The sequence below is a fragment of the Pholcus phalangioides genome, unplaced genomic scaffold (assembly GCF_987345545.1).
Source record: "Pholcus phalangioides strain wild (caught in Gottingen) unplaced genomic scaffold, Ppha-v1.0 ptg000042l_1, whole genome shotgun sequence".
Lineage (NCBI taxonomy): Eukaryota > Metazoa > Arthropoda > Arachnida > Araneae > Pholcidae > Pholcus > Pholcus phalangioides.
The window spans coordinates 29626749-29748644 of NW_028301628.1; the positions used below are offsets into that span (position 1 = coordinate 29626749).

General features: G+C 37.6%; 5 protein-coding genes and 1 pseudogene across 6 annotated transcripts in view; 3 read left to right on the forward strand and 3 right to left on the reverse strand.

Annotated features, from left to right (window-relative positions):
• Nucleotides 1-6216, reverse strand: part of LOC149064769 (heat shock 70 kDa protein 4L-like) — a 22201-nt gene extending 15985 nt beyond the window's left edge. The window contains exons 1-4 of the mRNA XM_089254661.1: nt 5961-6216; nt 3902-4100; nt 1065-1187; nt 251-350 (exon numbers count right to left, since the gene is read on the reverse strand). Coding sequence (XP_089110787.1) covers nt 251-350; nt 1065-1187; nt 3902-4100; nt 5961-6067 — 529 coding nt within the window. The 5' untranslated portion in view covers nt 6068-6216. The remainder of the gene's footprint in view (nt 1-250; nt 351-1064; nt 1188-3901; nt 4101-5960) is intronic.
• A 4840-nt stretch (nt 6217-11056) lies between these two features.
• Nucleotides 11057-35173, forward strand: Acsf2 (Acyl-CoA synthetase family member 2). The gene is made up of 16 exons (XM_089254852.1): nt 11057-11490; nt 13187-13385; nt 13499-13627; nt 16019-16072; nt 16174-16292; nt 19094-19141; nt 19288-19405; nt 21515-21610; nt 21702-21850; nt 25835-25926; nt 26056-26132; nt 27560-27667; nt 31733-31881; nt 34421-34562; nt 34723-34833; nt 34941-35173. Exons 1-16 carry the CDS (start codon nt 11231-11233, stop codon nt 35064-35066), a joined length of 1977 nt encoding a protein of 658 aa, XP_089110978.1. The 5' UTR covers nt 11057-11230; the 3' UTR covers nt 35067-35173.
• Nucleotides 35174-46685: 11512 nt separating this feature from the next.
• Nucleotides 46686-46971, reverse strand: LOC149064771 (signal recognition particle RNA; annotated as a pseudogene).
• Nucleotides 46972-52886: 5915 nt separating this feature from the next.
• On the forward strand, nt 52887-81238 carry LOC149064772 (neuronal membrane glycoprotein M6-a-like). Its single transcript, XM_089254969.1, has 7 exons — nt 52887-53112; nt 75608-75764; nt 76283-76442; nt 76762-76915; nt 78141-78220; nt 78317-78382; nt 80162-81238. Exons 1-7 carry the CDS (start codon nt 53097-53099, stop codon nt 80288-80290), a joined length of 762 nt encoding a protein of 253 aa, XP_089111095.1. The 5' UTR covers nt 52887-53096; the 3' UTR covers nt 80291-81238.
• A 3768-nt stretch (nt 81239-85006) lies between these two features.
• LOC149064773 (serine/threonine-protein kinase PLK4-like) lies at nt 85007-116105 on the reverse strand. 2 transcript variants are annotated; one of them, XM_089255082.1, is made up of 21 exons: nt 115740-116105; nt 113267-113362; nt 111850-111945; nt 110366-110486; nt 107927-108039; nt 106395-106474; nt 105827-106059; nt 102572-102615; nt 100484-100713; nt 99687-100139; nt 99227-99463; nt 98277-98601; nt 96339-96443; nt 94510-94765; nt 92582-92727; nt 92056-92144; nt 91843-91906; nt 91287-91508; nt 90591-90827; nt 90196-90308; nt 85007-87851 (listed from the first exon to the last, which is right to left on the reverse strand). In XM_089255082.1, the coding sequence occupies exons 1-21, from the start codon at nt 115773-115775 to the stop codon at nt 87731-87733; spliced, it is 3417 nt and encodes a 1138-aa protein (XP_089111208.1). In that variant the 5' UTR covers nt 115776-116105; the 3' UTR covers nt 85007-87730. The 2 variants fall into 2 exon arrangements, with proteins under 2 accessions (XP_089111208.1, XP_089111209.1); XM_089255083.1 differs by having other exon boundaries at nt 87626-87851; nt 90591-90824; nt 115740-115897.
• Nucleotides 116106-117374: 1269 nt separating this feature from the next.
• Nucleotides 117375-121546, forward strand: Sod1 (Superoxide dismutase 1). The gene is made up of 5 exons (XM_089254676.1): nt 117375-117483; nt 119622-119718; nt 120476-120545; nt 120705-120822; nt 121358-121546. The coding sequence occupies exons 1-5, from the start codon at nt 117415-117417 to the stop codon at nt 121463-121465; spliced, it is 462 nt and encodes a 153-aa protein (XP_089110802.1). The 5' UTR covers nt 117375-117414; the 3' UTR covers nt 121466-121546.
• The last annotated feature ends 350 nt before the right edge of the window (nt 121547-121896 follow it).

Genomic DNA, 121896 nt, shown 5'->3' on the forward strand with positions numbered 1-121896 from the left:
GTTGTACCTATCTGATCTGAAGAACTAATTTTTACCTCAAGAGGAAGTTGGAACTTTCTGAAAAAATACTCATACAATTCAGAATAGCTTCTAACTCGGCTACTCCAGGAATGATGCATTTCGATTTAACCCTTTGAAGGCAGACATTTTCCAATAACCATAGAAAACAATGTAAACAGGTGAGATACCACCCACTGCTCGTCAAAGGGATTCAAATCAAATTATAGATAAATATTAAAAAAAATAATACCTGCAGCATGCTCGTTGATTAATTTTATGACATTCAATCCTGCAATGCGGCCAGCATCAAGCATTGCACGTCTAGCAGAATCATTGAAATATGAGGGCACCTAAGAGAAAAGAAATGGAAGCAATTATTGCAGAGAATATTCAATTTTCAATAAAACAAATTAATTGAATCGATCAAAATAAAAACATTCATCAAAGTACATCACAACTTAATGCAAATATATACAGTGAAACCTGTCTAAAGGCCTGTTTACACATGTTAAGTGATTATGTAGTTAACTAAATTTTAAGTCATCATATAATTTATAATGTATGCAGATAAGGGCCATTCACACAGGTTTAGTTAACACGTGATTAAGTTAATTTGTGGTTAAGTAGAATAGGGTCTGATCTTTTCGATTAAGTAGGCATGATGCGCAAGAGCTAGTGGGAGTCGTCTCGTATTATCCAATGAGCATTTACCAAATCACTTAAACGTGTGGACATTTTTTTTGAGCACTTAACAACTTAAAATTTAGTAACTACTAAATCACTTAATATGTGTAAACAAGCCTTTAGACAGAATCAAAAGATGGTCTCATAGATGATTAGTGCTTTAATGTGCACTTCTATGTAATGGAAACCTATCTAAAATGGAATATCAGTCTCATGAAGTTTCGTTTCATAAAGGATCCACCGTATAAGAAAAACCAATTGTGCTCACAAACCAAGATACCACTGCATTAGTTCATCAAAGAAGTGAAGATAATTTTCATGGAGAGAGGTAATTTGAAATGAACATGGACAAAAACTATTCCAAAGTGAGAAATACTTACTGCTATAACACAGTTTGACACACTTATGTTTAATGCTTTCTCCGCAACTTCCTTCAGTTTTGACAGTAGCATTGCCACAAGCTGCTCAATGTAAAATTTTGTTTCCTTCTTATGATAACTAACCTGAAAAACAAAAACTCTTTGGAATAAATTTCTTTACAGAAAATAAACGGAAATAAACAGAGGTGTTATCTTTGTCAGTTATCACATCACAACCGAGTGCTTCTCAACCTTTCCTAAAGCCAAGGGCCAGTAAAATGCCTTCAACAATTTGATGGACCACTTTCAGCATGAGTTGTAATACTACTAATATTTTACGGGACATTCCTGTATCTTTAGCCATTCCAATTGCTTTATACCAGTGGTTCCCAAACTGGGGGTCCACGTAAATGAGCTGGGGAAGGGGGCAAAAAATTACAAAATATTTTTCAAAATTTGAACGTCTTGAAATAAATTTATTTTATTCTTTCACAAGGTTAATAAATATATGGGGTCTTTATAATTAAAGTTCCACTTTGAAATGGCCATAAAAGTAAAAATACTGGGCAAAATGTTATCAAATGTGGATTCAATTTTCTGCAAAAAAAAGTTTAAAAACTCACCACCAGTGGGAATAGCGCTGTATGCAATACTGTTAAACAAAATAAGACATGAAGACATCGGTTTAAAATGTTTTTAATTGTCAAAGCCACTGTTTATGGTGCTAACATAAACAATTTAGTGTAATCAAAAAATTTGATACACCGAAATGTCTGTAAAAAAAAACAACATTCCTCCTAGTATGCTAAGAGCTACTGTTAAGAACGCATGCGATTTAACTTCCTTTCAGAAAATATTAAAAACATTTTAAACCGATGTCTTGATGTCTTATTTCGTTTAACAATATTGCATACAACGAGATTCCCTGGTGGTGGTAAGTTTTAAACTGTTTTTTTGCGAAAAACTGAATCCCATGACCTCCTGTAAACTATTACCAAGTTTGATTACATTTTGCCCAGTGGTTTTATTTTTTTTTGGCCATTTCAAAGTGGAACTTTAATTATAAAGACCCTGTATGCAAAACCCAAAACACATCTTAGCTTTTAGCTGAGCTACTTATTATCCATGTACACACTCACCAGTAAAAGTAAAGCACACAACTAACAGTAAACTACAATAGTGTAATAATTAGAAACGACAGGGTGTCTGGGGGAGGGGGGGGGGACTTCAACCCTCATGAAAATCGAAAATCTTAAAAATAAAATGGAAAAGAAAAAAAAACATTTTTTTTTTTGCAGAACAGCCCAGTAAAATTTTAATTATCAGGGTTTGCGAAATCATATAGTTTTGATGATAGGAAAAGCCCTACAATCACTCAACTTTCATTGGTTGTCAAACACAGGTAGACGTATCTGCTTCATACAACACATACAAGAACGACAGCACTGACATATCTCAATTGGAATGTCAATTTTTCAAAAAATTCACAGTTTTTACACATATCAATAGTATCTGTGCCATCTATCGATTATATTTTAACTGAAGTTGAGACAAAGGGGGAGGAAGGATTGGCAATGCAATTCTTATAAAAAGGGGGAGGGACCGAGCTTCAAAAAGTTTGAGAACCACTAACAATTGCCTCGTTTTTTTAACAGAGCTCATTTGAATTTGCAATTTTTGATAAAATCATAAATGAAGATGATTTTCATAGCTTATAGCTTACAGATATAAATATTAATTTCACATATTTTTTATGTTAAATGTTTCCTTAGTGAGCTACATTTCAGTTCACTGTAATTTGAAGCGCCCTTCATTCACCTATTGGTAATTTTTCAATCATTTTAGCAATAATTGGTGATTTTGCTATGTTGTGGCAATGTTTTTGATGACATCTGGTGATGTCAGGTATTTCGTTACATTTACGATTCCAATAGTCTACCAGCAGACCACCTATCCAATTGTCATAGACCACATCTGATCTGGTGGTCCATGGTTTAATAAATGCTGTTTCACACAATGCCGGGACTTGGCAAATCCCAGGCACTGTATATATAGGCCCTCATGGAAACAAATTCTATTAAGCCCTGCTGTAATAGCTAGGATTTTTGTCAAGAGGGGTAAACTCGATTCTCCCCTCCCTGAAACTGTAAAATTTTTAACAATGTTCAAATGCATTTCAAAACATTGTTTTCTGTTTTCACTTTTTGTCTCAAAAATTGTGCAGGCATTTGCCCAATTCTCCTTCCTCCCTTCTGGTCTAGGTTATACGGGAAACTTACAATCTATTGCAATGTGAAAATCGGAAGATATGGTCAATCTCCAAACACGAGGTTAGTCATGACATCATGTCAAAGAACTATATTCTTTTCTCTCGGGAAAAGAGATTGTGCAGTGAAAATCGCTCGTCAGCAACTTTGCCTATATGTTTGGAATCTTCTTTCAGAAAAGAATAAAACCGTATTAGATCGTCACGTAACATGGCATAACGTAGCCAAATCTTATCTGATGCTCAGAGGACTATGTATAGCAATAATTTCATGAGTCATAAAAAATTTAACACTGTGTGTGTTCTGGTTCTCTTTACTATTATTGGTCAATTTGGTTAGCTTTTAAAAAGCTTAAAAATATAATAATGTGCAGCAATAATAATATTTCAACATGAAATAGCCTGAAAAAATTTTCAAAACAATTAAAAACTAGAAATAAACTGCAAAAAACTTGGACAAATACAGTTTTTTCTTTTTTAAAATAGAAAAATTACTGACTACTGGAATGTTTCAGGCCGGCTTTGAGCTGTTCGAATTAAATTATTTCCACTGAAGGAATAATTTTATGTAATTAAAAGATGTTAGGAATACCTTGACTCCGAGGAAACCGTTCTTCATTTCGGAAATCACGTACGGTAGATATGTCGTTTCGTTGCGAACGAACTCTTCAAAAAACTTTCTTCCGACCAAATGCTTGAAACCATATATCGTATTCTTGAAATTCGTCACCTGCGCACTCTTCGCCGTGCTACCGAAACAACGAATCTTCTCGCCAAATCCTATGTAGCAGCTGGAAATTTTGATAGAAATTTAAAACGTTTAAGCAACCATGAGAATAGTGAATAATAAAGAAAACAAATTCCTAATGTTAATCCTATGTTATGCCCATAGTTTCTACTGCTTCCTTGGACCCTTCCATTGCAACCCAAGGGGATGATATTGCCCATGCTGGGAAACACCACTCTAAACTCATAGTTATGGTTTCCCCCCCCCCCCCATCCAGTAAGGACTACTATAATCTCAGAATGTACAGATAACTTTTTCGAATACAATATTACAACTTGTAAGATTTATTGCTTTAACTGACAGGGAATGTTAAAAGCTGCATATGGCATTTTGGAAAACACTTTTAAACATATGGGTAAATGTGCCTAAGAAAGCACTTTTTCTTTACTTTCAAAAAGAGGGGGGGGGGCCCTCCATCAGTAGCATGCTGTTTTCGCTGTTTCCAAGTCCCTCTTTTGATAATTCCTATGCCAATACATACTCCCTAGGTCTATGGGCAGAGATAAGGGGACATTGGGGAGAGAGCAATGCCCTGGCATCAATGAATGAGTTGAATGATCTAATGTATATTTGTATATATGTGAATTGATATTATCGTCGTGCCACTCAGCCTTTAAGGTCTATCTCTGCCCCCCAAAGCAAAATGTTTTGCATTGTTCTGCAACGAGCCCTCGGCTGACTGGAAATGTTCTGCAGTTCCCAGGATAGTGTTTTTACATAATAGTGTTTTCTTAAAAGTTTTCTAGACTATTCTGCAGTAGAACTGATTGTTCTGCAACGTACAGCAGCCCAGATTTCGGCATATTCTGCTTTGGGGTCTCTGCCTATGTCAAGGTTGCTCTTTTGGTCTCTCACATTCCCACACATATTCTAGATCACTCTTTTGGTCTCGCTCACCTTTTCACCCACCCTCTAGGTCATTTATCCAGTCACTCACATGCCTGTTTTGGTTCCTAACACACTTTCTAGGTGTCACTCCGTACTTGCGCAACCTTTAGGTCTATGGTTCTCAATCTTTGGCAGCTTGCAGCCTGGTTGATTTCTCTTTCGTTTGTGGAAGGTTCAGTCATACATTACTAATAATAAATGGGTAATAAAGAAATGATGAACCACCTGCAGCCCAGCGGTTGAGAAACACTGCTCTAGGTTTCCTACTGAGATGGTCCCTCACTCTATAGGTTACCTTTTTGGTCCCTCATATGCTTACACACGTTCTAGGCCACACAAGTGCTTACACATTCTCTACGTCTCTCTTATGCAAACACAACTTCTAGGTTATTCTTTAGGTGTCTATATCTTCCCGATGGTCCCTCTTCATGTCTTTTTTTTTTCTGGTCATTAACATAGTTGCAAACTGTTTCAGTCCCTTACATGCTAGCACATTCTGTAGGTCACTCACATGCCCGTAAACGCTCTACATCACTCGCTGACCTAGTTCGCTTTCTCGACAAAGGCGGATTTGTTTCTTTGGTTTTATCGCCTATGGGCTGCATAAATTTTGCCACTCTTCCATTCTATTCATTTTCTTGACCACTCATTCCTAAAATTTGTTGCCCCTCTAAATTGTAACCCAGGGCTATGGTCCACTAAGCGGCCCCCCCACCCATGTAAATACGCTTATGTGTATTCAATACGATGGTATAAAAAGACTTGTCTAGCACTCACAGGCAATAAGTTGAGGGCATCCCACAAATGATCATTTCAACGGTGCACTCACATACCACGTAAGAACATCGTCGAAAGTTAAAACGTGTAGCAACATGCGTCAAAAACAAGTTTTTAGTGTACAATAACTCTGTATAATTCTGTGGGACGAAAAGTAAACTGAATAAACCGCAACGATCTAACAATAATAGCAACTTACGGGATCGCCCGCTGGCCGGTGTCGGTGCTGAGCACCTCGATTCCCCCAGATCTGACTGCGGCAACGTAACAGTTCTCGTTCCCAAAATCTATTCCTATCACAGACATGTCTTCTTGTGGAGCCGATCAATCGCGGGACAATCAAACGAAACCGTAAACTACACCTGCGAAAAAAAGATTGATCAGATTTGAGAGTAATCCACAATTTCGTACACCCACACGCGACAAAACCGTAAATTTGTACACAAGATACAGTTCTTGGGTACGAGGAGGATTCTTAAAATAACGGACTTGGTTTTCAGTCGTGTTATCTGATCTACGCACATATATAAGCGAACACTTATTTGCTGTCTTTTAATATCATTTTTCCAGGCCGTTATGACACTTTTGAAAAAGCTGACCATAATTTCCCAGAACAATTACGGGATCTAGCTGATTATCCTCAGAAACGTTGCCAAAGATGAGTGAAGCATCGCCAATTAAAAGCTTTTTTTTTTTTTTTCAAACCGAGCACAACTCAGGTATATCGCCATGGGCAATTTACTACCTAGTGAGTTGTGCCGGAAGTGTAAGTATGTGTACATAACAGTCTCAATACGTATCTAGTGTTGCGTATGATTTTTCAGTGCTGCCATCTATATCTCAGAAGTGAAGTGAGTGAAGTGTAATGACCGTGAATATTTGTACTGTTTGTAGGACTGTTGCTCTCTGTCGCGAGACTTTTTAACGGGGAGATCGGCTCGCATTTGCGCCTTGAAGTTGGGAACCACAGAAAACCAACTTCAGCCGACCACCACTGTGGCGACGGTGGTGCAATTAAAAGCTAAAATCTCTGAAACAACATCACTGATGGAGCAATGTAATTCCACCTCCCCTACAAGGATAGAGACACGGCCGACTCAATCATTGGAGACTGTGTTGAGTCTGCTATTGTAGTGTTGACAGGGCTCCAGCCCGGGTTCCGGAGACAATTTTTGTTTTTTCTCCTTCACTATAAATTCACTATAGAGGGGGACCTGGATGATCTAAGATTGCGAGGTGCCATTGGGAAAATGAATTGTTCTGTACTACTGTTACTACAGAACCATGTATACACCCATGGACGTGAAGTTAATTGAAAACATTGGCAGGGGCGGCTCGAGAAAAAATTTCTGACCATAAGCGACATACTTTTGGCACCCCCTCGAAAAAAATCTCTGCTCGTACGGGACCTACTTTTGGCCCCATCTAGAAAAAAATCTCTGTCTATGCGGGGCCTACTTATTGCATCCCTTGAGAAAAAATCTCTATCTGTGCGGAACTTACCTTTGGCGTCCATCCAGAAAAAATTTGTGCCCGTATGGGATCACTTTTTTCGCTCCTCGAGGAAAAAATCTGTGCCCGTGTCGGATCTACTTCTGGCGCTGCTCGAGAAAAAAATCGCTGCCCGAGTAGTTATTTTCGGCACCTCCTGACCATGCCTTTTTATCGACTTTTTTTTTTTGCCCTTTCAACTCGGATTTGGAGTCCTTCCTAAAGCCACTGTTCAATATTGGGAAAGGTTGCAAAGAATGGCAGCTAAGTCAAAAAACTTCAAACGGAATAGTGGGTGGAAATTGCTTGTGAGTGAAAGAGGTGCTAGATGACTGACACGCATTGTGTGCAGCAACAGAAGAGCTACAACGCAACAAATTATAGCGCAATACAACTCAGGATCATTCATTCATTCAAACCGAGCACAACAACTCAGGATCATTCATTCATTCAAACCGAGCACAACAACTCAGGATCATTCATTCATTCAAACCGAGCACAACAACTCAGGATCAATACAACGCAATAAAATTCAGGATCGCAAAGCGTATCCGTACGCTCTGCAAGATGAATCTTAAAACTAATTGGTTTTAATAGTCGGCGACTAACAAAAGTCTCGTTTGATTTCGCTGCAAAACCGCAGAAAACGGCTTTTTTGGGCTAGAGAATGCCGAAATTGGACACTTGATGAATGGAAGAAGGTTATCTGGTCTGACGAGTCAAGACGCTGGCGTAAGCAGCACGAAGCCATGGATCCGGCACGCCACAGGACAACTGTTCAAGCGAGTGGCGAAATCACGGTCTGGGGAGCATTTTCCTGGTATAATTTTGGTCTCTTATTTTCGTTGGAAAAATTCGTCAATGCCGCGCTCACCTCCACATCGTTGCTGACCACGTGCACCCGTTTATGGCCATAGTGTTTCCTGATGATGATGATGGCTATTTCCAGCAGGACAATGCACCCTCCCACTGGACTTGAATTATCTCTAATTGTTTTGAGGAACATGATTCAAAGTATCAATTGCTTCAATTCCACCCCCCCCCCCTCCCAGTCGCACGATCTTAATCCAATTGAGCATTTGTGGGACGACATTGAAAGATCTGTTAAAAGCTCCGAAACATCACCTTCTAATCTGAGCTGCAATTTCGTTAGCATGGGCCAATATTCCTCCTCAATGGTTTCAGAGTCCATGCCTAGGAGAATATCTGCTGTTACCAAAGCCAGAGGAGGGCCCACACGATATTAGTGGTGAGTAGCAGGGTTTTCTTAATTTTTTGGACGTTGGGTGTACTATGGCTATGTATCACACTTTGGCGATGAAAAAAAAAATGGATTTAGCGCCTGCAGGACCGTCTTACATCAGCACATCGAACTTTTTTTTTTTGCCAGGGTTCTCCGGCCACTTCATGAATTATCCAGCCAAAAGCTCGAATCATTTATGAAGATCAGACTTCGGCCAAAACTCTCTGTCAATGCGTGGATTGGCCGCAGTTCGGGAGTTGGCAGTAGTATATACATTTGTTGCGTCACTGGTTTCAGGAGCGTTGCAGCCGTTTTAGTGGCCTGGACTTGATGCGGCCCAGACATTTTTGGAACGCTCTTGACTCTCTAACCTTATACGTTTTTTGAGAATGGGGAGCTAGTGCCATTACAGAATGAGCAATAATGCTGAAAAATATCTATACAAAAATGTGGAGACTAAGCAAAAATGAATATAAAATTAAAAATTTATGAAACTTTGAAATTAAATGAAAATGTTCCCCAGAATTGATGATACATGACCGAAAATTAATGAAAGAATGAAACTTCGAATAACTGAAAATTACTGAAATAAATAATTTCAGAACAACGCTTTCAGTAATTTAAACCTCAGTTCCATTCAGGACACTGGGGCTACTACTACTTAATCGTACACGTGCCTTGAAACATTCCTCCACGGAATTTCTAACGAACTAGTACATGCCGGAATGTGCGTGTACGTGTTGTGAACCTGATATGAAGTTTGTTTCTGTATAATGCTTGCTGCCATTTGCCATCAGTTTTTCCAACAAGGAGTGAAGTGAATGATTGTACCGTTGTAGGCCTGTTGTTCTCTGTGGCGAGACTTTTTAACGGGGAGATTGGCTCGCGTTTGCGCCTCGAAAAATTGGGAAGCACAGTAAACCAACTTCAGCCGACCACCACTGTGGCTACGGTGCGGTTCGAACCCGGGTACTCGCTATTCGATTCCGTAACCATGACCACTCGAGGGAACTAGAATGTAGGACACTGGGCTGAGGTCCCGTAGGCCCGGCCGTTAAGATGGTACTGAATAGTTGTAATAATTTTTTAAATATTAAATTTAATTTTTTTGTTTGTTGATGACGAATATTTAATGAGCATTTTTAAATTAAAAATAGACCCATGGGTCGTGGAGTTAATCGTTTTTGTTGATTTTGGGTCGCAGCTATGTAAGGTTGAGAGCCCCTGGCTTAGAGGAACTGATATTCGTCTCACAAAAGGAGATCCCCAATACTACTCTCTTTCGCACCAGTCCCCGAATCTGAAGAAGGGCGTCCTGGTTTTTTTTTTTTTCAATTGAAAAATGCACGCAAACACAATTCCATACAATACAAAACAAAATGCAAAAGAAAGACAATGCAACGAAAATAACACATGCTCTCTCTCTGTATCATGACTCCTATAACTCTAGCCATATATGACATTGACTGCGCTGCCAGTGCCTTCTTAACACTTCCTATTTTTGGGACCCGATTTTTGGTAAAAAGGGTGGGGGTTCCTTATATGGGTTAAAATACGGTAATTATGGCTAAAATTATGAATATTCACCTCACATATATGTCAGGTTTAACCTTCGTACTCAATTTTTTTTTTGGAATGTTAATTACGATTGGTGATTGTGTGCCTGCTTTTGAAAATGTTTATGATGACAATTGGCAAGGTCCTGTATATTTTACGAATTATCAAAGATCCCAGTTAATCGAATTTTATTTTTCTCAATGAAATATGGTTATCAGATCATATTTGAATATGACATGGATGTCGCTCTCCACTTGTTAATACAAGATATACGGAAGACTGGATGTTGTGAAGATATTGGGCTAGCTCGTCGTCCATGAGCTATTAGCTGATCGGTTCACCGTCCATTGCACGGTTCCGTTCGGCACATATACGCTCTAGCGAAGGAAAATCTCTATCTCCTCTGTAGCTTAGTGGTCAGAGCACTCGTCCGGCAATCGAGGGACCCGGGTTCGACTCCCGGCAGAGGTGAGTTTTTTCCTTCCTTAAAAAATTAACATCTCAAATAATAAAAATCTTCACAACATCCAGTCTTCCGTATAATCTTGCATATTTGAATTTTTTTTTTCGTGAAATACATTTTTGTTTACAGTGATTTGCAGCAGCCATTCATTTCCACACCCCCACCAGCAATTTTAGAAGTAATTAGCAAATTACATTCAAAACAATAAATTGCAATTTTTAGTAAAATTTAGTGATATCTTGTATTTAGGATTGCATTCTCCTCGATGATGCATGTTGAACCTAAGTAAGTACGAAGGTATAATTTTATTTGAACTCAAAATGGACATCACTAATATCAATTAGAACGGATGAATAATTTTATCAAGTCTGCCTGCGGGCCATAGTAGAGAAACACTGTAATAGGATTTTTTTTTTGTTAACGATATCATTATTATTATTTTTTTTTTTTTGGAGACTTTTTATCATGTTTGAGTTCGAAAATGGGCCAATGAAGGTCGCCAACCCGTTACGGCCCCACTCTTTTCTTCTTCAAGTCTCTGACTAACGTCTCGAGATTCCGTTACATAGCGCGTATTAAGTGTCTATAGCGCGTATATACGTATGCGTACTCTTCTCAATCTCGCGACAGATGTATTTCTCTCCTCCCAGTTTTGTGTTATGTCATAGTCAGCTGATTATGTTTATCGACTTTTTGTTGAAATCTATTTTTTCCTATGTCATTAGTGCTTAGTGCTGAGAGTGCTTCCCGTTTTTCCTTCTCGCAGCCGGCCTTCGCTTATCATATAGTGCGAAGGTTACTCTCTCAAACAACAGCAAAAAAACTCACCGCACAACTCAGGTGGTTGGAGTCGCGACAACAAAAAGTGAGGCGGAATCAGTTATCTTTCGTCTATATTAGTGCTGTTTCAGAAATCCTGCTGTATACCATGGCACGAGTTTATAAGACTGGACGTCTGTTGTTCTTGCATACCAGGTATACTCATAACTCGAAACCGTTATCTTCTTTGAAAAAAAAATATTTTGATTGTAAAATTGATGTGTACATGTATAGAAAACCTCTGTGTCAATACAGAGAGGGCTCAAATACATAATCTTTTAGCAACATCTTTGGAATCTAATTTCTAGTTTTGTGCCATAGTCTAGAGCAGTGGTTCTCAACCATTCAAAGCCCGTGGCCCGGCCGATTTCTTTTTTTATGAACGGAAGAATTAAAACTTTAGACCATTAAAACTTTCAAAAATTTCCAATAGTCAAATTCACATGGCACCACGTTTTTGAGCCATACCTTGATGGCAAAAATGTTGAGGAAACTGGAAGGAGTAGACGGAGCCTCTGGGGCCGTAACACCAGAAGCAAGAATATACTCTTCATCACAAGGGGCAAATGTGCATTTCGGTGGCCCCCCCACACAGTAATTTTTCAGGAGGGGGGTCAAATGAAGGCAGAAAAAAAATTCGAGTTCTCACTTATCCACAGCCTGGACAGCCTAGATACAGTATATAGGAAGGATTGACCTGGAGCACCAGGGCGATTTCCCTAAATCTCCCTTTAGTTTCTACTCTGGGAACGACCCTTATATGATCTGGGAACGACGAAAATATGATGGCCTATCAATGGTTTATGCAATGTGGAAAAAATTATCTGATATGCAGTTAAAAATACTGAAACCTCTGAAACTTAAAAACGGGACAGTTGTCATTGGTTTGAAAACGTGTCGCTGGCCACTTAAGTGATCTGTAAATGTGCCGAGAGTCACTTGAGTGATTTGGGAATGTTCCACGGGTAACTCAAGTAATCTGAGAATGTGCCGAGGGTCACTTAATTGATCTGGGAATGTGTTGCGGGCCCACGTAAATCATTCACCGTAGAAAGAACGAAATGTGAAAGAATTAAGAAATGTGCAGTGTAGGTCGCTTGAGTGAACCGGAACTGTGCCGCGAGTAACTTGGGTGATGTGGAACTACACCGCGAGCAGCTTAAGTACTCTGGAACTAGACCACACCAGTTACGTCATGCGGAAATGTGGCGTGGGCCAATTAATTGATCTGGAACTGTGCCACACAGCACTTAAGTGATCTATAAGTTGCGAATCACTTGAGTGACCCGTAAATTTACCGCGGATCACTCAAGTGGAAATATGCCAAAGGTGAGTTATACTTGAGTGGTCTGGGAATGTGCCACGGGTCAATTAGTGCATGTGTAAATAGACCGTGGGCAGTTTCTGTGATCTGGAACTGTGTCGCGGGTCACTTGAAATGATCTGCAAAGGTGTCATTTGGTTCACTTTTAAAAAATTAGGTTTGAGGCACATAAGATGACTTTGAGGGCCACATTTGGCCCTCATGACTTGAAGTGTTTATCCTAAACATTTTCTCGTGAGCCCTTGTGTCTTTATCAATTTTTAAATCTACAGTCGAATCCCGTTATAACGAACTCCAAGAGACCATAGAAATCCCTTCGTTACAACGAAATTTCGTTATAAAGGAATTCCAGGTTATTTAAAAATGTCCCTACGTAAACTTCTCTAGGGGATTAGAAAAGTGTTCGTTAAAACGAGATTTTCGCTGTAACGGTATTCGTTAAAACGGGATTCGACTGTATATAGTTTTATCGATGAGCATTTCAAATGAGTGTTTTGATATGTGAGCGTCATGCATTATACATCGCAGGCAATTCAGCAGCAGTAGCAGCAAGCTCTCAAAGACGAAATACAGTTATTCTTTTATGCCAGGAGAAAACAACTTCATCCTTTCACACGCGACCCTCGGCCAAATAGTCGATAAATCGGCCGATGAAAGCGGTGACACGACAGCTTTCGTATCTCACCACCAGGGCATCGAGAAAACGTATTCGCAGTTCAAAGATGACGTAAGCGATCTCTCGTATCATTGTTCCATGTTTACCGATAAAACAAAAACGATTTTTTTATTTGAGAAAATCGATAGACTTATTTTTTCTATTCCTTTTTCTTTTATCACCAGGTCGACAACCTGGCATCTGGATTATTAGCTTTAGGTCTCGAGAAAGGTGATCGGATCGGCCTGTGTGCTCCAAATACCTACGAATGGCCAGTGGTGCAGTTTGCTGCACCGAAAGCTGGGCTTCTTCTGGTCAGTGATTCAAGTAATTATACGTTATAAGTAGTGATTATATTATTGATACACCATATATAGTGTTCATTTTTATGCGGCAAACCGGTTGAAAACCAACACTTTTTACTTCAAGAGTTGTAACAAATAGTTTTGGTTCTATCTGATAGGTGGCAGCAGGGGTCTCAGTTCAGCGCTGTTTTCCGCATGTATAATAGCACTGAGCTGACCGTACATACATCCCTCATTTATATCCCAAAAATGACTTCTAATCACATGTATGACAGTAGGGTCACCAAGTTCCCAATGTTGGAAATGGGAACGTATGCACGCGTAACGTTCGCAACGTCACCTATAGATTGTAGTTCTAAACAGGTGGTGTCACACACAAGCACTGGCGTGGGAAGGCGGGTGCGGCCAACATCTTCTAGAGCAAGATATCTGCTTTAGAAGGTATTGGTGCGGCCCGCACCGGGTACCAGCTCTGAGAGGGTGGCAAAAAAAGAATTCCCCCCCACCTGTTTTGTATTAATGTGCCTTTTTGTTACATAAAATAACATGTCAAATAATTTACATGGACCTTTAAAATCACTAATTGCAGCAAATTGCAGGTGAACGATGTGATGCTGTAATGATTTAGTATTATTGTGTGGTGCGTGGGTTGGAGGGGGGAGGGGGGTGTTCAGTCGCATTTCTTTTGAACTGTGCTGATGGTCAAGTAAACAAACAACCGGTCCTGGTGATTCATCGTCTCATCCCTGCCACAAATATCATTTCCCCCCCAAGTCGTTCTGTGCAAGAAGATGATATTTTTAACCCGAACATCATACTACTGTAATATAGTCGGTGCGGAAACGTTTTAGACAGTGGGATGGGTTGGTATTGTTCGGTCTACAACCGACAATAAAGTAAACAAGTATGTCTATTTCAAAATAGCACGTTGGTGGTCATTCAAGAATTATGTCAGTATCGATGGGGGGAAAGGGGGGTTTCCGATTTGCTGACGGGTGAGGGGGGGATGGATTATGATTACGTCATCAACCATCCTTCATGAAAATATTAAATAGGCTTAATGGCATCTTACTCGGTGTGGCAAAAAACGAGGAAAACCCTTTTGCTAGTTTGTGGGCACCTGAACTAATATTTTCTCCCTATTGAGAAATCCCTACAGAGCCGCTTTAGCGATCTCTAAATGCTTCGCGAATCCAAGTGATCTGGAAATGAATCCAGGCCGCTCAAGTGCTCTGGAACTGTGTCGCTCATCACTCAAGTGATCCGTAACTATGCCGCGCATCACTCAAGTGTTCCGTAACTATGCCACGGATCACTTAAGTTATCTGGGAATAGGCTGCGTGTAACTTGAGTGATGTATAACAGCACTGGGTGCCGCTAAATCGGCAATGAATTGTAGGTCCCAGTCTAATTGTCCCAGCCCTCGTGTGCAGAAAATGACCGTGGTGCGACAAAAATGATCAAAGAATTACTTCGAAAAACCTTTGTTAGGGTCGCCGCTCCGCGGCGCAGTTTTAGTACCCCTGGTTTAGAGGGTGGGTCGTAATTAATTTCTTAAAAAGAAATTTTGAGTTCTTCAAATAGCATTGAAATAAATATAAATTGACTATAATAACATATGACCCGCCCCCCCAGCTTACGTCTCTGATTCCACCAATATGCGTTAGGAGGCGGAGGCCAGAGCTGATGACGAAATTTTGCTGACAGTGGGGGGGGGGGGGGGGGTCCAAAATGGCTACAAATTTGCTGACGTAATACTCGGACGGCCCCTTACTCATGTTTTTCATTCATAACTTAATTTCATCATTACTTAACCGATTGAATAACAAAAATTGCTTCCTCAGTAAATTTCATTTTATATTTTGGTGGACATGTGGGGGGGGGGGGGTGGTGACAAGTTGAAACTCCGCACCGGATGCCACCAGATCTTGCTACGCCACTGGTCACAAGATATGAAAATAACAGCAATGATTTTTTTCAACCACAGCAGAACTGCTTTTAACCCATTTATCTGTAGCATTATTTCAGGAAAACGTACCGAAAATTTGATTTTTTTTTTTCCTTCGTTGATTTTATTCATTACATCCATTGAAAACACCGGAGAATGGTTACATGAAAGTAATTAAAAAATTTAAATTGAACGGATATAGTTTATTTCATTACTATAACTACCGTTCATGAAATCAAATAACCACTGCATAATTGCATTTTTAAATAATTAGAAAAATTTATGGATCTTTAATTTTTGATTGAGCGAATCGACTATTAAAAAGAAAAACAACAATTTTTTTTTTAAAAATCAGTTAAACACCTAAACAATGATTGCATTGCTTGTAATAATGGTTATGATACTCATTTTCAAGATAATAATCGTTACGTTTCACCTCGTTATGCTTTTAGGTGAATATCAATCCGGCTTATCAGAAAGATGAACTCGAGTATTGTCTTAATAAGGTATGAGTATATATATATATATATATTATAATCCTTTGAAATACAAATATTTCACAAACAATACGTGCAAGCAATGATGGTGATTATTAATCTTTTTCAAGGTGGGATGCAAAGCTTTGATTTCATCAGAGAAATTCAAGACGCAGAATTTCTACGGCATGTTGAGCTCGATTATTCCAGAACTTTCCAAGAGCAAGCCTGGTGATATCCAAAGCTCTAAGTAAATGGAGTAACTATTTATTTTCTTTTTCAACACACAATAATTTCCATTAAAAAAAATTCTTCAAGTAATACGCAATACTATATGGCAAGGTTTTGTTCTTTTTTAAATTTGAGGCATGCCTTCTTGAGTAGCCACTGTATTATAAGTTTTCTAGGGATGGCCCGAGAACTTTTCCAAATTTGTGCCGTTACTAACTGGCCCGAAGCATCGAGCATTGAACTCTCGTCTTCCAAATTTTGACTGACTGACTGAGGTAGATGCATTTTCTCAGAGCGTACCGAGTCTATAGACTCCAATAAACTTCCCTGTTCAATGCCTTTTGCTTCGCACTATCTGGATGAAGAAGATAAGAAATTGTTTGTATGTAATTGTTGGGTGTCTTAGTGTACGTGTATAAGAGGTGTGTCGATAAAAGATGATGAAATTTACAGCCTAAGCTGTACTCAGAGAGTCGGTATACAGGGTGTCATGTAAGTGATAACACGGCCTTTATTTCATCAACCGTCCTTCGTAAAGATATAGTTTCAATTTAAAAAAATGCTGAACAGGCATTCAAAAATTACCCTGTACTGTACCAGTTTTTAGAGTGAAAATACAGTGTGTGTCACAAAATAAAAAATCTAAATTTTCATACGTTTTCCCGTGATCTGACTTCCTAGTTAGAATACTACATTAGAAAGTTGTTGCTCTGTCTCTCCTGATACCAACAAAAAAATTTTTTATAAAAACGGAGGATATTTGGGTAAGAACATCAGCGTTAAATGTGGGTATAACGGATTTTCCACATTCAACGCTGTTCTTTTAGTAGACAAAAGCTGGTGTTGGTTGTGCGTGTGCGTACATAGTGTGAAATAAAAAGATCTCATCTTCCTTTAGATTCCCATTTATCCAATTTTGACACTATTCATTTCACCTTCAGTCAGTTGTTGTGTTTTTTAAATCGTTCTTCGGTGTTTTAAAAAATTTATCTTAAAATTTTGGGGCAGACAGAAGAACGAATTAAACAGTTTTCCATAGAAACCTGTGGGTGGAATCAATTTTCGGGTTACTAAGATTTCGGCTAACGAACGTGATTCCGGAACGAACCATCTTCGTTAGCCGATGTGCTAAAATGAGGGAAAATGGAAAATAAATGCAAAAAACCACAAAACTGTTTGAGTTTCATTCATAGCTCTCATAATATGGAGATAATGAGGTATGACTATGAATCAACTGGTTCGACTAAAGGTTTTTCACCCTGTAGTATTTTTTTTTTTTATCAATGTGCAGGAAAAGCAACACTTCCTCTGGAAGGAAAGAATGAACACTGAAGATAAGAAACTAACCAATTAGAATTTAAAAAAATGACTACTTCAGCTGTTGCTCAACTTCCAATACAGACTCTATGTATTTGAGCATCACGAGCAGAATTTTTCTTTTTCCGCGTGTTGTATTCCTTATTTTTTGGGAAAAAATGCCAAAAGAAAAATTTTTACTTTAAAAGTTAAATAGTTGTTGAAAAGTTAGAAAGCATCAAGTCAATTCGTCAAATATCGATAAAATACAGTACGATATATACAGGGTGCATAGGTAACAGGGCGTATGATATTTTACTGGCGAACCGTTGATCCTAGAGAGTTGTAATTTCAGTTAGAAAAAGTATCCAAATAAGCTGTAGCACTCAGATGTCATTCATGTGGCAAGGGGTTGTATAGTTACTAAAATTAAAAAAAAATTAACTTTTTATACGGACACCCGGTGCTCAAGAACCCAATCACAAAATTATTGCCCTGTATCTTCTGATTCTAAGAAAAAAAATCCCACGCGCGCGTTTCTAAGTGCAATATTCACTGAGGTATTTGAATTCGAAAAATGGAGAGAAGTTGCGGGAAAAACCGTTTTTTCTTCGCATTCAACGCTGTTTTTTCAAAACTTTCCTTCATTTTTCTAATTCGAATATCTCAGTGAATGTTGCACTAAGAAACATAGAATTTTTTTTTTTTTTTTTTGGAATCAGAAGAGACAGGGCAACTTCGTAATTGCGTTCTTGAGCACAGAAAATTTCCGTATAAAAAGATAATTTTTTTTAATCTTAATAACTATACAACATGAATTGCCTATCTGAGTGCTACACGTTATTTGGATACGTTTTCTAACTGAAAGTACGCCTCTAGGATCAACGGTTCGCTAGTGAAATACCATACGCCTTTTACCTTGCATATATTATTCGCTATAAGCATTCAACTTCCCAAATTTTATTATTTTTTTTTGGCTTGAAAATCGATTTAGCTTGTATTTGCATTGAAAACGAGATTCTCATTATAGGCGGGTCAGACTATATACCCAAAAGTTGGTCATTTATCGTGAGAGCTGGAATCTTTTGATCTGTTTTACCCATTCCTTCATTAAAATGGTTCCCAAAGATTCATAGATTCCTGATGATTGGTAAGAGCTGCAGACAGCTCCGAACACGCAAACGTTAGGCCGGAATTACACTATGAAAGTATGATAAAAGGTCTTGAGAAAGGATAAAATTTGAAAAAGAAAAACTAACCAACAAGCCTAATGGTTACATTCGCCTGAATGTAAACGATGCGCTTATTGGTTGCATTTTTCAAGCCTTATAAAAGAACCTTTATGAAACTTTTATAGCGTAAACCCGACCTTAGTAATCATTACAGACCATCCACTATAACAAACATTCCTCAGTGAATATTCAAAATATAAGTATAGATAGTATTTTTATCTGCATATACCTAATTAATATAAGTTTCAACCTCAAATACGATTGTGAAAATTTTGCCAATTTAATTTTTCAGATTAAAGACATTGAAGACGATTATATTAATTGGTGAAAGTTCCCATAGGTAACATTATAATTTTTTTTTTTTTGAGTTTCTTACAGAAAACAACTTGCAGTATTATAATTCGGAATTCATTACATAAAAGAAAATTAATTAATATTAATTAGAACAAGTAATATATTCATATATGTCGTGTAATTAATTTCCAGCGGAACCTTCACTTTCAACGAAGTTCTGAAGGCGGGAGGAAGTGACAGCAAAAAGCTCCTCAGAGACATCGAGAAGACGGTTCAGTTTGATGATCCTGTAAACATCCAGTTCACGTCTGTAAGTAGGTACATTTAATGGTACATAATGTATAAAGATGCGACATTTTAAATCCAGAATGAACAAGAAATTATAAAAAAAATTGCTTCCGTTGCAGTACAGTAGAAGCAGCTGCTGTCACTTTTAAGTAACGCGACACACTTTCCAATATGATTCTGTCACTACAAGTGTTACCAGATTCCGGAAATTGGAAATGATGATGCATGCGCGCACACCTTGAAACGTCACTTGTATATGTTTATAACAAATGGCGCCACTATCTTGATAAAATCAACAATAAGCACGCAGTTTTTTTATTTTTTTTAAACAAAACCATGGATCTGGCACAAGTCTTATCGGAAAATACTCCGAGTACATTTTGCCATCCTATACATAGAATTTAAACATGGGGTTACCTGATTGGCTAAGATCAAAATTACAAAATTACGTTATGAGAAGGCGGAGCAAAAGACAGCTTTCCAGAGCCAACACCATCCATAGCAGAATGTCTCCGCGCAAAGTTCGTCACTGAAGACTGAAGAAGGTCATCTTACCTGTAGCCATTGGATATACTACAAAAAAGGGTAAAGGTGATGCATGCGTCAGCCTGCTATATCCAATAACTATGAGGCTTTTTGGATTACGTGATATTTACCTCTTTCTTTGAGGGACATAGGGGAGATCGGAGTAATGCCGAACACTTAAGGGAAATCTCTAATTACTCAGTTATTTGTAATAGTTCATGAAAAACATTTGCTGTAGGTAGATACCCTGTTTCATTACCTACTAAAAACCACAAAACATTTTACTTTATAGTCAAAGTTTTTATAGGAAATTTTTTTTAAGAGCTTACACTGTCCGGATACCGAACAAGGTCAGCTAAGTAAGGAATTTAGCTTCCGTTACGTATTTTTTATGAAATTAATTAATTTAATTACTCAAATTACATAAATGACTCTAGAATCAATTGTTCCTGAGAAAATATACAACTAAAGTAAACATAAAGTTAGTAATTATTTTTGATCAATACGATTACTTTTCATGTTCTGAAAATTTAAGTAACATTTGCATCTATGTTTTTAAAAAATAGAGCAAAAATAACATCAACAGCAGAATTGAAACTGGCTTAGAACCTAACGCTGCCTACAAGAATCACAAATAAAATTTTCTGCTGTCTCCGCAATCTGAGTGCATCCACCCAGAACCCAAACGACACCTGAACCAGAGTTCTTTGATTTTACCGAATTCACCGCACATAAGACAATTATCGTTTTAGTTGGACCCCTGTCTTGAAGTGCCAGGGGATTCCAGAGTGGGAGAAATTTCTTTAAATGCATTCCAGAAGCAGATGTTGTAGAAATTTTCGCATTCAATGGAATTGGCTCACCAACTTCAGGTGCATCAAGTGCATCTACACTTGAGCTTGGGTTTTCCTCTTAATCGAAATATCATCATACATTGAAGTCACGTCCCGTCTTCTCCTTCTTGGATACCATCATCTATGATTAGTAACAGGGGATTCATAAAGTAGTATTAACCCCTTGAACTGGATGACGAGTTCAGCTCGCCATGAAATTGTATGTCTGAGCAGTGCTGCTTGGAATAAATTGCGTTTCAAGGGGTTATCTTTTTTGTCCGAAAAATCGATTTCATAATAATTTATATATAGCTTTTTTCCGCCCCCATGATCTTGAACCATTGATAAAATGTCCTGGACCAGGGGGGTCTGAAGGCAATGTCAGCCCCCCACTTCTCTTTGTGAGGGTCATTAGTAAATTCCTTGGTGACTATAATCATTTTTGGTCCTACAATTTTCATGGTTGCTAAAACGTTTCGAAACCCTGCCTGAAGAAATGCTCTCGGAAATATGAAAGACAAAAAATTTTTATTACCACACTTTGAGTTACAATCGATCCCGGTTATAACGTTCCCACTTCTAACGTGTTCCCGCTTAGAACGACTCACTTTCGTGGTCTCAACTCCAAGATTTTCTGTTTAAAGCGTTTTCCCGCTTACAACGTTTTTCAACGGTAGTTTTTTGAACAACATTATAAGTGGGATCCACTGTATATGATCTTCAGAAAAATGTACGTAATTTTGGCATAGTCTGTTTTTGTTTTTTCCTTCTAGGGTACGACAGGCAGACCAAAAGGAGCAGTATTGTCCCACCACAACATATTAAACAATGCGATAGTTTCGTCTCGGCGATTAGGTTATCACCACACGGTATGTTGACTGACCTCCATTACTCCTCATTATAACATTAACGGAGCTCATCATTGAAATAACCTTGGATTCTCTTTTATATCGGTTTCAGAAACCCGTGGTTTGTTGCCAGGTGCCACTCTATCATTGCTTCGGATGTGTTCTGGGATCGTTGGGATCTGTGGTGTTTCAACATACCTGCGTATTCCCATCTGCCGGTTTTGATGCTGTATCTACCATGAAGGCCATAGAAACCAGAAAGTAAGTTTGACATCGAGTGAGATGCTTGTGCTATAAATAGGCTGAAGAAAAATGAGGGAAATGAAATCTCTAAATATTACAGAATAAGGATGTTCAACCTTTTGGAGAATACGGGCCACTTCCTTGATTTGAAAACTTATCACGGGCCATTTACTTAAGTGGTCTAGAACAGGGCCAAGTGATCTGTAAATGTGCTTCGGGTGGCTTAACTGCTCTGGTACTGTGCCGCAGTGATAAGACACGGGTCACCTAAGTGATCTGCAAATAAGACACGGGTCACCTAAGTGAGCTGTCAATAAGACACAGGTCACCTAAGTAGTGAGCTGTCAATAAGACACAGGTCACCTAAGTGATCTCTAAATAGGTCGCTTAAGTGATTTTTGCCGTTGTTTGCTTAATTGTTCTGGAACTGTGCCACGGTGATCTGTAAATACGCCCCACGAGTCACTCTTGTGATCTGAGGTGCCGCGGTTCACTTAAGTGATCTATGAATGGGCTCTGGGCTCTTAAATTATGGTACCACGGCTCACTTGAGTGCTCTGGAACTGAACCACAGGTCACTTGAGTAGTCTGGCACTGCGCCACTGGTCACTCAAGTGATTTGTAAATAAACCTCGGTTAATCGCCACTCAAGTGATCTGGGAATGTGCCGCGAGCCACTCAAGTGATCTGGGAATATGCCGCGAGCCACTCAAGTGCCCTAGAACGGTGGCACGGTGATCTGTGAATGTGTCGTAGTTCAATTAAGTGATCTGGGAAAGTGTCATGGGCCACGCAAGTGCCCTAGAACGGTGACACGGTGATCTGGGAAAGTGCCATGGGCCACTCAAGGGTCTGTAAGTGATCTGCGAACGTGCTAATTTTGGTTCATTTTTTACGTAATTATACTCTATATATATATTTAAGGTCACAGGCCACATTAGTTGACTTCTAAGGCCACATTTGGCTCGCAGACCACGGGTTTAGCATGTATGCCCTAAACTCAAGAAAATATAGCAATTCGCCAGTTGTCACCAAAAATGTTGTTAACCGTCAATGCAATTGCCGATTGTTGCCAACGGCGTGAAAGAAAGGGCTGTTGCAAAGCGCAGTGAGTTAAAATGCATTCTACGAAAATGCATTCTGAACGTGAAAGAAGAGAATAAGTGTGACAATATGACCCATATTTCCCGATATATTCCCGTATTTTGGTGGGCGTCCCGACTTTTTTTGATAAAAATGTCCCGTTTCCCCCCCCCCCCCATATTTACAACGAAGGCTACTTGAATGTTTATCCCTTTACTGAAATCGGGGATTAGAATAATTCTATATTAATTATTAACAGTGGGTAATAATGATAATAAATTAATAATGATAACGTTTCAGTTATATTATGATAACCGTGTGACTATAAGCATGAATACCCATTTTATATGTTTGTCAAGTTGAACTTTTTTTTTTGTATTGTTTCGTAGAATTAATGTTAATTCTCCATCTACTGCGACTGGTCGTAGTCCTTTATCCCCCCCCCCCTCCAGTAATTTCCTTAGAATTTAGCATTAATTGGCGACTTTGCGAACTTTTAGCATCATTTTGTAGTGACAACTGGTGATTTCTCGTATTTGGAATCCCAATTTCCCGCATTTTTCCCCCTGTGAAATATGGTCAGCCCGTTAGATTAAACTTTCACAATGCCAATTTACCAATTTAACTGTAGGTTATGAAAATTACCTTAATCCAGGGGTCTTCAACGTATGACCCGCGGGACAAATGATGCCCTCGGAGCTCTTCGCCGTGGCCCGCTAAATATTTTTAAGCAAGTATCTGAAAATATACATTGAAAAGCGATTAAATTTAAAAAAAAGCCGAATCGATGAATTCTGCTTCCTTAATTTTAGAATCAGCGACAGAAAGAAATAATTTCGAAATCAGTGAAAGAAATGATTTCAGAATCAGTGAAAGTAATCATTTCAGAATCAGTGAAAGAAATGATTTCAGAATCAGTGAAAGAAATGATTTCAGAATCAGAGAAAAAAATCATTTCAGAGAAATGATGATTTCAGAATCAGTGAATGTAATCATTTCAGAATCAGTGAAAGAAATCATTTCAGAATCAGTGAAAGAAATCATTTCAGAATCAGTGAAAGAAATCATTTCAGAATCAGTGAAAGTAATCATTTCAGAATCAGTGAAAGTAATCATTTCAGAATCAGTGAAAGAAATGATTTCAGAATCAGTGAATGTAATCATTTCAGAATCAGTGAAAGAAATCATTTCAGAATCAGTGAAAGAAATCATTTCAGAATCAGTGAAAGAAATCATTTCAGAATCAGTGAAAGAAATCATTTCAGAATCAGTGAAAGTAATCATTTCAGAATCAGTGAAAGTAATCATTTCAGAATCAGTGAAAGAAATGATTTCAGAATCAGTGAATGTAATCTTTTCAGAATCAGTGAAAGAAATCATTTCAGAATCAGTGAAAGAAATCATTTCAGAATCAGTGAAAGTAATCATTTCAGAATCAGTGAAAGAAATGATTTCAGAATCAGTGAAAGAAATGATTTCAGAATCAGAGAAAAAAATCATTTCAGAGAAATGATGATTTCAGAATCAGTAAAAGAAATGATTTCAGAATCAGTGAAAGAAATGATTTCAGAATCAGTGAAAGAAATGATTTCAGAATCAGTGAATGTAATCATTTCAGAATCAGTGAAAGAAATCATTTCAGAATCAGTGAAAGAAATCATTTCAGAATCAGTGAAAGAAATCATTTCAGAATCAGTGAAAGTAATCATTTCAGAATCAGTGAAAGTAATCATTTCAGAATCAGTGAAAGAAATGATTTCAGAATCAGTGAATGTAATCATTTCAGAATCAGTGAAAGAAATCATTTCAGAATCAGTGAAAGAAATGATTTCAGAATCAGTGAAAGAAATCATTTCAGAATCAGTGAAAGTAATCATTTCAGAATCAGTGAAAGAAATGATTTCAGAATCAGTGAAAGAAATGATTTCAGAATCAGAGAAAAAAATCATTTCAGAGAAATGATGATTTCAGAATCAGTAAAAGAAATGATTTCAGAATCAGTAAAAGAAATGATTTCAGAATCAGTGAAAGAAATGATTTCAGAATCAGTGAAAGAAATGATTTCAGAATCAGTGAATGTAATCATTTCAGAATCAGTGAAAGAAATCATTTCAGAATCAGTGAAAGAAATCATTTCAGAATCAGTGAAAGAAATCATTTCAGAATCAGTGAAAGTAATCATTTCAGAATCAGTGAAAGTAATCATTTCAGAATCAGTGAAAGAAATGATTTCAGAATCAGTGAATGTAATCATTTCAGAATCAGTGAAAGAAATCATTTCAGAATCAGTGAAAGAAATCATTTCAGAATCAGTGAAAGAAATCATTTCAGAATCAGTGAAAGAAATCATTTCAGAATCAGTGAAAGAAATCATTTCAGAATCAGTGAAAGTAATCATTTCAGAATCAGTGAAAGTAATCATTTCAGAATCAGTGAAAGTAATCATTTCAGAATCAGTGAAAGTAATCATTTCAGAATCAGTGAAAGAAATCATTTCATTCCGGAATCAGTGGCAGAAATAATTCTGGAATTAAATAAAAAAAATAACAAAGTTTTCCGAATTACTGAAAGAAATGATTTCAGAAGAAATAAACATTTTCAGTTCTGGGGAAAGGGGCATGATTCTTCTAAGAATTATAAATATCGCAGCATGGCTTAGTGTGATGGCCCGTGGGCTCCACGGGTAGTCCTAATTTGGCCCGCAATATCTGAAAGGTTTAAAATCCTTCCTTAATCCATGATAAGAGTAAAACTTACTAACTCGAGTGAGCTTTGTTAATTGGACGGTAAATAACGGGAAATTTTTATAAAGTCTTGACGGCTAAAAAACAAGAGAAAATAAATTTTCTCATAGAATACTTGTCATATAAGGTCAATATTTTTCACCACGTTACAATCCTTTTGTTTGGTCTCTATTAGGTGTACAACCGTATACGGTACACCGACCATGTTCGTGGATATTCTTGGGAATTACAAGGACAGTTCCTACGATCTATCCTCGTGGCATCAAGGTGAGTTTTGGAACATACTGAATGCAATGTCCCAGGACATAAGCAAGGATTTTCTTCTCGTTTGCGTTGGATAGCTTCATAGAGACATCGCATAAGACTAACAACCACCAATTAATTTTCAATTTTCAGCCGTTATAGGTGGTGCGCCCTGTCCTGTCGAAGTACTAAAACAACTCGATGAGCGACTCAAAGTCCGGAATCTTCATGTATGTATACATTAAGGCCAATATCCGAAGTCTAGACTCTTCATGATGCATATTTTGTGTTCAAACGAGTGCATAATTATTTTATCAAGGATATACAGTGGGATCAAAAAAGTAAAGTTCAATAATTGATTAAAGCAGCGTATCTCGACGTATGAGCGTACCTTTTTTTTTCGCCCATGGCCCATTTTGTACCGTATTTTTTTTTTCCTGCGGGATTTTCCCCTTTACTGAAGCCCCTTCTCCCCCCCCCCCCCCCCGATATGGTTACCAGACGTCACACTCTTTGAGAAAACCCAGGACTGTGCTTATTTCTCATTAAAAAATACCTCCTCCAAAAAAAAAAAAATAAATAAATACGCCTCTTTTTTTAGTTGGAAAACAATTTTTGTCCTTTGTTGGTACAGAAGCGCCATCTCGTGAAAATAACTAAGTGACGTTGCAAATGTGCGCTCATGAGCCCTCATTTCCAAGTTTCGGAATCCAGCAACCTTAGGACATTTTTACCGTTGTGGTGGTCGAATGGTCACGGTGACGGACTCGCATCGCGAGGACCCCACCGTCTCCACAGCGGTGGTCGGCTGAAGTTGGCTTCCTGTGGTTCCGAACTTCGAGGCGCAACTGCGAGCCAATCTCCCCGTTAAAAAGACTCACCCACAGAGAACAACAGGCCTACAAACAGCACAAATATTCAATCATTAAACTTCACTTCTGAAATATAGCACTGAAAAATCAGACGCAACACTAGATACGCACTCAGACAGTTAGGCACTTCCGGCACAACTCACTAGGTAGTAAATTGCCCATGGCGATAGACCTGAGTTGTGCGCTCGGTTTGAAAGAAAGAAAGTAACCTTAGGTCACGTAATCAGAATTCAGTATGGCAGTGGATAGAGTTGAATGATACCAAGGCAACACAATCATGCGTCCTCATTCTGGAATTTTCAAACCTGCTAACCCTAGCCCCCCATCCAGACCCTTTCTGTTTAATAAATTATTATATGAGTAAATTTATAACGAAAAAAAATTAAATAAAGTTGATGCCTGGAGCTCTGGGCACGCACTGTTACTCTTGAATGCATGTTTTAGAGGTTTCTTTGGCTCTTTTAATAACCTGCCATGGCTCCTCTTTCGGAGGATTTCGTCCATGGCTCCTCTTTCGGAGGATTTCGTCCATGGCCCCACTTACAATATCCCAGCAAGAGGGCCATTCGAGGACCCGGGGTAGATATATAAATACTCCATTAAATAACGAATAAAATTTCATTTCCATGCACAAAAACCCACTGCATTCCTATAAATTCGGTAAAAAAAACAGTTTTTACATTTTTCTACCATTATTATTCAGTAAATAATTGTCTTCTTTAATTTTCGATCATCCTGTACAACAAATTGTGTATAAATATAATAATGATTATTTCAACTTACAGTTGGCGTATGGCTCGACGGAAAACAGTCCAGCCGTTGCACTTTCACCTTTAGAAGATGGCATATCAGGCCCCTGCAGAGGATTCATTCCTCCACTCGAGTACATTGAAGTAAGTTGAGAATTATCTCCTGAAATCATTGAATTGTCAAATCCAATATGACAGTTAATAAGTAAGGTGATCAAATGGAAAGGTGACTAGGGCTGTAGAAAAAAATATGAAGTTTCACATTTTTCAACCGAGCTGCTGAAGTCGGCCACGCACGTACAGCAACCGCAAGCTTGACAAGGTTGCATCCATGCATTCAATCTTTTTGTACAAGCATGCTTGAGTGTTTGTGGGGAATTGTATAAATAAAGCAATGGCTACGCAGGCCCAGCACGTCCTACAGGTTAGTAGTGTGCCCGCTCCACTATTGGCAATGATTGTCAAATGAATTAGAGGCTTGAAGGTATTAGAAGACTGGTTGGGTACCTTCCAGCAAAATACTAACCAACTACTGAGGAATTTTCGTAGTTTCTACGGATTTTTCTACCATAAAATATGGAACTACGGCGAATCGTGGAAAAACTACGGAAGTCTCTGATGTTTTTTTAGAAACTTCTTTTGTTCAAGGATTTCTTTGAATTCCATTATCCAATCGAGTACAAAATGACGCCACGCAAAGACCGTATTTCCAAAGAATAAATATCAAGCCAATAATAAATATCAAATGAATAACAAATCAACCAGTTTGATATGAAAAGATTCAGTTTACTCCAAGATAACTTATCGTGGCCTAGAGTTCTTTTTGACAAATGAAAGAAAATTCAAATTTCGCTTACAGATGGTGCTGTAAAGCTAAGAAACTCGACATCTATGTATATAAAGTCGGTTTCCTGTCTTTTTGTTTGTGTGTTTATGTTCTCTATACAGGTACGAATCTATAATTTCATGCCAATTTATGGCAAATTTTGTATGTGTACCAAAGAGGCCTCAACCTAAACGTTAAATGTTCGTCAGAGTTGGGCAAATGCCCTATAAGGTAAAAAATCCGTCCAGAAACAATGACTTTTGAGATGTCTACTTTGATTACCTTGGTTCCCAAACACTGGTTTGTCATTTTTTTTAATGTTCCCAAGTATACGAAGAAAATCCAGGCAGTGCCAGGTATTACCGCTAGTTTTATACATAGAATGTTAGATTTTTTTGTGAAGAAAACTGATTTATTGAATTGCAAGTGAAACTGAAGGTGTGTGTGTATCATACCATGAAGGTAACTTGTGCATGCCTGAACTAGTCTTCACTCTTCAGGGAGCTCTGCCCACATCAGCTTTAATAAAGTTTCTACTGAAGCTGGTGAAGCTATTTTTGTGGGTTCGACTTTTCCCGTTTTTTTCCAACGAATCTCATTTGAACTTGTAATCTCTACTTAGAATGGTGGAGGAAGATTACTTTTCCACAACTTATAAATTATGACTATTTATATAATTATGACTATTTATATAAATACTTCTCTCACATATTCGTCATGATCAATGTTTTTTCCGTAACCAACTATATTTCAATTCACTACTACTAAACCAGACATGCACCTCGTCCATATTCCTCTGCTGAACCTCTAACGAATTGGTAGATGTAGGAATGTGTGTGTATGTGTAGTGGACCTTCCGTGAAGTTTGTTTCTGTGTAATTCATGTTATGTGTAGGTCTGCCATCTGCAATCAATTTCTTTAAACTATGGGTTTTTCTGAACTCGTAGCGAGTGAAGTGTAATGAATGAATAATTTTACCGTTGTGTAGGCCTGTTGCTCTCTTCGGCGAGACTTTTTAACGGGGAGATCGGCTCGCATTCGCGCCTCGAAGTTGCCATTTCAATTCACTGCGAGTTCCAGTAGTCCTTCATTTTCTATTTATTCTAACAATTGGTGATTTTTCGTACTTATGGCAATGTTTAAGGAAATAGTTGGCGATATACCGTATCTTATCGCATTTTATATCAGTTTCCCGTATTTTTCTCAATGAAAATGGTCCCCAGTGAATGGTGAATGCTTTTTCATGAAATACACTTTAGTTTACTGTGATTTTCTGCAGTCCTTCATTTTCCCACTCTTCAGCAATCTTAGCGATAAAAGTTCTCGAAAATTGCATTTTTTGGCTACAAATTACTTCATATTTAGTAATGCGATATATGGTATTCCCCCTCTTACTATCGCGCCGTACAATATTTATTTGCATGGCATCCTTTCATTACATTTCACAACAATTTCTCCTATATCATACGGCGCTTGAAAGGGGAGATCTTCATGTTCATATAATTTTTTTTTTATATCCAATGCTATACAGAATTGAATATTGATGATGACTAAAACGTCATAATTCGGAACATTGACATTGGCGAAACGCCATGTTTTCCGTTCCTTCGTCGACCTGCGTCATTCAAAGATGTCTTACCTAGTGATGAGACCAGTTCGACCATGGGATTACTACCTGTGGCTCACGGTCGAGGAATTACTACCTAGGAACCAAGGGGACCCACCATAGTAAATAAGGGAACCGCACATTACTACCTTAGGAATTACGACGTAGGGATTACCTAAAAAAATAGGAATACTACTTACACCCTGGGTATGGGATTTATAGCCTACGTATTACTACCCCGGAATTATTACCTTGGATCTTTTGCCCTGGGATTTATGACCTCGCTCTTTCTAGCCTGGAATTACCATCTCGGGTTAATTACCCGGGAATCGACTCCTTGAATTTACCACCCGGATCCACAACCTAGGATTTACTACAAGGAATTACCACCTGGACATGGCTCAGGAACCACTCGAATGTCACAAACGAATCGCTGTCCAACAGAATCGTCAAGATCCTGCTCTAACGAGTCGCTAGAGAACAGAGGCAGCCAAGAACTGCGAGACTTCAGATTCATTCTTCCAGGCCCATTTTGTGGACCTGAATCGACGTGGGCTACTGGGAAGGGGGGCCCTCTTTTATAGTCATCTCAAACAATGGGGAGTTCGTTCTAGAGCCACAACAATGCGTTCTTATTGTTTGGTTGTCTCACTGCTTTTTTCCCCCCCGCAACAATCGCACTAATTTCTTGTCGCGAATGGAGGTGATTGATTGTTAACAAAATAGCTAAAGTGTAAGGAAGGAAGTTTTCCGCCTCGCAAGTCTAGTGGTGAGGGATCTAGCTTCTGACTGTGCTGGTCTGGGTTTGAATCCCGGGTCGGGCATGGATAACGCTAAAAAATTCCCTAGACCAGTGTTTCTCAACCGCCAGGCCGCGGCCCGGTCCTGGGATGCGGCATCATTCATACCGGGCCGCTACTGATCTGCCGTTTCCTTCCCCCCCCCCCCCCATTCATATTCCGTCAATCATGTGTGTGACCGGGCCTTCCACTTACAAAAATAAATGAAACCGGGTCACGGACTTCCAAAGGTTGAGAACCACTGCCCTAGACAGATCTCTTGGGAATACGTGCTGATCACGTTATTAGAAAGGTTTTTTGAGGACTGAAATTTGGACAGCTATGCCCTTATGCCCTTAGCTATGCCCTTATACCCCGTCAAATGTAATAAGTTTACATTTTGACAAAAAATTAACTTACTTTTTTGTTTTCACTTGACGTGCGATTTTGACTACTCAAAGTTTCAAGAGGTTTCACAAAAACGTTATGATAATAAACTACATGGAAGAAAAAAAACAAGACGCCAAGTTTTTAGGCGTCAAAAAAATTTTTTCACCCTTAGAAAAAGATCCAAAATAATGTTCTTTTTTACTTTTTCGGGGCGTAATGACCCCCCCCCCCCTGTTTCATATGTTCGCAGATATATGCTGCTATAAATTCCAAACATTTTGTGCTTCTCTCAGCCTGCACTTTAGTAAACACCCAAAGAAAATTTCAGGCGCCAGTACCAATTTTTTAGTCACCATGGCGACTTTGCGCCTGGGATTTGTCCAGCCCTTGTTTACGGTCTCTCTTTAAAAAATTAATCTTTTTATTTTTTTACTCACACGTCTGCTTGGGAAATTAATTAATTGTTTTGAGTGTAACTTTTCACGTCATGCTTTAACTTTTTTGCAATTAAAAGTATGTTTCTAAAGTCAATGGTTGCAGATACATCTGCTGCGCAAACAATTTAGGGGACAGCCTATATACTAATGGTGTAATGATGCATACGCAGATGAAAGTCGTGGACAAGAAAGGGCACCTGGTGCCGATCGGTGACCAAGGGGAACTTTGCGTCAGAGGTCACGTCATGTTCCTCGGCTATTGGGAACAGAAGGACAAGACGGAAGAAGTCGTCGACCGAACCAACTGGTACCACACGGGGTAAGTGGAATCACCATTCGCAATCCTTATCATTGATTGGATGGATTGGATAAAAAAAAAAAAAACATGCACCTCGTAAACATTTCTCTACAGATCGCTTGTGTGCATTGTGCGTGACTCCCTCACGTATTTATGACATCATAATTATGCATTGTTTCATCGTTCAAGAAGTACTGCCATTTGTCTCTCATATTGGAAGTTAAAGTGGAAGATACTTAAATTTCCGTCTTTTGTAACTACTATTGTATTTGAGTTACGCATTGCATCCAAGGCACTTAGATCAAGGTTACTCAAACTTTAGGAAAATCACGGGGCGCTTCATTGGTTTGAAAACGTGCCCTGGACACTCAAGTGATCTGGAACTATACGACGGGTCACTTGAGTGGTCTGGGACCGTATTGCGGGTAACTTGAGTGGTGTGGAACTGCACCGCGGATAGCTTAAGTGCTCTTGAGCTGTGCTACATGTCTCTTAAGTAATCTGTAAATGTGCCTAGGGTCGCTTGAGTAAACTGTAAATGTGCCGCGAGTTGCTTAAGTGCTCTATAACTGTGCCTTACGGCACTCAAGCGACCTGTAAATGTGCCGCGGGTCACGTAAGTGATTTGGGAATGCGTTGTTGGCCACTTAAGTCATGCACCGTAGAATGAAAGAAATATGAAAGAATTAAGAAATGTGCCATGTAGGTCGCTTCAGTGAACCGGAACTGTGCCGCGAGTAACTTGGGTGATGTAGAACTACACCGCGTGCCACTTATGTACTTTGGAACTGGGCCATACGTCACTCAAGTGATCAGTAAATGTGTCGCAGGTCACTTGAGCGATGTGGAACTGTGCCACGGGCAGATTATGTGCCCTGGAGCTGTGTCCCAGGTCACTCAATATATCGCGGATCATTGAGTGATCTGTGAATGTGACACTTAGTTCATTTGAATGAACGCCAGAACTTTGGCACTGGACTTATCCCGTTGCCGAGATCTCTTTCAGCACAGCTTCGTGGCTGAGTTTGGAGCACTTTATTTTGTGGCAAAAAAATCATACATAATGTGAGGTAGCGGGCTACATCAGATGACTCCAAGGGCTGCGTGTGGCACGCGGGTCTGGGTTGCTGTAGAGGAGGGGTTTTTAACTGGGGATGCGAGATGGAAAAATAATTACGACATGTGAACATGTTCGTTCAGGAAAATGGAAATGATGATAACAGCTGAATTCTTCGATTCTCAAAAAAATATCAATTCCGCCGATAATTTGCCACCTCATCTTTCAACTTTACTTGTGGAAATTTGTCATGTCAAATTTTGTTCTAGCAAAAGTTTTTTTTTCGATTAGTTCAGGGGTTGGCCAACCCGTGGCACGTCTGCAACAAGTGGCACGCGAATGCTTTTCAAAAGTTAAAGAAATATTTTGTTTCATTTTTTTTTTCAAAGAAATTCTCTCCAACTTTCAAACAATCCTTTTCTTATGAATGATGGCTGCCAAACCAATATTTAGTATGATAGGCACTCTTAAAATAATAATTATGTGATAACTCTGTCCATTCAACGCGTTTCTGTTGGGTATTTCATCTTGGGAGAAACAAGACGCGCCAACAATCAGAAGCACCACTCAGAATTTATTTAGGCACCTCAGCGCATTCTGCTAACTGCTATAAACAATTCTAGATCAAGAACGTGATGATAGCACGAAAACTCAGCCCACCACCTAATTTCAAATATGAAAATAATGCTTGCCCTAAAGTTACCTCAGTTTAATGCAGGACTGGACAAATCGCAAAATAATCTAGGTGAAAGAGCAATTTTTTAGTCGCCAAAAATGTTTGCACCCAAAGGAAAAGGTCCAAAATAATGCTTCTTTTGACTTTTTCAGCGCATAATGACCCTCTTTCATATGTTGGAAGATATGCTGCTGTAAATTCCAAACATTTTGCGCTTCTCTCAGCCTGCAATTCAGTAACTACACGAAGAAAATTTTAGGCGCCAATAGTTTTTAATTTTTTAGTTTTTCTTAGTTTCGTTTTTGAATTAGTTGAAAAAAAGAAGCCAAAATTAATAATTAGCCTTGGATGGCCGAAAACGGAATTAAATACAAAAAGAATTTATAAAAATTAATTAATCTTAATTACAAAAATCTAAATTGTGTATTACCGAAGTGGGTGCTGGAAGATAAGTAGCATTTTGCACTGGGGGGGGGGGGGCGGGATGGAAAAAAGTTTAAGAACCACTGCTGCGCGAGGGACTTTCGCGACTGAAGAGGGAAAAGGAAAATACAACGCCACAACAGGCAAAATGCCCAACGAGGTGGCTGAGGGCAAATCTGGAGGGACTTTCGGAATGAAGAGGGAAAAGGAAAATCTAGAGACTTTCGGAATGAAGAGGGAAACGGAAAATCTAGAGGGACTTTCGGAATGAAGAGGGTAAAGGAAAATCTAGAGGGACTTTTTTTTGAAATGAAGGGTCAGCTCACATTCACGCCTCGAAACCTATCCTTATTATTGAAAATACTATTCATTGATGATAATTTTATTTCCTTGTTATTATTTAGAGACTTGTCAGAAATGAATGACGAGGGGTGCATCAAAATCACCGGTCGAATCAAGGACATGGTGATTCGAGGAGGAGAGAATTTGTACCCAACGGAAATCGAAAACTTCCTGCACACGAATCCCGCAATACTCGAAGCTCATGTAAGTGACTTGCCACAATCTATTCATTTTAATTGTATTCATTTGATAGGATATTTTATAACAAGTTTGTGTTCGTGTTTGAATGATTTTTAATGATTTTAATGAGTTTTTAATGATTTTAATGAGTTTTTAATGATTTTACATTCCAATGTTCAAACAGGTGTGTGGCGTCCCAGATGAGAGGCTTGGAGAAGAGCTTTGCGCATGGATCAAGCTCCGAAATGGAATGAAGCTTACCGAAGAGGATCTCAGGGCCTTTTGCAAGGGCAAGGTAACAATTGCCTTTTATTAGAGAAATTATTTTATAAGAAAATTTCCCATGAGTGCAGATGAAGTAAAATTTTGCTTCTTTCCTTTTAAATCCGATTTATCCGTTAGATAAGCCATTTCAAGGTGCCACGTTACATAATGTTCGTCGACGATTTCCCGACGACGATATCCGGCAAGATCCAGAAGTTCATGATGAGGCAGGAATCGATCGTAAAACTTGGATTGAAATCTTAATCGTGAATCCCGTGAACCATGTTTTCATTGTTTCGCAAAAAAACAAATGCAATGTATGTGCTATAAAAATAATTATGAACATTAATAAATGTTTTATGTGTTTTTCAGCCGTTTTTTTTACTTCATTCTTGCACCGTTTGTTCAGGATTTTCCCGGACTGTGACCGTGAAAAAAATTTATTAGAAAAATCGGACTCACTGTGACAGACGGTCGAGATCTAGGGTGTTTGACCTATTAAGTTTTCTGGGTCATATTTAAAGAATAGGAAAAACAAAATTTCGGGGCGATGTCCCGTTTTCCTGAACTTTGTCCCGAATCCTGAGAAATCAAAGATTAATTGTATTTTCCTGACTATTAAGTTATATCATAATAATTATGACTATAATTATCATGACTTTATACATATATTTTATATACCATATTTATCTCATATTTTTCCAACCAAGCTTTTTTTTCCCGTGAATTACATTTTAATCCACTGCGATATGCAATCGCACTTCATGTCCCACCATTGACGATTTTTTAGTGGTAAATGATAACTATGCTCCTCTTAGGTCGGGATTGCATTATAAAAGTTTGATAAAAGATATTTTACCAAACTTAAAACAAAAAAAGAACCAATAATGCTTTGGTTACATTCCAGCGAATGTAACCGATGCGCTTAATAGTTAAGTTATATAAAAAAAACTTTTATAGTGTTATCCTGGCCTTAGGTCGGGATTACACTATAAACGTTTGATAAAATCCCTTTTATAAAACTTGAAAAATCCAACCAATAAAGCTTATAGGTTACATTTTGAATTGAATTTTTCAGATTTTATAAAAGAACTTTTAGAAAACTTTTATAGTGTAAACCCGGCCTTAGACAACTTTCGTGGCGATGCTCAGTATTTTTCAGTAGGGGTCCCGATTTATCGAAAAAAATATGGTCAGCCGAAGTATATATATATATACAGTATCGTGTGTAGTTCCGATTGATACTTTTCTACAGGAACACCTTTCGCGGGCTTAATGACTTCTTGGCGGACCACATTAGGACAGAATCAGGAAAAGGGGTTGGGGGCTTCAACGCTTGATCCGCAAAACATATGTGCCGCTTGAAGTTTTTGAAATGGCCCACCGACGTAAAGGCTCACAAGCTCCAGAATTCATAGAAATACTGAGGAAAAAAAAACCTCAATGAAGAAATGTATTCCAAAAATTTTTGCTGAAGAAGAGCAATGTGTGAGAGAAATAATCTTAGAATTATTAAAAGAAATAATTTTATAATTACTGTAAAGGGGGTGGGTGGGAATGATTTTATAATTATTGAAAGAAATATTTTCAGAATTAACTGAGATTTGCATATTAAATAGTAAAAATAATTCCAGAATTCATGGAAATTCGTGTGTAATAGAAAATAATTTCAGAATATTTAAAATTCATATTTAACGAAAAATAATGTCAGAATTGATGAAATTAACATTAAATGAAAATATAATTTTTTTCATCGACATAATATGTGTATAAAATATCATGTCCTGACTGGTTGATCATCGCCGAGCCGAAACCTCTGAAGTTATAAATATGAAATTTGGCCTTTAGTTTCATTTATGATTTAAGGACTCACAAAGAAGGGGTTTTTCAAAATTCGACTCCTAAGGAGGGTCATAAAGGAGATTTAAAGGTTATGTAGAGAATTCGTGCAGAGCCGAAACCACAAACTACAAACATGAAATTTGATCAAATACAACGCCACAACAGGCAAAATGCCCAACGAGGTGGCTGAGAAAAAGATGCCCATAAAAATATGGATGTCATATATTTAAAAAAACAGCAACCCAATTAAAAATGCAATTAACAAAAATTATAAACAATATATACAAATGATAAAATATTATACAATGCCCATAAAGAATACTTATGGTTGTCTTATTCTAAGAATGGATAGCTTCTCGATTTACCCCAACATGTTTATCGTATTTCTTTTTAAACGTGTCAATTGTGTTACAATTTACTACCTCCGGGGGTAAGCTATTCCATTTATTAACAACCCTATTAGAGAAGAATTCCCTGTGACACCATAACCTTGCATTGTCCCTCACCGATCGATACTGGTGTCCCCTTGTAAAAGCAGTTGATTGGCGGTGTACTTAAAGTTCATGGTCCATCCTATCCATCCCATTGAAAATTTTGAACACTTCGATCATATCTCCTCGACACCTGCGTTCATCCAATGTAAACGTATTCGAAAAATGAAGTCTCTCTTCATAACTAAAGCTCTGTGTGCCAATAAGGACACGCGTAGCTCTTCTCTGCACCCCTTCAACCAAGTCTATGTCCCTCTGTAGGTATGGTCTCCAAAACCTTACAGCATACTCCAGTCCAGGACGAACTAAGCCTCGAAAAGGCGGAAGAATGACTTTAGGAGAACGCGAAGATACTTTTTTGAAAATGAGACCACAAGCATTCTATTCACTTTTTTGACCACCGCTGAACAATGTTCAGAAAACCTGAGCCGCTCGTCAATGAGAATTCCCAAATTGGTGACCCTAGTTGCTTCCGGGATAGTGACACCATTCAACTCGTAAGAGAACCGTAAGGTTGCTCGAATAAAATGAGCGACCATGCACTTATCAACGCTAAACGTCATGCTCCATTCATTTGCCCATGCTGCAATCCTGTTTAGACTGGTCTGGAGCGACTCCCTATCGCTTTGATTCCCGATTTCCCGAAGTTAATGGGACTTCACATCATCTGCGAATTTGCTAGTAATCCCATCGATAACCTGATCGAGTTTATCGATAAAAAGTAAAAAAAGTATGGGGATTCCACCTGTGATGTCTGTCCAACCAGAGAATTCCCCGTTCACCATAACTCGTTGCGACCTGTCTCTTAACCACGATTCTATCCGATTCAGCAAGTTGCCACCAATTCCAATCTCGTGTAAACGCTTCAAGAGTTTACCATGTTGGACCCGATCGAATGCCTTCTGGAAATCAAGGTAAACAACATCTACATTTTTGCTGTTACCCAAAGCCTTAGTAACGTGATAATAGAAGCAAAAGAGGTTAGTTACACATGACTTCCCCTTCCTGAATCCATGCTGATTATCCGAAAATGCATTATTCTCGTCTATCCACTTCACAAACTGCCTTTTGATGATAATTTCAAAAATTTTCGAGAGGGAGCTCATCAAACTCACTGGATGATAGTTGGACACAGCTTCTCTACTACCCTTCTTAAATATCGGAACAACATTAGCAAGTTTCCAATCCATTGGGACGATACCCTCAGCAACACTACTCCTGTATATCTGTGCGACTGGACCCAACAATTCATTAGCACATTCCCTGAGGACCCTGGGATAGATATCATCTGGTCCTGGTGCTTTGCTTGCACATACATTTCTTAGAAGATTTAGGACCTCCACGTCTTCTACTTGAATATCGTTGAGGGTTTTATTACCCCATGCAACACCCGTATATCGAAAATCATTATCTCCATTAAAAACCGACGCGAAAAAGTCATTGAAAGCATTACACATGCCTACATTGCTCTCCTACCTAGAGCCTCCTACCGAGAGGGGGCCAACTGTCCCCTTACATCCATTATTGACATATCGAAAAAATTATTTTGGGTCAGAGCCAATGTTATCTGCCAACCTAGAGATTCAACTTCCTTTTTACTATCCCTTATCGCTTTCTTCAACAGTCTTCTTTTATCAGTAAACAATGATAGGTCACCTCGTCCACTTTTATACTCTCTGAATGCTCTTTTCTTTTCAAGATAAAGGTTCCGCACGCTATCCGTGAACCATAGAGGGTGCGATGTACAAACACGCTTTTTTCGAACAAAGGGTATGACGTCGTGCAAAACAGAGGACAGCTTCCTACTAAATTCTACCCATTGACTTTTCACCCCTACTGATTCCAACCGGTCTTTGAAAACTTCCGCTAATCTTCCTATCAAAACATCAAAGTTAGTTCTCCGAAAACAAGGAACCAGTCTTTTGTTATCAACCTACAATACATGCTGATACAAAAAATTTTCGAACACTAACTTAAGAAAGTCTTCTTCATACTGATCTCTAGATGAAAGGTTCTCCCAATCAATACCTGGGTAATTGAAATCCCCTAGTATGAGAACCCTCTTACGCTTACACATGTAGGAAATTTCATCATGCATTTTGGCGATATAGTTTTGATCCCTATTCGGTGGATTGTAACAAGCCCCAACAATAAGTTTATGACGTCTTTTGTTCTCAAGCTCAACCCATATAGTTCCAATATCACTTCTCTGCACGTTACACTCTCTGGCCTTCAAACAGGATTTCACGTATATCAACACTCCACCCCCTTTGCTATCAGATCTATTTCTCAAAAAAGTATCGTATCCGGAGATGTGTAAGAAAGATTCATCCCCATCGTTTGCCCAAGATTCTGTAATGGCTATAAGATCCAAATCCTCCACAACTATCATAGTTCCTAAAAATTCTTTCTTATTACCCAAGCTCCTGGCATTTATTAACACACATTTTAATTTGCCCGGTGATTTAGTGTCAATCGAGGAGCCATCTAAGTCAGAGGTGGGTAATTCCCCGTCATCGTAAACCTCCCAGACCCCCCCCCTCTTATTTAGATGGATCCTATCCGAACGAAGCCACCTATCGGTAAATGCGGGAAGCTCCAAGAATGTGATCCCAAGTGAGGAGCAAATGTCCTTCAAACCTATATTGAATTGGTGGATCCTACTCCTATAACCCCTACTACCCCTTGGCAGCACTGGAATCACTGCCACATCTGAACCCCCCTCCCTAGCGGATAATAGTAAATCCCGGTACTCTGACAGACTCACTAATATTCGCTCCTACCTGATTCGTTCCGACCCACAGAATCACCCGCAAGGGCAACTTTCGGCGATGAAAAACGTCTCGAACGTTGCCGATCTTCCCGCCAGGAAGACAACAGCGCTCGAAACACCGAAAATCCCTACACACTCGGTTCCCAAATTCCCAACCATAGAATCGCCGATGATTAAACCCCTATCACTATCCCCTTCTACCTCATCTACGACCACCCATTCGCCTTCTAAACTGTCGTTGTTGGTGGAGATCTTCATCAACAGGTGGCTCGACGACCAGAGGCTCCGTTATAACCGGGCCCTCTAGCACCCTAACTTTTTCCCGTAAAGCTTCGACCTCGAGTTCCAGCCTTTTCCTATCCAAGCACCCTTTACAATTGAAACTATCAGATACTATACCCCTAGACCAGGGAAACCTCCCGTCGCAAGCTCTACACAACACTAGTCGAGGTCGAGGCATACTAACACTATTGCTAAAGCTAGATAATAATAATAATAAAAAATAGGAAAATGAAAAACGATAACAGGAAATTAAAATAATGCAAATATGCGAAATATGCGTGAGACAGCTGTTTCATTTCGTGATGTAAACACTCATTAAGAAGAGGTTTTTCGAAATGCAATCCCTAAAGCCCTGTTTACACGGGAAATATAATATCCCGGAAAGTTCCGGTAACAGCGATTTCCGCTACAAACGGGTTCATGATGGTATCCACCCCCTCTTTCCGGAAGTCGTCACTGGTCACGGGGGTTGAACGGAAGTGGTTGGCTGAAGATGGCTGACAAAGGAGCTGACAGTAGTTTTCGCGACGCAAAGGATTATGGGAGAGGAGCTCTCGAAGTCACCCACCATTCCACCGCAAAAAAGGTGGTCTTTTGACGGATCTCCGGCCCTCCATTTTTCCCCACGACGAGGGGAAAAAGTTGCCATGCAAGTAATAATCACCAAAGCAACCCCAGATCTTGCACATGTAAGCGGACCTTAGGATAGTCATAAGGAGGTTTAAAGGGGGCATTCATAGCTGAGCCGAGACCGCTGAAGCCATAAATATAAAATTTTGTCAATAGTTTTATTTTCTGATGTAAAGACTCAGTAAGAAGGGGGATTTTTGAAATTCGACTCCCAACGCAGGGGGGGGGGTGTTCAAAGGTTATGTAGAGAAATCATTTGGTCAGTATTTTTATTTTGTAATGTAGAGATTCCCCACAAAGGGTTTTCTTAAAACTCAATCTCTAAGAGGGTCATAAGGAATGGGGGGGGGGGGGTCATGGGCTATTTGGGAAAATCATCGCTGAGCTGAAACCACTGAAGCTATAAATATGAAATTTGGTCAGTATTATATTTTATGCTATAGAGACTTACTAGGACAGGATTTTTAGAAAATCCACCCGAAAGGGAGTCATGAGGAGTTCAAAGTTCAAATGTTATACGGTGGGGAAGGGGGGGGGCGAAAGAATCATCGCCGAGAAATTTTCGATTACGAAATCCACGCTAGCGAAGTCGTGGGTAACAGCCCCCCCAGTAGCACACCGATGTAGAACAACGTAGAGATTTCGATACCGTTCGACGTGGAAATGGCATACATTTGCCGACGTAGTTCGACATACAGAAATTTGGGTTTTTTTCAAAAGGGACCAATTATCTTACAAGTTATTCTCCTTCGAAACGAAATGCTGTAAAAGTTAGAGTAAAACTATTTCAGACAAAAAAAGAAGATATTTTGGAATTTATTCGGCACAGGAAACCTGCTCCTAGGAACCCGGTTTAACGCATATTGGTGGGATCAGAGACGTACACGGGGGAAGGGCATGGGGGGGGGGGGGCGACAATCCAAAATTTATTTTTTTAATGCAAAAAAAAATTTTTTTTTTAATTGAAATTTCGGAAAATACCTTTATATGTTACAGTAAATTTCTGTTAATTCCAATGTTATTTGAAGGCTATGAATTCCAAATTTATCTTTAATAAATTCGTTGACCCGCGGACCAAATATGGCCCCGGGGGTTATCTGATGCGGCCTGCCCTCCTCAAACTTAATTTAGCAAAAATGAACTGAGCGGCACATTTACAGATCGCTTAAGTGTCCCGTGGTGCAATTCCAGAGCATTTAAGCGGCCCGTGGCACATTTTCAGATTACATAAATGACCTGGGACACAGTTCCGGAACACTTTAGCGATCCGTGACAGAAGCGGTTCGACGGACAAACACATATTTATTTACATAACAGCAATTTACACGTATTTACAACCTAATCAGAAAGATAACTTTCTCGCAAAGTTCAATCACAAGTTCCTCTAATCTGGAATCTGGCAAACGGCATCCCCTATTCTCATTCTTCCTACTATTTATAGGTCTGTTGAAACTTCTAGAAAAGGAACATTCTACAAAATTCTACTTTACTGTTTTCAGTTTAGCGGCGCAACCATACGGAGGTGAGTAACCACTGTCTGGAGGGGCGGGACCTTCTAGAATGTTCCCACCAATCGCATCTTTTTCCGATAAACCGAAACTGGTATTAACTCTCGTCGCCAACAGAAGATTGCGATAAAGAATTGCGCCATTTATCATCTATAGTTCGTAATAATATTAATATAGCTTAAAAGCGCTAAAAAATGTATAATGTATAGAAGCAAATCATTCGATCTTCGGAGCATTTCAACCAACGCCCAATGTTGCGCTCCCCCTCGGAAAAAAAAAGAACTCAGAGTTCAGCCGAACACAGTGGTTAATTTCAGCTGTGGTAAAATGTTTAATTTGTTATAGAGAAAACGTTGCGTATTCCAAGAGCGTAGCTGGTACACCCCCAACACTGCCAGGTGGGAGAGAATCCAGGTCTTTAGACCTGGCAACTACTTGATTGGACCCCCTTAACAAAAGCATTCGGTTTCCGAGAGGTCTCCCACTTAAAGCGATATTCTTTGACTATTCAACCCATAAACTATAAAAGAAATATGGAGTGCAGAATTTTCTCCTGGCTGTCACTTATAGCAGAGACAATGGTCTTACGAACAATCACTTTTATGCATATTTCTCATGCGCAAGCCATTTTTCTTAAATCAAAATGCGGATGCATCCCAATTGCGGGCCACTTTGTTTTCTGTTGTTAAGAACCGTCCTGTCCTCTCTTAGAGACTCACGAGTACGCTGCAGATGACGAATTTCTTGCGAAACATTCGCGGAAGTACACGCAAGTGGTTGTCGAGAATATACCCACCCTTTTTTTGCTTATGAAAAACGCTTAAAGCAACATGGCGATTCCTTTCTTCTTACCACCACGCCACTCGGGCGCTGAAAGGTCCAAGTCTGGTCGGAATCCGAAGATCGAAGGCATTCATTGCTTTCAGGACACTTCTTTTTAAGCTTTTCTTTTGTCTTCTGTTGGAGATTGCAACAATGGTTCGTAAACAGATCCTATTATTTTAAAATGATTTTACGAAAATAAGTATCATTGTTTGCAATTGCCAACAGTCACCTGGTTCTAATTGATCGTTTTGCCCAATCTGTATTTAGAAATAAAGGGTCGGAACAAAAAAAATTGTGTAAACAATTGTAATTGTGTTACAATTTACTACCTCCGGAGGTAAGCTATTCTATTTATTAACGACCCTATTAAAGAAAAATTCCCTGCGACACCATAACCTCGCATTGTCCCTCACCAATCGATACTGGTGTCTCCTTGTAAAAGCAGTCGATTGGCGGTGTACTAAAAGTTCATGGGGTCCATCCTATCCATCCCGTTGAAAATTTTGAACACTTCGATCATATCTCCCCGACACCTGCGTTCATCCAATGGGTAAGCATATTCAAAAAATGAAGTCTTTCTTCATAACTCAAGCCCCGTGTACCAATAAGGACGCGAGTATAGCTCTTCTATACACTCCTTCAACTAAGTCTGTCCCTCTATAGGTATGGTCTCCAAAACCTTACAGCGTACTCCAGTCCAAGACGAACTAAGCCTGGGAAAAGTGGAAAAATTAACTTTAGGAGAACGCGTTGATACCTTTTTGAAAATGAAACCGAGCATTCTGTTCGCTCTTTTGACCACCGCTGAACAATGTTCAGAAAACCTAAGCCACTCGTCAATGAGAATTCCCAAATCGGTGACCCTAGTTGCATCCTAGATAGTAACACCATTCAACTCGTAAGAGAACCGTGGGTTGTTCGCAGGGCCGTCATTTCAACTTTTTCCGGGGGGGGGGGGAAAGAGCATGTACTAAAAGTACGCATATATATATATATTTGTATGTATATATATACCATTTGTAGTGTATTTTCAAAAGCCGGGAGGGGGGGAACGAACTTTCCTGCCCCCCCCCCGAATGACGGGCCTGGTTGTTCGAACCAAAATGAGCGCCCATGCACTTGTCAACGCAATATAGTCGACACCGCTTATTAGAATCACGGATAATGTCATCATTCGGGTATTGTTATCACTTTCGCTAAATACGGAACGGTCCAATATCATAACATAGGAAAAATTTGGTTTATAGTTATCAGAACTTTATGCCCAAAATATGACTTGGCATAAAAAAATTATGGTCATGTCATAAAAAATCCGAGCTTTAGTGATCTCTCATGTTTCATCCACTTTGGTTTCCATATTTTTTGACAGTCATCATGATTTGATTTTGAAAACAACTTCAACCGTGACAACAATGCATTTCGTACGGCTTTGACCGAACATTTTAAATGCTAGAGAAACACAATTTGAGAACCGACTGTTGTAGAAGTTTTACTGAGATTTATAATTTCTTTGAAGGTGGGACGGATGGTCCAACGAATTCTATTACGTCCATCGGCTCTCTTTTTCTTTATTTACCAAATACAGTGCGTAGTGATCAAAGTTATCCTTCGAAATCTGTTGTTTTATCGTTTTTTGTTTTTTTTTTGCAGTTAATTGCATTTAAAATGCCATATGAGGTCGACGGAATATCCATTAAATGGGACAAGTTGGTGAGTTCGGCCAATAACGGCCTTCTATGTTCATCTTCTTCGTTGAAATTGAACGCGATGAGATCGAAGTTTATAAAGAATGCCAAAGAGATTCTCTTTGGTTGTCACAGCTTGAAAAGGTTTAGAGCTGAACATGTCAGATTGTGCACGAGTGCTCTGAAGATTCTCGAGAGACAGAGCCAGTCTATTGAAATACTTACCCTTAAAAAGTGCTATTCAGGTGATACTAAAAATTCCGGTTTAGATCCGGCTGGTATTGTGCGTGTTTTAGCTGCGTGTGGCAGTTACTTGAAAGCTGTAGATATATCGCGCTGCGCCGTAGATATCAAGGAAGACATAATGTCAGTGATAGCATCAAGCTGTCCAGAACTAGAGCAATTGACGCTGGAACACAATAACTGTCTCGGCAAGAACCACGGATGTCGTCATATCGATATTCAGGAATTAGGAGATAAGTGTAAACGGCTGAAGTTGTTGATCATCTCTTGCTGTTTGATTCTGATCAACGTGGAAGAACCTGAACCAGATATCTTCAAGGAACTCGTTACTTTCAAAGCCACGAAGACTAAGTTTCAGCGCCTGGACTTGTCCGCGCAGTTCAAGAATTCCGTCCATTTGAAAGATTTGTCCATCGATGACTGCGTCGATGTGATCGTCAACAACATGCATTGCATTCCCTGTCAGCTGGAGAGCCTCTTCGTTAGAAATTGTATGCACACCATGAAGATGAAGAATTTTGAAAAATGCATGTTGAACTGGAAGAATACGATCAGGGCAGTGAGCGTCTTCGGCTATGCCGTTGATACGATGCCAGCGGTGGAGAGCTATCTGACGGAAAACGATGATCGACGAATCGAGTCTCTGGTGCTGGGAAACAGCTTCGTTGCGAAACCCTTATTGAAGAAGTTCGTTGAAAGTTGCGTCCTCCTCTCTCAGCTCACAGTCAAACTGAGAGGTTTCGGAAAAACTCCAAAAGTGTGTAAGACTCGGCAGGAGATATGTGAGCTGATGAATGGACTGTGATGGCACCCGGAGTTTTGTTTTGCGCGACATTTAGCTGCTAATCGTAATATTTTCTTCTGATATTTACCGTTTGAATGAGTAACGCTTCTCTACTCAACCAAAGAAAAAAATGTACTATTGTTATATTATTTGTATTGGGAAAATAGTAAATTTCATTATATTGATTAGCATGAAAAAAACCAATAAAACTGTTCATTTTGTACGCGCATTCAAAATATATCTCTCTGTGCATATGTTATCATATTTCCTGTCTCCTGTTATTCTTAACAACGTATTTCTAATGGTTTTGTTTGATCATCAATAGCGTCCGATATCCATACATAATTGGTTCGATGATTTATCATAATCTAATCCACAAGGTTATATCATCAGCTGCGTACGAAGCTGACATTTACACTTTTATTCAAATTTATTTTATAAAATGCTTTTTAAGACAATAACTGGATCATATTACACTACATAAAAGAGTTATAAAAAATATTTTTGAAAAGTTTGGGTCGGTTTGTGTTCACTCTTGTATTGTTGCCGGTAGTAGCTATGACCTATTGGTCTAGTATTTTTACCACTTGCAACAGCAAATTTGCCATTTGCATTCATTGTAATTGCTTCGATTTCAAAGAATAAGAAAAAGAAGCGTGTGTGCGCGTAAGACCTAAGACCGCTCTCTCGATGAGAGTTGATAGTGTACATAATAACATCTTCAGTGGGTGCACTGGGGGGGGGGGAGGGTCCATTTCCTTTCAAAACATTTCCTACTTTCTTTTTTATAAGCATCCAACCATTTGTTTCTGTTGTCAGCATGTCGGGCATCATGATGAAATTCAAATTCCTTATATTCATATGCAAAGTACTGCACAATACTCCCGCTGACCACCTGCTACGTTTCCGCCCTGGGCCGGTGCGCTCCTCCTTAGAAATCGACCTGGAGGCCACGAGCTCCCCCGAAGCCACCATATCGACATCGGGCTTAGTGCGGACGCCCGATCTACACAGCACTACTGGGGTTAGAACTCCCAACCTCAAGCCATCCGCCAGATCAGGCTCCCAAAGTAGCTGGGTTACACGAACACGCCACGGTTCGCAGCCCCGCTGACCACCTATCACTCATTTTTTTTTTTTTTTTAATTACACTATGTAACACGGTTTTTGTCCTTGGTTAGCAGATGATATTTTCCAATGACTTGACTGAATACAGCAATTAGCAATTTTATGATTTAAACCAGTGGTTCTCAACCGGGGGCCATATGGCCCCAGAGGGTCCCTAGGATATTCCAGGGGGGGGGGCATGGATGAAAATCTCGCAAAAGGGGAACCACGGCTACTGATACGGGGCCACGAAGAAGTTTGTGAAGTTTTTTTAGTCAGAGTGACTAAAAAAAATGTAATTTCAAACAAAATGCATAGAATATTTTTTTCGACATTTTTCCCCTATTCATGTAACATTAGCATGAGGAAAGAAATTAAAAAAGTGTTTCATGTAATCTCGGTGTTTTTACGACTTGGGGGTGACAGTAGGCCCTGACACAAACTATAGAAGAGGTTTAAGCAAAACTGAGTAACTGTAAAGACAGAAAATTGTGTGTGTTCGAAGACTTTTCATTTAAAGAGGGCTGCCATAAAGAAAGCAGACAAAGATTTGTTGACCATTCATTGACATTCTTTTGAGTGCTGGTAGTAAATGTAATCCAAGAAAAAGATGGGTGAAAAATGAAAGCTCGTAAAAAAAACATATTGTTTTCATGCAATTACAGACAGATAACTACCTAGTTTAGCACAAAACTATCTTCAGCCAGCACTGAGTGGTCTGGTGGGGAATGTATTTATAAAAATCGAATAGAGAATGATTGCTCTGGGGTATTTTTTTATGAATTTTTATGGTGGGGGGGGGGTGCCAATAAATCCATTGCCTCTGCTGAAAAGAAATGTCGAATTCAGTTATAACGAACTCCAATAGACCAAATCATACATGAGAAAAAATACCCGCGAAATTTAATTTTTTAAAACTACATTGCGGTATAGCTTAAGAAAGTGTCTGTAATTGCATAAAATTACTATTGTTTCAATCGCAAATGTTCATATGCCATTCCTTTCAATTTAACAGGAAAACTGTAATTTTAATACAATAGCAATACAAGGCATATTTAGGACGGTCTTAACGTCATTTGGTTCAGCTGATTGGTTTCCATATGCAATCCCAGCAGATAATGTATTGGGACTTCCTCTAAGATTGACACCACACCTTTTGAAAGTTTTTTAATCGATGCTGTAATGCTCCCTATTAACTGCCCTACTACTAGCCTGCAACACCCCAAATAATTTCAATGCAATTTTCTTATCCTGCAAGAACAATGTTGTGGACATTAGAAAAAAAATTCTAAAAGGGCATATATATATATGACCACATTTAAAGCAATTTAAATCCGTTTATTTGAGACTCACTGCGTCTGCTAATTTCTCAGAAAAGTGCAATAAATTCTCACGTAAGTCTTGACCTTGAAATGTCCGTAACCGGCTCAATGCGTCTCTTTGTATCTGTCAACCTAAAATTTATAGTTTTTAGTGTTGATAAAACGCATGCAAAACCAATTCAGCGACGCGTTTTCACAATCTGCAAAAACTGCGTGGATTTGGTAGTTGGAATGCCAAAGATTTGGAATTCGAGTCAAAATGAAAATGTCAAATGATTGAAATTATGCTTCGTATAAATGTGAAATATCTTAATATTGAAAGCTATATATATAGATTAATCGTGACCGTAGTCAAACGTCTCATAAATGTCAAATTTTGTCATAAAACTGGGAGTGAGGCGCGAATCCCCTTGCGCACAAGTGGAATTTCGAGGCATTTACGCACAACCGAGCCCCTCTTGGCCATTTTTCTTTTTTCTACATTCTTTTTTCCATTTTCCCGGGACAAATATTATTATTTTTTTTTACACTATAAATTCGTCCACCAAAGGGATCAATCTAGGGCGATCTGGCTCCAGGATGTAGGGGGAGGGTGCCATTGGTGAGCCGAGATGCTCTCGCAGAGAAAGGAAAAATTTTATTCTTACATGAAATGTGCCTTCTGACTTCCCCCCCCCCCCGCTCCCCAGATGGGAGGAGGACACACATTCTAATTTTTACACCTTCACAGACCTGTTGTTTCTCGGCGCACAGAATTTCGCTATCTGTGCTGAACGACAACATAACACGCTACCTTATGCAATATAGGGGGAATTTTTAGAGGGGTGGGGACCAGAGCAGTGAATGACCAAAGGATAGATCTTCAGAGTTTGTAAGCATAGGTGTGACCAGGTCAGTAAATGTCGAAAAGATTGACCAGAAAAGTGTGAAAGAGAGTGAGTAGCCCACCAGGATCCCCTATATAGTAGTCCTTCAAGCAAATTATCGTAGACATAAATTATGCGTATGAAAGATATTTAATGCAAGGAAGGAGAAAGGGAAAGAGTCTCAAAAATAGTTTTCTCATTCCCAACAGGGACGAAATTTGAAATATTTTTCTGGTAATATATATATTTATAACGAATCTATTTTCCCAGTATAGACATTTTTACTAACTCTCTGTGGCCTTACAGCACATAATGCGTTTTGTTTGTTTATACGTTGTTAAAAGAAGTTGAGAAGAGAAAATCTATCTTCCAAGAGAAGAGAACGTGAGTTGGAATGTGGCTTCCGTCCTGGAAGGTTGTCTGTTTTGAGTGTGCTTCGAAATAAAGGCTTCTTCGTTAAGTTCCGTAGTTTCGTGTATAAATTAGACACCCTTTCAATATCGAGTGTCTGGGGATATTCCGCCACCTCACGGAAAAGAGACACACCTCCGACACGACGTCCCCTTATATATTTATATTTATTTATTTATATGTGAGAACAGTACTTTGCAAACACTAAGTGGTGAACCGGAGCAGGTGCCCCAAAAACTTTCTGAGGGCCCCACTAGAATAAGTTGAAAAAAAAAATCTTGTGTTTATTAATTCAATAATTTTTTTTTTTGGCATTCGTTTGGTCCGGGCCCCATTATAGGAGACCTTGGCATGATGTTACTGACTCCGAGTTTCAGGGTCCATAGATAATAAAAATATACAAAAATGCGACAGTTGGGGGAGGGGGTCGCATGATTTTTTTCTTGTTTCGACAATGTTTAGTGGTATCACACGAAATCAAATAGTGGAAATTATCATTTCACCTGTCCTCTGCTTCTTCTCTAGGTTTTTTTGTTTTTGACGGCTCCTTACACTCCAAAGAAAGAACTGAACTTGCCATTCAGTTCAGTTTGTTTCTTTTCTCGTAGAAACAACTAAAAAAAACATATATAAATTGAACGAAAACTTCTGCTGTCGTCTGCTTCATTCTATATAGGTACTTTATTTTTGATGGCTCCTTATGCTCTTACGAAAGAACTGAACTTAACATCTAGTTCAGTTTCTGGGCTTATGCTCTTAAGAAAGAACTGAACTTAACATCTAGTTCAGTTTCTGGGCTTGGATCGTAGGGAGTTGTTGGGAACGAAAACCTCTGCTGTCGTCTGCTTCATTCTAGGTTACTTTCTTTTTTATGGCTCCTTAAGCCGGGTTTTCCTAGGAATAGGTTTCTTGCCCAGCGTGAACCGAATTAGACTATTTCGCGCCGACAGAAACGTGTTGCATAATCACGCTACACGTTTGTGTCTTCCTAGCGAAGCGCATCAGATCAGGGCGGCTATATAAAGTATATGGCTTTGGCATCAGCTACTCTGTCGTCTGCATGCTCCGGTTTGAAGGGAAGGAAAAGAAAACACACAAGAGTGAAGAGAATATCGGCAAAACCGCGCGGCGCACGACGCATTTGACTCCTCCAGAAGCAGTCGGCCAATCACGCTAGACGTAAAGCGCTGTCGTGAGGCGTATTGCGCTCTGTAGGAAAACAGTCATGCTGCTTTTCTTACTGGTGAGAGGACGGCGTGTCGCGCTGGGCGAATCACGTTGCGCGCGGCACAGGAAACCTGCTCCTAAGAAAACCCGGCTTTATGCTCTTAAGAAAGAACTGAACTTAACATCCAGTTCAGTTTGTGGGCTTGGATAGTAGGGAGCTGTTGAGAACGAAAACTGTTGCAGTGGTCTTAAGGCGTACACCGTTTAAAAATTTCGATTTTTTTTATTTTATAACGCACTGTGCTTTCACTCTCGAAACTGGTACAGAGCAGGCCCGTAGCCAGAAATTTCATTCGGAGGGGGAGCACTTGCATTTCTGGGGGGGGGGGGACCAAAGTTACAGAATAATAATTTGGGCCATATTTTAATCTTTTTTTAGCCATTTTCTCACAGTTCGGGGGGGAGACCCCCTCCCCCCAAATCTCTCCTTCCCCTGCTACGGCATTGGTACAGAGTTTATTCTTGAAGATATTTTCAGCAATTTTTAAACTGGAACCATACTTTTACAACTGTTGATGAGATAAATTAGGTCGAATTAGGACTTAAGCCGGGTTTTCCTAGGATTAAAATATCTGCGCAGTGTGCAGCGTGAAAACGCTGATTGGTTAAAAACCTGAAATTCAGGTTTTTTTGACCAATCACAGTTTTTACGCTGGACGCGCAGCAGAAAGCCTGCTCCTAGGAAAACCTGGATTTACAGGACACCCTGTATAATTTATACGTCATGTAAAAAAAAAATGAGAATCGTCTCTGGGCCATGCCATCTATCATTCATTTTCGGAACTAATTTTTTGGTGTTTTTTTTATACTAAAAAAGTCTGATCTCTCGATCTTATTACAAATCACAATTTTTGGTAGTCAGAATTTGTTACTTTTAATAAAATTTTCAAATTATCTTAATTATAATTATAATATATTATTAATAATCTTAAATTATTTCTTTTATTAGTTACCAATTTTGATTCGTTTTGAAATCGATTCTGGGATTAATTTAGATCTGACATCACACTTTAAATAATTCTGTAGCTATTTAATTCGGTACTTCTCAAATTATTTTCCTTTGCAATATATCTTGAAATCACCATTTTTTTTCCTTTATCTCTCTTTCCATAATTATAAGCAATTATTCTCTTTTTAATTGTGAAATAATTTCTTTTAGACATTACGAAATTGTTTCTCTCATAAAAAGTTATTTTAATCAATTATCTTTCATTGATTAAAAAATGTTATTTTAATCACCAATTCAGAACTTATTTGTTTCAAAAATTATTTCTCTCAATAATTCTGAGTTTTCATTAATTTTTCCCGTAATTATTTCTGTCATTAATTCTAACTTTTCATCAGTTTGTTGCGGAATTATTTCATTAATTCTGAGTTATCATCAGTTTTATTTCATTAATTCTGAGTTTTCATCAGTTTTATTTCATTAATTCTTAGTTTATCAGTTCATTACGGAATTATTTCATTAATTCTGAGTTTTCATCACTTTGTTACGGCATTGCTTCATTAATTCTTAGTTTATCAGTTCATTACGGAATTATTTCATTAATTCTGAGTTTTCATCAGTTTGTTACGGAATTGTTTCATTAATTCTTAGTTTATCAGTTCATTACGGAATTATTTCATTAATTTTGAGTTTTCATCAGTTTGTTACGGCATTGCTTCATTAATTCTTAGTTTATCAGTTCATTACGGAATTATTTCATTAATTCTGAGTTTTCATCAGTTTGTTACGGAATTGTTTCATTAATTCTGAGTTTTCATCAGTTTGTTACGGAATTGTTTCATTAATTCTTAGTTTATCAGTTCATTACGAAATTATTTCATTAATTCTGAGTTTTCATCACTTTGTTCCGGAATTATTTCTTTCAATGATTGTGGAATCAATCGTTTGTCAATGATTGCAGAATTAATCGTTTTCCAATGTTTTTAACCATTTTCTGAAAATGATCGACTGGCGATACGGCAAAACTTTCCGTTCAACGTCGGATGTTCTGCTCACTAGATGGCAGCACTATAATAAATATCTCCAGAATTGCACAGCGAGAAGAGAGCGGGGGGAAAGAGGGAAAAAAAACAGGTGTGATCACTTTAGTACCTGTCGCCAAAGCTGGTCAGACAGGTAAACAGCAATCGTGGACGCCAACCGAGGAATTTTTATTTATACTTATTATTTATTTATTGGATGACCAATAGGGACTTTTAAATGACGGAATGCCCATCATGTCAACATGAAGAGAAAAGAATCGACAAAATATTGAAAAAAAATACCCAGGATATCATATTGATAACGTGTTGATGAAAAAAAAAATGGGTAAGTTTTCTCCTGTTTTTATTAAGGGAAATTTCAAATTACACACCCGTGGTTGGCGTGAAAATTATTTTAAAACAATCGAACTTTCATTATAACGTAAAAATCCGTCTTAAACAAACTTTTCCCCACCATTAAATATGAAAACATTATTATTCTTATAACAAGATAAGAACTTATTTTTGTTATATGCGAAAAACCACGTCGGGTCATTGAAAAGGCGGGGCTTTTATCATTTTTTTGTATTATGTGTTATGAAATCATCATGCGTGTAATTTTATGCGTTGTTTGTGAAAAACAAGTCCCTAAATTTGAAAACCGTTGATCTCTTTTAAAATATATATTTCCAGAAAAAAAGATAAAAAGTTTTCGGGAAAAAAAAATTTGATCCTTTTTTTTTTGGAAATATTTTCAAAAAGATCGTTTTTCATCACTTGAAACTTTTTATTATTGATGTTCATGACCCTCACATCCTAGAGCAGGGTCCCTTGGATGGGATCTTTGGTGGACCCCACACTTTCCACGGGCCTTTCTATAGGGAATTTATGGTACGGGAAATTAAAAAATGATAACTGTCCCGGACCCCAGGGCTGGAGCCTTGTCAGCTCCACCCTTGTAGGAGCAGCGCCGTGTTAAAGCATGGGCCTACATGGGCACGGCCCGGGGGCTTCACGAAAATGAGAAGTGGTCGAAATATTCGAGAATTTGCAAGGTAGGGACTAAACAACATCAATTGGTCCGGGGGCCCATGATACTCTTAAGACGGCCCCGTGTAGGGGTCATGTTGCTTTTATCTCGATGTAACGCTATTGTCCTAACGGATCAGACCAATAAGGTACTCCTAAATCATTGAAGATTTTTATTTATACTCATATGTTAAGAATTTCAAAGAACTTAAACTTCGTTGAAACGAAGTGGATTAAAAAAGCCCACTGGGGGGGGGGGGCTCTTTGTAATAACCGAATTTCGTATTAACCGATGAAAAGACGATTGGACGTCCAACGTGATAAATTATTCAGCGAAAATTCGTATTAAGAGAGTTCGTCGTAATGTAGAACCTCTCGAGAACGGACACCCATGGAGACGAAGTTTCTGTCTGCTAACGGGGAGTGTCCGTTAATCCTGTACATACCGAAATACATTAAACCCAAAAAGTGGCTGTTAATGGAGAGCAGGGCCGCACCTGAGAGTGGGGGGGGGGAGCAAATGGGCCCATTGCCCCGGGCGCTGGACTAGAGTTAGCGACGACTTGCTTCTTTCTATATTACACGGGGGGGGGGGGGCAAAATGCCGTGCTTGCCCCGGCTTACAAAGTATCTAGTTGCGGTCCTGACGGGGAGTGTATGTTATAGGAGGTTCCACTGCGAAATGTATATAAATCGGGTTGCTGAAAGGCTATCCGAACTCGTCAAGACCAGCCCCCCCCCCCCTGCAAAAAGGATTTCCTGAGACCTTCCTACCTTTCTGGAAGAATCAGTCGACCAATTTAACATATTAACTTTTGAAGATCATGGTTCCAGACTTAGTTCTCAGAGGCCCTCCCCCACCCCCTCCCCAGCAGTTCCCGGGTAGGTCCATGCGTTATGATGACTCTTGACTCAATTCTGTCTTAAGCTCCATTGACCCCCCCCCCCTCCGTTCCGGCAAAGTGATGTTCTGAGGCATCTATCAGCTAAAAAGTGCCTACCTAGGGGTCTTGCTGCTGGATGTGGAGGGGGGGGGGGCATCACTTGAACTTCATTATGGAAAGATTAATTATTTTATAAAGGACTTCCCCCCTGCTTCCCCCAACCAAGACTGCAACTAGATGCTTGGTCAGTTGGAGCGCAAGCACTCATTTTGGTGCCCCCTTGTAATGTTCAAAGAGAGGAGAAAGGTTTAAATTTGTGCCCTTTTTCTGGTCCAGCACTTGGGGCATCAGATCCGCCTGCTCCCCTCTAGTAGCGGCCCTGTCCCCAACATCTTCGAGTGTTGCACCGAGGACACCACATTACTCACGTTCAGGAAAATTTATATTGCAAAACCATGGGACTTATAAATTAAATTTCGATTTAATTTTTCTTCAACATAATCTACCAAGGCCACATAGGCGTAAAGTTATTGAAAACATTGGTAGTGATTATTGGAGGGCGGTTCAAAGCCAGGGATACAGCTAGATATTTTGTGATCCGGGAAAAGAATGGTCTTTTGCGCCTCAATACAATATAGAAAGAGCAGTTAAAGGGTGAATTCGGTGCCCCTTTCTAGTCCGGCACCCGGGACACAAAATCTGCCTACTCCCACCCCCCGATTGTGACCCTGCTCAAACCTGATATTTCTACAGGTTAATATGGAGATGGTGGAAAATGTTGGAGGAAGACGACTCCGGCCAATGAGCCAGGCACTCCGATGCGCACATACTCTCTAGCCCACGTCCCTCCCATGTTCACTCACACTCTCCAGGCCACTTTTTGGTCATTCCCATGCTCACACACTTTTGGTCACTCACTGACCTAGCCAGTCACTCTCTGGGTCGCTCTTTTGGCCGCTGTGGTGGTTGAGTGGTCGTAGTGACGGACTCGCATCTCGAGGTCCCGGGTTCGAACCCCACTAGCACCACAGTGGTGGTCGGCTGAAGTTGGTTTTCTGTGGTTCCCAACTTCGAGGAACTAATGCGAGTCGATCTTCCTGTTAAGAAGTCTCGCCCAGACTGCAACAGGCCTTTAAACGATGAAAATATTCAATCAATGCACTTTACTTCTCAAGCACAGATGGCAGCACTGAAAAGATACAAGTGAAATAAAGATACACTGAAAGATACATACTGAAAAGATACCTTCCGATTGTATCACTATACACGCACTCAGACTGTTAGGTACACACACTTAAACTTCCGGCACAACTCACTAGGTAGTAAATTGCCCATAGATGCGATAGACCTGAGTTGTGCTCAACTTGAATGAAAGAAAGGTCGCTGTTTTGGTCACTCCCATGCTCACACACACACAAACTCTCTAGGTCACTCTTTTGGTCATTTACTGACCTAGTCTGATGCTCTTACGTCTCTGATCACTCTTTTGTTCATTCCCATGCTTACACCCTTTTGTGGTAGCTCACATGCTAGCAGCCGCTCTAAGTCAATATTTTGGTCACTCACCGACTTTTTCCCCCTGCCCTTTAGATCAAATAAATCACTCTCGTGTTCACAAGCTCTCTTGGTCTCTCGTTTGACCACTTGTCTCTCGCTATCTAGGCGGAAGCAGATTCATGGTTTTATCGTCTGTGGAATTTTGCTGCCCTTTGGTAATTTTCTTGACCACTCATTAATTTCAAATTTCCAATCCCTCTGAACTTCCCGCCCTGGGCAATAGCCCACTAGCCCCCCCCCCCCAACTTAAATATGCCTCTTTCATATCACAGTATCATCAGATACATTAGTCATCTCGGTGTAGTCCTCCTTCATTAATTGACTATCTCATATAAATCAGTCCTCTTCATAATAGGTCGTAAATTCATCCGAACCATGTCAAGGTTCGGATGAAAAACGGTTCTCGGAGACGATGAGAAACGATTTATGTTGGGAAAAATACACCACCGTTGCCTAGATACGCAAATACCTTCCGATTGTATTTATTTACGGTGTGGGGGAGGGGGACGTATAGAAAGGGGTATTCGACCTGCATTTTGGGAAACAGATAGCAATATTTTGACTAGTAATCACATATTGATACACTCTCGACCTTGGAAAATTTGGCCATATATATGTATGCGGTTGTTTTTCTTTTTTTCTATGGATAAAAGCTTCGTATCATTATCATTATTATTATCTGTATAATGCATGACTAAGCACGTCACGGAATAATAATACGGAGTATTTTTTTGGGGAGAAAAGTAATCGATTATACACTTTTTTCCGCTGCTTTTTAAAAGCGGATATTTTTCGGAAATAATGTCATCATAATCATTTTTATTCGCGCATCTTTATTTTTATATTTTCATTAAACACAAACATGATATCATTGACACATTATCAAAGTTCTTTGATTTCTCGCTCTTGAGTCGCGTGGGCGACTCCTTGGCGAGAATGGGATGGATGCATGCGATCGCCTCCGTCGCCCGCGCCTCCCAAGAGCCAAAAAATTAGAGGGGGGGGGGATATATCTGTCCCGTAATTCAATGAACCTACTTGTGTCTGCCTCCACTACATTCGCAGCTGAAGATGTCTGCCTCGGCTTGATTCACAGCTGTGCAGCACCTTCTATAGCAGAAAGCCTCCGCGCGAAGCTCGTGACGTCATTGAAGTCGCCCATTTTAGCTTTAGTTATTGGGTATACTGAGGAAAACAACAACAACACACAACGGTAACGATTTCGCATACGTCGGCCTGCTTTATCTAATGGCTACAAGTGAAATCGACGACTTCGGTGACGCCAAAGCTTCGCGCGGAGGCTTTCTGCTATAGGTGTTGGCTGATGTCTCAGCTTCCACTCAATTCGAAAATTCGAAGCTGAATATGTCTGCTTCAGATCCATTCGGAGATGGAGATATCTGCCTTGGATTTATTTGCAGCTGTGATGTGGTGTCTGCTTCCTCCTCATTTTCACCTGAGAAGATGTCTTTCATTCGTAGCTCTAGAGATATCGCCTCGACTTTATTTGCCACTGATGGCGTCTGCCTCGACTCCATTCGTTGCTCTGAAAATATCTTCTTAAGCTTTATTCGCAGCTGAAAATGTTTGCCTCAGCTCAAGCGTGGATCTGTTGGGGGCGATAGGGAAATCGCCTCTCCCGATAGCGAAAATGGGGGGGGGGGGTGTATCTGTCCCATCAAAGTACGGGACGATTCACGAACCCAAACAATGGCTAAATCACTCCTCCTAACACATCACCCTAGATCCGCAACTGGATGTATGACGTGTGACTGGTTCAGCTCATATCAGGGCCCGTCATATCAGCCCTAGCTCATATCAGCTCAAACACGTGGTGCAGTGTAAGATCCTCGTCTTCCACCACCGTCAGGGTCCATTGGCCAGTGGATGAACAGTTAGAAAACAAGTTCTTTACCTACCGGACCTGGGGCGACCACCGATAGACGGCGCCTTTATTAGCCACCGAACTCCATCAGTTGGAAATTGCCGTACGGCGATATGACTGAAGTAAAGTAGCTCATATCGTGAGCGATTTTGATATGAGACAGTGGGTGAAGAAGGAATAGGGGGGGGGGCGGGTATTCCTGCTGTTAATTACAAATACAAAGACCACATCAGCCAAAATGCCCAGTGAGGGTTGGAAAACCACAGGAAACAAACTTTAAAAGACTAGCACTGACGTTCATTTAATTCCACAGTGGTTGTAATCTTGGGACCTAGCGTCCATGTCGGCTCAAAGAACATAGCATTCCGCGAATTCTTTCATTCTTTTATTCGCATTGTTCGGATTATTGGGTTACATTGTACTACAGTATTCGATCAAGCTGAATGCCTACATGACGCCGGTGCGGGCATCGTGCTGGACTCTCGTCGTGAGGATCCAGGTTCTAACTAACCCTGTTGTTCGTGTCACTACAGCGTTGAAAAAACAGCAGTTTAAAAACTCAGGTTTGCTTGTCTGGTCACAGTGATGGTCGGCTGAAGTTGGTTTTCTGCGGTTTTCCAACTTTGAGAAGCGATTACGCGAGTCGGTCTCCCATTTGAAAAAGTCTCACCACAGAGAAAGCAGACAAGCCTTTGATACTTTCTAGACATGAAAAAATTCGAGCATTTACCATCTTCACTTCAAAATGTTTCCGTATTCTGAATTGAAGATGGTAAACGCATGATGACAGCACCAGCAAGAACACTGAAAAAGCCAGCAACTCTGTCTACATAAGGCCACTCATGCACCTCACACAACACGTTCCGGCATGTGCCGGATTCGTTAGAAATTCCGCGCAGGAATGTGTACGAGTTGCAAGTAATAGTAGTAGTATTTTGATGTTAAAAAAAATACAGGTATGAGAAGACCCGTCTTGGGTCAGTGCCGTCTTAACGCATGGGCCCACCCGTGAGTCTCGAGAAGAAGGGTGTGGGGGGGGGGGGCTCACAAAAATGAGATCTGATTGAAATTTTCGAGAGTAAGCAAATGATTTTATAGGCAAGTATTTTTAGCCAGGTAGGGCCTCAGGAAAACTTACCGTATATACTCGTGTATAAGCCGACCCCCCCCCCCCCACTTCAGGACCACCAAAATCGCAATAAATTTAAAACCCGTGTATAAGCCGACCCTAAAAAATCCATGCATTTCAGAGAGAAAAAAATTCTTATATTTTCATGCAAAATTAATAGTTTACGAAAATTTACAATAGAAAACGATTCAAACTTTTTAATCCGTTTCTTCTGAGTCTCCAAGCTCATGGTAATCCATCAGATCATCACAGGGGGGTGCGCCATCTTCGTTTTCATCTTCATCTGGGCTGTCATCGCCATTGTCACTTTTAAAGAGGATATCATCTTCAGTTCCGTCCATCCCATTGCTGATGCAACACTTTTTGAAGGATCGGATGATAATTTCGGTGGAAACAGAATTCCACGCCTCATGTACCCATTGGCACACTAGGCCAATGTCGGGTTTCTTCAAGGCACCACTTTTTGTAGTTTTTTTATCATCGGAACTCATCCATTCAATCCACAAATTCCTCAAAATAGCCTTTGAATTATTCATACTCACATAAGGCTTTCCAGTCGACATTAGCCCACCTGGTATCAAAGCCAATGATGTTTTCGATTTCTTTGCCTCGTCTTTGACATTATCGGGGTTTGAACATATTCCATGCCAATAATGACGGTTTCTCGAACACTGCTACAAAAATGACTACATCAAAAACTGACCCGAGTATAAGCCGACCTCCCTACTTGAGGAACGAATTTTTCCACAAAAAAACTCGGCTTATACACGAGTATATACGGTACGTGATCCGGGAAGGGGGGGGGGGAGAGACCCCATGATGTTGTTGTTATTAAGACAGCCCTGTCACGGATTAGAGAAATTCAGGAAAACGTGTGGAGATTTCGAAAGATCATTGGTGCTGACGCCTGTGCAGGTTTGCGAGTAGCTAAGAAAGCCACGTAAAAGTGTTTGGAATTCAGGGAAGCCGCGTGCCAGTTTTTGGAGCTCACACGGGAGTCGTTTGTCTGTGTGTGTGTGGGGGGGGGGGGGGCGGATAGAGATTGGAATATGGAATAAATTTTTATTTTTTCCTCATGAGAAATTTGTCAATGGGGCAACAGGTAAACGACCGCGCACCAAGGAGGTTGTAATCCCCCACAGAAGAACTCATAGCTCCATGACTTCACACACACACACACAAAAGAGTTTCTTCCCACGTAATCATGAAAACTTTCATCAAAAAAGCCCCCCCCCCACCTTTTTTTTTAAATGGTAGAGACATAGAGCTGCTTTTTTTTACGTGTATTTACAAGATAGGAATCGTGTATGAGGATGTAGTACTAAATATATATCCCGCATATTGTACGATTGTCATGTTCTCAGGTCTTGCAGGTCTGGGGGAAGGTGGGTGTTGAATCACGATTTCTGATACGATAACATGCTCGTACGTACAACGGGGCCACGATTGGTAGGTCAACAGAGATTAAAGTGAGAGAGAGAGATTCGTCCTGCATCACCTATGACAGTGCTTCTTAACCTTTTCTGCCCGTGGTCCCTTTTCGGCCATATTCTCTTCTCGTGGGCCCGCAAGACACTATCCACGTTCATCGAGGAGCGAGACTCTTCCTATTTAACTAATTGGTTTTTTTTTAGATAATTTATAATAAACAAAAATTTCATAAATGAAGCCGATTTCCGGAATCCACTCTGGTTCAGTGAAGGTTCTTCAGGGAAGGGGGGATATTATACTTATTCACACGAAAAACATGCATCTCATTATCATTAGGTTTCCCATACACTGGAGGCACCCCCCCCCCCTTCCGGTAGTTGGGTGGGCCCATGGGTTATGATGACCCTGATTCTATGGGCAGTTCTGCTGGATTCCGGATTTTTCCTGAAAGGGGTCCCACTTTCCCCCACCGTGCATCATTTAGAAGCTTTATATCTTCACATCTGAAATTGTTTTCACAGCTCTCTGTGCCCCCCCCCCCCCCACTGTGTCACCTGTCACGGCTCTCCTTCCACTATGTTTTCATCCCCTCTCCCTTAGAACCTTTGGTACAGCAAGGGTGTCGTATGGCCCCGGGTCGAGAAATACTGAACTATGGCACCGAGAAATTTTAATAGTACTCGTTGTGAATGACACCGTGACAGTCATGCAGAGGCAGATTTTGTCGCCCTTCTCCCTAGTCTAATTTTCTTCACCACTAATTTGCAGCCCTGTGCTATATAGCCGCTTGCACCAGGCGCGGATTCAGAGAAATGTGTTGGGAGGGGCTATTTATTCTGGTTCGTTGCATCATCCATCACGTATTTTATGGGACAGCCCAAATTTTTTTTTATTATTCGGCTCTGCCTCTGCCCCTAAATCACTCTTTTAATCGTTTACATGCTTACAGCTTTTTGGTCGCACACACATGCTTGCATACGGGGATTGCATTCATTCATGCATACGTGGCACATCACTCTTTTTGTCTCTCACCGATCTGGTCTTTCACTCCTTAGGTCACTCTTTTAGTTAATCATATGCTTCCATGCTGTTTTGTACACTTTTATCGATCACTGACTAGGTCCCTCGATCTCTAGGTCATTCTTTTGATCATTCACATGCTTACACACTGTTTTGGTCATTTACATCCTTACTCACTGTTTTGATCACCACTCTCTTGGTCACTCGCTGACCTGGTCCATCAATCTCTAGGTCCCTTCCACGCTCAGGCACTTTCTGAGCCACTCCCTTACCTATCCCCCCATTCTATAGATCACTGTTTGGTCATTCACATGCTTACACATACACACACTGTTTTGGTCATTCACATGCTTACACATACACACACTGTTTTGGTCATTCACATGCTTACACATACACACACTGTTTTGGTCATTCACATGCTTACACATACACACACTGTTTTGGTCATTCGCATGCTTACTCTCTGTTTTAGTCACCACTCTCTTGGTCGCTCACTGGCTTGGTCCCTTAATCTCTCGGTAATTTTCTCGCTCAAACGTATGTGTGAGCATACATAGGTCTAAGAAACATAGTTCTGACTGGTTCTATGCTCTCTAGGTCAGTTTTTCGACCTCTGATGTGCTTGTACACACTTTTGTTCACTTATATGCTTGCACCCTGTTGGTCACTCATTTGACCACTCATTGACCTAGTCCCTTGTTCTCTAGGGAGAGATAGTTTTACCGCTTGTGAACTATGAAATTTTTTGCCACTTTCCTCACATTCTAAAATTTTCTTAACCACTCATTCATTCCTCAAATTTATCGCCGGGCTATGCTATAGCCCGCTAAGCGCCCCCCCCCCCCATGGTGGAAGAACGCACCTGTATTCATAGGTCATATGAAGTTTTGCTTCTTATTATTATTATTATTACTACTACACAGAATTTCATTAATGTATATTCAAAGATGATTTAAGATTTAAACACAACAATAAAAAAGTCGATCTGAATTGACCCTCGAGGGTTCCCAAAATGAGTTCGAACTCAGTAACGTCCAGTGTTGACAGTCTGCGGGGTGTTTCCGTGATGGTATGGTTTGTTATCGCCGAATCCCGGATTCGCAGAGTATACGGTGGATACAGGAGAAATCGGCTGTAAATGCTGAGGGTGGTTCCTGGGTCCTCTCTTGTTCCACTCGAACAGGTAGAACGTCAGCGAAACAGCCACAAGCGTCAGGAAGACGAAAACGCCGGCAGCGATCACGTATCCGCGGTATTTTTCGAACCAGCTCTTCTTCTTGATGGAGCGATTGTCCGGATCGGAGCAGACACCGCGCGGGTCGCACTGGTGCCGGCCGAACATGCACGGTGTCCCGACGGTCAACAGGAACTCGTCGACGAAAGCGTCTGCGTGCGGTCTGAAGCCCAAACTGGTGGCGGAAGCGCAGCTCCCGTCGGCGAGTCGGCAGCACACCTTACACGAGTTTTCCCAGTCACGGCAGACGCAGTCCGACAGTCCCTCGTGGAGGCAGATGGTGCTGTTGCAGCGGCCTCCGGAGCAGGTGCGGGAGGTCCCCTTGCACGGCGATCTGTCGGGCTTGTGGAGGGAACCTAGGCAGGACGCCGACGTGCCCGTGCATACCCCTACGATGCAGCTGTCGCCGGAATCACGGCAGACTTGCTTGCTGTCCGCTGGAACGTACTGGCAGGCTTTCGTGCAGCACGGGTCTTCCAATGGGCTGCACGCGTATCCGTCGCTCCTCCTTATCGTGCAAGCCTTGTCCGAGCGGTTTCTCGACGAGAGTGGGGTGCAGCACGAGTCGATGTACGAGCAGAGTTCCTCTACCCCACAGTCGCATTCCTCGGACTTTTCGCGCACGGCGTTGCCGCATACGGGCTCGACGGTCTTCAGGCAGTCGCCCTTGATTTCGACGACCTTGCTCATCTGGACGACGCTGCATGTAGAGAAGACCTCGCTCCGCGCTCTTCCGTCCGACTGGGACTTGGAGTACATCATGTAGAACCCGCCGTCTCCACCCGGGGTGCAGGTGAGATTGCTCATCGGGTCGTGCTCGCTACCGAACGAATGCCCCAACTCGTGGACAAAGGAACGACACGAGACCCCAAACGGTATAATCATGCCCGACGTCCTCCTCGTGGTGATTGCAGCAGTGTTGAGTGACCCTAGACGAGGAGTCCCGGGATCGGCGCCGTCTTTCGGGACAACCAGACGCGGAGTGGTGCATATCCCACCGGGAATGTTTATCTGCACGTCACCCTTGTAGGCGACTCCTATCACGTTTTCAGAGAATTCGCGGTGGCACATGCAGACTGAAAGGCAATACTTCTGGACCCTGTAGGAACACTGGCGCAGGTAATCTTCTATAGTGGCCGAGGATGGCCTGAAGGGATACCGTTCGTAGCTCGGGTCCGTATACACGATCAGGTGGACGACGATTATCCGGATGGCCCTCAATCCTACGGTGGTCGCCTTGAAGACCTCGTCGGCGAATTTCGCGTGCAGGTACATGAAGGCCCTCGTGCGCCTCTCGCTTCTCTGCAGCATGTCGTACAGGGTGTGGTCGGCGACGACCTCGATCTCGCAGCTGAGTTCGGATTCGCTGTCGTACGGACTCCATTTTTGGAACTGGTGGTGGAAATCGCTGGCGTTCTTGGCGGAATCGTTACCTCCATCCGGGAGCGATGCAGCTTTGCGGCAACTGTTCTCGGGAAAACGAAGGTCTTTCTCCCTGTACACCACCGCCGATGACTCGTTACCGGTGGGGTCCGCCGACTTCTCCACGTAGTACCTTTGACCCTTGTGGGATACGAGGCCGTTGAACACGCCACTAACTAGATATCCTAGGGCGCGCACGCAACCCTCGCATTCTCGACTCGTCACATACACCGATGGAACGCTGCCGTACTGCACTTCAGGTTCTGGTCCCCTCCCGTACACGGACACCTTCACGCTTTGAGGAACGTATTCGGGTGTCGCGATGAAATCGAACTTCTCTCCGAAAGCTGCGAATTCGACGCGGATGGCGTTCTTCTTCGAGGGTTGGTCAGAGCGTGCTGTGCGTTGTGTGTTGGGTCCGATGATCGAAGCCCTGACTTCGGTTACGACGTAGTCCGATAAGAAGCCGCTGACGTCGAGGGTATCAGCATCCACGGAGAGTGACCAGAACAGCATCAACAACGAGAGGTATCCGAATGTATTACGTCCGCGCATATTGGTCGGAATGCTCTTTTACGCACAATCTAGAAGAGCAGTATCACTTGCACAAAACAAAATGTCCGCGGCAACAACAAAAACTATGGACAAAATGATAAACTTGGCCTTTATAACAGCTTGAACAGAGCACGGTAAAACTCAGGATTTACTTGCACTGATAGCCATGGCAACCACGTCATCTCTGAACCAAGTGAAAGGCGATTAGTCCAATAGTTCCATGATTGACCACGCTCTATCTCCAGGCCACTCTTCTTATCATTCATATGCTCACTCACATACACACACTCTGGGTCACTATTTTGGTCGCCCACTGATTTGGTTCAACGCAGTCTAGGTCATTCTTTTAATCGTTCACATGCTTACACACACTGTTTTGGTGACCCTTTCGGGCGCTCGATCTCTAGGTCCCTCCCACGCTCAAGCACTCTCTAGGTCACTCTTTTGACCGCTCACTGACCTGGCCACTCTCTAGGTACTCTTTTGGTAATTCATTCACATGCTTACACACCGTTTTAGTCACTTTTTCAGTAGCTGACTGGCGTTCGTGTGGGCATCGTGCTGGAATCTCGTCCTGAGGATCCAAGTTCGAACCCCGTTGACGGAACAGTGGTGGTCGGCTGAAGTTGGTTTTCTGCGATTTTCCAGCTTCGAGGCGCAAATGCGAGCCAGTCTCCAATTTAAAAAAAGTCTCTCCGCAGAGAGCAGGCAGACCTTCAACACGATACTGACATAGCATGAAAATGCAAGCATTTCCATCTTTACTTCAGAAAATGGAAGCCAGATGGCAGCATGAACACGAAAAGCGCAACCGACAACATAAATATGTTAGGGCCACATATACACTCAGAACACACATTCTCCGGCATGTACCGATTCGTTAGAAATTCCGTAGAGGAACGTGTACGAGGTTAAGTAGTAGTAGTAGCTCACTGACCTTTTTTTGCCGCACCCCTCATGGAAATTTCCTACCGATGGAATTTGGTGAGAAATGAAAGCGCCATATATCGGTAGTCGCCTCAGTCTCGGAGGTATAGGACTTGTTTTTCCCGTGGATCCTGAGGGCAACCTTCATGGTGTAAAATGAGCATCTTACCACTGCACCACTCGGGCATAGTTCACTGACCTGGTCCTTTGGTCTCTAGATCATTCCCACTCTCAGAAACTCTCTAGTTCAATCTTCTGGTCACTCACTGACTACTTCACCACGCACCTACTCCGGCCGTATCGCTATACTCCAATTTACTGCCGTTCACGAGTTGGGTTGAAAAATGAAGGTGCCAGCTATCGGTGGTTGCTTCAAGCTCATTAGGAAAAATATCTTGTGTCATCTATATTCTTCCCCCCCCCCCAGATCGAACCTGGGAGCTGACGACAACCTGCACGGTGGTAGACGAGCATCTTACCACCACGCCACTCTGATGCTGTCAGTCACACTAACTGGTTTTTTGTTATCTTGGTCACTCACTGACTGGTTCTTTGCTTTCTTGGCCACTCTTTTGACCTCTCATGTGCTTGCACACTCTTCTGTTTACATGCTTGCCTGTATATATTTATGCTTAACTAATTAAAATCCCTTGACCAGAGGATGCATAATCTTCAACCCTTGAGCCAAATGCGGCACAATGAGCCAACGGAGGGATGTGGAGCATCCATCTGGCCCGCAAAAGGTGGCACCAACAAAATGTATCATCAATCCACGCAACACGATTACTACACACGAACACTACACCAGTTTGTGGCTCGCTCCGCAGAGAGCAGGCAGGCCTTCAACGTGTTATTCACATAATATGAAACTTCAAGAACTTACCATCTTCACTTGAGAATGTGGAAGACAGATGGCAGCACCAGCAGGACACGAAACAAGCACGGCTCTGGCAAAGAGGCGAATTTCTGGTTTTGCTGCCTGACAAATACACAAATTTCGTCACCCTTCTTCCATTGTCGTCCAATTTTTTTAGCCGCAACTTGCCGGAATGGGCTGGTCCAGCTCCTTTAAATACGCTTCCGTAACCAAGTCATTCTTTTTGGTCACTCCCATGTTTTCACACTTTCTTGGTCATTGTTTTGGTCACTCCCATGTTTTCACACTTTCTTGGTCATTGTTTTGGTCACTCCCATGTTTTCACACTTTCTTGGTCATTGTTTTGGTCACTCCCATGTTTTCACACTTTCTTGGTCATTGTTTTGGTCACTCCCATGTTTTCACACTTTCTTGGTCATTGTTTTGGTCACTCCCATGTTTTCACACTTTCTTGGTCATTGTTTTGGTCACTCCCATGTTTTCACACTTTCTTGGTCATTGTTTTGGTCACTCACTTTCCTGGGAGTTCGCTTCTTGGGTCACCTCCATGCTTACGCACTCTCTAGGTCACCCTTTTGTCTTTCATTGACCTGGCCCCTCGCTTTCTTGGTCCCTCTCATAGTCCTTCATGTGTTTTCACACGCTTCAAGTCACTGAGCTCATGCTCTCTAGGTCCTCCCATGCTCACATAATTTTACTTTTAAAAATTTACATAACACATTTTTAACATAAGCTGTTGCTTGAAACATATTCGAAAATCTAAGTCCGTGGACCTGCTGGAAGGACCTTTGGATCCCTTGAGGTCACGAAGTGTATGTTTTAAGTTTATATGTTTGTATCTATGTATTATGTTCGTGTTTTGTTATATTGAAAAAAATATTTTTTTTTAATTTGTGTTTATATGTATACGTCAAAATACCTTAAGGTGCCTCAGGTCATGACTTGAGAAAAGAATCATTAAAAACCATTTAAAACCGTTGAAAATGAGATACGCACGTGTGCACCTCTGGAACGAAGAGATCAACGAAACGAGTGCCAATGGCTCAAATTCCAAGGAAAAATGAGCTGAATAATAAGAGAGTCATTTGCGACCCCTAGATTCCATTGGGAAAAAAAAATGATTTTCCTTCACTTGCGCTATCACCCCTCTCATTTCGGTGGTAGAGTTCACAGAGAGAAACAGGCCTACACAGCGGTACATTATTATTCAATCATTACACTTCATTCATAGTTTAAAAAAAAATTGATCGCAGGTGGCAGCACTTTAAGAAGCATTACACAGAAATAAACTTCACGGTAGGAGGTCACAACACAAACACGCGCATTGTCCAGCATGGCCCAGGTCTTCTTTGACCACCTGCTAAAATCTCATTTAGACAGAGCGGCGGGCCATTATCTAGTTAGGAGGCGATGATGTTAGAGTTCTGGGATCACCCGATTATAATCGAAATAAAAGCATTTAATGGAACCATTGGTGGCTCCCCCCCCCCACCCCACAAACTTCAAAGGCAGGGCCGACACCTTTGATCTAATGCATATGCGTATATATGAATTGACATCATCATGCCCCCACCCCCAGACTTTTAAGTCCATCTCCGCTATGGACGGAACGGGCATTAAAGTATTCGTTGATTAAGTGTTTAGCTTTTCATAAAACGCAGCAAGAGGGAATAGAAATGGAGGAGCAGCTTGGGCTTCAGAGACCTCTCATTTGCATTTAATGATGGAGGGTTTTTTGTTTCTTTTCAAATCCTTTCGTTGTTTATCTTAGCAGAAAGAATTTGTCGCTAATTTGGTCCCCGTCATTTTTTTTTTTTCCTTGTTGGCGCCATTCACTCGAGCGAAAACTCACTCTCTTCAGTCACCAGATGATAATGACGATAATGTCCCGAAGCCGGAAAACAAGCCAAGGTTAAAAAGGGACCTTCTTAAGATGGAAAAAGGAAGAGTTTTCTCTTTATAGGGTAGGATAATGACGTACAACAAGTGTCATGCACGCACGTGCTTTTGCGATCAATGCCTTATTTGAAATGTTCTCGCTGAGATATACTATCTAATCGACGATCTGTGAATGCTGTCGGAAGTCGGGACAGTGCGAATATTATTCACTATTACCAATTATTACTATTATTATTATAAGAATCGGAGATGGTGTTAGGTGAAAGAGATTGCCTGTTCTGTCAATTAATGCAAGGGTTAATCACCTTTGCCTCGTATATGACATGGAGATTTTTGGAAGTAAAGTAAATTAGAGTGAAAGGATGCTGCGTTCCTGGTGCATTATCTCAGTGGCCCGCTGTCTTAACCACAGTCTTCAGACATATACACGTTCACAGCTGTCTGTGCTTTGTGAATCTCTTGCCACGACGCCCCTTTAGAACTTCCTGGGCTACAGCTTAGTTCATACATGCTCATTCTAAGGCCAGCGGGCCAAATGTGGACCTCGGAATCATCTGATGCGGCCCATGACCTCAAACTTAATTTTGTAAAAATGAACCAAGACGCATATGGCCAGATTACGTAAGTGACCCGCGGCACATTTACGAGTCAATTAAATAACCTGGACACTGTTCTAGATCTGCTGGCACATTCCTACCTCACTTAAGGGACCCACGGCGCATTTCTCGATCACCTAATTGATCCGTGGCACATTCTCAAACCACTTAAGTTACTCGCAACGCATTCCTGGACCATTTAAGTGTTCCGCAACACATTCCTAGACTACTTAAGTGACACGCGGCACATTTACAGATCATTTCAATGCCTCACAACGCATTCCCGGATCACTCATTCCGCTGCAAATTCCCAGGTCACTTGTGTGGCTCGCGACACTTTTTCAAACCAATGAATTTGCCTATAATCCTCAAAAGGTTAAGCACCCTTTGCTTCTCTGAGCCTATTTTCTCAGGCTGAGGGACAGTGCCGTCTCAATGCATAGTCCCACCCGGGCACAGCCCAGGGCTCCCTCATGATAATGAGATCTCGTGAAGATTTTCGAGATTAAGCATGCAAAAATTGGTAAGCAATCACTTCTAGTCGTTATGTTGAGATTTCACTGTGCTTGTTCAGCCGGGGCAAGCACACATATATTTTCGTGCACAATGTTGAAGCAATGGTTTTTAACCAGAGGTCATTAGAGAGCTTTTACAGGGCTCCTGACAGGACCGTAGCCAGAAATTTCTTCCGGTGGGGGGGGGGACCAAAATGACCAAAAAAATTGACTTAATAACGTCATTCCATGAAAACCAGCCATTTTCCAACATTTCGAGGTGGATCGGACCCCCAGTCCTTCCTCCTCCCGTCTCGCTACAGCCCTGGTCCGTGAGCTTTGATGAGAAAACAACAAATTTATTGTTTTTTGCATTATTATATGCTGAATTTTGTTCTGTAAAGGTGTCCGTAGCCTTCACCTCATCGGCAGGATGGTTCTCCGGCCTCCGTCTTATTAACTAAGCGTTTATGGAACAGAAAAGGTTGAGAGCCCTCTAGCTTAACGGGTGTATTCGGCACTCCAGTAAAAACAATTTTTTACACAGAAGCAATAGAAATCTTCAAACAACCCCTCCAACTGCTGCAACAAGAGAAAAGAAGAAATGAAGTCAACGATGAACTTGGACCCCCTGCCTTGCGGAGCAAACAGAAAAACCAAATACAGTCAACCCTCGGTTTACGAACTAATTCGTTCCTGAAATCCGTTTGTAAACCAGTTTGTTCAAATAATTTTTCCCATAAAGGATGGATGTAAAATAGATTAATTCGAGTTTCTGAGACCGCGAGGATTTCTCGTGTCAATTTTTATAACATTGTTTATCGCTCAAGTGCATAAAGCAAAACCAATTGAAATTACCACACTGACACTGAAAACACTTTGCCTAAGGCGAGACAATCCAAACCTTACAAAATAACGGGTTTATATCCTATACCAATGCAGAGACGGACCCATGTGACTAGAGTCTCATTAATTTAATCTATTAATCTCAGTGTCAAACCCCCCTCGAAATTTCTGCCTGCAAAGCAATCTGGCCACAATGACTAGTTCTGTAAGTCACTTGCTGCCAAGCTTCATCAATGAGCAACGTAAGACAATAAAATGATGTTGATTTTGTGTCGGAGATGATTGCAAAAAACATCTCTGAAAAATTTCTTTGATATAAACTTTCTAAAAGTTTCTGAAATGATATGCTGATATATGGGCTGGGTCGTATTTGAACCGAGCCCATGGATCATTTTTAAGAGCTTAAGCTCATGCCATGTGACCGTATATATAGACTTCTCAATTTCTGTACTGTTCCCCCTTCGGAATTTAGTCGAATTTTTACCGGCTCGCATGTTCGTAAATCGAATCAATTTTTGTTCTTCGTATAAACCGTTTTGTACACAAACCGAGGGTTGACTGTACTAGATGACTTTTCCACTGCTAATGTGGGGAGAACGTCCCCCACCCCACCCACACACAACTCTAGAAAATGATTCATTGTTACAGGTTTGACTCATATAACGAAAAATCCAGATCGTAATTCCTATGGTAACTTGTACATAGGAAAATTGGCTCCATGATTTCTGTGAGAAGAATCTCAGCGTATTGGTATAAAGAGAAAGGATGGTATCGAACGTTTGGCATCGTTATCCTCCCCACTTTCCCAATCACATTCTCCTTAGAAACTTCCCACGTTTATAAAGAAAAAAACTTAATTCTTTTAATGCGTTGTTGTGCTTTAGTGAGAGTCTTTGTAGCAGAACTGAGAGTCTGAGTCCGCCATCATCGGGAAGTTACTGGCGCGTATAAAGGCATTATACGAACGTCCTCGGGGGCAATGTTCCAAGGCCCTGGCCACAATTTCCTGTTTTTGAATACGTATATAAACGAGATCTACCTCACACTTCGTATCAAGAAGTCACAGTTTGACTCCATCTCGTCATATGGACATGACGTAGAATCAATAAATCAACCACGATGTGCCCCCTCCCCCCCGCATCAACAATTTACGTACGCATGCGCACACCGAAAACTTCGTAAATGATTTTATTAACTCTCAGTGGCCACATTGCCGTGATCCGAATGAAGGTTCGTTAGATTAGTCAGTCACGTGACGTGGTCATCTACGTGATTTCCTACTGTATTAAAATTTTGGTCACGCTTTTAGTTCTGGCGTCAAATCGATCAGGAAAAAGAGCGCTGTCATCACTATGGGGGTGACGGCTTCTGGGTCATCTTGTTTGTGACTCGTCGGACGGAACAAACAGCCATTGTTGAGACGTTTATTTATTTGTCACATCAGAAATGTATAAAAATGTATATGTATATATATTTTTGGAATAGTTCATTTCTTGCTCTAGAGAAGCTATATTTTTTGTGAGGAAAAACTAGTTTTAGACAGTGAACAATGGGGTTATCCCAATGTAGAAGAATAAGACATGACCCGTGATTTCTGGATCATCTTCGCATGGACATTCCGAAACTACGAATCGGGTCATTCCCTATCAATAACTTTACGTATTTAGAGTGCACTGGATATACCAAAACAGAAGTATAGTCCATGAATATTTAGTTCCCAGGTTATTATCGTCGTTCTATCGATAGATAGTTGGTAGTTTTTCTAGTAGAAAAACAAATGTCTGATATTTTTGTGCCTGGAGGGTGACCAGTCACGTTTGTTTGTCGTGTAACTAAAAACATGTCCGCATGAATTTGCCGTGTTATTGGATTTTTGTCCCAGATTGAGGCACTGTCTTGCGATCGATTTTTTTTTTTGAAACAGCTATGCAATGTATATCACGCGCATACAAAGACGGGTTATTGGATGAATCACGTGAATATATATATTTTTTTTGCTTCACCTGCATTCGTATATAATGAAATCTAGTAATTTTGTTAAAAAGAAATTTTAAACTTATATTTTTTCAAATTTAAGAGATACAGTTAAATAATTTTCGATCCCAGACTATTTGATTTTTTTTACAATTTTCTGATTTTTTTAGGGAATTTTGATTCTTAAAAAGAATCTGGATTTTTTTTCCTCAAGTAAATTTGAAGCTTTTAAAAAAACTTTCTTTTTTTTACCTTTATTCTCTTTTAAATTCATGAAAACTTGGAAACTGGAATTCATAATTTTACCAATTCGTTGATTCTGTCTTTACTTCCTGCTTTAATTTTTTTCGCCAAAAGGCTTTCCAAGGCCGGGATTACACTATAAAAGTTTGATAAAATCCCTTTTATAAAACTCAAAAAATTCAACCAATAAAGCTCATAGGCTACATTCGAGCAAATGCAACCGATAATCTTATTGGTGGAATTTTTCAAGTTTTATGAAATTACTTTTATCAAACTTTAATAGTGTAATCCCGGCTTTACACTATAAAAGTTTGATAAAAGTCCTTTTACAAAACTTGAAAAATGCAGCTAATAAGGTCACAGGTTGCATTTTCTAGAATGTAACCTATGAGCTTTATTGGTTGAATTTTTCAAGTTTTATAAAAGGGATTTTATCAAACTTTTATAGTGTAATACCGGCCTAAGGAAAAATTTTAAAAAAACCGGTTTTTTCTTAAGTTTTTATTTTTATTTCTGAGCTCTCTCTCTTTGCAAACTAAAAATTCGTTTTTAAGTTTTTCTTCTAATTTATAAAACCATTTAAATTTTTTCAGAAATTTCGGGAACAGAAATTCTTTATAATTTCAACTTTGAAAATGCTTTGCAGGATCCAGTAACCTTTTTTCATGTCTGAGGTAATTTTATTTCACAAGTTCAAGTCGTGGTTCCCAAACGGTGTATCATTTGCTTTGAGACTGGACTGCAACTGATTTTTTGACTGAACAGTCATAACTCTTTGCACGTTCCCCTCCAAAACTACATAGTTCCAGGAAAAAGTTTTTTTTACATTATTTTATAAGTAAAAATGTTTCCACTTTTTGTGTAATTTTTTTTCCCCCCACTAGTTCAAACCCTCTCTTTCCATCACTCCCATGATCACTTTTTCGGTTTCTCTCACCTGGTCTTAAGTTCTCTAGGTCCTCTTTTGATTACTTCCATACTCAGTTTAGGGGGTGCTCAAACTATGCGCCGCCAACCTTTACCAGAGGTGATGTGGAGCAGCGGCCTTGGCAAGGTTTTTTTGAAGAGATTCTTTGTTAAACTGCTCTGGTGAGCCACGGATAAGCGTTGATTAGAGACCTCGCTCATCGACCTGATCCTTTGCACTCTGTCACTCTTTTGGTCACACGCGTTTTCACTGATTTGGTCACTCACTCACCTAGTCCTTCGCTCTCTAAGCAGAGGTGGATTTATTGTTTTACCACCTGTTGAGTATACAAATTTTGCCGATTCTCCCATATTCTAATTTTCTTTTGACCGCTTATTCCTCAAACATCTCCGAACATTCAATTCTAGACAAGATGTGACGTGCGGAAAATCTGCAAAAAATAGATAAGTAAAAAAATAATAATTAAGAGTAGCGCAGCTAATTAACTAGATCTGTAAAAAAATATATATGAAGGAAAAAATAAGAACGAATCCTTTTTCTACAAGTTCAGAAAACTCAGGGCACTGAATTATACCAAAAAAAAAAAATCCCGTTGCTGCGAACCAGACACAAAGACCATCCGCACAACGAGCAACACTCAAGCCCAGCGACTCGACCCGTCCCTAATTTGCTGGCAGATTAGATACCAAGAGAGCGAACATCGAGCGAGAAAACTTTCATTTTTTTTTTTAATCTCTCTAAATGATAGAATGTTGTTCGTTGAGGTGAAGCACCTGGATAAGGTGAATAAACAGAGCGAAGGTCAACTGGTTTATCTTGAACTTTTTTTTTTTTGGCTCCCTTACCCACTTTTTGGTGCCCCTTCAATACGTATACAGTACATACGATATATCCCGTTAAGCTCTATTGCGATTTCGTTTATCTGTTATTTGATTTAGCAATTATCGAATTCGATGTTTACATTGAATTCAGTCTTGTTCCCATTGCTGTTAACCATAACAGCATTCGGATAGTTTCAAAGGGAGGAAAAATTATCACTTGGAGTAAATTTGTGATAATTTATTTCATTTTTTTCGTTAAAATAAATTCTATTTTGGGGCACGGAATTAAAAATATTAAACAATTTCTTTTAAAATGAATTTCACTGCTGGTTCCTATGGTTGCAACGCCACAAGGTGTGTGTGTTTGCCTCTACACACACACACACCCGTTAGGGCCGTCCTTATCAGACTCAGGGCCCAGTGTGAAAATAATTTCGAGGCTTAGTTCCGATTTCATATAGTCAATCCCGGTTATAACGTTCCCACTTATAACATTTTCCCGCTTAGTGCGACTTATTTTCAGGGTCTTACTTCTGAGTAATTCGCATAACGATTTCCCGTTTAAAACGTTTTTCCATGGCGGTTTTTTGAAAAACGTTATAAGCGGGATCCACTGTATTTTGAAGAGAAGTCACAGAAATTGCACAAAAATTTTTGAAAATTTTGAATCGATGAAGATTCAGAACTGAAGAAAATTTTAAATTGATGAAAGAAAGCATTTGAAAACAAATAACAATTAGGTGCTAATGATCTGGGAACTCGTGGAAATTTATAAATGATTAAAAAATGAAAAATAATTTAGATACAATTCACGCACCAATGAAAATTCAGAATTAATGAAAGGAAAAAATCCCAGAATTTGTGAAAATTATCGAGTTGATGAAAGAAAAAGTCCCAGAACTTATGAAACTTCAGAATAAAATAAATTACAAAATCAATAAAAAATTCTGAATTAAGTGTGGAGCCCGATACAACGTCCACTCATATACGTAAATATGCCTCCGTTCATCCCAACTAGAAAAAGTTCCAGTACATATAGATGGTACACTAAAAAAAAATACTGACTTCATATCTCTATTCTTTGCAGGTTGTTGTGGTAAATGTCTGACACGAGTCCCTTACGGGACCCTGATAGCGACCATCCTCTGCGTGGCCGGTTCAGGAATGTTCTTAGGATGCCTATATTATGCAGTGGACAGAACTATACGCATGTTTCATTCAGTGTTCAGTTATAACTCTGAATGGTGAGTTTCATGTAAAAAAACAAATGAATTTATTAATCAATAACTGAATGAATATGATTTGATCGATTAAGAACTATTATCTACAAGGTGGATATACTATCTACCGCCAAATAATTACACACACGTGATTCCTTGTGAAAAACTAACATGGAAAAATGTTGTTTAAAAAAAAAAATGGGTTGAATATTTCAGTTTATTTTCACTTAGTGGAAATGCATTGCATGGGGATTTTTTTCCCGTTGGCTGTTTCGTGCGCAACGCGTCACAAAATTTATAACTCCCTTCATATTCGTCTGATCCCAAAAATGAAAAACACTTTTCCATATTAGTTTTTCACAAGGAATCATGTGCGTAATTATTGGGTGTTCGATAGATTTGTACCCTGTATGAATAAATGGGTAAATTCCATTCATTTTCTTCCTTGCAAATCAAAATTTTGTGTAAAAGATGCACCCTTTTTTAATGTGTTGTATAAATTTATGCACACATTGATTTAATTTTTACTACTTAATTCATAGGTTGAATGATATCCAGGTGGTATTCATCATAATTGGTGCCTTCATGGGTATGCTGAGCATCGTGCTCTTATTCGTCGGTGTCTTTTCCACTGGTGCGACAAGGTCGAAAATCTATCGAGGTTGGAAATCCAGAGTCGGTGGAAGGATATCATGTGCTTTGGTGAGAAATTTCTAAAAGTCAATTTTCTCTAGTCAAACTTCATGCAATGTAATTTGCCATGGTCTTTAACCTTTCTCGAGTTAGGAGCATTTATGTCCATCATGTGGCCGCTCTGACCAGATAAGCGTAATGCTAATCCTTCAGTGCTGTTTAATTAAAATGTCAATGATTAATTCTCGATCACTCTTGAATGCTTCCGTGAGCACCTCGGTGCTTACAAGCAAGCAGGTTGAAGATGCCTGTTTAATCTCATAATAAATGGTTATAAGATATAAATATTCATCTGATCTGAATTTTTCTCTTTCTTTTGGTGTTTTAGTGCATGAGTATTGTTTACCTGCTGAACATAATTTGGTTGGCAGTCGTTTGCTGTCTGGTGACTATTGTCTTCGTCTTCTACATCCTCAGAGGATTGTGCAGCAACGAAACCTATTACTACGACAACAGTAAATGCGTCAACTTGCAGCAATTCAGTGAGTTGCATTTATAGCATTCAGTTCCGGAACACAAACACATTCCTTCTTTTAAATATTTCAGGGAACTGTGATCACTCAATCACTTGAGGCAATCAATTTATTTAAAAAAAATTGATCCATAAATAATTTAATTCATCAAGAAATAAAAATTAAATTGCAATTAACATTACAAAAAAAAACCAATTCAATTTACCAGCATTAATCTATTGTAGGCAGACCTTCAACATGACACTAACGTAAAGCTCGAAAATTCAGACATCTGCCACTTTCACTTTCAATGTCGAGGGTAGATGGCAGCACTTCTCAAACACTAAATATGTATAACCCATAGATGGAGATGGACTTGACAGACTAGGAGTAGGGTTTTCCAGATTCGAAAAATGAGGAAGGAGGATGCCTGTGCACACACATCCTTAGTAACGTCACTTTTCCCAATTTCTACAACAGATGGTGCCACTTTACTGACCAATGAAACCAGCCACACAACAATAGTTTTTCCCATTTAAAACAGAAACACTAAAAAAAAGCAAATACAGAAAAAATCCTGGGAATTTCGACTACTATTGGTCAATGCCCGTGGGGGAAAAAACACTCATAGCAATGAAGAGATACAAGTTGCATATAGTTTCAGAGTGAGCAAAAAAAAGTTTTCCGAGAAAAAAAGGAAAATAATTAAGGAAATGAAAAAGGAGGACAAAAAGGAAACATTTCCCAAAATGTATTAAGGCACTTGAAACATCATAGTGGAGGATGTCTGGTAACCCTAGCTGGGGAGGGGACATGATGATGCCAATTCATACATATACATTAAATCAGTCTGCACTGCCAGTGAAGCTGATGCACAATGACCCCTGTATCGCCACCAATGTGTATAACTTTGACAGCATAAATATGCCAAGGTACAACATGCACCAATTTAAAATGTGGTACAATCTCATATATGCACATCTGCAAACCCCAAACGAAGCAAATGATAAAAAATGAGTGACACATGAAAAAGTCCATGCATTGGAAAATGGAGTAGAAAATGTTTGTGTATGCTTCACATAAAACGCTCTGGAAAATATCAATTTTTCAGAAGTTTCTCAGATAAATGCATGTGCGTTTTATCAGTACGTAGTAATTATCAGTCTGTGGTAAGAGGACCTCCAACTTCAGAGGTCAACTTCAATAGCATATTTCTAAAACACATAAACCTAACATGGACAAATTCATGTTTCAGATTTCCTTTTCCCAAATGGAACAAAGCCGGAGATGTTAAATTTATGTGATGGAAAGAGAAAAGTTTTGTGCACGGACACGGTACGTAAATCAATAATTTAACAAAACAAAATGATCTTGAATAGGAAATATATAAACAAGTATTTCAATTAAGTCTGTATTCAATTTCTTTGACAGGTTGGAGCAGCAGGACTGTATTTTGCTCTATCATTGGCAGCTGCGTTACTCGTCATCATCAGTTTAGTGAGTATAAGCTATGAAAATATGAGGAAAACACAAACATGTCATTTCTAAAAGTCTCTCATTTAATTTCAAAAAAATATGGGGGGGGGGAAAGTTATATTTTCTGCACGTAATGTAATCCCATAATTACTTTTTATTATGATGCAAATTTCCTATAAAACTCAGTCACCACCCCAGTGTCACTAAGCTGGGATCTTTGGTGGGTCCAAGCCAGGCATTTCACAGGCCTTTTTATAGCATGAGAAAAAAATTATGGTAATTGTCCCGAGCTTCATTGCTGGAGCTCTGTCAGCCTCACTCTTGTGAGAGCCCAAAACAGTAAGCTAGCATGCATGAGGCCCTAACAAGAGTGGGACTAACTGGGCTCCCCAGACAATTACAATCATTTTCTGTTTTTCCATGTTTTAAATTCACTATAAAAGGATTTGTGGAAAGTCTGGCTTGGGAAGGGGGTTCTCACCTAAAATGCTAACCTAGGGGACCTGCTCCAGGACATTGGGGTAAATGCAAGAATGTGAGTGACTTACAGATACAGGTGTAGTAGCAAGGGTGGGGGGGGGGGGCACAGGGAGGTGAATGTGAATTCGAGGAATGAGCAGTCAAGAAAATCAGGCTGGAATGAGAGAGGGGCAGCAAAACCATAAATGCACCTCTGAGGACTGGACACACCCCGCTTCTCATCTCTGAGAGATATCAAAGTGTTCCTGAAGGTTGGATGTATCTGCAAATTTTATTAACCGTCATAGCAGCTCCAAGACCCATCATCAAATTGTCGTCAATCCCGAGATATTTCGCCAAATTGATCTGCTATATTTTGGTCACCTCGAAATATCTCAGGTTCTTAACATGCAGTTATAATGCACAGATCAGGAAAATTTTAAAAACCACTTAAAGGGTTAAAACCAAAGGAACATAGCCGCCTCAGATGAATTCAACAAAAAATAAATTGATATAATCATCATGGTACATCAGCAATCATAAATTTGAAATCTTACAACAGATAAATAAAATGCAAACAAACTATGGCAATCGAAATTATAAATATGATTATAAGGTGATAGCGTATAGCTGTCCATCATATAACAATATGGTAATCATGAATTAATCAAATGATCATCAATATAATCTTGGTATAAAAAACTTCGAATCATAGTAAATCAGCTAATCATAGTCAACCATGTTGTTATATCGTCCTGTTTCCGTATATAGGAATTCAATTGTCGCCATCGGGTTGTCAGTAGTCGTGGGTCTGTAGTCTTATCAATGGGCGCATCCAGTTATCACTGGCATGATGATCAATCGTTTGCCCCCCCCCCCCCAGAGGCATATTAATTTTCTTTCCAAAACTCATCTTCATCTCCACTTGGTGTCCAGTCTTCCATACTTTGTATGAACAGCTGGAGAATGGCAATGTTTTTCCCTATAACGTCTTTGATCAACATGTTTTTGGTAGCTATAAGTTATATATCTCCCTTTCAGACCCTATATGCAAAAACTGGGGAAAAGGGGAAGGGGGTTTTTTTTTTTTGCTGTAGATATGTTGTTTTTTTTAACACAAGGGGTGGTGGGTCAGCCCTAACCTCTGACTTCAAGGAATGTGGGTGTTTTATCATTGAAGTCAGAGCTGAATACCAAAGTCTCAGAGCTTAGAAAAGAATATCTACAGAGAGAAAAAAACCATGCCACATTTGTGAGTATTGGGTCTGAAAGTCATATATATATCACACACGTTAAAAGATAATACATAAATAACACATATTCATTCTGTTTTATCAACAGGTGCACTACCTGATGTGCCTTGCAGCAAACTACACTCGTATAAAAGACCACGAGAAGTTCCACGATCTCCAAGAACTGCAATATCTTCAAGATTCGGAGATGGGAACTCTCCCGAAAGATCGCTTTTAGGACATAAGCCAAGGAATTTTCAAGGAGGAGAAACTGCACGGGAAGAGATAAATTACTTTTAAATGGGAAAAAAATATCATTATGTTCTATCTCCCATTTATAAAATTTTTATGTATTATTCCCTCTAAATTTTATTTAATATGAGAAAAAAAAGAAGGCCCCCCTTCTTTAAACTCACACTATTTAAGAACATTGAAGTAAAGATGTTTTGAACACAAAATATAAAAATTTTATGGGAATAACTAATTAAAAGTTCGAATAAAAAAAAAACTTTGTTTTACAAACTAGAATTAAGACTGTGTAATTTCTTCATCTTGAAATTTCCTTGGCGGAAATGTCTTCAGTGTTATTTTCTTCAATATAACACTGTTTTCATTCATTTAGATTTCATTGTTTCATACTGCCACATTCTTGCTAGATCATAAATATTATCAATAATTGAAAAAAGTACATAAACACCTCTCTTTGAATAAAGAAATGGGAGGAAAAACTCCCTTGCTTCAATCATAAGCAAAAAATATATATAAATAAACAATAATTTTCATTATGTTCAGAATATCATAAAACTGCTCATTATCATCCTTAATGAAAATCACAAATACAAAAGATATAGACAATGGTTATTATAAATATAACATTAAATGTTTGTATGTACGCAAAAAAATATGCTTCAGCCTATACGTTGCTTGTCTTTGACATAAATGTTTTTATGCCTCGTTGTGAAGGAAATTTTATTGATATCATGACTGTAATATTGTTATACAATTACTCCTGATGTTTGGAAACTGTTCTGTCAAAGTATATTGTACTTCATAAGTGTATTTTATATGTAAAGCTTAAAAAAAAGACTGAAACGTGTATTTTTTTTTCCTTTCTTTGATCATTTTAAAAGACTGATTGTATCATGGTGTGGATTTATACACATTCAATAAATTATTTTAAACAAGAGTTGTGACTTTTGTGTCCTGTTATCAATATCATCAACAATTTTCAATCCACTGCATCCATTTAATCTATTGCCAGTTGACTCTGGCCATCTTTTGGATCTCATCACTTAATCTTGTGTCTGAGGGCACCTCCTTGAATGTTCAACATCCCAGAGTACTAACCCAGGATACCCACAGCTGTGGCATTATACACTTTTGTTTGGCTTTTTATCCAAGTGATTCATTTTCTATCTCTCCTTATAATGCCTAGCATACATCTTTCCAGGGAAATTTTAAAATTAGTATTTATTTATTAATTAGAACACCTTTCAATTGCATCATTATGATGATTTGAAGGAATCTACTAGGAGTGAAGGCTTAAGGTACAATCTGAATTTTGTTGTGGTGCAGACCTTAACTCTTTGAAGGGCAGACATTTACGCAAAACCTATAAAAAAACAGAAGGAACACTATCTGTCTCACCACCCTTCAAAAGGTTAAGTAGCCGTGTCTAGCACATGGTGAACGAACGCTGGTGGGCTTCCTCTAACTTGTGTTGACCAGCATGAAGGATCCATAGCAAAAAACCTCTTAAAAGAAACTTGAATTCTGTTATCAATAGAATAGCTGATTTATACAGAAAAAAAAATGGTTTGACTATTCAAAGGAATGTTGACGAATGGAATGAATAAAAACGAAGGGTGATAATAAATGAAATTTTCTGATACTCTGTTATTACTTTCCAGAATAAAAAATTATTGAACAAAATCATCAAGTACTGCATATTTTATCAAAAACACTGAATGTTCCAGAACTAGAACACTTTGAGGGAACAAAAGTTCCAAATTCTTGAACAGAATCATGAAGTGAAGAAAATTTATTTGCATTGAAAAAAAGGGGGGTTTGGAAAGCTATATTTGTTCATCACATGTTATAAAGCCCAATTCATGCCGCAAAAATATGAAATACTGTATGCTTTCATGCAACCTATCAAAAGAACTGCATAAACAACGGACAAGCTCATTCTTTACTTACCACGATATGCTGTCCCTTCCTTCAATTTCAGCAATTTTGGAATTTAAATATCTCAGCAAATATTGCACTTAAAAACATGGAATTTTTTTGTTGGGCTCAGAAGAGACAGGGCAACAATTTTATAATTGGGTTTTTAGGACAGGGTGACCAAATAAAAAAGCTAAAGTTTTTATTTTAATAACTATATAATCCCTTGCAATATGAATAATGTATACCTCAGATCTACACGTTATTTGGATACTTTTTGCCATTGGAAGTATACTTCTAGTATCATGGTTTCTTGAGTTATGTCAGGATAGAGGGACTTTCCTATACACTTTGTATATGCATATGCTTGATAATTCCATACAGTAATCATGCTTTTTCATTTGTACATTTTGAAGTTTCCTGCTATCTTGCATTCTCTAGAAATCTAATTATACAATTTATCATGATTTATGCGTCCAACCTTGTGTAAATATATAGGAAGGACGTTTTCATAACTTTTAGTAATAAGCTACATCAAGCCATCATCTTCAAGCAGGGTTGGTAAAAAAACCAAAAAACCAGGTTTTTTTGGTTTAAAAAAACGAACTTAAACCGGTTTTTTTGTTTTAAATAGGTATTAACATTAAAAACAATGAAATTTCTGAAAAATCATTCACACTTCCAATAATTAATTAAAATAAAATGTTTATTAATGTAATTAACACTATTCCCATGTTAATTAATCAATAAATATTTATTACATTTTAACAAAAACCACCTTTTCAAATTTAATTATTTTTTGCTTAACTCAATGGATTATTGTGTGTTTGAAAATTCTTTTAATGTTATTATTAATCATATAATATATAAAGGTTTTTCTCCAGTTACTTTCAGTATACCTAATTAGGAAGCTATTTTGCAAAAAGTAATAAAAATTAGGTGAATATAATGTATTTAATGAAGCATAAATAATGCAGATTAATTTGCAATGATTTACAATATACAGGGTGATTATAACTAAGGTTCTGATATCAAAACACTGTAAAAAAAGAGCAATTGTCAGAATGACTTGAAAATTGACATGAATATTCCTGAAAAAATTCAATTTTATTTGATAAAGGGGAAAAAATACTTAAAAATATAAAATTAATGACATCATCCAACATGTGGGAAATTTGCTCGCAGAATGGAAACAATAGCCAGTCATGGCAAAATGATACCTTAATTATAGCATTTCACGATTTCATAATTCATGGAAACATCACAAAAAATGAAGTAATTAAACAAATAACTACAACTTACTTAAGAAATGTTAAATATGTTGTCCAACCTGAGGTTGAAAGCACAAAAATTGTTGTTCAACAGAATCGGAGTATGCCATGGTCATGATGTGGATGTGCTTGCAATTTCAGCTTTATTAAACCAAACGCCTTCCCCACCCCCCATTAATATTCCTGAGGAACTTCTAACATATAGAAAATGTGCTGGAGATTGCAATTCACCAAAGTTTGCAATCTGACCACAGTTTATAACATTTTGAGGTACCTCCACAGCCAGAAGTTGCAAGGGTTAAGGTGCATCCTGTTAAAATGGGTCTTCAGCAGCTGCTTTGCTGGTATTGCAATGTGCATCTTGATAGAAGTTCTATCCACACACTGATGCTGTGGAAGTGCCGAAATGATGTGGTTGCACAAAATAGATTATACTGCTGGCCAAGTACAGCATCATCTACTTGCACATTTTGCACTTTTTTCTTTTGCGAAAGAAACTTCCATTGCTTCAGGAGTATCCATGCAAATTTTCAAGTCATTCTGATCAGTACTTATTGTATAGTTTTTGAATCAAAACTTAAATTATAATCACCTTGTATATAGCTGATTATTTTTCATAAATCTGTTACTACTATACAGTAGATCCTTGATTAACTGGGCTTAACAGTGTGTGTGTGTGAAATTATAAAAAAACTATTGAATATCAAGACTGGGAAATATACAGTAGGGGATGTGATACTTCTTATGGGAAAGAAAATGAAAATGTATATGAGGTAACTACTAGTACACTAGTCTTTGTCCTTTAAGGACAGCTGGTGTTTTTATTGGATTATAGGACCACCTGCCCCTAGCATGATAATGTCACTACTGTAGCTGCTTCTTTGTGAAGAGAAAAAGAAACCCTGTGAGATATAATACACCACTACATTTAGCATCAGAATGTAGCCAAAGATTAGAAAATGTGGTAAGAATGAGAAATTTTGGCTTCTGTATATAACTTTAAATAACTAAGATACTTCATATGAAAAAAAATATGTATTCAGGCCCCTTTGATGAGACTTTTTGAAAAAAAAACACTTACACCATCTTATGCCACTTAAAGATATACCATCAAAATATACCCCAAGAATATAAAATGTGATAAAAATGAAAAATTTTTGCTAATAATGAACCAATATGATATTTTTCAAGGAAAAAATTATATTTCGGCCACTTTTATTTGATTTTTTGAAAAAAACCAAAATGGTTTTTTCACAAAACCACTTGGTTAAAACCAACATGGTTTAAACCAAACAACCCTGTCTTCAAGGCAAAAAAATTAACTTTGAAGGCTCAAAAAAGCAGGTACTTCATTCAATGCGTTGAGCAATATGATTGGGTTCTGCAGATTGAGCATTATTTATGCCACTGTGAAGAGATAAGATCAGTTATAAAAATTATAATCTATTTGAAAAAAAATATCTTCATAAAACAAAGAAGTCTGATACAGAAAGAAAAGAAAGTGAAGTCTAAATAATGAGCAAGCAACAGAATTTTTAATGTCTGTATTTCATTAAAAATCAATTCACCAGAATCAGTAATACCAGTTGATTAATACAGGTTTAACATAACAAAACATATAATTCCAAAAAAGAATAGAGAAAAGTTTTTTTGAGCAAAAAAAATATGTACAATACTCATCATTACAGCTATATACAAAATACTTTCAATTCACTGCACCTTCAGAAGCAATGATGAATGAATGTATGAATTGTTTCATTTTTGAATAATTAAGTAAAAAATTTTGATAATTAAAATTCATAAATGGCTAGCTACCCTCAGAACAGTACAATCAAACCTTGATATCTTGTGAGCCTATAAATTTCTAAAAAAAAAAATATTTTTCTTTAAGCATTAATTCAAGCAATGTACAGTGAAACCTGTCTAAGATGGATACCTGTCTTAAATGAAACAGAAAAATAGTCGAGTGGATAATTCTGTGTTGAGATGGCAAAATGTCATGCCACTTTTTCAAAATTTCATGATGGCAAATTTACGAACAATGTTTTGCTAAAATATGATACTGTTGCTTTTTGATTTATTACAATTTCCCTCCATTGTTTTCTCATAAACTGAAAGAGAAAGACAAAATTTTGCCACATTCCAAAACTTTAATGAACGAGACTCTGGAATGCAAACAACTCAATTTTTTTGGGAAAAGTGCATGACATTTCGCCATCTGAGCACAGAATTATTGCTTTTCAATTACAGGAAAACTCTTTAAGACAGAATCTACCTAACACAGGAACGGAAAGCATATTCGGTCAATTTTACACTAAAAAATATATAGTAATTCGAAACAGCAAACATTAAAAAATTCAAAAAAATAATATGCATGTCCTTGCTTAATACTCGTTGGTTTACAGTAGTTAGAGTGATGTTCTCAAAATTTAAGTTTAGCAAAATGACAAATAAATCACTACATATATGTATTTTTGTGTGAGCACCTTTATAAAATGGAAACCTGTCTGAAACAGAAAATAATTTTAATCTTTTGACATTTTATTTTATACAGGTTTCTCACTGCAATTTTTCTCAAAACCCTTGTTATCTCAAATTTTTTGTTTCAGTGATATGCAGGGCATTTACATACTTAATTCAGTGGCGGTGGTGGTGGTTGCAAGTTGTCCCCCCCCCCCCCCAGGAACAATTTTATCTCTACTGTGATTTTCTCCTTTCTAGCAACTGCTACGATTAACAGTGATAGTTTCACCCTTGAAACTGTTTAACTTTGATAATAATTTGACCAATGATTACTCAAAGAAGTGTCTTTTTCCTCCCATGAAAATCCTTTCAGTTTACAAAAAATTCTGACATCTAATAATAAAGGTGCAGCAATGTAACGAGTTATCACTTCAAAAAATAAAAGTAAGGACACACACACACAAATGAGAAAAAATAGTTCCATCCCCATCAATTTCTGCCTAGAACAGTGGCTCTCAAACCTTTGTCTTTCGTGGTTCCCTTACCCTAGTAGACATGCATTCGTAACACTCCAAAATAGTCAAATAAAGAACCGTTACATGGTAATGAATAGGCAAACATTAATAAAAATAGCAGGGTTCCTAGCAAAATCTGCTTGGCCATTTCTCTGACAAAAATTTCGGAATAAATTTAATTCTAAATTGTAACTTTTTACAAATTTCAAATTTCTGTTTAAATTCAGCTTTTTTCCCTTTCACAGAAATTTTTCCCGTGTGATTTTTTTCAAATATTTTACATTTTCCCTGACTTCCTAGATTGCCGAGAACCCTGGACTGCTCATGGTGGCAACCCTGACAATGGTTGACAGCGCCCCAAGGAGGTGCTCTACATACTTTGAAAGCAACTGCTACAGAGCATTTGATAATGTTTCTAATTTGATCATTTTGTCACACCGTGGCCATTTCTGCAAATGATGGCTAAAGAAATAAGATGCTCTGGACAAAAATTGATGAAAAAAAACAGCAACTATTTCTCCCCATCAACTATGTTAGCATCTTATCTTATGTGATATCTTAAAAAACAATCTACAATAATTGCCAACAGACCTACTCAACATAAATGGCACCTATTTATCTCTTTTTTTTCCCCGTCTTCTGTTCCATCGAGAATGAAGATATCAAAGTTTGAGTGTATTAAGTAAAGCACTTATGAAAAAAATGGTTGAGGTATAAGGCAGTTGGAAAAATCTGTATTCTTACAAAACCTAAATGAAGGAAAAAGAACCTGCAAGGACAGAAAAGCAAAATTATAATAGATTTCACTATTCAAAAAGATTATTTGAGATTTCACTTTTCTTAGACAACATCCTATGCTTAAAATAGTGATGTAGCTGTAAAATCACTTTTTTCAAAAAGTAAAATCTCATTGAAACCTAATTAAAATCAAAATCATTTTTCATTGACTTTACAAAAACCTGTCCACTAGAGCTTAGATTGATAGAACTGTATTTTTTCCTGCTTGCCTTTTTTTCATAAGGAAAAAGTCCCACTTCTTCAAATAACATATACATATACACACACAAAAAATATGAGTTATGAACATTGTGAAATATCACAATGATATGAAGATTTTTCTGAAATTATTTTATAACCCCCTGAAATAATGAGCCTGAATGGAATGCCTATAGAATTCATGGTTGCCGATAGCAACTGAATGAGCGAAGCGACATTCAAAGGGTTCAAATGATAATGCTTTTCTCAAATTTTGCAGTCTGAAATTCAAGTGACTGGTAGTTCTCGTAAGGCTTTACGCTTCTGCACATCCATCAAAGTGTGCTTCAATATAGGAGCAAGCTGAACCAGTTTCTCTTCAACCTCTGTATTACTTCCCGGGAGGTACCTGAAAAAAATTAAAATACTAAAAATACTACATAACATAATATATATTACTACTACTCAGGGTTTAAGCTACGGTCGCATCTTTTGCAAAATGCGAAAAAAGTAGTGCCCACTTTCGCAAAAATGCGTACAGGAGGTACGAAACGAGTAGACATCCAACCATCAATCATTACATTAGCATTGTAGCATTTTGCTAAAGCTTTTCCCCCTATTTTCGCTAAAAGGAATTTTTTATCCACCTTAAACCCTGCTACTACTACAAGTATTACTACTGCAATTTCATATTTTAAAATAATAAAAACCATTATATAAATAAACTTTAACATTCAACAAATCTCTCTCTTTTTTTAAAAAAAATATTTATAACAAATGCAGCAAGGCATACAATGACCACCAATTAAAGCATTGAAACTTGTATTATAAATAGCAGATATTACTACAGCATGCTGCTTAATGTGATCATATCTGAACTCTGGATTTCTGATAAAAATAACAGATTGATAACTATATCCAAAAAATTCCAGTTGTAAGATGACCCGTTTGAACAGGATGTATGAAAACAGAACACAACTGTGTTTTTCTTTCCCATGTTTGTTTTGGAATGTTAAACCATGCATTTCATTTTCAATTCTCCTAAAAAGGATTTTTTTCCCTTCAAGCAAAAATACTTTTTTTTTTCTAATTCAGAAATTGTAAGAAGTTAAAATGGAACTGTCTAATGTGTATTACAAATCGTGATACTTTTATAATGTATGGTACGTCCCAGATTCCCTTGTGAATATCTTCCAGCAGAGAAGAATAATTGTGATTTTCCCCAATAGTTTATTTTTCCATAGTTTACTTTGGCTATACAACAAAGATATGATGACTGCAGCTTTTGAGTCATATGAGAAGAAATTCTAAAGACCCCTTCATACAGGTCTTTAAAAAAACTCTGAGCTACCCACAGCCACTTTTCCCAACCTTCATATCAATCTGTATACTATAAGACTTTTTTTTCTGCCACACAAAAAAAATTTATTGGGCTGTAATTTTTTAGTAGTATACAGTGGAACTTGGGTTAATGAGTAATTTACATGTTATGCTCAAAATTTTTTTAACAAATTTTGGTTCAATTAACAAGAAAAATTTTTTCACTTTGTTTACTCAGTTATACATAATAACAACTGAAGTGATGGTTCTTTGCTTTTTCTAACAAATATAATGTGGGGGTTCTGGATAATTTTCACCCCCACCCCAGTCTCCAGTCAGCATGCAAAATGAACCAAACCCTCCTAGAGTTTGAAAAAATACATTTTCACATCATGCACCGCTTCAAGATTATCGATAAAGCCTGGAATGTATGTCACTGAGAGAACCCTCAATTCTGCAGGAAGAAAACTAGGCTGATTGCATTATTGAATGAAACTTTGAGTGTTTATCTTATGAACAACAGCCACCAGTTGTCAAAGAGATTATCAAGAGTTGTAAAAGCCTTAGAAAAGACTGGAGCTAAATGAGGAACTAGTACAGGAGTTGACCACAGACGAACTGTTGGATCCTCTCAGCAACAGCTTGTGAAGAGGATCTCGTGTGAAGAAGAGATAACTGTAGAGGAATCCCTCATTTCAAATGAGATCAGAGAGATATGTAAAATTTAGGAAGCCATCCAAAGTTTTATACGAAAGAACCACCCAAATAAAGTTATAGAAGTGTGGGGGCCAATAATAATGTAATGAAATCAGGCCAAAGACAATGCAATTTTTTAATTCCTCAAAACGAGAAAAAAAAGTGTCAGTGGATGGATTTTCTTTTGCTCAAAAAGAAAAAGATCACAGTCAGCCAACAAATAACAGTGAATAATTATTGAATAAATGTCATTTTTATCAGTCATTTTCATGTGAATGAATAATTGTGAAATCATCCGAATTTAGATTATTTCCAATGGGGAAGTTTGATTTTACATACGAGCTATTTGGATAATGAGGACATTCAACATAGGCCTCGGCCAAGCAATATTGAATAAATAAGTAAATAAAATAAAACAAATTATCCTCAAAGTTAAAAAGCTAAGCTGTATTTCCAAATAACTGTGTTTTAAATTTCACTGTGATTTCCAAATTTAGCTTCCCCCTGAGCCCCTCTTTTAGCAATCACCTAAGTTTGAAAACCACCAATTAAAACCACTGTTTCATTTGAATAGTTAGTTAGCAAATTTCAATTACTTCTTACCTAATTTTGAATCAGAGGAAAAATAATAAATCATTTTTGTCTATTTGGTTTTAATGGCAATGGTTCTATTTATACAAAATGATGTATTTCACGATAATACCAAAATAAATTTCAAAAACAATGTGTATCCTTACTTGTTTCGTATGCCATCTTTGCCAGTGAAATACACATCCCCGTCTTTTACCACTTTCAGCTTAGTTCCATCAGTATAATGCATTTCTACATGAGGAACATCTTCTACAAAATACTGGAAAAACAACATGGAACCTTACTGTTGTAAAATATTATGAGCAACTTATCAGAACACACAACAGAGAACCTCTCAATAACGAACACACATGGGACCAAAAATTCTGTCTGCTAATGGGGAGCGTCTGCTAGTAAAGTGGAACCTTGTTTATATGATTTTCACATCGTTTTTTTCCCCTTCAACTTCTAATTAACTAAAACATAAAACTAATAATATTTCCCAGAAATCTGAATAATTTTCAAAATTTTAAATGTTAAAACACACTGCAATGAAACTCACTTGCACAGCTGTTCCGATACCGGGAAATTTATTAATAACTTTTTTCCCACTGTTTTGAAAGGATCTGGAGGAAGGTGAATTAATGCTATGTGATTCAGGAGTAGCAGAAGTTTTCGGTTTTTCACCTCTATCCAGAGATCTGTGTTGTTTTGGAATATCAGATATGGCAATCTGTTTCACCTGAGTGTCTTTTGAAGCTGAGAAAGGGGCTTGAGAGTTTCTGTTCGTTTTTTTCTGCTGAGAAATAAGAAACAAACAAAATTATTATTGCTATTTTAAAAACTAAGTGCAGCAGTATAAAATCATTATATCTGTTGTTAAAATTAGCAAAATAAGAATTAATATAAAATAAAAGACCCTCAAGCAAGAGTCTTTGCACTACCAGTAACTGCTTTTGACATCAAAAAATAATATAATAAGATTTGTATAAATTAAAGATTTATACTCAAAACACGAAAAAAGAATTGACACTTTCAAACATCAGTTACAAAAAAAAACAAGAACACTACAAAAGCTGCTCAAACTTTTAACCCCCTCCCCCAAACTCCTGCATTCGTAAATTTCTAATCAAATTTTATTTTTTTATGCATGAAAAACACCCTTAGCAAAATAAAATATTATAACCACAAACATTCTATTCATAGAAACAGAATTGGAAAAAAAAACTATGAAGTGTCAAATACGTTTTCAATTTACCCCAGGCATTTTCTCAGTCTCTGTTGCTGTACTGCTGCATTTATTATTATGGTGGGGAAACTTTTGAAGCGTTGATTGTCTTACTGATTCAGATCTAGTTGAATGCATACTGGTAGATACTTTATTTCTTTGCTGATTTAGGACATCAGATTTGTTCTCAGGCTGTTGCTTGAGAATATCTCGTGACCTTGAACCATTTTGAACATCACTATGGGATGGTATCTAAAAAAATTTAAACGATAGAAGTTAGAAAAGCATTCACAATGAATTTCTAGTTTGTTGCCACTGTTAAACATCACAATGAAAATATGTTTATTTAAAGTAATGCATAGCAATTTTATTTTTTAAGCACTGTTTCCATTTCCTGAAGTAAATTTTTATTATTATAGATAAAAATTCTCTTAAATTAACACAACACCAATAACTATAAAATAAAAAAACATTAATTCATATTTTTACTCATTAAGATTTATCTGCAATTGATGTATAGTAAACAGAAATATTTGAATAATGAAACGTAATATATTAGTTGAAAACTCAAACCTGAACTACTTACAGAGGCACTAGATGATGACTTTGTTTTATCTTTATCAACTTTTGCTTTTACCATTGCTCCTGATCTAGAAGAAAAAAATACAATATGTGAAATAATTTTCTTTTGTTATGCAGAAAAATATCTCTTGATAATTTTACAAAACTATCCATATTTTGACAAATATATAAAAAGCCAAAATGTTACACAAAAACTAATATATTTTGATTCACTAACCTGCCAAAAGTAACAGGAAATATATCATTGATGTTTTCCTGGCCTAAACCTTCGAAAAAAAATTCACAGTCTCTGCAAAATTTCTCAGCCTAATAAATGATATCAATGCCATTAGATGTTTATCTAATGCAATTAATCAAGAATTCATCATCTTAGTTTTATGTGCAGAAATATCTATATGTCAGGCAAATAACACCAATTCATCAATAAACTTTGTGGTATACTGTATAGCAAAGGAAAAATGTAACAAATAGGGAAATTCAACCAAAATTAGAGCATGCTCAAATCGATTGTTTGAACAATAAACATAGTTTCAATCAGAGAATCTTTCCACATAAAATATTGTTCAAAAGAGAAGTAATCCCCAGAGACCTATAAAATTTCTCATGAATTAGATAGATCCAAAATTGATAAAGTTACAGAAACATAAATACTTTTAATCCATAAATTAACAAGGATACTTGAAAAATAACAATTTGGTAATTCAAAAAGAAAAAAAATCAAGGTGGTAAGGGTTTCAACTTACCGTCAAGAAATGATCTACTTTGGCTTTAATGCTCTCTTCAAGAGCACTGATATTGTCAAGCTTAATATCACTCTTTTTCCTTTTAGGATGAACTAGCTTCAATATATTATCATTACCACTTTTCATCTCTCTCATCAATCTGAACCCTTCATAAAAAAACAAAATGAGAAATCAAAACAACATACTGAAACTTGAGATTATTTCAAAAGGAAATCAGTTGAAATCATCCAGTATTGATTAATTAGACAACTTTCTATAATGAAAATTTAAAGAAAAAAGTCACATCAAAATTTAAATTTTCAGATGAGAAAAAAACCACCTTCAACTGCTTAATTGTATATCTATCTCCTACTCCAAAAGTTGAATTTTTCCCATATATCTCACTGTATTGATTTCTTTAAGAGTGAAAATCAGGGTGGAAAACTCAAAAGTACCCCTAATGATCCCAAGAATAAATGAACTTTTGCTACATCTTTCTCTACAAGCAGCATCATACTTCAAATTGTCAATAGAAGCAGTCTGCTATGGTCAATGCCATCAGGTGATGAGAGCAGCCAAATGATTGAAAACTCGGGAAATGTCAATCAACAGACATTTATGTTTATAATTTTAGTTTTTAATTGAGTTGCTGTATTTTTGAAATATGACATCCATATTTGTTATGGGCATCTTTTTCTCAGCCACCTCGTTGGGCATTTTGCCTGTTGTGGTGTTGTATTTGTATATTTGTATAAAATGGTTCCCTTTTGTATAAAATTATCTCTGTTATTGAAGATGCATGAAAAATGCATCTAAAGTAACAATGAAAGAAAAACAAACACATGCTCAAAAGTTGTATACTGGGTGATTTCTTAATTTCCCTTGCCAGATTTTACCGGTAAATCATTGATCCTAGAGGCATACTTCCAATTAGAAAATAAATAATGTGTAGAACTCAGATAAGTCATTCATGTTGCAAAGGATTGTATAGTTATTTAAAATTAACTTTTTATACTGACACTCTGTCCTCAAAAACCCGATTAGAAAGTTGTTGCACTGTCTTTATTGGGGCCAACAAAGAAAATTCTATGTTTCTAAGTGCAATATTCGCAGAGATATTAGAATTAAAAAAATCGGGGGAAAGTTGGGAAAGAACAGCATAAATAAGGGAAAGAAGCATTGCCCATTACTTTTTGCTGTTCTTTCCCAAACCTTACTCTGTTTTTTAAATCAAATATCTCAGTGAATATTTCACGTAGACACGTGGAAGATTTTTTTTGTTGGTCTCAAGAAAGAAATTTCTAATTGGGTTTTTGAAAACAGGGTGTCCGTATAAAATTAAAATAATTTTTTTATTTAAATAACTATACATCCCCTTGCAACATGAATAAGGTATATGAGTTCTACCCGTTATTTGGATAATTTTTCTAATTAGAAGTATGCCCCTGGAATCAATGGTTTGCCACTAAAATGCGGCAAGGGGAATTAAGTAATCACTAAGACAATTTTGTGTTTGATAAAACACAATCTGGAATTGAAAGAAGCATGCCCTAATTTGATATTTTAATAGGAACAACCATTTGAAACTTGCATAAACAATAAGAGAGTGAGAAATTGAATTAGAATAGTTTAATAATCAATTATTTCAAAAATACACCATTATTAATTCTGATGGTAAGCTAATGATGTAAGTTGATACTTGGAGAAAATATCAACTCTGATATTTATTCACTTTTAACTTGAGAAAGCATCAAAAAACTTAACAGCATGCAATTTTTCTCAATCAAAAAAATTTTCTTCCATACTTAAAAATTTTATGAGCAAAATATGAGATACTAAGCAGTTATCAACAATTTTACTTCCCATGCAACCATGTAAGAAGTCATCACAAAAACAAATTGTTTTTTTGAGAGAATAGGAAAAACAAATATTATATTTTTTGTACTTACCATCATTAAAATTGAACTCACAGTTTTTGTTCTCCATGATCATGCATTTGCCTGAAGAAGTATGGTAGCTTATCTTTGCCGTTTTAGCCCTTACTGCCTCCACAAACAATGCAGCATATTCATATACTTTTCTGTGTTTTGATGCATCAGTATCATTTAGTCTTTCATAACCAAGTATCATGTCTGCCCCTTTTGCAGGGACTGGGGAAGGTTCTTTTTGAAGAATCTCATTGTTTCCAACTTTATACATAACAATCTAATTAAAAGGAGAAAATAATAATGTGATCATCACATATTCTCAAGAGATCATAGCAGATGAAACAAAAAAAGCATGGTATGTATTCATGAGAAATTGTTAATTATTATCTAAGCATTGTTTAACTTATTGCAAAATCATAAAAATCAGAATAAAATTTAACCCTAGTTTTGACCTAAGGGTTTATTTTTTCCATGGTTAGCTATAATATTGGATGCATAAGTAGTTCTGCCATCACTCTTTCCAACTATGAGTGAAGTGCAATGATTGAATAATTGTATCGGTGTAGGCCTGTTGCTCTTTGTGGAGAAACTTTTTTAAGTCGGATCTCACCTTTAAAAAAGTCTTGCCACAGAGAGCAACAGGCCCCTGCAATGGTACAATTATTCAATCATTCCACTTCACTCATAGTTAGAAAGATTGATAGCAGATGGCAGCACTACACACTGATCATTGATCATTTTTGTCGCACCACAGTCAATTTCTGCACACGAGGGCCAATTAGACCGGGATCTACAATTTATTGCTGATTCCGAATGGCAGGCTTGCTTTTTTATATTCATCAAGAGGTTGGTGTGCTAACCCCTCTATGGGGGACTCCCTGCGGTAGCAATTTTTTCTGTGGTCATGTCGCCGTTTTTGTTTTACCCCTGTGTCAGGAAAGTTTTCTGACAAGAACGAACCGGGTATCGAACTTACCGCACCTCTAAACATCCTTTGGTACTTTAGGCGAGTATCTTATCGACCTGGGCTACCGCGCCCAGCACTACACACAACAAATATTACACAATAACAAACTTCACATTATGTTCCATGTGAATGCGCATGTATGTGTTGTACATGCACATTCCAACATGTGCCAATTCTTTAGAAATTCCGCAGAGGAATATAGACGAGGTGCATGTGTGGTTTAGTAGTATCACATTGGATTTTCATTTATTAAGACCAGATAGAGCCCACAACCAACATTCCATTTCATTTTTACTTTACAAGGGCGGAACTCTGATATTTATACAAATTAGTGATGAAAACTTGCATCTATCGAAATTAGTATAACTATAAAGATTTCATCAGTGTTTTCCACTCATATTGGGCAGAAGAAATAAAATGAAGTGAGAATAAAAAGATATAATTTTATGAAGCAATATTCATCTCTTATATATGTCCCTTAAGACTAATCCTAGGGAATAAAATATGACTTGAAGCAAGAAAGTTAAAGCACCCATTGAACCAAAATAGAAATGAGGATGATGTGATGATGCAATGCATGAACACAAAGGCTACTCATAAATGTCATTCATAAAACTTCATTTCGAAAAATGAATTTGCACAAATATGACATTCATGTATAAAATAAATAACCTTTGAATTAGGATTGTAAAGTAAAAGAAGGGTTTACATGGAAATTTCAACAGCCGAGAGCTACATACAAAAAGTTGTACATAGGCCATATATGACCATAAACCATAACAATACAATTATGTTTTAGCAAAAATTAATGATTCATCAATGAAATTTATGAATCGTAAATTAAAACTGAATATTCAGAATTAAAGTTATATTAAAATCATACCCTCATGCCATCTTTACTTATTCTGTAAACATATGTAACTTTGTGTTTGTCTTCATAGGGTGTTATCTTTTCTAAACAAACATCTCCGCTTTGTAATATATGAACCTGCAAAAGCAAAAATGAAAGTGAAACAACTGTTATTGACAACAAAAGAAAATTTTTTAAGAGCATTTACCAAGGACAAAACATTGTATAAAAGGTAAAAAAAATTGCATAACTAGGCAATAATTGTCATTGAAAGCTAGACATTAAAAGATTAATATACTTTTAACTTGAAACTAATTGCCCTAACTAAAATATTTGTGTTTTTAATATTAAACAGGCCATTATTCCATAGTTTCATTTACAGTGGCACCTGAGTGCTTGTTGGTAATTCGAAACAAAACTCATAATGAGTTTCAAAACAGAAGAGTACTAAACACATCCAGTAAATTGTTTTCCAGGCCATAACAGGTAAGCAGAAGCAGAGTTCATAACTAACAAAGCCCTTAGAGGCAGATTTGTCTTCTAAATGGGATGAAAGTCTGGACATGCTCCGATATACTTTATTTATGTCAGAATGCAATGAGAACTGTTGAGCACTACAGCATGGCTGTTTATATAAAATAACTAGGGTTTTTCAAAACCAAAGATAACAAACTTTAAATAAACATGAAATTTTTGTGTCAGAATTTGAGATCAAATTGTAATAGTACAGACAGAAAAAGACGCTTTAGTAGAGTGTGCATTTCACCAGAAATTAGTAACTATTTTTCTCAGTGGATTTGTTGCGAGAATGCCATCAATCATTTGAAGATGCAAGTGATTCCAGCACAATGAAGGCAGCTAGTTTATACAGTAAAATGCAAAATTACTAAAGAAACTACATTTCTACTCCAATAGATTACACACAGTACCCCCCTCCAGTTCGCTCTGTGATGCCATCTCAAAGGCACTATGTACACAATCCCCATTTAAATTATGAGGACCTTGAAAAAGTTCAAGGCCAAAATTATTGTAATGTGTCAAGAATAAATGTAATATGCCACAAATGTGTCAATAACACCATTTGTGAACGCGCCTGTTTCTGTGATTCAACGCTTTGTTATTCGGCATTGTTCCAAAGGACGACACCTACAGGCATTTTTCAACCTGAGTCAGTTGCTAAAGATTGACTATATGAAGTCTGATAAAATAAATCTGTGTGAAACACAAATCCTCAACTTTTTGCATAACACAGAGATCTGATTTGATCCAGCCAGTCCAGTGAGATTGCATTATCAATCATCTAAATTCAGTCAATTTATGTTTATATGGTGTCGATACAAAATTAAATCCAGCACGTTGTAAAATGGCAGTAAAATAAAATGGAATCTCTATAATGTTGGGTGTGTTATCTTGTGTTTATAGTCTGTGAGATCGAACATTCATAGGAAACTCTCCACTGGCAAGACAGAAGACATATCGAATTCAGCTCCCTCTCAAATAGTTAACCGGTTTTGCACTCACCATTGCTCATTTGACCCCATGCATCCTACAACAATAAATTCTCATTTAGGTATGTTCTATCACCTCCTTAGTTTGTTACAGTGGTTTTGAAGCATATGCTATGCAAAATATACATCTCTATAGCATAAAGAAGTTTTCACAAATTATATGAATTATACAGGATATCATGAAAATTTATTTAGTCCTTCAGCCACTAATCAGATATAAAGTATCTTAACACACCTGCAATGAACTAGCTCAGTAGAATCATTCTTGCAAGTCATAATAGTAAAGTATTTATAATACTACACAGTAAAGCATTGATAAATTTCTCAGAGGAATGTTTGCAAAGAATGTGTGTACTATAAAGTAGTACATAATGCAAGAAATAACATGATTGAATAATACCATATAACTTTAAATAATATATGTTTTCCTATGAAGTTTACGCAACACTCATATGTAACATACCACAACATCTTGATACATTTTACGAATAGGCTGGAGACGCTTAGTGTTAAGGCATTTTGGTAAACGACACTTTTTGACATCATCTCTAACTTTTCTCTGAAGATTTTGAACTTTTCTAGAGACAAGATCCCTGTGATCTGATACCGGTGTGGAGGAAATTGGCAGTTGTTGAGGTGCTCTTTCATACTCTCCATGCTGACACATATTCTTTGCAGTTCTACAATGACACAAGTCTGTATGCGTACACCGCTGGAGATCACACTGTCCATGATGACTGCAAGATGGATGAATGTTGCATTGGTCACAGATATCACCATTTCTAATGCTAGAACCAAAGTACACATTAATAAGTTTCAGCTTCCATTTGTGAAAAATAAGACAAAATTTTTTTGTATATTTCACTCCATATCTATAAAAGGTTAAGATTTAGTTTTACCAAAATAGTAGTTTTTATGCATCATTTTAAGGTTAATTAGAACTGAATCAACACTTTAATTAAAGTGTTAAAGAAAAACTACACTTTAACAATAATTAAAAATAGCTTTTCTGAAATTTTCATGCACTAATTAAAATTTAATACCAATGTCTGTCAAGCCAGAGCTTTGTTTACTAACCACTCATATAATTTCATTACTAACCTCTACTAGCCAGACATTTTAATCTTTGACACAATAAACAATGTTAGACACGATATGATTGAAAAATGCAGTGAAATATATATAAATAATGTGATGATTTACTCTGTGTAATGATTTTCAAGGGACTGGAGAAAATTTGCTTTTAAAAAATTTATCATTACAGATGGATTGAATACATTCTGTCAAACCATTTAAGTTATACTAGTTTCCATTAACGCAAGTGGCACAAGTCTGATTAAATTTCAAAAGAAAACTATAGGAAAATTGTTTCTTGAGTTGAGAGCAATAAAAAAAAGAATAGTTGATGCTTACTTATGACGGCAGCAATTAGAAGAAATCAGATGATTATGAAGCTGATTTTTCTTTCTTGGGCAGCATGCTGATGCACATACCTGTTGCTTACAGTGTTCTCTTCCACAAGAAAATATATCGGTGCACTGACTGCAGCATGAGGCATGCTCTATAGCACTACCATGACATGATCCCTGAGAGTTGTTTGGGCAGTGATGAAAATTTAGATGACCTGAATGATTACTGCTACAAGCTCCTCTGAAAAAAAAACCAAAATATACTGTCATAAAAATTAAGAATGACTATAATATTAAGGACAAGAACTACCACTATGAAAAAAACGAGTCTATAGCACTGTCAAAAAATCAAGGATAAAAGCTTTGATATAACCAATTGACACAAATAATAAATAAGACTAAATCTTAAAAATTTATAAATATTCAGTAAAAATCTACAAACTTTAAATCAATGACAGCAGTACCTTTCATTACATGGGCTACATTCACCTGCACGGGAAGGCACCTCATTTCTACATGGACTAGAAGCTTCTCTCAATCTCTTTTGGCAGGCACGTTCCTCTGATAAGTCCTTTTCCCGTCCGACAAAATTTCGATGAGCATCAGGTTCATATCTACATGCATTAGAAATTTCTCTTAGCCTGTCTGAGGGTATATGTTCTTCTGATACAGTTCTGCCTCGTCCCACTGAATTGTGATAAATTTCAGCATCGTGTGCACATGGACTAGGAGTTTTCCTTAACCTCTGCTGGTGGATAGGTTCCTGCGGAAAATCTCTTTCTTGCTCAACTGAACTTGGAAAAGCTTTTACAGCTTTTAAGTTTTCATAGAAATCTGTTGAGCGAAGTGATGGTGGTGGCATAATGGCCATTTTTGATCTTAAAGCACTAGCTGAACTATGTTTGGACAATGAATCACTATAAAAGAACAACAATGCATGCACATTAGAATTTCTTTTTCTATGCTTCCAATTTATTCATTTAAATATCATTCTTGCAATACATCAATATACACTTTCAATACATAATTTTAAAAAGTAATAAATAAAAATTAAAGAAAATAAGTTCATGCTCTGAGAAATGAGAGGAATTTTATATTAAATTCATAAAGGCCTTCATAATGAACCAAAATAGTCAGTCGATCACAGTGATATTAAAAATTAACAAAATCCTCACAAATTCATGAAAATAAAGAAAAATTAAAGTAAATTTTTTGAGTATTGCTAGGAGAAATTAGTAACATAATCATGAACAATTTTCACCTTGAAATTAATCTCACAGGAGGAGACTTCCCAAAACGTGGCAGAATGTTTGTTTCCTGGCTAAAATGCACATTCTCATCTTGACTATCTCGAAAACAAGAATCAAATCTACTGCTGCGTTTGCTATGCCTTTCAGAATCAGAGTTGCTGCTCCTTGTACTGCTTAAACTTCCTATTGAGGGAGAACCAGAAGAGCCTAAACCGCTGTCATAAGACCGTGTTATTTCTGGCTGTTTGAAATAATATTAAAAAAGAATGTTAAATTTGAAATCACTGGTAAAAGCATCAATTAAAAAAGGCTAAACATAATGCTCAGCCTCTTTGTTAAATACCAAAACCAAAAAAAATCATACTTTCTTGTTTCAGAAACTTTCAAATAAAAATAGTGTAACTTTGCTCATTATCTAATAAAACTGTTCTGTTTCTGATAGAATGAACTGTAAACATTTTGAAATCGGAGGCGACAGGAAGAAAAAGGGCCAGATGATCCAGTTCTAAACATTTGTCACTTTTTTTTTCTTATGTGTAAAATGTTAATAAAAGAATTAAAAAAAAATTACTCTCAAGATTTTGTTGAGAAAAAGGAATGTAATGAATAAATACGCTAATACATATCAAGCTAAGATATGGTAATAATTTTATTTGACTTTTATTTCTGCATTTGAAAATGCAATGTATGTGCACATACATGTTATAGGATGTTACAAAATTTAACTATTTGGCAATGACGAAAATGTTTTGGATTTTTCAATTGCAGCTTGTTCAACTTCTAGTAGCTTATAAATAAACAGCACACTAAAGAGTAGGCGATAAATCAAAGAAAAAAGATACTGTAAGACCTCCATTAACTGAGTTTTGGTTTATTCACATTACTTTTTATAAATTGATTTTGGAAAAGTAGGTACAGTTAAATTAAGAAAATCTTTTTCCATAACAGCAAACTGGTTCAACTACAACAGCAGCATGTAACAAGTATTGTTGGATATACCCAAAATTCCAAAATGAACACGGCTGTAAGCGTTTCGGAACTATATGGGTATATCCAACGTTCGGTTGAATATTCGACGTTGGGTATATCCAACGTTCGGTTGAATATTCGACGTTGGGTATATCCAACATCGATTATTCAATTGTATTATCAAACCCAAAAGGTAACTCATTTCTAACAAGTATTGTATTATATGATGAAGGAGAAGGATGGTCCAGAAGGCATCAAAAAGACCATTTTTAAAGTATGTACAAATCTTCAACAGCTTTTGAAAAGTATAGTACTTTCATTACTGTAACTTTTTGATATTTTAATTGCATTGCACAGAAATTTGAAATAATTCTTGGCACAAACATAAGTTTTGCCATTTATTTACACAGTAAAACCTCTCTTTTACGGACACTGGTCGGACAAAAAAATTTGTCCGTAAAAGAGGGGTGATCGTTAAATATCAGTTAATCAGCGGTTTGAAAAGCATGCTATTATACACCAGGAAATTATTATTTGGCCATAAAAGTGACCACATCTGAGGGGTGTCTGTTAAGAGGAGTTTTACTGTATATATCTTAATTCTTTTTATTTAATTTTAAAATCTAATAAAGTCTGTATCTCACAATTGTTCAGTTGTCTATGGTAGCTTCAATTACACATTAGTTTTGATGATCTGGATCATATTGCATTCGACAAATGTAATATTTTAATATATTTACTAAGATTAGTTTAACTTCCTATTATCCAAAATATTCAAGTGAAAAATTTCAATTAAACAGGTAGTTTCAACTCAAAAGGAAAAATAAAACTCAGGTAGAATTCATTACAATGTTTTAAAATCTTTTTTCTTTATTTTAATATTAGAGCAGTGTTTCTCACAGCTCCTAAGGGTGTCACGGCGAGCTGGAGATATTGATTTGTTGTAAGATTAATTGTATGATTAGAAGTGATTCTTTTATAAGTGAAAATATGTACTAAATTACTCTGGGAAACTGCAGATGAGCCATTCATTAAGCAAGGGAGCTAATTGCAGGTAACAAAAGTTTGAGAACTACTGTATTAGAGGAATGATTCTGTGACAAGAATATAATTGCATTATAAATCCTTACTTTCACTATTGATGATTTTCTTAAGAAAGGATGCTCCTTAATCTCTGAAAAGTAATAAACAAAAATTATTTTTCAGGAAGAAAAGACACACATCTATGTATTCTTTATGTAAGATAAATATACAGCAGAAAAAATTACCTTTTATACATACACTGCTACATTTTTACATATACAGTGTTACCTCCGATAACAGACACTTTTTACGTCTGTAAAACAGTTTGAGTGCATTTTACAATACAGGTACCCCTCAAGTTATGCAATTTCACTATAATTTGATTCTCAAAAGGTGATTTTAGGAAATCCAACCTGCAAAATTTGGCTTGAAGTTTAACTTCAATCCTGGAAATAGGCTTGAAAATTGAAGATACAACATAGTTAAATCCTTTCCCAATGAAATATGTTGGATTTAATGATGTAGCTGAGACAAATATCAGAGAAATTCTCAGACCTCAATGATGAACAATGTTTGGTAATACACTGACAAATGCCATGTGAAATTTAACAAAACAAAGCGGTTCCAGTAACACTAGAATTTTCATATTTGCGAGAAATATGAAGAATTATCTGGCTTCACTACTGAAGTTTTTATAAAGAGATAAAAAACGCTGTTTGTCAGCTGAATCTCGACTGTTTCATTGAAAAGAGTTACCAGCCTTTATCATACCAGGCTCTTCATGAAAGAAAACATCCACACTCACTAGAATCAATCAGAAGTGGTGAAGTCAGAAAAAGTATTAATTTAATTCATTCACATTGATTAAATTCACTCGGCTTATTCATAAGCTTGAATAAATAATTCATTAAAAAAAGTTCCTTTGCTGTTGAGTTAAATTTTTTTAATCCTTCTGAAAAAAACTGACCTCCCCCTATCTTTCCCACATGTTAAATTGAACTCACTTTACGTGATTATTTTGCGGAACCAATTAATAGCATAAAGCAGGGGATGTATATCAACACACTTTGTACTGGCGGACAAAATTTAGGGTCCCATGGATGTCCATTATTCAGAGATTCCACTACATATAGTGTGTCCCGGAACTTGGAGAGGAGGTAGTTAGGAATCATAATCACATAGGAAAAAATGGTCAGAAACGCCACCCCTCAAGTGATATAAAAAGACATAAAAACACAGTGTAAGGACAGGATACAGAAAGCAGTGTAAAGTATTTTATCACATAAAAAAATACAATAATAATTAATCACAAGCATCACAGGTGTTCAAAATTTTACCCATTGGCATTGATGCAGTGTAAAGCATTTTATCACATAAAAAAATACAATAATAATTAATCACAAGCATCACAGGTGTTCAAAATTTTACCCATTGGCATTGATGCACGCATGACATCTATGCCACTTTGATTGCCGAACATTTTCAAAGATACCAGGCATTTCACATATAGTAGCATCAGCAATGGCGATTTGTGCCACCAAGTCCATGTCTGAATGTACTGGCACTTCATAAACAATGGCTTTCAAGACACCCCACAAAAAAAAAATCAAGAGGAAATAAATTAGGTGATCTGGGGGCAATGCAATGGGACCACCATGCTCAATCCATCTACTTAAAAATGTATGTCCAGAGTCACGTACGGAAACAGTGTGATGAGATGGAGCCTCATTTTGTTGAAACCATATTCACTAATGAATATGTGTGGAACATTGTCAAGCAATTTGAGAGAACCTCCTGAAGAAAGATGAGATACTTGTGAACGTTCAGTCACGGTGGTAAGAGGTATGGGCCTACTAAAAAGTCAGCCACAAGAGATACCTGTCCCCCCCCCCCCACAAACATTAACAGCAAAGTGGTGTTGTGGGGCACGTGGCCTGGTTCCGTGTGGATTGTGTACAGCCCATTTGTGCACATTGTGAGTATTGAACACCCCTTCATGTAAAAAGGATGCTTCATCACTGAACAAAACAGAATTTGGGAACTGCAGAACCAGCATGGTTCAGGTCTTTGACCATCTGCACATATCTCTTCATTGAGACAGAGTTGTGTGCCATGTTCGGGTTAGGAGGAGGATGGAACCGCAGGTCATCCGCACTTTCTTGAAGGAACCACTCTGTACAAATGTGACCTGTTGTGGATAATCTTCCGGCTGCAGTAATTTGACTCTTTGGAGATGAAAAGGATGTAAGGCATCACTGTGCAAAGAATGTGTCACATAGTAGTTCAGCAGCAAGCACTCATATACTGGAGCCGGGATTTCAGTCTACACAGCATCCATACACACCCTCTTTCAATATTATTAATTATATTGATCGCAGCCACCTGGTATCCTGCATTGGTACTGTGAAGGATCCACATTCAGACAGGTTCTGATGCACAAGTGAACATTTGGTGATTTGGTAGGCACCTCATTGAAAATCTTTCTCTCTCTCTTTCCAGATACAAACATACAGCAGCAGGTCCATTTCTTTCAGCTAGGCCATACATGAAATGAATATCGACCAACTCAGCCTTCGCGAAACGATTCATGGTGACCGCACTCAGTCGACGTCTACAATGAGGAACCCACACATGCCGACCTTGATAGGTCATGTACAGTGCCACCTATCCATTTTCAACCACATTTTCTTATGTGATTATGATTCCTAACGATGTTCTGTTCTCTATCTCCCCCTCAAAGTTTGAACATAGAGTTCCGGGGTACCCTGTGTGTATATATATATAAATTTGTCTTTCTCGCACCATCTTATTTAACACAACCAGCATAAAATGAATAACACATCTCATTTCCTAGTAAATTATTAAATTAAATTATATGGTAAAACATTAAAATATGTGAAACTTGAAAAACTTTTATATACAACTGGAAGAGCTCATTAAATACTTGATATTTTCCTTCATTTGGTTTTGTTTTTTTAATTTTATATTAGCAAGACCTAAATGGAAAGTTTATCACCAGCCATCAATGATTACAGCAAAGAAAAGCATTACACAAAAACAAACTACACGGCAGGTTCATTATACACACATTCCAACATGTACTAATTCATAAGAAGTTCCACAGAAGAATATGGAAGAGGTGCATGTATGGTTTAATAGTAGTAGTCATCAGTGATTGACACAGTACTTTATATTTGAAGAAAATTTGAATACACAATTTTGCATGACTAAACATCACTTTTAGATTCTAAGTTTTAGAATTTTTCTGAAAATTAGAGTTGACCTCCACATTCATTTGAAAAAGTTTGACATTTATCTTTGCAAAAAATAGCAAATGCTTGAATAAAAATTTTAAAACATACGCTGTAAGGTAATCCTTTCTCTGGTATCTTTCTGCAGCATAGCCAATATAAGGTCCCTAGCATCAGTTGATAAATTTGGAGGTATTTTAGGAGTAGAAAGAGTCTGGTGAGTAATAACAGCAGAAGTAACATGAGAATCAAATGGTGGACGACCAACAAGTAATGTATATAAGACGCAACCTAAACTATAAACATCAGTTGCCGGACCTTGTGATGACCTTGTGACAACCTCACTGAAAAAGTAAATTTTTGAGTGCATAAATATGTAAATAAATACTTTAAATTTCTCTCCATTTTAATATGGCCGAACTACCTTTGTTTGAACAATTATATATATATATATATATATATATAAGAAAACTGTTTAAAGGTCTTTTGTCAAAACTTTGTTTTATTTACTTGCACATAAATTAATGAATTCAATTCAACATGATCGTTTCCCATTTTTGTCAGTGTATAAACCTACAAATAAGTTTATTATATGAAAAACACACATTAAAGAGATTTACAAATATAACTTTGAGAATAATCTTAAAATTTCAATTTATCTTAGAATTGGAATCCTTACGGAGACATATAGTTTGGGGTTCCACACATTGTCTGGTGAGTTTCATCAGCCATACAAGACAGCCCAAAATCGGCTATTCTCTAAAAGTAAAAAAAAAATATAAATTAAGTAAAATTTTTGTAATTCCAAAATATACAAATTAAATACAAGAAAATAGCTAAATGTGTGCTAGACAATAAATATTTAGGTATTTGAGTTACCAATGATTTACAATGTAATTTAAGTTCATGTAGTAAAAATGTACTGCAATATATATATATAATATGATTATATTTATAACACAAACAAAATATTTCTATAGATGGCTTGAAAAAAACAATGCAATCCAAAATTCATCTACTTAATATAATACACAATAGAACATCCCAACCAAAATAATTTTTTACATTTGGGTACAGCAGGTTTAAGAAAGGTCAGAAATATTACAAATGATTTCTTTGGACATTAATTTTAATAAACTTCATAAATACAACAAGCAAATTTACTGTTTGTACAATTTTTGGCCTTTTATCATCTTTGAAGTCCCCTATTTTAGTTCCTTTTACAACTTCAGGCTCATATTTTAAATTTTTCTTATCAAAATGGGTTAGCTCCCCTATATTTCAGATATAAGAGGGAAGTTCTACTACATTTATATTTAATTTTTTCTAATTAATCCTTATTTCTCATGGACATATTTAATTTTGTGCCATGGGTCATCAAATTAAGATAAAAATTTTCAGTCTCAAGTACAAGATTTTTTTGATCGAAAAAATGTTTTTAAATTTTGATGGCAAAACATTTTATACTTGTTAGTGGTCACTGAAAATAATGTAATCCAAGCATAGCTGTCAACTTTGGAGAATGAGAATTTGATAGGCTTTTGCTCGAAATCGAAATCGAAAAAAAATAAATACAAAAAATTTTTGAAAATCAATGGAGAGATTTTTCATTCATAAAAGTGAAATTGTAAAGATTTTTTTCCTTTGCAAAAATGTGCCATATTGCCAAACATTGTCAATTAGCACAAGTTGCAAATCATAGCCAACCAGTAGGTTAAATCACCTGTCATTACATTACTACTCTCAAATCAAATCACACCAACAAAAAAAAACTTACACCAGGCCCGAAATGGGACATAGACTTCACTATGCTCAAAATTATTAACACCCATATAAAAATTAACTACCACAATATCGTACAGTGTATTTTATGCAGAATAAAAGTAATGTTACTTAAAACATGTTCACATTACAGCTCGACATAATTTTCAAGCTTCAATTTGTTTAATTTTCTAAAGTTTTTGTGTGCATTTGTTGTACACTGTAATTTTATAAATAATTTCATGCATGCAAATCTAACATCCAATGAAAGTTTGGGTATTTTTACTTAATATCTTTTGCTCAAAACCTGGATTATTTGCAAGCCAAAGCACTCAAAAACCAAGTTGCTACTGTACGATAAAATATCTTTAAAAAATTTGCATTTTGCTCTAGTTTTATAACTCACAGTCTAAAAAATAAAGGAAGTAAATCTTAAAAAAAACTAGTTACGATTTTCATGTTTTTTGTCAGCAAAATGTTGGCAAGCTTCAAATCACGATGGATCACTTTATGGGAATGCAAGTAAATCAAGCCATCTACAATCTGTCGAAGTATGACCTTGGCTGCAAAAAAAAATCAAAATAAATCTCTGAATAAATACTACAACTCCAATAATTTCCAGCGTACATTGCATATGCAAAATTCCCCACATGCTAATTTTGCTAATATGAGAAAAAAATGTAATCCTATAATCTGCAGATGGAGTACAAAATCATAAGGAATGGAAGAGGATTGTTAGTCATAATTTTTTTAATGGAAATTCTTCTACTCCGCTCTATACGACATCAGTAATTTTTTTTAAATTATTTTATAAAATATTTGTTTTCATTCCAACCTCTCAGAAAAAAAAAGTTACAGATAATACGCAGTGGCTCACAGGGCCGCTGTGCAGCCATGTGGGAATAGTGCTGGGCTCTCATCCTGAGGATCCAGATTTGAACCTTGTTGATGTCACAGTGGTGGTAGGGCTGAAGTTGGTTTTCTGCGTTCGAGGTGCAAGTGCGAGCCGGCCTCCCATTTAAAAAAGTCTCTCCGCAGAGAGCAGGCAGACCTCCAACCCAATACTGACATAACATGTAAATTCAAGCATTTCCATCTTTAATTCAGAATACTGAAGACGGATGGCAGCATGAACATGAAACAAGCGCAGCTCTACAACATAGATACATTAAGGCCACACATTTACTCAGAACACATATTCCGGTATATATCGATTCATTAGAAATTCTGAAGGGGAATGTGTACGAGGTGCATGTACGATTGAGTAGTAGTAGTAGTAGCTTACAGAATATGACAAATATCAGGCACCAGGTCGACATGCAACTAAAAAATCAGTATTGATCCCTAAAATTTTCTATGCATGATCATTAAATTGAAGTCTGCACCAACACAAATGTTTAGTCAGCATGAATACTATCATAAAAAGAAGTCAGCAAGTCCCGGAAAAGTAGGGAAAAAATGTTTGGGCCCTCCCCCCTAAAAAATTTGGCTGGTACCTAATTTTTTTTTTATCTGCCAAGCCTTGGTGGCTCATGGTCCACACCAAGAAATTTAGATGCTTAACAAAATATCTATGGATTATAAGCAGGAAATAACAATCTGAGGTACCTCAAAAATTGGAGATTTTTAGGTGAATACAAATGAAGCACATATGACATGCAGTCTGACTTGCTAAAACTAAACAATCCATAATGCCAGTTCAAACAGGCACATTCCTTGTTCCAGTAGTAGATAATGCTAAATATATGCTTTGTTTAGTGTTTGAACTTGTTTTCCTAAAACACATGAAATGAGGTTACCCACAGTTGTAAAATTTACGAGACAAAATATCTTCTCATATTAATCCTTTTATAATCAACCATTAATGTAGCAATTTATTTTGATGCTGAAAAAAGTCTACGTGGACTATATTTATCTTTTAACATAGGCCTGCAGTCAAATTTAGATATTTCAAAATGTTTTTAGCAGTTGATATTACTTCAGGTTACCAAAAATTCCAGTCAAAAATATAGATCCAGTCATATGAGATTGAAATAACTCAGACACATCTGAAATTCAAGTTATCAAAGTTCAACTCATGATGAAGCTCAGGAATTATACAGTTCTAAACTTGTTCAAATAAAACATTAAAAGATGTGACAGCAACACAAATATTTGATGAAGTGATAGCACTGCCTGGTTTGGTTTGCAGTAACAGCTCAGAATGTTGTCACATTGAGATACATGTTAAGTTGAGAAAAGTGTATAAGCAACAACATGGCATGATTAAACTCCTCTGCAAAGAAGATGCTTTAGCAAATGAAATATTTCATTGAATGGACTATAGAGAGTGCTGTCGGTGTCACCAACTAGCTCTAAATATTAAGGCAAAAAAAAGGGTTGTATGAACTCTGAAAACCATATAACTAGAGGGCCAGAAAAACTGTTGAAAGCTATGCATAATATCCTCACAATGCATGCTCGCACACTGGAGATGCAACAAAATACACCTTGCATCCTTTTCATTGGGTTCACCCATCTTTCAGCCCAGATATTGTATATCTCATTCCAGTCTCATTTGTTCCATTGAAGAAGGCATTAGTTTCATTTCCCCTCTGGTCAAGTATTTTGTGATAGATATTCTGTGAAAGAAAGGTTGCCCAAACAGTGGAATAGTTATCTTCAGACCCTCTGGCACTGTTACCAATGTGTCCATTGTGGTGATATAGTTTATTTTTTGCTATACATAAAGTGTGCGTAAACCTTTCAAAAGGACCTAACTTAAAGAAAACAGACTAAAAAAATGCATTAACAAATAAATTTTAAATTAATACATTATAACACAAGAAAACTGCAAAAGAAAAATGATAGTTGGAAATTAAAGGAAATAATTATTAATTTTTTGCTGACCTTGAGATTCTGAAAAAGGCTTTCCTTCGCATCGGTTCATCATATAACTCTGAAGTTCTCCATTTTCACACAATTCCATAACGAGATAAACATTTTTTTCATCTTCAAAAGATTTATAAAGCTAAATTATATTGAGAAAAGAAAGAGAGGCATAAATGTTTTTTCTCATCAAAAGGCAGAAATATATGAAATGATCTTTATTAACTAAACATAAGCAAAAATGAAAGCATCAAATTATAATCATACAAATTCTGCAATATAAATTAAAATTTGAAAAGTAAATATCAGTTTAAACACCATCCACTGTTGAGCAAAATTTACATTTTTATCACTTCATGTCCAGTGGTAACTATGTGCCAAAGTGATAAAAAATACACAAATCATAATATTCTCACCAATTTCAATGAGCAGTAGGGCAAAACACAAAAACCATATACAATAAAAGTCTGTTATATTGAGTACGGCTTATAGTGAGAATCTTGCCGTTATAAGTAATTTGTAAATTGTCAAATAGCTAAGTGATTGTCTATAGCAAGTTGAAAACTAAAAAGCATTCACTATAATATCAAAAAAAACCTCTCAAAAATGCCAGTTTTTCTCTTTGCTATCTTGAAAAATTGAACATGATGATTCTTATCACAGCACATGCTTGCATGTGTGTATGTGAGAGAGAGTTTTTTTTAACTTTTCTAAAAGTTGTTGACCTTTATCTATATTGATAGACATGTAGCCTACACACAATTTCTGAAAATTGTGTGTTGTTCTCAGACTCTGATTAAGTTTTTGTTTAATGCCAGATTCTAATGGTTATGCTTTCCCGTTACTCACCAGGATTTGAATCCAGACCTAGAAGGGAAAAAACCTTTCAGAAATTTTTTCTAGTAGAAAAACCCTTCATGTTTATGTATACTACTTGTTTTTGATCAAAACTAGTTTTCAATAAAAAAAACATAGCTAATGAAATAACAGCAGAAAGAACTGAAAATTTTGGATAATTATCCATTGTGAAATAATTTTTGAAATATATAGGCCTAAAGGTAATTTGTTTAATCACAGAAGCACATCGGAAATACGTAGGAAAAAGTGTGAATTCTATTTCAAAAGAATCAAACAAATATACAGTGAAATCTGTCTAAGATGGACACTATATGAGATGGAAGCCTGTTTGAAACAGAATCAAAATATAATCTGTTCAATGATTTGCACCTTTACAAAACAGAAATCTGTCTAAAACAGAATATTATTTCAGTCTTTTGATATTTCATTTCATACAGGTTTCACTGTATTTAAAAAAAAATGTAATTCAAAATCACATTTTTAAACACATTTATTGTGATTGCATTTTTTATTGGGTTGCTGCATTTTAGAAATATGACATCCATATTTGCTATGGCCATCTTTTTCTCAGCCACCTCGTTGGGCATTTTGCCTGTTGTGGCCTTGTTTTTTGTAAAATATATAACATCAATACTGTGATAATATACCTTCACTATAGATGGGTGGTTAAATCGTCCATGGATTTCCCTTTCCATTCTTACACGTTCCAGCATTCTACTAGCTCGAGCAGCACTCTTATTGATCTGGATTTGAAAAAGAAATTAAAAATAATGCAATTATAAAAATGTATCTTGATGATTTTATGCACCAAGAGATGCAATCAAAAAAAATCTTATGACTTATTTCAAATACACTAAGAGTATATATTTCCTAATTTTTCTCCCCCATGAAGGGAGAAATGAAAAATTTTGCTACAAGCTGAAACCGTTCATGTGGTTTCAGAACTGGAATTAAATTCTAATTTAATAAATTAGAGCATTATTATTATTATACTAAGTAATTAAATGTGTGAAAAATTTAATCATTTTCATTATTAGATACACAATAGAATATTTTCTCAGACAGCTTTCAAGATTCATAACATAAAAATAGTAACATGAAAGAAATAGGCATTAAAAAACCTGCAAAATATTAGAAACAAAATTTATGTGGTGAATTTTGCATAGAAATAAGACTGAAAATTGTATATAATTTACAAAAACTGCACAGCCCTTTTTTTCCCTGGTATAATATATCAAGGTAAGTCCACACTAATCATTTTTCGCCAGAGAACTCGCATGATTTTTTACTTTTCCTGGTTTGGTATACGTCCACACTATTCTGCCAAACATCTAACCGTGGTCTGGCTTTGGAACAGAAGAACACAGAAAGTCATACATCTGCAGGAAGTCAAAGGACAAGACTCTACATCTAAGTGGCTTGATATAACAACAGCAAGGGCAACCTCATAAAACCTTAGAATCAAGAATGTTTGTCCTATAATTTTTCACGTCGTCCACATTTTTATGAAGTGAATTTACTCACAAACAAAATCAACATGCCATACAATGCAAGGACAATACAGAGCAATGTAGATCGATCCACTATTACACCATGAGATTAGAAACTCAAATTTTGATCGTAATAAAAGCTTGAAGAAAAAACTGATCATGTAGTCAATTGGTGCAGGGTTTAGCAATTCAAAATTAAAATTAGGCACCAGCAAAATTTCTAAAGGAGCAAGCATTTCTTTTCTTGAAGGAAAATTATCCGAAATATCCTCTTTTTTTCAGGCTTCGGTGTGATCACTTTTCATTTTCATGTTGGTTGGCGTGCTGACATGATTTCGGAAAGTTTTGCAATTCCACACCAATTCTACAATCAACCTGCCTCCTGGGATTTAAAAACTCCCTTCAGTAGAGGAAGCATGAAAATTTTTGTTAATGGTTCACTATATTCAAAACAAATTTGTTTGAAAATTTCTTAATATCAGACTTTAATAAAGACACAGTATAATTGACCAAATAGAAGAGAGGATTTGCTCATATTTTTATTGAAAAAGAAGAAGAAACAACATATACCCACCACTTTGACAGCAACTTCCATATTGTTCTTCTTGCAAATCATTCTTGTGACAGTACCAAAGGCACCTTTTCCCAATGTATCGCCAGGAATAAAATCCTGTTAATGAAAAAAAAGAACTTATTTTACTTTTTTTTTAATGAATCAGCAAAAAAATTATTAATCCAACTTAATATAGTAAATCCGAGCAGGACCAGTTGAATAACTTTTAATAACCATACAAACAATATTCCTCAACAATAAAGGTAACTAAATAAAGGTAACTTTCCATTCAAAATAAAATAACACTCTTAACCCATCAGTATTAACCCACCAATGAGCCCCACCCCCATGTTCTTTCTTTCTCCTGTGCATAAGCCTCTGAATCCAACATTTATATTTCTAATATCAGAGTCATTTGCAATACCTACTTGTGCGACTGCCCCAAAGCCGACCGTTTTGCATAGTTCTGCAACGAACCCTCGGTTGACACCCTGTACTAATGGTTGAATGTACGTTACATTCCATTTTTCTTGTTGGAATATCAATTTTAGATTTGTTTTTTCCGGTTGTAATTTTCATATTTCTATTTTTATAAATGTTTTTTTGCATACTGACAGTTATAGTTTTAATCCAGCAATCAAGTTTTTATTTAACCCAAAACTGTTTTTGACAAGAACCAGATTTTTTTTTGCCCTGACCGTTGTATTACTTAAGTGCGCAGGTTTTAATTTATATTCCAGGAAGTATTTATTTATAGATCACTGATATATAAATAAATATTTTCTGGAATATATATATAAACCTAGGGCTGTCGTTTGAACAATAGAAATCCTCATTGTATTATGAAAGGAGCTTATTTTCAAAAAGGAAATGGAAGCTGTATCAAATCACATGCATCAGGTGTAGATCCAGGACGATGTGTCAGGAGGGGTGAATTGTGTAAGTTTGTTTGATCATCCCATATTTTATGGGACAGATACATTTTCCCATATCATTCAGCTCTTAGGAGGGGTTACAGTTTGTATCGCCTTTCTTCCCCCCCCCCCCTCCCTGGATCCGTGCCTGAACAAAGGTGAGTGTTTTCAGCCATAAATGAAGTCAAGGCAGGCATCTTCAGCTGCCAATGAAGCTGAGAAAGATATATTCATCGAGGAATGAAGCAGAGGCAGACATCTTGAGCTGTGAATGGAGTGTGAGCATGCATCGTTAGCTGCAAAATAAATGGAGGCAGATATCTTCAGCTTCAAATGTAGTGATGGCAGATATCTTCAGCTTCAAATGTAGTGATGGCAGAAATCTTGTGACAATCTTTGATCCTAGATCACACATCTCCGAGAGGTATGTCTCCCAAACGAGGAGAAACATCATCATTCTTGTATTAGCATACATGTGTCTTGGCTTCACTGCTGTACCAATGCAACAAGGGAAATTCCTTTTAGTATTGGTACAGGTGGCGCTTGAGGTGCTTCAACTCGTATATGAAAGTCCTAGTATCTTCTTGCTTTTCTGATCTCACTGAGAGTGTGAGCAATACTGCTGTGTTCTGAGTTCTACATCTGTGTAAGCGAGCTGCCAAGAAATTGCTAAGGTCTCTGGAAACTGGACCGAACTTTTGTTCTATGATGATCGTCTTCCCCAGAAGTTTCCTATGCTGAATTACTGTCAGATACTCACCATGCCAACCTGTCACGTAGAACTAATCTGCCATTCTTATCAAACACCCTCGGTTCATCCTCATCAGATGGACTAGTAATACTAATGGGAGCTTATGCACACATCTCCACCAACTAGACTTAATGGAATCGTTGCTGCGACCTGACCCTACCGACACACTTATCGCTCATCACCTTCAACAGGACCCTACGAACTCATCCCAGACTAGTCGTCAGAAGGACCGATTGCTTGTGGACTTCCCTCGGCTCCTTCTGATTTGCAGACACGTGAAAAGTTTAAATACTTTTCTATTCAGAATTCTTTGATTATTAGAAAATCGAATAATTTTTTTTTTGTTTACTGTCAATGTTTTTTTGACTTGTCACATACAGCGATGCATACAAAAAAAAAAGTCAAATTAATTCAACTAAAATGCTGCAATCTTCAGCTGCGAATGAAGCGAAGGCAAAGATATTCAGATGCGAATGGAACGTTGGCAGGCATCTTCAGCCGCGAATGAAGCGAGGTTGATATCTTCAGCTGCAAAAGAATCTGAGGCAGATATCTCCATCCGCAAAGGACCGAAGGTGAACGGATTCAGGGCAATGTGACTCACTGTGTAGATGCATTGTATCATCCTGTATTTTATGGGACAGGAAAAAATTTCTCTCATGTTATTTGGATCTTGGGAGGGACGACCGCTCCCACCATTCTCCTCCCCCCCCCCCCCCCCCGGGTCAGCACATGCCACGAGTAAAGACGGCACTGACTAGTCACGATCTATACAAAAAGTCAAATCGGTATTTAAAAGTACAAAGTAAACAAATCAAAAGAGCCTTACATCGATACTAGTCACGTTACTCCAACTTCGATCCATCTCTATGCCGAGCTTTTGGTTTGATTCAATTAAAATCAAAGGAAAATCACAAATGTCTAAACCCGTTGTCAATATTTACACCAATCTGGGGATTCACGTACAGCAATAATATACCCTTGATCACGGGCATCGTCAAAATCATTTTCAAAATTCGACAAATAAAAGGATATTATAACACTGGAACAAATTAAAACACGATGATCAGAACGTAATGAAAGAACACTGTTTCAAATAACTCGCGGAATGTCAAAATAAAAACAATACAAACATCTGAAAGGTATTTTAAAACAAATTTTTTTTCAAGAAATCCGCTTGAATTTCACACGGTTACAGTCATCGCGAACTTGCAACTGAACTGTAAACATATAACCCGTGTCACAGAGCTGACCATATTTTTCCGAAAAATCCTAGTGCATGCCATGTTCGTTGGCAAGAAAATAGTGAAGTGTTTCATCAAAGATTTTCTGCCATCTATAGCTCACAGATCACACTAATGAATAGTTTTTCGTTTTTTTACTAAATAATAGGTGACTGTACAAGTATCATTTTCTGCTTGTGACTTAGCTGGGCGAATCACGTTGCGCAGACAGGAAACCTGCTCCTAGGAAAACCCGGCTTGACTGTTTTTCAACAGAGAGCAATACGCCTGACGACAGCGCTTTACGTCGAGCGTAATTGGCCGACTGCTTCTGAAGGAGTCAAATGCGTCGTGCGCCGCGCGGTTTTGCCGATATTCTCTTCACTCCTGTGTGTTTTCTTTTCCTTCCCTTCAAACCGGAGCATGCAGACGACAGAGTAGCTGATGCCAAAGCCATACACTTTATATAGTCACCCTGATCTGATGCGCCTCGCTAGGAAAACACAAACGTGTAGCGTGATTATATAACACGTTTCTGTCGGCGCGAATTAGTCTAATTCGGTTCACGCTGCGCAACAAACCTATTCCTAGGAGCAGGTTTCAACAGCGCACGCAGCGTGAAAACGCTCATTGGTAAAAAAAAACCTGAAATTTCAGGTTTTTAACCAATCAGCATTTTCACGCTACACACGGCGCGAAAGTTCTGCTCCTAGGAAAACCCGGCTTTTAGGTTGAGATGAACTTGGAAGTCTGCGATGGAGGATGATGATGATGATGTCAATAAGGACTTGATGAAATATTATCATTGATAGAAACAAGAGATAAAACTTTCCAGTTTTTCTACGATTTCACTTAGAAATTTCAGAAAAATGAAAAAATAAATTTGAACTTCATATATTTTTTTTTTATAAAAGCTAAAAAGACGGAACATAAATAACATAATGCAAATGATGTTGTGACGTCATTCCATGAATTCTGGGCAATCAATGGTTCTCTCTGGATCGTACGGGATATCAAAAGGATCCGGCAACGAAGTCGGTAGATCAGTTCAAGGTTTGTTTCTGTGCGCGCGCCCCAGTGTAGTCTGTTGCGAGTTTATCCTTATTATCAGTTTTGATCACCGGGATAAGAAGATTACAACCGTAATTCATTTTTTTTTTTTTTACAATTTCCAAAGTTTCACAATACGTACTTCAGACGACGCCTTCTTCCTGTTATTGCGACAATCAGGAAAGAAAGACACTTGCCAACTTATCTTCATTGAGTTCGGATTGAAATTCTATGGCAATGAAGGCTGTTTGTGTACTTGTCGGTGAAAAAGTTAAGGGCACCGTTTTTTTCACTCAGAGTGTAAGTTTATTAATGGAATTAATTACCCAACTACATCATTTATTATATATTTGATGTGTGCGGATTCTTTCCTAGGTTTGTAACTTCCGTGTTGCGAAATTGCATTTGCAACAAGTTTGATTTATTCACGATTCGATTTGTCTGGTTATTTTGTGGATTGTAATTCAGTTTCGTGATTTCTGTAACTCGGGGCCGCCCCTTTAGGGGCCGGGCCCTGGGAAAATATGAGATTGAATAGAAATTCCAGAGTGTCCTTGAACCCAAGGCTTTCCTACATGGGCCCCTAAATTAGATACCTTCTTTAGCAGGGCCGATTCAGGCTGTAACTTTTTAAAGTGTAACCAAATAATTTGGTGAAAATCGCCCCTTCAGTTGAAAAATACTAAAATAATAATACTAATAAAAATACCCTAAAAATGTACTCTCTTCAGTTGGCGCCTTCTGCGGATGCACAGTTTGCAGGATTCAAGATTTAGCCCTGTTCTTTAGTATGTTAAGCACGGTCCACAATTCCCCTTGCATGCCTCTTAATACATGCATAACGTGCCCGCACAAACTTAGAACTATGAAAGAGACCCTGCCTCCTGTGGCTCTAAAGGGCAGTCCTGTTTCTTTTTTCTTCTTTTTTTTAAAATAAAGAACATTTGGTTCACTTTGTATATGATCAAGGCAGAGGCATACATAGGGTGGGGGGGGGCATGTGGACTGACCTACCTTTTTATATCTTGGGTAAACTTTGGGGCCCTGTGAGAAATAGGGCTCTCTAGAATTTTTTTCCCACATTAAAAATTATGGGAACAGGAGAGCTGAAATGGAAACTTATCCAGGTGACAGAGCAAATTTGTTTCTAGTTGTAGTCCTGCTGTATTCTTTCCTGTATTAGTAGTTCTAAAATACGTTGAGGGCGCTTGAAATTTTTTAGACTTGTTAAGCATTCGCTTTATGGTTTTATGTGAGTGGTTGTTTTTTTTTTTTAGAATTGTACTGGGGGGGGCATACCCGGATATGACACCTTTTGTGCAAGGTGATCTTAATGGTATCATGGGTCTTGGGGGGGGGGGGTGCAAATGAATGTTCTAAGCCTAATCTTAACAGATGAAGTGTCAGCAATCCCAATCTTGAAACTTGTATTTAACGTTATTTTCCCCCCACATTATGATCTCGTCAATTGAAGATCCCTCTGTACATCTAGAGCTCCCCCGATGCAGATGCTACTGGGAATTAGTCAAGGCTGCAAGAAAATTTTGAGTCAAAGTTTAATGTTAATTTAAAATTATTGGATTATTAAGTTAATAAATCAAATTTTAAATTTTTGATTATAATTAATACCCTAGATTTTGATGTGTTCCCTCCTGTTCGTAATTCCTAATGAACAAGGGTAGCCATCTCCTGGAAGCTACCAGCTCAAATGGTATGCTGTGGCATTCTGACACTATGATCAAGGTTTCCATTTCATTTTTGTAAAAGCTGTTTAGAAATATCAAATGGCAGAGAAAATGTCATTAATATATATGTATAATAGGACAATCACTTACCTAGCACATATTGGGTTTTGCCAGGTAAGTGATTGTCCATGGGTTGTCAGATTACTGAAAGGTAATTGAAGAGTCTTTTTAAATACAGACGAATCTTTATAATGAACTCTGAGAAATCACGTCGTTATGACGAAATTTTATTACGAAAGAATTGTAGATTTTTATACATTGTTCTTATATAAATGTATCTGAGAGATTGGAAAAGTATTTGTTATATAGCAGAGAAAAATCTTGTTTTAACAGTATTCTTAAAACGTGAATGGACTAATACAGAATTCTGCAAATATACACCCAATGTTTTCCTCAGGGGCGTCATTTCAATTTTTTCCAGGGGGAGCAAAGAACATGTACTTAATGTATGTATATATATTTGTATATATATGTGTCATTTTTAGTGTATTTTCAAAGGCTGGGGACCCCCCCCCCTTTAAATTACTGGCCTGGTTTTCCTTCTTTTGCACTTGAAGGAAGTCCATTTGAGAAAAATGCTGGATTATAATCCACTGAATATTCTTATGAACGATAACTAATAAATGTGTTATTGGTAACTTGTTCAAATGTTTCTTAAATTTTTTTTTTAATGACAACCTTAATTTCAATTAGTCTCCAGATGGACCCGTTCATATTACTGGTGAATTAAATGGTTTGAATGAAGGGTTGCATGGCTTCCATGTTCATGAATTTGGAGATAACACTAATGGTAATTATATTTATATATTGATAAAATTATGTAAAAAAAATCCTGATTTTTATCACTAAACTTTAAATACCTTTTTGAAAAATTCCAAAGTATATGAATACTTAACACCTAGTTTTGATAGACTGGTCTGAACATCATTTAAGGAATTATGGCATGAACGTGTAAAATTTTTTTGGTCGTGCTTCTAACAAGAACCCATCATGCGGTTGATGTCTTGGCTGTATTTATGTTGCAAAACAAGACATCAATCAAAAATATAGAATAAAATAGTGAAAAATAATTTACAATTTTACTGAATAATGTAAATAAAGCAGAAGTTACTAGGCATTTCATGTTTATCTGTATGGCAGAGGTAAAGAGCACTATTTTTGTCAATATTGAGATAACTATTAATTTGCAGTACGTTTGTTATAATATATATGTGTGTGTGTATGTGTATATATGTATATGTATGTATGTATATGTATGTATGTATGTATATGTATGTGTATATATGTATATGTATATGTATGTGTGTATGTATGTGTATATATATAATGTCACTAAGTGCTATTTAAATATATAACATATTTACTCTATAAAACAAGTGAGCTCCATGGAAAGACATATTAAAGAAAATCTATAAACAGCACTTTTGTAAAATTTTCCTTTTCGTGACATGGTGTCCTTTACCTATATTATATAGATATAAAAACAATCTTTTGCATATATGTTATACTTGATAGTTTATGCATCTTATTATTTTTTCTCTCTTAAGGTTGTGTGAGTGCTGGAGCACATCTTAATCCATATGGCAAAGAACATGGAGCACCTGAAGATGAAAACAGGTAACACTAATTAAATACATTGGTAATTGGTGCTGGTTGGTTCTTAAGGCTCCAACCATTGGCGTGCTTTTAGGAGTTTTGATGGAGTTTTTATTTTATTCTGTTAAGAGATTGACGCTAATATTCTAATAACTCCAAACTTTGTTTTTTTTATTGTAGACATGTTGGTGACCTTGGCAACATAACGGCTGGTAGTAATGGCGTAGCTCCTGTCAACATTACCGATAAGATTATATCATTGACTGGTCCACATTCCATTATAGGGCGATCAGTTGTTGTAAGCGTTTTTTAAAATTATTATTAATACATATTCAAAGTTACATTTGTTTTTTTTTTTTTAATTTTCATTGACCATAGAGCACTCCATGTCTCGGGAAAAAATAAAAATAACTATTGAATATATAAATTGGTGTAATTTTACATCTATCGCAGAAATCTAGTTTTTTTTCACAGGTAACACAAAATAGGAACCTTTATTTAGATAATCCTAACAATTGATCTCTAATATTACTAATGTGCATTCTAATTCAGGACCTGACAAATCTCTGGTGCCAGGTTGCCATTGCGATTAAAAAAAATATACCTAAAATCTTCAGTATATGATAATTAAATTACAGTATAAGGACAGGAAAATTATTGAATCTATTAGTGTCCCAACATAGAAGGGAGTCCCTATTTGAAAGAAAAGTTAAAAGAAACATTGTTGAACTATTTTTCTGGAAAAAAATACTTTGCTCTTAAAAACATTTAGCTAGCACCTAGATTTTTTTTCTAATTTGTTAAGCTGTCTTAATATTTTAATTTCATTGCAGGTCCATGCTGATCCCGATGATTTGGGAAGAGGTGGGCATGAATTGAGCAAGACAACTGGAAATGCAGGAGGCAGATTAGCATGTGGTGTTATTGGAGTAACAAAATAGGAACATAGTTGTTTTATAGTGGGTGTAAGCTCTTCACTGTCAGTTTCAAACAGAAATAAATGTCAGTTGAATAAATGTTAACGCATGTGTTTTTCTTTAGTTCTTTCCCCCCATTTATCTGAGCTTTTTATTAGAATGTATTGTATGTAGACATGTGAGGGTAGTTCAATATCCTTTAGATATATCATTTTAATTACCTTGCATATCATTTTTAAGAGACGTCTCAATTGAATAGACGTTGCTTGATTGGGAAAAAGCAGGTTTTCAGTTCATGATTTTTATCTTGCTCTATATTTTTTCTGACAAGTAAAATAAAAATTTAACTTCTATCTTTTTGTAATGCATATTGGAAATGCAATGAATTTGGCTTTGGTTCTTATTTAAGCAGAATATTTCGTAAAGTGCTGTTTCTTAGAAATCAGTCATTAACA

Excerpts from the sequence above, each read along its gene's own strand:
- Acsf2 (XM_089254852.1), top strand. The coding sequence starts at position 11,231 with ATGTCATTAGTGCTTAGTGCTGAGAGTGCTTCCCGTTTTTCCTTCTCG. Across the intron at positions 34,563-34,722 it reads CCGCAATACTCGAAGCTCAT|GTGTGTGGCGTCCCAGATGA; the intron begins GTAAGTGACTTG and ends ATGTTCAAACAG. Across the intron at positions 34,834-34,940 it reads GGGCCTTTTGCAAGGGCAAG|ATAAGCCATTTCAAGGTGCC; the intron begins GTAACAATTGCC and ends TTTATCCGTTAG.
- LOC149064772 (XM_089254969.1), top strand. Across the intron at positions 75,765-76,282 it reads TTCAGTTATAACTCTGAATG|GTTGAATGATATCCAGGTGG; the intron begins GTGAGTTTCATG and ends CTTAATTCATAG. Across the intron at positions 76,916-78,140 it reads CGTCAACTTGCAGCAATTCA|ATTTCCTTTTCCCAAATGGA; the intron begins GTGAGTTGCATT and ends TTCATGTTTCAG.
- LOC149064773 (XM_089255082.1), bottom strand. The coding sequence starts at position 115,775 with ATGGATCGAAGTTGGAGTAACGTGACTAGTATCGAT. Across the intron at positions 100,714-102,571 it reads GAAAATCATCAATAGTGAAA|CCAGAAATAACACGGTCTTA; the intron begins GTAAGGATTTAT and ends TATTTCAAACAG. Across the intron at positions 90,309-90,590 it reads GTATCGGAACAGCTGTGCAA|TATTTTGTAGAAGATGTTCC; the intron begins GTGAGTTTCATT and ends TTGTTTTTCCAG.
- Sod1 (XM_089254676.1), top strand. The coding sequence starts at position 117,415 with ATGGCAATGAAGGCTGTTTGTGTACTTGTCGGTGAAAAAGTTAAGGGC. Across the intron at positions 119,719-120,475 it reads ATTTGGAGATAACACTAATG|GTTGTGTGAGTGCTGGAGCA; the intron begins GTAATTATATTT and ends TTCTCTCTTAAG. Across the intron at positions 120,546-120,704 it reads GCACCTGAAGATGAAAACAG|ACATGTTGGTGACCTTGGCA; the intron begins GTAACACTAATT and ends TTTTTATTGTAG.